The 139,683-nt window shown below is 45.1% G+C and overlaps 9 protein-coding genes across 24 annotated transcripts in view; 5 read left to right on the forward strand and 4 right to left on the reverse strand.

Annotated features, from left to right (window-relative positions):
- Positions 1–4,795: 4,795 nt before the first annotated feature.
- On the reverse strand, positions 4,796–13,456 carry LOC122485634 (alanyl-tRNA editing protein Aarsd1). Its single transcript, XM_043584591.1, has 12 exons — positions 13,304–13,456; positions 13,023–13,154; positions 11,073–11,232; positions 10,325–10,382; positions 9,743–9,899; positions 9,531–9,647; positions 9,177–9,307; positions 8,526–8,592; positions 8,292–8,383; positions 7,779–7,833; positions 6,682–6,776; positions 4,796–5,034 (listed from the first exon to the last, which is right to left on the reverse strand). Exons 1-12 carry the CDS (start codon positions 13,340–13,342, stop codon positions 4,899–4,901), a joined length of 1,239 nt encoding a protein of 412 aa, XP_043440526.1. The 5' UTR covers positions 13,343–13,456; the 3' UTR covers positions 4,796–4,898.
- A 2,705-nt stretch (positions 13,457–16,161) lies between these two features.
- Positions 16,162–21,224, reverse strand: PTGES3L (prostaglandin E synthase 3 like). Of its 3 annotated transcripts, none has more exons than XM_043584597.1 (8): positions 20,756–21,224; positions 20,264–20,377; positions 20,091–20,157; positions 19,887–19,985; positions 17,791–17,880; positions 17,062–17,115; positions 16,530–16,557; positions 16,162–16,354 (listed from the first exon to the last, which is right to left on the reverse strand). In XM_043584597.1, the coding sequence occupies exons 1-8, from the start codon at positions 20,761–20,763 to the stop codon at positions 16,347–16,349; spliced, it is 468 nt and encodes a 155-aa protein (XP_043440532.1). In that variant the 5' UTR covers positions 20,764–21,224; the 3' UTR covers positions 16,162–16,346. The 3 variants fall into 3 exon arrangements, with proteins under 3 accessions (XP_043440532.1, XP_043440533.1, XP_043440531.1); XM_043584598.1 differs by having other exon boundaries at positions 20,264–20,399; XM_043584596.1 differs by having other exon boundaries at positions 16,162–16,557.
- A 74-nt stretch (positions 21,225–21,298) lies between these two features.
- Positions 21,299–30,026, forward strand: RUNDC1 (RUN domain containing 1). Its single transcript, XM_043584589.1, has 5 exons — positions 21,299–21,796; positions 25,119–25,277; positions 26,510–26,708; positions 27,247–27,366; positions 27,757–30,026. The coding sequence occupies exons 1-5, from the start codon at positions 21,299–21,301 to the stop codon at positions 28,620–28,622; spliced, it is 1,842 nt and encodes a 613-aa protein (XP_043440524.1). The 3' UTR covers positions 28,623–30,026.
- A 3,987-nt stretch (positions 30,027–34,013) lies between these two features.
- Positions 34,014–37,110, forward strand: RPL27 (ribosomal protein L27). Its single transcript, XM_043584599.1, has 5 exons — positions 34,014–34,135; positions 34,378–34,460; positions 35,393–35,562; positions 36,803–36,913; positions 37,017–37,110. The coding sequence occupies exons 2-5, from the start codon at positions 34,380–34,382 to the stop codon at positions 37,063–37,065; spliced, it is 411 nt and encodes a 136-aa protein (XP_043440534.1). The 5' UTR covers positions 34,014–34,135; positions 34,378–34,379; the 3' UTR covers positions 37,066–37,110.
- Positions 37,111–38,654: 1,544 nt separating this feature from the next.
- Positions 38,655–48,386, forward strand: IFI35 (interferon induced protein 35). Of its 2 annotated transcripts, none has more exons than XM_043584593.1 (7): positions 38,655–38,889; positions 46,052–46,153; positions 46,500–46,647; positions 46,719–46,825; positions 46,924–47,110; positions 47,205–47,311; positions 47,526–47,875. In XM_043584593.1, exons 1-7 carry the CDS (start codon positions 38,869–38,871, stop codon positions 47,715–47,717), a joined length of 864 nt encoding a protein of 287 aa, XP_043440528.1. In that variant the 5' UTR covers positions 38,655–38,868; the 3' UTR covers positions 47,718–47,875. The 2 variants fall into 2 exon arrangements, with proteins under 2 accessions (XP_043440528.1, XP_043440529.1); XM_043584594.1 differs by lacking the exon at positions 47,526–47,875 and adding an exon at positions 47,898–48,386 and having other exon boundaries at positions 38,672–38,889.
- Positions 47,984–55,280, reverse strand: VAT1 (vesicle amine transport 1). Its single transcript, XM_043584590.1, has 6 exons — positions 54,666–55,280; positions 51,487–51,694; positions 50,912–51,082; positions 50,711–50,800; positions 49,703–49,944; positions 47,984–49,552 (listed from the first exon to the last, which is right to left on the reverse strand). The coding sequence occupies exons 1-6, from the start codon at positions 55,071–55,073 to the stop codon at positions 49,469–49,471; spliced, it is 1,203 nt and encodes a 400-aa protein (XP_043440525.1). The 5' UTR covers positions 55,074–55,280; the 3' UTR covers positions 47,984–49,468.
- Positions 55,281–56,509: 1,229 nt separating this feature from the next.
- On the forward strand, positions 56,510–62,486 carry RND2 (Rho family GTPase 2). Its single transcript, XM_043584595.1, has 5 exons — positions 56,510–56,734; positions 57,220–57,307; positions 58,169–58,278; positions 59,050–59,184; positions 59,442–62,486. Exons 1-5 carry the CDS (start codon positions 56,633–56,635, stop codon positions 59,694–59,696), a joined length of 690 nt encoding a protein of 229 aa, XP_043440530.1. The 5' UTR covers positions 56,510–56,632; the 3' UTR covers positions 59,697–62,486.
- A 10,366-nt stretch (positions 62,487–72,852) lies between these two features.
- BRCA1 (BRCA1 DNA repair associated) lies at positions 72,853–132,583 on the reverse strand. 6 transcript variants are annotated; one of them, XM_043584606.1, is made up of 23 exons: positions 132,374–132,583; positions 131,318–131,403; positions 123,403–123,456; positions 115,279–115,356; positions 114,212–114,300; positions 113,502–113,641; positions 112,216–112,318; positions 111,205–111,250; positions 109,498–109,574; positions 105,446–108,883; positions 104,960–105,048; positions 99,199–99,370; positions 93,781–93,904; positions 91,410–91,597; positions 89,664–89,974; positions 86,617–86,704; positions 84,395–84,472; positions 83,862–83,902; positions 81,068–81,151; positions 77,004–77,058; positions 75,360–75,433; positions 74,934–74,994; positions 72,853–74,078 (listed from the first exon to the last, which is right to left on the reverse strand). In XM_043584606.1, exons 2-23 carry the CDS (start codon positions 131,395–131,397, stop codon positions 73,933–73,935), a joined length of 5,616 nt encoding a protein of 1,871 aa, XP_043440541.1. In that variant the 5' UTR covers positions 131,398–131,403; positions 132,374–132,583; the 3' UTR covers positions 72,853–73,932. The 6 variants fall into 6 exon arrangements, with proteins under 6 accessions (XP_043440541.1, XP_043440538.1, XP_043440540.1 ...); XM_043584603.1 differs by having other exon boundaries at positions 93,781–93,907; XM_043584605.1 differs by having other exon boundaries at positions 93,781–93,907; positions 132,311–132,578.
- A 92-nt stretch (positions 132,584–132,675) lies between these two features.
- NBR1 (NBR1 autophagy cargo receptor) overlaps positions 132,676–139,683 on the forward strand; it is a 29,515-nt gene continuing 22,507 nt past the window's right edge. For 4 of the 8 annotated variants that reach the window (XR_006297891.1, XR_006297892.1, XM_043584607.1 and 1 more), the window contains exons 1-2: positions 133,436–133,565; positions 137,161–137,271. Coding sequence is in view for 6 of the 8 variants with exons in the window: in XM_043584607.1 (XP_043440542.1) it covers positions 137,170–137,271 (102 nt within the window). In the remaining 2 variants the exon portion in view is untranslated. Of the gene's footprint in view, positions 133,212–133,320; positions 133,566–134,086; positions 134,217–137,160; positions 137,272–139,683 lie in introns of those variants that run through there. The other 4 variants (XM_043584608.1, XM_043584611.1, XM_043584610.1 and 1 more) reach the window with 3 other exon arrangements.

Raw genomic sequence — 139,683 nt, forward strand, 5'->3', positions numbered from 1 at the left:
GAGGCAGCTTTTCAGCCTTTTCCAAGCGGAGTGGAAAGCCCCAATTCACCCACAGCAAGGCTCCAAAACAGGAAAAATACACCTTTTCTACTGTCGTTTGCGAAGCGCATGTAACACTGTCTCCATAGAGATTGAGCCCAGAGTAACAGGGAGGGGGAGACCAACAGGCTTAGAATTGCATGTAGGGATTTAGGAGCTTATCTTCCGGACCCCAAAAGAATAACCCCCTAGTTTTTCAGTTCTGGCACTATAATGTACGTGCAGGCCCTAACAGAGGTAAAACAGAGGCTACGTGGCAACGTTATAATGAAAGGTTTTCACTTCTATTTGTAGATTGCTTAACTGATCCTTTTTCCTTGCCAAAGGCACCAGGCAGCCTTCAGATCCTTAAATGCTCCCATCTTAAAATCATTTATTTAACCATGAGAGAGATACTAGTTTGTAAGCAAAAAGATATTCATCATAGACATAAAGCTGTGTCTTTTAAAGTATATTCGCAGACTCAGAGAGGCCAAGCAGCATGGTGGTTAGGCAGGCTGCCGGTTCAAAATGCGCCCTGTCCTTTACTACCTGAGTGACCTCAGGCAAGCTCCTTACCTCTCTGCGTCTCTGTATCCTCACCTGTAAAATGAGAATGACAATAGGATCTATCTCCTGGAGTTGTTATGAGACTTGAGTGAGTTATTTACAAACTGCTTCGCACCATGTCTGGCACAACTAGGTAAGTACAGGTTTAATACCAATCAATAAGTAAACAATACCAAACAACAGAAAATAAAACGTGCGTGGTGGCACTGAAGACTGCTTTTCAATACCTGTAATTGCAATCAGCAGAGTTTTTTTTTTTTTAATTTTTTTAACGTTTCTTTATTTTTGAGACAGAGAGAGACAAAGCATGAACGGGGGAGGAGCAGAGAGAGAGGGAGACACAGAATCGGAAGCAGGCTCCAGGCTCTGGGCCATCAGCCCAGAGCCCGACGCGGGGCTCGAACTTACGGACCGTGAGATCGTGACCTGAGCTGAAGTCGGACGCTTAACCGACTGAGCCACCCAGGCGCCCCAGCAGCAGAGTTTTTTTTATCAAGCGAGCCTTCCCTGTGCTCATGAGGCCTTCAATGGTGATGTCTTTGTCACCTTCTTTCTGCTTAGGGTGCAACACAGGGTTTAGCTTCCGCTAGTGGGGAGAAAGGTGGCCTCTTGGGGTCAGAAAAAATGGCCCAGCAGTGATGGGGAGAGGTCCGTTTGGATGCAGAAGGAAAACGAGCTTCACGTCTGTCTTATTTTTTGCCTCCTTATAACGGTCAGGTGAAAGGCATCCAAAATACAGAGGGCTCAGCAATGAATCCAGCAGCCTCTTCAAGACCCCGGTCACCTTCTGGGGCTAGGGGACAATTTGCAGCTCCAGAATTTCTTTTCAATTTATTTTTATTTTTTAGAATTTATTTATTTATTTATTTATTTATTTATTTATTGAGAGAGAGAGAGAGAGAGAGAACACGCATACGTGAGCAGGGGAGAAGGGCAGAGGGAAAGGGAGAGAGAATCTTAAGTAGGCTCCCTGTTCAGCGTGCAGCCAGACATAGGATGGGGCTCAGTCATGACCTGAGCCGAAATCAGGAGTCTGACACTCAACCGACTGAGCCAGCACCAGAATATCTATCAAGGGGCTCAACAATGGCCATCTGGCGGGAAGGGAAACCAGCAGAGTTGTCAAAACAAACTGGTTTTGTTTGCCTATTCAGCACACCGCTTTATTTGCGGTGCCATGGATGCTGGGGATCATGGGAGCCTACCTTCTCCCCGGGCCTCCCCTGTCACTGCCATGACCCTTCCCTGCTCCCCTTGCCCACATTACCCTGTTTTACTTTGCCCTGTTCTTTTCCTTGGTGACTTAACAGAGTGTATAATTTTACATTTATTTGCTCGTCTCTTTCCTGTCTGTCTCCTCCATGGCAGTAAATGCCGTAAGCACAGTGACCACATCTGTTATTTACCAGTGTGGCCCAGTTCTTACATCAGTTTCTGGCACACATTACCTTCTCAGTAAGTATCTGTGGAATACATGGACAAATGAATTCTGCGGTTGTTTATCATATGCACCAGTTAACAACAACAAAAACAAGTTAGATGACATGAAAGGAAAAGGGAGGGAACGTTCACAGAAGAAAATGTTGATTCCTCCCTTATTTCTGAAAACCTTGGCTTTGAGGTTGGTATCTGAGGACTAGCAGGGATATTGACCAGCAAGCCTTGATTGCAGGTTGCTTCTGCAGGGAGTTTATGAAAGGGCAAAAGAGAGAGAAGTCTGTCCCTACGAGAGCCTCTTTGCTCTGGACATGGGCCCCGCTCTTGTTCCTTAAAGTTGAGAGTCTGGCTCTCTGCGGCGGTAGTCTGCACAGAAGGAGCAGACCTTTCTGGAAAAAGAGGGAAATTTCTCCGTCACTCTTTCCCGAGTAGCCTTGGTTGCCCTCCACCTAAGGTGCTTTAGTCATAGTTTGGATCTAATTCAGGAAAGGAACCAGAGATGCAAGCTTTATGCAAAAGAGTTTTTCATTAGGGCCTGTAGAGCCGTCTGTTTTCCCTGTGAGGCCCAGGACTTTAAGTTCTTAAGGAAAAGACCTGGCATTCTAGCATAGCTTAGCTGACTCACTGGTTTCCACTCAGGACATTTAGGCACGCTGCCTTCTTAAATTCAGTCTGCCTCCTGCTGTGTGTCCATCTCCTATCTGACATCTTTTGTTTCCCATACTAACATCAGACCCAATACCTACACATGCACCTGCAGGCACACGGGAGACCCTCGCCTTGGTGCGAGCCACAGTATCAAATGTCTTCAGCAATTCATGGGCACTTAAGTCATAAAACTTAGGAAGGAGCCCCTTCTCATGATTTCTATGCTGTAAAAGTGGGTTACAACAATGTTCCTGAATTTATAATCTATGTGTGTATGTGTACATTAAACTCTATCACATTTTGTGCTGATTAATAAAATACCTATTGTTCTGCTTGTGCTCATTTAATGTTACTCTAATAAATGATTAAACTCATTCTGCTTCATTTTTGGGTGAATCTCACAAATGACAATCGACCCTGTATTTTTCATATTTCAGGAAGTTCCTTCTTTCTTAGGTGCTGTGTTCACATCCCTATTTTGAAGTTAAGAAACTAAAGCTCAGGGAGAGTCTCAGCAGGGAGACCATCCTGGTTTGCGACTGTGGTTCTAGTGTCATGTGTGGAGCACCCCCTTCACCCTTCGAGGTATCTGAGTTTGGGTAATAAATGATATAGTTATCCTAGGTCTTTGTGAGCAGAACTCACATGAGCGATGGCAATCAAGGGTGGCCTCCAGTCCACTGCTCTCGTATCACACCCTGATGAAGCAGAAACAGAGGACAAAGGGAGATCTCACACACACACAAGAAAATAAATTCAAATGGGTCTCTGTTGGGGCACCTGGGTGCTTAGTCAGTTAAGTGTCCGACTTTGGCTCAGGTCATGATCTCGAATTCTGTGGATTCAAGCCCTGTGTAGGTCTCTGTGCTGACAGCTCAGAGCCTGGAGCCTGCTTTGGATTCTGTCTCCCTCTCTGTGCCCCTCCCTCACTTGCACTCTCTCCCTCAAAAATAAAAAACATTAAAAAAAAAAAATGTGTCTCTGGGGCGCCTGGGTGGCTCAGTCAGTTGAGTGTCTGACTTTGGCTCAGGTCATGATCCTACAGCTCATGGGTTTGAGCCCCCCATCGTCAGGCTCTGTGCTGACAGCTCAGAGCCTGGAGCCTGCTTCAGATTCTGTGTCTCCCTCTGTCTCTGCCCCTCCCCTGCTCACACTGTGTCCCTCTCCCTCAAAAATAAACAAACATTAAGTTTAAAAATAAATAACATAATCACTTTCTTTTTTTCCGGTTTTACCACCCATGGGTACACAAAGCCAGGACTTCTACTCGGGTCTATGAAACTCCAATGTCTTTGTTCTTAACTTCGAGATACTTCCTCTTGTCCTAACAGTTGCTGAAAGATTGGTTTAAATCCTCCACCAAGCATGGATTTGTGTTTCTTCTTTTAGCTGTCAACTTCTGCTTTACATATTTTGAGGCTGTTATTAGATGCAAATTTAGAATACTTTGTCTTCCTTTTATCATTACGTATCCCTCTTGATCTCTAACAGTGATTCTGAAAGTCTCAATAATATGACACCAGGGGTGCCTGGATGGCTCAGTCAGTTAAGCGTCCGACTCTTGATTTCGGCTCAGGTCCTGATCTCGCAGTTAGTGGGACTGAGCCCCACGATGGGCTTTGTGCTGACAGTGAGGAACCTGCTTGGGATCTCTCTCAAAATCCATAAACATTAAAATAATAATAATGTGACACAAGCTCTCTTTGGGTTAGTCTTCCGGGATACCTTTTTCCATCTCTTTTCTGTCTCAGTAACACACTTAGAGCATCTTTCTACTATATTTGTGTGGCCTCTTGACCTATTTGCAAAGTCATCGATACTTTTTAGTTCTAAAACACAGGACTAGGAAAATAAGAAAAAAAAAAGAGAAAACGAGGAGATATGACTGAATCTAAGCCCTAGGTTGAACCTCCGGACTGACTCGCCCTCCCCTAGACAGTCACATTTCCACAGGAAGAAAGGTTGCAGCTGCTCTTTAGAGAAATTAGTACACTTCCTCAACATAATGCTCCCTTGTGGAGGTTATGACTAACAGGGGCCAAATTAGAAAGCTGTTTATTCACAGATACTCATCGCGTAAACACACCAGAGAATACTGAATAAATCAGTCATATGCATGTGGTACCATAACCATTCCAAGTCAAGCTATTTTATTGTCCAAGAGACTCTGTGGTCACAGGAGGCCCGTTCTCAACAGCAGGAGCCCCAGGGAAGTGTCCAGATCCTCACTCCTCAGCACTCTGAGTGCTGATGTAGTCCTGGAGAAGCGCCTGCACCTCTGCCCGCCGGCTCATCTTGGTGGCCTTGCCCTGGAAGCGGCCTTTCTTCCCGGCCCCTTTGCCTTCCAGGACCTCAGCCACCCTGGGGAGCAGAGAGACATTCAGGCAGGAAGTCTTCAAGGGAAAGGCCACAGAAAAACCAAGGGCAGCTCAGAGTCCTTCCCCACAGCCAGGGCCGAGGGGAAAGAAAGATGGCTTCTAGAAACTCTTCTTAAAAATATTTGCACATATGCACAGATATATGGACCATGTTTGTTGTAAAAGTGAAGAACTTGGGGAACAAAAAATGAACTAGTATTTGTTGTTCTACATATTTTTTTAAAAAGCGTGAATAACTGGATACAACAGAAGAGTCTAGAAATGGGAGGCTAGATAAATTATGGCAACACTCCTGGGAGTGTCCACTTGGGGTAAGGGGCTGTGGACACAAAAGCCTGTGGGGAGCAGCAGTGAAGCAAGCTGGGGGGGGGGGTGAGTGAGAAGGGAGGGGAATGTGGACAGAGGGACAAGCCTGTCCTGTCTGAAGCAGGCAGTCACCACCCAGTTCCTCACAGCTATTGCCATGTGGGCCCAGTGTTGCCAGAGCATGCCTTTCTTTTCCTTTTTTGAGAAATGCTAGAACTCTACATTTTTATGTATAAATCTCCTAGTTTTAAAATGTAACAACTAATTTTGAAATTTTAAAATAAGGGTGCCTGAGTGGCTCAGTCGGTTAAGCGTCTGACTCTTGATCTCAGCTCAGGCCCGGACCTCAGGGTCCCGAGCTCCTGGCCTGTGCTGGGCTCCATGCTGGGCATGGAGCCTGCTTAAAAAAAATAAAATAAAAAATTTATAATAGTAAACAGCCCAAACTAATCTGTAGGCCACATCTGGCTGCCTGTCAGGAACCTCTGCTTTAATTTCTTATGTTTTCCTTTGAAAACTCATCAGAGCCAATCGGGACTTTGAAAACCCTAAACACCAGAAAGAACAGGGGACACTACACTCTGTATCTAATTTAAAGTGAGAAAATATAGGGGCACCTGGGTGGCTCAGTTGGTTAAGTGTCCTAGACTCTTGATTTTGGCTAAGGTCATGATCTCACAGTTGGTGAGATCGAGCCCCAAGTCGGGCTCTGCACTCACTGCATAGAGCCTGCTTGGGATTCTCTCTCTCCCCCTCCCTGCCCCTCCCCCGCTCAAGTGCGCATGCTTGCTCTCTCTGAAAATAAGTAATGTTTTTTTTTTTAAACATTGAAAAATAAAGTAAGAAAATATAAGCAATGAGGGTAAAGAAATTCAACAAAGTTCTAATTTTCTCACGACAATTACATCAATGCTGATTTTTACTTAGTCTTAAAATCCTAATCTCTTCTCCAGAATAGTTGGTCTGTGTCTCTGCTTTGCTGGTGCCTTAGTCACCTGTTTTATTGGCCTAGTGATAATACAGCACCTGAATTCGTGCGTCATTTATGTTATCTCAATTTCTAAAAGAAAAAACAGAAAAGCATAGGAGATTTGGAGCAAAAAAGACCTAGGTTTGAGTCTCAGTTCTACCAACTGTGAGATCTCAGGCACATGATATGTAGTCCCTCGTCTGTAAAATTAGGAAGGACTGTGGTGATAATTGTTCCTGCTCAGCCCACCTCATATGCCTGTGATGTGAATCAAAATGAGATCACAGATGTAGTGGCCCCCTTTGTGGGTCAAGGGCTCTACTAGCAGGTTAGTGGAGACAGTCCACAGATTACCTGGGGCCCAGGGTTTCCACGGCTTCAGCTGGCCCTGCCAGTAAGAAGAGCCCAGCACCTTTCTCATCACCCACAGTTAAGAACAGGAGGGTCTCCTAGGAGGTAAGATAAAGAGAAGTCCTGATACTTGAGAAGTAGGGTCAATCCCCCTAAATGCTGCCCTCTCCTCACTCTCAAGATCAGACTTTTGCCCTTAAACCATGAGTGATGTTCCTGATGAGAGATAATGGAGCCCCTATGCTCTGGCCCACCAGGGCCAAGAAACTTTTTTGAGAATGACTATAGGAACTTAGGTTAAACATTAAGAAGAAGGCAGAAGGCTGCTGACCATGGCCAGGCCCTAAATGCCTTTTGTGACCTGACTCCCATCAACTTTTGCAGCCTGCCCACCGCTTTCCCTCACACAGCCTGCGCCTGCCACTGCCTAAAGCTGCCTGTCTCCCTCTGCCTGGCTACCTTTGCTTCCTCATCTGACGACCACTAGGCAGTTCTGCAGGCCCCTCCCCTGGGGGCTCCCCACTCTTTCAGGTAACATGTTGTTCCACTTCCAGCATTCACCACCCGAAATTAGAAATGTCACCATACAGTACATTTGCCTCCCAGACTGGAGAGTGAGCTCCTTGAGAATCAGTATGCTTTACACGGGACTATAAAAAGAGACATGTATACTGTTTGGCCCGGGGTAGGTTCCCCAAAGAGTGTTTTTTGGAGTAAATGCAAAAGAGAGACCTGGAAATCATGAAGTTGCAGACTACCAGGATGGCACCGGAAGCCAGAGGAGAAGGAAAATGGAAAGGATGGCCTTCAAAGGGCCTAGCCAGCCCCATCACTTCTAAAACCAGGCCCTTGGCACATATAAATGTGGGCGGCTTGGAAGAGTTTCAGCTCTGATAAAAGGAACTCAGAAGCTGGTAAATATCGCAGCCCCAGAGAGGTCACTATCACAGATCTCACAGCTAGTGCTAAAAAAAAAACCAGTAGTGAATAAATTTCAATTCCCTACTCTTCATGCATTCACGGGAGGGACTTCAGCTAAACTAATGCCCCTCACTTAGGTCTCTACCCAGGAGAGATCAAGAATCTCATGCTCCTCTTACCTCTGACCCAATCTCATTGGCAATGATATTCATGAACTCAGAATCCCCCTCCTTCCTACAACAAAGGACACAGACGTCAGATCCAGCTTGGAGCAGGAGATGGGAAACTGCAGGAAGCCCCTCTCCTCCTCATAAGGCTGGCCTTGCGGCAGGCTGTCTGTGCGAAGTCCCAGACTCTCTCAGCAAAGACAGAGAGTGCTGGCTGAGAGCCAGCAACATGTCCTTCTCGGCAGTTTATAGCATGCTTTGTATTTATTTCTGTCTCCCTTCAACAAGATCGGTCAGGTAAGGAGACATCTGTTAGATGGTGAAGGAGGTGAGGGAAGGTGGTGATGAAAGTTACAGTGTTACTATGAAGATGCTCTTATAGAACCCAGGAAATCTGGAAGGTAACACATCCCCTCAGGTCTGCTCAGCCTTGAGAAAGCAGTGAGTGACCCACCTCCCACTAGGCACTGCACCCAGGGGAGAGGCGGAGCCCCAAGCCCAGCAGCCCCATACCCTGTGTCTCACCTATGTAACGTGACCACACCTCCCCAGTCTGGGCTGTTCCGCAGGCTGTGGGCCATGTGCACGGCCAGGTCTCTGAGCAGATTCAGGTTGTTCTGCAACAGATGCCAGAACTCAACAGACAGAAGGAGTAACAGGGGAGCTCACCATCTTCGCCCCACTTCATTCCCCCTCACTCCGGCTCTGATGAACTACACAACTGGTTGGGCCCTCTCCAACCTCGATGGAATAAATCACCTTCTGCAAGAGCTTGGTAGAGTTCTGTAGCTTCTTCACTGCTTCCACGTGATCCTCTGCTCCACACCTGCAAGAGAAAGGTGTGTGGTCACCTGCCCGGCTTCCCAAACTGCTTTTGGGATGAGGTGTATATCCATGATGCCCTTCTTTCTTAAAAAAAAAAAAAAAATTTTAACATTTATTTATTTTTGAGAGAGAGACAGAGACAGAGAATGTGAGCAGGGGAGGGGCAGACAGAAAGGGAGACACAGAATCCGAAACAGGCTCCAAGCTCTGAGCTGTCAGCACAGAGCCTGACGCGGGGCTCGAACTCACAGTCCATGAGATCATGACCTGAGCTGACGTCGGACACCTAACCAACTGAGCCACCCAGGTGCCCCACCATGATGCCCTTCTTGATAGTCTCCCTCCAGATGGGGACCTGGGGACCTTCCAAGGAGGCCGCCTAAGCAACTGACGAAGAAGATATAAAGGAATAAACCATTTTTACATGGGTCTGACTTACCATCCAAAGTGCTTCATCACTTATGATTGCATCTTACCCCCCACCCCGTCCGCCCCGAGATAAAAAGAGAACTGTCTACCCGACAGGTAGGAGAGCTGAACTTGGGGTGGCCAGGACCTGAGACATGGGGGCAGCAGGGGGCATACTTAAGCAGCGTGGTCAGTGCTTTTTCAGTTCCGTGGCTTCTCTCCATCCACTTCAGCACCCGGTTCCCAGCCAGAAATGCCAGGTTGGTTTTGTTCTTTTTCCCCTTCTCGGTGCCCAGAATTTTAATGACCTACATGAGGCAAGGGAGCAACACAAGCACAGGTATAAACGGAAGCGGGTGCCTGAGCCGAGGGGAGGAGATCCCTAGACCTGTGGCTCAGCTGGGAAGCACTGAAGGAGTGACTTCAGCCGGGCCTCCTCAGCTGTCCCCCTCGATCGCTCTCAGCCCTCTCATGATCCCCACTTCCCTAACACCCTCTCTCCCAACCACTCAAGAGCCCTTCTTTACCCACCTGAAGGTCACTGAGATTGCTCACGTGGGTCCCACAGCACATGTTGGAATCAACACTCTCGATGGTAACAACTCGAACGGGCCCAGCATGATCGTCGGGCAAACCCCGGCCCCTCACCTGGAACACAGCAGAGGGAGAAGGGCTGTCTGAATTTTGATGACGGGCCCTTGGAGGGCCATTCTACAGACGCTGCCGCACTGGCTCTCTCTCACCTGCTCCACCTCAGGGTCATCCAGGCTCAGCTCTCGCACATTCACAGGCAGGCGGTCTCTGATTTTTTCATTGACGCTCTGCTCAATGGCAGCCACCTGCTCTGCAGTCACAGAGGGGCTGTCCAGCTCAATCACACTCCGGAGCCGCCCTAACTCCCTGCCAGAAGAAGTGCGGCAGTCACAGGGTGCTGATGATGACAGTAAGAATATAACAAAGTCTACAAAGAATGTTCACATAAATTATCTTATTTAATCCTCACAAAAACCCTCCAAGGTAGAGACTGTCAGTCATCTCCTTTTTTATGGGTGAGGAGTAGGAAGGAATGTGATCAAGATCATGCAGCCAGAATTCACCCCCTGGCTCTCTGGGCTCCAAACTCCATGTTCTTTCCTTCTCGCATCCTCATGCTTCCCCTGAGACACACAAGGTCACCCACCACCCCCACCCTAAGGGGAACAGGAGAACACAGCAGATTTTGAACCCTATCCTTTCTTTCATCCTCCTACCCCGACCCATCACTGGGAGAGGAGCTGCCAGTCTGGGACCTGCGACCTATGGTTAGTCTTAGGTCCCCTGCTCACCAGGATGTGGTCTTCAACCCAAACAGATGGTCAGCAACTGCTGTGATGAGATGCTGCCCTGAGCGGAGAGAGCAAGAGACAGGGTGGAGTGAGAAGTGCAGCCAGCCACATGCTCCCTGGTATCATCACAGAGATTCTCCCCGTGGAAGACGTGCCGGGTACTGGCTAATAATACTCTCATCAGATATTTTACTGAAAATCCTCACGAGAACCCTACAAAAAGCTTTATGATGCCGTTTCACAAATGACCCCTATCAGGCGTCTGGGGGAAAGACAACGAGAGCTGGGACCAGGGTGACTGTGCTAACAGTGGAAGGAAGTGGAGAGATGTTCAGAAGATAAACTGCCAGGACTCAGTGGTTGGCTCTCCCCAAAGAGGTGTCTGCACTGACTTTCAGGATTTGAGCAACCAGGTGGATGTTCACGAACACCTGGTCTGGGGGAGGAAATGCCTATTTAAGTCCGTTTTGAACACGTTGAATTTAAAGAGCCTAGGAGATATCCAAGTAAAGCCAAAAAGTGGGAGGTTGGTAAAACTCAAATCCAGCGGTTATTCTAATACTTTTACTTTAATTGTTCACATTGTTATAACATTTTTCACCTACTGTCTGAAACGGAGCTGATTCTGATTACGTCTGTCCTTTCCAAAAGGTTAACCCCCAGAGAACCCAAAGACGTCCCAATCATTATGGCATTCCCATCCATGGCAACAGCCCCTCCTGCAGATCCCCCAGGCCGCCCCGCCTACCTGAATGCTGCTGCATGTGGTCAAACCTTCGCTCCCAGTCCACCCGGACCTGGACCTCAGTCCCTGGGGCCAGGGCTGTCTGTGTGAAATGATCAGCCTGAGCCCCGCGGCGGGTCACTCGCAACACAGAGATGTCATTGATCGTACCGTGGTCATCAGGCTGGGGAAAGAAGTAAAACTAATCAGCGGTGGGAGACAGAGCTCACCTTAACTCCTGGATACAAAGACCCTCTAGGGAACGTATGTAAGGAACACACCCAGAATCTGAGATTCCCTAAGGGACAAGAAGCACTGTCCGGTGAGGTGGTCCACTTTGTTCTGTGAGGGGATTCTATTCTCTTCACTCTGAACACCCATATATTTTGTTCTTGAGAACAAAACAGCAGACTTAAAACAGAGATTATAACTACAAAAACAAAGATCTTAGTAAAACCCAAAGAAACGTAATCGTCACTCTCACTGCCTTTAGATTCTTATCTTCCAAGAGTTTCTAAAATGGTTTGATTTTCCTTCCATCCTCCGCACTATTACTAGAATTAGATACAAAAATATTCACGCATTTTAAGGACGCCTGGCTGGCTCAGTCAGTGGAGCATGCGACTCTTGATCTCCAGGTCATGAGTTCGAGCTCCATGTTGGGTGTAGAGATTACTTTAAAAAAAATAAAGAACAAAAACATTCATTCACTTAAAAAAATATCTAGTGCCACCTGCTTACAAGATCTGGCCATGACCCCAGAATACAATATAAACAAGACAGACAAAGCCCCTCATGGATCTTAAGCATCTGGAAAATAAATACAGACACACACACAGGTCACTGCAATATGATCTACAACACGCTATAATGTAAAAAAGTACACTGTTCTAGAGGAGTTCACAGGAAAAAGACCAAATAGTCTCAAGGAATTAGGGAAGAAACGTATACAATGAGTCTTTCTATAGTTGCCTGAGGTTACAGGTCTTCCTTCAGCAGAAAACCCCTGTAATAATGACGCTGATATGAAATTGGAACTTTCTCGCTATCAAGTTTACCGACCATGTTCTCTCGTTTCACTTCTTTGCCTAAGTACTTCATGGTTCACCACAGCTGCTTGGATGAAGTCCACACACCTTAACACATCCTTCAAGTTCCTCTGAACTGACCCCAACTGACCTTTCCAAGGTCACCTCCAGCCTGTCATCAACACACACCATAGGCTCCAACTATATTAGACTACTTGCCTTTAACTAGACTTGTCGGATTCCTTCAGCCTTCCCTGCCTTTGTCTGTGCTATTATCCCTGCTGGAAAAAGCCTCTCCCATAATGCCCACCTTTTTGCTGTTATTACTCTCCTTTCTCCAGGTCATGTTGGACCTTGTCCCGATCCCATCACAGCACAAATAAGCCTGTCCTCTGTTGTGCTCCCTCAGGGGGAGCGTTTCCAGTCCCTGTCAAACACCCTAAGCTAATTCCTAATTCCTTTGCATTTGTTTTCTCGCTGCCTGGAATACTTGCTCCTTTCCCACAAACACCATTAGGTAACTGCAATGGTTTACCCACTCCCTTCACTTAGGTCTGTACTGAAATAACTTCCCCCCTACTTAGGAGAACATCCCATGACTGTCTTTCCCTCAAGCTTTAATTTTCTTTAGAGCACTTACCAAACCAAGCCCTCTATTTTATCTATTCACCATTTTGTCTGTCTTCTCCGATAAATATTCTCTGTATGTAGAGATACTGTCTTGTTCACCCCTTATCCTCAGAACCTGGAGTAAGTACCCAGGATATGTTTTGACCCATTAAGTACGCGTTGGTAAGTATCTGTTGAATGAACAAACGAGCTGAATTGAACTAACTTCCATCTGTATTCATCACGGCTGGGGCAGAGGAGCAAGAGGGCATTTCCTGAGCAGAAAGGAATGAGGGGCTTCCTGGGAGCGGGTCGGGGTGAGGCGCGGGCCTGGTACCTGTCCCCCGCCCTCGGGGAAAAGCAGCGTGTCTTCCAGCACCACTTGGAAGCCACTCAGCACTTCCTTCTTGCCGTTGCTTCCTTCGGTCTGTAGCTCCGCGGGACGGCAGGAGACCACGGTGGTGGTGAACTGCACAGAGAGGGACACAGAATAAGGCGGACCCCAGCCCTCAAGACACCGGGACTGAGTCTCTCCCCGCAGCCCCTGCACGCGGCTCCATCTTCCCGCACCGCCCCATCCGCCCGGCAGCTCCAGGTGCCTCGCCCAGCCGGCCGCACCTCGCGGGCATAGCTGTCCCGCTGACACCGGAACGCCATCGCCGCTGTCTCCCGGGACGCGGAGAACGCGGGAACCCGCGCACACTGGACGGCCCGCGGGCGGACGGAGAGCCCTGCGGGACAATCTTCACTGAGAGCGCGTCTCCGCGCAGAAGCACGAGGACAAGGGACGGGGTGTGGCTTGGACAAATTTACCGAAAACGCGATTTGCAGACGTTCCGGGGCGCCTAGCAACTGTTTGAAGACTTTGGAAGGACCTGAAAACAAAATAAAACTGCGCTCGGCCGACACTTGTCAAGGCACTTAGTTCAGCCTCCCGCAGTCTCGGCTGGGGAAAGACGAGGTTGGGGCGGGGGGTACTGACATGGATACAGGGCACTGCTGCCCAATAGAAATTAGTGCAAGCCATATACGCTAATGTTTCATTGAAACCAACAGATCCAGAATATTATGTCATTTAATAAGTGTAAAATTAAGTGAGATTTTTTTTTCTGCACAAAATTTTCAAAAGCTGATGTGTATTTATGCTTATAGCACATCTCAGCTTGTACTAGCCACATCTCAGTATTCAATAATCACATGCACTCAATAACCACATGTGACTAGTGTTACCTAACTGGACAGTGTAGAAAAGAAAGGCTAACAGAAATTAACAAACTGTAATCAGCGCCTTAAAACGTTAAACAGATTAAATGTTAGAATTAACTTCCTGCTTTCTTAAATCAAATAATAAAAAGCTTGCAGACGCCAGGTGTATCAGAATTTAGGATTTTTTCAGATTTTAGGCAGTAATGCAGAGCATACCCACCATGTGTTTTGTATGTGAATGTATGTATGTGTTATGAACCCCATGTGTTCCATTTGGAATTCTGGAGCAACACCATGTCATCCAAAGCATAACTATTTATGCTGAGAAATAAATGCACTAAATAGAATAAACGAATACTATAAATAGCTTCACATCATTTTAGGTCAGGTTTTGCTGTCAAATGAGTTTTGCTGTCAATTTTTTTAAGTGGGTTTTCAGATTTTTTCTCGGTTTTCAGAATTGTGGATAAGGGAGGGACATATGCTATACAAGTTCAAGTCCCAACTCTGCCACGTATTGTTACCCGTTCAATCACCTATGAAGAAAACCTAATTATAAGGTTGATATGAGGTTCAAAATTTTTATTAAGATAATATATAAAGACTTAGTAAATTGTACAGCATGATACAAGTACAACTTTGTATTATCAGACTTTTTAAAAGGCTTAAGAAGTAATGTCAATAGCAAAATGGGCAAAAGGTATGGACAGAGCACCTTAAAAGAAATACCAATCACTAATAAAAATAAACAACGAACAATCTTATAATTAAAAGTAAATTAAGTCAAGTACAATTTTTTATCTTTGTGAGTATCTAAAAGGTTTTGAAGAACGGGCCACTCTGTTGGTGGGAGCAGGAATGGGTCCAGTTTAGCTAAGAGCAACTTGGGCAGCAGCTACCAAAACGTTTAAATATATCTACTACTCTTTGACCTAGCAATTCCACTTCTAGGAATTTACCCTACAGATATTCTTGACAAACATATAAAGATCTATTTTTGAATCCTTGTTGCAGCATTGTTTGAAAACTGAAAAAGACTAACAACAACCTAAATGTCCCTCAGTGAGGAATCAGTTACATTGTGGAAAGTATATTTAGTTGAATACCATGTAGCCATGAAAAAGAGTTAGATCTATATACACCAACTTGGAAAACAGCCCCAATATATATTAAGTTTAAACAAGCCGGGTTTAAACGTACATAGTATGATTTCAATTGTGTACACACACTGCATTTGCTTATAGGTCTATTAAGTTTAAAAAATTTTTTTAAATATTTTATTTATTTTTGAGAGAGAGAGAGAGAGAGCAAGCACAAGTGGGGGAGGGGCAGAGAGAGAGGGAGACACAGAATCCAAAGCAGGCTCCAGGCTCTGAGCTGTCGGCACAGAGCCCAATGTGGGGCTCAAACCCACGAACCGTGAGATCGTGACCTGAGCGGAAGTCAGTTGCTTCACCAACTGAGCCACCCAGGCGCCCCAAGATTTAATATATATTATCCTATATGTAAGTAACTGTATGTTTGTTTAATATGTATTGTTTTATATATCAGCTAACTATATAATACAATATGATTACATAAGCTATAAGTATTAATGTAAGTTATGTGTACAGTGTATATACATATATAGATATATCAATTTATCAGAGAAACTATTAACAGTAGTTACCTCTCTTAAAGGAGTACAAATTCAACTTTAAATTTTATACCCTTCTATACTATTTTAATTTTTAAACTGTATCTATATATGATTGACATAAACTTTTGAAGTTTAATTTTTTAAACAAATCTCAGTACTTTACCATGAGTTCAAGGGCAAAGTGTGGGTACGGCATTTTGTCTAAGTCACAGTTTAAGTACACATTAGGCACTCAAAAAAAATGTTTGTGGATGAATGGGGTAGATAATGGATGGAAGAGCAAACAGATATAGGCATTAACTAATGTAACAATTAGCTATTAAAGTGCAAAGAAATTTCTGGATTATGCAGGAAGCTGAGGTGGGTTCCTGGCTAGTTCTAGGGGTGGCAGAATTTACATGGTTCTAGGGGTATAGAGAAAGGCTGGTGTCTGCTCTGAGAAATAAGCATTGATGTAGGCATGGGGAAGTCCCATGTAGGTTACAAGCCTACTCCCAAGATCTTTCTGTTTCCAATCTCAACAGTGAGGACCAGGATTTGCAACACCCACCCCACCCCTTGAGAGGAACAATAAAGGTAGAAGAGGTCTGCCTCCAGGAGGAAGAAGTGCAAGAAGAAAGGAGACAGAGAATTGTTCTTACAGATTTATTATAATCTATACGCTGCTTCTTTGGCTTTTGCTCTACCACACACACATGCTCGAATACTCAAGAGAGCCCTGATGAGTGGCCCAAGCACAAAGATTACAGCCAATTGGTAGGAAGTCAGGAGCCCCACCAGTCTACTCCCCTATCCTGCCATCTGATGGAGCCATACTCAAGTGCCTAGGAAAAAAGAAATAAAACATAAAAGGACATGTAAAAAGAGTTTCTAGGAAAGTTCAGAGATCCTGGAGACCCCACAGGTAAGAGCTGGCAAAGACCCCGGCCCTAGCTTTTCAGAGCGACTGGAAGATGCCCCAGCTTCCTCCCCAGCTCTGCCGTCACAGAAGTTAATTACTTGTCGCATCAGCACTGTCAGAATCATCCTAGGGAAAGAAAAAAAGACAAAAGTGCCCATAGAATCTGCAAAGAGTGAACATTTGTGTTCACAAACTCTACTCACTCCCTCCCGCTCACCAAGTTTTCTTTTGTGATTTTCTAAATCATACCACTTCCTGGTAGGCTAACAGAAGGATTTATACTTTCAAAAATAAAATAAACCACTGGCACTCAATTAACAACACTGTGTCAACCATCACATGGTTTCAGAATTTCAGTTCAGGCCACTGCTCCTTACAACTGTGAACGCAGTCAACAGGGCCAGGTCTGCTCCAGGATAGAGAAGTAGAGGGGAGATGGGAGGGAGGAGGGTCTTGCTGGGGTTTTCTACAGCCTGGAGAAGAATATTCAACCTCCTGTGTCAAATCCAAATTTGGCTGACATGCACTGAGAAAACTATGGTGTGCCAAGGACCATAACAAGAACTTTCTAGTATCTTATTTTTTAGGGCTAAAAGGAAACCAAAGGGTTGAAAGGCAGGCTTTACTCACATCCAGGTCATCCATGCCAGGGGGAGGTCTCTTGATGCTGACCTTCTTCAAAAGCTAGTAGGAAGAGAAAAATGATCACAAAAGAAAGGAAGCGCAAGGGAAGAGCAACCTGTATGTTGATGGACCACAGGAGAATGGCCCCAGCCAGACAACTGCCTTATCTGTACAGCCCCTAACACATCACTGGAATGAACTGGAGAAAAGTAAATCGATCCCCTTTTTAAAAGGATGTTGAAACACACACACAGCATCCTTCTTACTAATGCAGGTTACAGTCTGTTAGTATTTTGGCAACTTGAATAAATAGTAGCTGAAATTCTAAAACCAAATAATATATGGCAGGGCGCAATTTATTTGTTTTATGATGTAAATTTTTATACTGCTTAGTTTGAGCTTCCCATGAAGTTGTCTGGCTCAGGAAACACACACACACACACACACACACACACACACACACACACAGAGAAAATAGAATGACAGAATGACAGAAAAGTTGGTAAAGGCTTTGCCAAACTTTTTCAGAATTTCTGTGACTAATGCATGAATCCAAGTGTACAGTTTCACTAATATTCATTTCTCCCATCCCTCCTAAATAAACATCGCACAAAATATGTAAACAATATGAGCACGAATGAGACAAGCTCATCTATCTCTGTCTAGCCCTGATGACAGTCCTCCGTATGAGCAGAGACACAGAGAATGATCAAGATGGGCAGAAAATGGCATTACCTCTGCATAGTGTTCCACCTGAGCCAGCTCCACCTCTTCATCCCCCTCCCAGTCTCTCCAGTTATCAAAGTCCACAGACAACCACACCGGCTGCAAGAGGAAAGTATAGAGCATCACAAGTGCACAGAAGAACATGGCCGTGTGCACAGGAGCATGTTTAGGGGCAAAGAAGGCCATTGAGGGTACAGTCTTCCTTCCCCACAGCACCTCTTTGACTAGCCCCTTTCCAGGATGCCATCATCATCAACCGCAAAGATTTGCCAGGAATCTACTAAGTGTGAAGCACAATGCCAGGCATTGTAGGAGATGGAAAAGCATAGAAATTTGGCCCTCCAGAAGCTGACTAAATAGAGGTATAATACCTCTAGAAAGATAAGTGTGTCATAAAATACTGTAGGAATCAACCAAGCAAGACAGACAAGCTGCATCCCCTGGAGTTGGAGATAACCCTTGGAGGCCTGTGTTCTAAGTTCTTATAAACAAGAAAAGAAGTTACTCACTCATTGATTTTAACAGCTATTTATTGAACACGTACTATGGGCCAGACTCTGAGCTTGGCATTGTGATTCTAAAAGGTTTAACAGAGGGGCACCTGGGTGGCTCAGTTGGCTGAGCGTCTGACATCAGCTCAGGTCATGATCTCACAGTTTGTGGGTTTGAGCCCCATGTTGGGCTTTGCAATGACAATGCAGAGCCTGCTTTGGATTCTCTGTCTTCCTCTCTCTCTCTCTCTCTGCCCCTCCCCTACTGATTCTCTCTCTTTCTCTCCCTCTCAAAAATAAATAAATGTTAACAAAATTAATTCAAGAAAATGTTTAATATATATAGTCCCAGCCATCACAAAGCAAGTGGGGAAGGGAAATTTAAATAAATCATTATAATAATAACAGCGTGGAAAGGGTGGTGGTGGCTTACGCAAGGGATATTATGGAAACACAGAAAGGAACTATAGGAGCCCAGGCTTCTTAGAGTAGCAGAGACTTAAAGGATGTGCAAAGGTTAGGTGGGCACAGGTAGTGATGATGGCTTTCCAGGAAGAAGGCACAGCATGAGCAAAGGTAAAGTAATGAGAAATAGCCTGGTGTGTGCAAAAGAGTTGCAAGACATTTGCTATGGCTAGAATGTAAAGTTTAGGGCAGAGACTAATGGGATATGATGCTCCAGAAGGGAGGAATAGCTTATATGTCACGCTGTGGTCCTTGGATTTCAACCCAAAGAGCAGAAGTGACAGGTTCAAATGCCTGAAAGGGGGTGCTACTGAAAAGGAGTAAAGTGCGGTGCACATGCTCCATTTAAAGCTCCATTTGGGAATTTATTTATTTATGAAGTAATTCTCTACATCCAGTATGGGGCTTGAATTCACAGCCCCAAGATCAACAGTCGCATGCTCTACCAACTGGACCAGTCAGGTGCCCCTGGCATTTGGGAATTTAGGCCAGTGTGATCAGAATCTCCATTTTCTTCTTCTTCTTTTTTTTTTTTTTTTAATATTTTACTTTTAAGTAATCTCTATACCCAACATGGGCCTCAAACTCACAACCCTGAGATCAAGAGACACATGCTGGGCCGACTGAGCCAGCCAGGTACTGTTCAAATGCGTGTTTTAAATTTTTTTTTCAACGTTTTTTATTTATTTTGGGGACAGAGAGAGACAGAGCATGAACGGGGGAGGGGTAGAGAGAGAGGGAGACACAGAATCTGAAACAGGCTCCAGGCTCCGAGCCATCAGCCCAGAGCCCGACGCGGGGCTCGAACTCACGGACCGCGAGATCGTGACCTGGCTGAAGTCGGACGCTTAACCGACTGCGCCACCCAGGCGCCCCTCAAATGCGTGTTTTAGATAGGCCATGCTGGGAGCAGTACAAAGGATGGATTGAGGGTAGGACTGAAAATATGCAATAAACCTCACCCAGTGATGGATGAGGCCTGAATTAGAAGAGACGAAGTAACAGACTCAAGAATATTTAGGAAGTCAAGTAGGACCTTGTGAGTGACTGAATGTTGGTGGGAAAGGAGCCAAGGCTGATTCCCAGATCTATGTCCCCAGGTACACAGAGAGCAGAGGAGAAAGAGCAGGCCATTCCCCACACACCTACTTTGATATCCTCTTTGGTGAGTCGAGGCCAGGCCACCTTCTCCTTCCATTTCCTCACAAAACAAGTGATGGAACGACCGGAGCGTTTATCCTGGGAGTCCTGCCAGATAGACAGCCTCATTGTTAGGATCTGAGGTGTAGAATGAATCTCCAATTTCCCAAGCAGCCTCTCCATCCAGACCTTACTGTCCTGTCCCACCCTTACCTTGGAGTTCACCTTAGCGTAGAACTCAATCTCATTGTACAACTCCACTCCATCCGCATTCTTGCAGCTGAGGAGACAATGCAGCTGAGGAAATGCGGCAGGCTGAGCATGGGTGCATTAGGAGAAAGGAAAGGTTCCTGGAAACCAGGCCCTCCAGACAGGAGGGCCATTACCTGAACACAATGCGGTGGTCTTCGATGAGCACGTGGACATCGGTGCTATCCTCAACACAAAACTCCATGAACACATATTTGGGCCTGTCATACCACAGCGTCCTGGCATGCTGCCTGAAGAGGAGTTGCGGTGGGGCTTCATAGGGGTGGCAGAAGGGAAGACAGGGGGCATTGGGGAAAGGTGGGGGGGGGGGGTATTTTAGGGACTTTTTATGCCATGGGCGTGTCAAAGTGGAGCTAAGTGAGACAGAAGGAAGTGAAAGGGGCGTGATGGGAGGAGGGAGGAGGGGGGAGGGTGAACCTGGGGAGAATGGAGAGTGCGAAAGTTGAGGGGTAGGGAGTTATGGAGAACATTCAGGTCACTTCCCTCACCACCCGAAAGTTACAGAGACCCGGAGTCTGGGGTTTCCATGGGACCTCGCAGGGCCCAGAGCGCCCAGAAAATGGTGGGACAAGGAATCTCCAGGGAAAAGGGCGACTGGAAACACTCACCTTGCCATGGCGGCTCCTGCTACCCGGTGGCGTTTGGAGTCCGAAGCAGAGACCGCTATCTTTAGATACTGGGGACGCCCCCAGCAGCTGCCTCTCCTTATATGGTCGGGGAAGGCCTTAGAGGAAGGGGGGGATGTGGCCACACAGCCAAGGGATCTGCACTCCAGAGAGAGTCTGGGAGAGCATAATCCCGGCAGTCCTTCACATCTCTGGGTCTCCAGAAATGTTCAGGTTAGGAATGGACCACCCACCCACGGGGACCAGGGCAAGAGCCACACTAGATAACGTGCACACCGAATAACTTGCTCCTGGCTTCATTCACTCGTTTCTCCAACGCTCAGGGCACTCAGTGTCTGATTCACGATAGGCGCTCAATAAAAAATTATCAGCCCCAGTTAAATCCCCTGGGAAGGCCCGCCCCAGGTGAAGATAAACTGTCTGACGTAGTGCCCCGCCCACCCGCTCCTGCGGGTTTCCCAGACAGCGCGCCGTTGCCATGGCAGTGAGGGGGCGCGGCTGACGTGCGGCGGCGTTTCCGGGAAGATGGCGGCTGTCGAAGCGTCTGCGGAGCCGGTAACGGTGGTAGCTGCCGTTGGTCCAAAGGCGAAGGACGAAGAGGAAGAGGAAGAGGAGTCGCCGCCACCTTGCGAGGCGGTGCGCTGGGCCCCGGTGGGGGCAGTGGCGGAGGCCGGGCCTGGGACAGCTGCGTTCTCGGAAGAGGCGGCAGCCGAGGAGCCAGGCGCGGCCCCGGGCTCCCCTCCCGACTCGCCCGGCCGGACGCTGCGGCGGCTGCGGGCTGAGCGGCGGCGGCTGGACTCGGCGCTGCTTGCGCTGTCCTCGCACTTCGCGCAAGTGCAGTTCCGCCTGCGCCAGGTGGTGCGCGGTGCGCCCGCGGAGCAGCAGCGCCTCCTGCGCGAGCTCGAGGACTTCGCTTTCCGCGGTTGCCCGCACGTCCTGGGTTATGGGGGGTCCGAGGACCCCGCCAGCGACGATGGCGATGGGTTGCCAGGGGACCGGCCACGATTGCGGGGCGAGAACCAGGTGAGCATCTGGGCCAGACCCCGAGGGACAGGGGCATAGGGGGTTGGGTGGGTGGCGATGCTGACGCGGACCAAGGTAGCAGCGGTGAGAAGCCGCCTGGTCGCGGTGAGTACTTCGCGCGTTGGAGACGAGGAGATAAGACAGGTGTGCGAGGTTTGCTGAAGGGCAGGAGGACCCCGAGGCCTGGGAACCTCATTGTGAGGGGTGTCCACCTAGGGTGTGGAAAGAGATGCCGGTGTGGTGACGTGCGGGACGGAAGAGTGGTGAGCAAAGAGTATTCAAAGGGCAACAGAGCAACCAACCAAAGCAGTGCTGCTCCCCCTCACCTTGCCGTGGCCTCATAAAGTACCCAACGCCCGAGCACATTTGTTGATAGAGTACCCCGACCTGGGGCTGAGAACATTGGCTAATGAAGGGTAAGTGAATTGGAATCCATGGAAATTTAGACCTCCTGCCTGTTCCTACTTTCCTGGAATCTAGAAAACGTCTTTAATCTTTAGGCTTTTGTGGGGGCAGAAGCTTTGTTGAACAGCAGGATCACTTAGTAAATGAAAAAAAACCACAACTCCTGATTATAGCCTTTCCTACAGCTGGAATTTTAAACCTCCTTGCCCATCCTGCCTAATAACTAGGTATTATATAGGAAGCCCCTTTGGTAACTGTGACAGGATCTGTTCAGTTAGCCTCCACTGAGTAATGGGAGTCTGTATGCCAATGCCATTTCCTTAACAGTCTTTGAATCTCTGAAAGTGCACAGTTGCAGATAGCTTATTGGAGGTGTTGAAGAGACTTGGCCGTCTTCTCCACATTTTCATTCTTCAAGTTACTACCTATACGTGGCTTTCTTCCCACTTAAATTGGGTTTAACCAAGGCTTATCAGTAGCAGATACTGACTTGCTTATTTTAACCTGAAATGTTTCCAGTGCAATCCTGTGTTTGCTGTTCCACCCTCCTCTCCATATACCCGCAGCTCCTGGCACAAGGAGCAGCCACCTCAAATTGCCAGATTTTTAAGGTGTAGAAAGGAGTAGAAAGGATTACTGTAACCAGGCCCTTGTTCAGGAGCAAGAAGCATCAGAGTTTCTGTGTGGATGTGGTGCTCTCTTGGTTGTTCATTTTCTCTTTCAGAAGCAGAGTACAACTTAAAAAAAAAAAAAAGTGGTGCCCCCCGGGTGCCTGGGTGGCTCAGTCAGTTAAGTGTCTGACTCTTGATTTCTGCTCAGGTCATGATGCCATGGTTGGTGAGATCAAGCCCCACGTCAGGCTCTGCACTGACAGCACAGAGCATGCTTGGGATTCTCTCTCTCTCTCTCTCTCTCTCTCTCTCTCTCTGTCTCTGCCCCTCCCCTGCACATGCTCTCTCTCAAAATAAATAAGTAAAAATTAGGAAAAAAAGCGGTGCTCAAAATACCACTTTGGTACCACCTGTTTATGCGTTAATGAATGCACAGAAGATTACATAAAATATCTAAGTGGGGGGACATGTTTGAACCAGATGATTTACTTCTTGTTAGTTCCAGATTTTTTTAAACCAGTATTTCCTCTCACTTCCTACTGGAAATCATTTCCATTATTTTCTGCCTTGAACCAGAGCTCGTTTTTCTCTATTACACTTGTTTGCCCACATTCCAACAAATAACACGCTGTAACTGCCATGGTGCCATGGCAGGAAACAGAGTTCAGCAGACATACTCGTGAAAACAGAATCAGGATTCATGACTGTTTGTTTTTTTTCTTCTTCTTCTTCTTCCTTGGCTTAATGAAGTTAGGATACAGTGAAAACACAAACAGAGCTTCCCTGTACTTTCTCCTTGGGCTGGCTAGACAGCTTCCTCCAGTCAGAGCTCATTATTTGGAATGTGTCGTTCTGTACCTGTTTTAGTTCAGTAACATACAGCAAATGTGTATTGAGAGTTTATCCTGTGCCCAACACCGTGCTAGGCAACAGGGATACAAAGTCAAGGCCTTTGCCCTTAAGGAGTTCATAGACTGGGGGAGACAGAATCCTCAACAAAGATTATAATGTGACATGAGCTAGAGAAGTGTGTGCACAGCATAGAGTGAGAAATGGTCAGCTCTGCCCCGGGGGATCCAGGAAACCAGAAGGATAGCTAGGCCCTCACTCAGCAGGGGATGGGAACAAGGTTCTAAGACATGCCAATACTCAAAGGTTTGGAGAGGAAGTGTCCTGAGAAAAGGCTTGCTGTCATGTTGAGTAAAGCAAAAGGATTGCTTTTTAAAGAGCTTGAACAAAAAGTTAATTCATTGTTTTTCATTTGTCCTGTCTCATATCTTTTGGAGGGCTTGGTAAGTTCCATTTGAAGGTTAAATTTAACGTCCTATAGACTGCTGGTTGAAAATGCAGCCTTATACCTGCACCTGACTTGCTAGTTTTGGTTTGTTTTGTTTTTGATAATCAAGAAAGTTAAGGAAGAACTAGCATTTGAGAATACATTGGCAAGACTTCACCACCCTGAAGGATTTTTCATCATTTAAATGCAGTATCTGCCTCGTGGCCAACAATGGAGAAAGGAGTCACTGGTCAGGGAAACTTACCAGACTCTTTTTTTTTTTTTCTTTCTTTCTTTTTTAACATGGTTACCTTCCCACCCCTGTTGCTTGGCTTTTGGATTTTATTTTCCACTGCCCCAGGCACCTGCTTTAATTCTTTTGATTGTGCGAACATCTGTAATACATTGAAGGGGCTTTGAATCTTAAGAAAACTGGTTATGAGGGGTGCTTGGCTGGTTCAGTCGATAGAGTATGCAACTCTTGATCTCAGGGTTGTGAGTTTGAGCCCCTTTGGATGTAGAGATTATTGAAAAATAAAATCTTTAAAAAATAAGAATAAAGAAAACTGATTATGAATTATAAATCTTTCCTCTACACCCTTATGTCTAGATTCTCTTGCAAAATTTGGCCGCAGAAAGTATTCAGGAGTTGATCTGTGGTAATTGGCTGTGGAGGATGGCATGTTTAATTCCTGGGGGGCTGTCTTGTCTAAGATAAATTGTCTCTATCCTAACTAGGCCTTTGTGGAGGGGGTGGGAAGGCTGTCTTAACAAAAGGCCTCATTGTATTCATATTCTGTTTCCAATGAGGGACAAATACCTTTTTAAAGAAAACACATTTAATAAATTACCCTGGATGAAATCGTTATTCTCATTTTTGAACCTATGTATGAATTCTGTATTTGCTTGGGATTATTTGGAAACACTTTGTTTCAGTAGTCATGGTTAGCTTGTGAGGATTCTTAATGTGCCCTTGTGCCCTGATTTTTCCTTTTCCTATGAAATAGACCTAAGTATTTTCTTGTCTTAGAGTGAGCAGGAGAAACGGGAACGTCTGGAAACCCAAAGGGAGAAGCAGAAAGAACTTATACTGCAGCTCAAAACCCAGCTGGATGACCTGGAAACATTTGCCTATCAAGAGGGCAGTTACGACTCCCTGCCACAGTCCGTGGTCTTGGAAAGACAGCGGGTGAGCAGACACCAGAGAGGCGCCCACCACTACCTAAGGCTACCTTGTCCCTTCCTGTGTTCACAGGACATTCTTTCCTAGCTCGTTCACCCTTGGTCTTACTGAGAATCCCTTTGCTGGCCCAAATCAAAGGGAAATGGGACAAGTCTTCATTCACACATGGAAACACAAATTCCAAAGCTTTATAATATGTTAACTGAGCTCTTTTTGGTGGTTATACTAATAGTAGTGATATATAATAATAATAATCGTTTTGGGGCGCCTGGGTGGCTCAGTCGGTTGAGCGTCCGACTTTGGCTCAGGTCATGAAGTTGTGGTTTGTGAGTTCGAGCCCCGCATATCAGGCTCTGTGCTGACAGCTTGGAGCCTGCTTCAGATTCCGTGTCTCCCTCTCTCTCTGCCCCTTCCCTGCTCGTGCTCTGTCTCTCTCTGTCTCTCAAAAATGAATAAACGTTTAAAAAAAAAAAATTTTTTTTAAATAATAGTTTTTCATTTGATCATTAAAACAGTTCTACTTGGGCACCTCCTCCAATGTAAATTAGCTTTTCCCCACTACCAGTTGATAAGTATTCCAGGAATCCAGACTGGTTTTAATGCCATATTTATTTAAGCAACACCTGGGTAGGCAGGTAAATCTCTGGCAGAAATACAGCTACAGCCTCCCCTACAAACATGTTTGTCTCTCACCGTGATGTGGCTGTTTCTCTGGCTTGGCTGGAGTTACATTAACTGGATTTCAAACTGTTCCAAATATTGTCACTAGGGCATTTTGGCTCTAATGCACTTTGATGTTTAGTAGAGATTTTTTTTTTTTTCTTTTAGTTGCCTTGAGTAGGGCAAGAAGGGATGAGGAGAACTAGAAACTAAGGGAAATCCATATGTATGCTCTTGGAGGCTTTGGGGAAAGCTAACTATGAGGCTTTTGGGACTGTCAACCACTTTGGATTATTCACACTGTTATTCTCCTGAAAGTTGCCTGGCCTGGTAGAGAATGTGCAGTGAGAGGAGCCATTCCTGTCTGAGAGGAACCAAGGGTCCTTGTTACTGTAGGAGAAGGAGCTCTGTGCTCTCACCTTGATCAGCAGTCGCATCGTGTCCTCTCCCAGGTTTGGGAGTTCTGTCTGTCGTTGAGTTCCATTGAAAGGAAGGAAGCACTCCAGCAAATAACTCCCTTTTCAAGCCCTCTCCTTGAAAATTCTAAAGGGTGTGCCCATTGTTTGTGGTCTTGATAGGTGATCATAGATGAACTAATAAAGAAACTGGACATGAATCTGAATGAGGACATCAGTTCACTGTCCACTGAGGAGCTGCGGCAGCGTGTGGATGCAGCTGTGGCTCAGATTGTCAACCCGGCCCGAGTGAAAGAACAGTTGGTTGAGCAGCTGAAGACTCAGATCCGAGACCTCGAGATGTTCATCAACTTCATCCAAGGTCAGAGGAAGGGATGGGAAGAGCAGGGTGGACAGATGTCATGATAATTATATGTAATCCAAGTACTGGTTCCTAAAGGTGCCCGTTCTTCATGTACTGTGTAGGAGGTTTTGATCACTCAGTGAGGGAGCCAGCACGGTAGAATAGAAAGAACGTGGATTTTTTTTTTTTTTTTTAAGATTTTATCTTTAAGTAATCTCTACACCCAGTGTAGGGCTCGAACTCACACCCCTAAGATCAAGAGTCACATGCTGCTCCGACTGAGCCAGCCAGATGCCCCAAGAAGATGGATTTTAGAACCAGATAGTTCAGATCCCAGTTCTGCCACTTCCTAGCCTTGGGTCCTTGGGGAGGTTCCTAACCTGTTTAGTCCCACTCTCCTCACCCCTGAAATGATGATTCACGCTTCCTTCATTCAGCAAATATTTATTGAGCCAGTCACTGTGCCACACAAATCAGATGTTGTTTGTAAAAGTCTTACATGTGGTAGGCACTAGTAAATATTCTTTTTCCTCCTCTTTGTAACTCCTGCTTACAGATGAAGTGGGAAGCCCACTGCAGGCAGACAGTGCACACTGTGAGTGCAAGGCCAGTGGGAAGACAGGAAGTGGCTCCGCCAGGACTGACAGCGGCAGACTGCCTCCAGGAAACAGCAAAAGTAAGTACAGCTTCCAGAACAGGCGAATCCAGAAAGGTAGGAAGTAGATTAGCAGTTACCTAGGGCTCAAGGGGCTGGGGAGAAGTGGGAATGGGAAATGCTAACGGTACAGGGATTCTTTTGGGGATGATGGGTGCACAGCTCTGTAAATATACTAAAAATCACTGAATTATACACTTTAAGTGAGCGGATTATTTGGTGTGGGAATCCCAGTCACAGCTATCATTGACCCAAAACAGTTAGGTCCAGCAACATCCTAGGTGGCTCTTGGCTTCCTGTGGGACGTGTACTGTAGCTCAGAAGCAGGACCGGATCCCAGCCCGTGCCTTGTTGAATGTACCTCTGTGCCAGCATGGCCCTAACTGATGAGTCGTTGCATTTTCTGAACAGCAAAGGCAGAAGACGTGAAGAAGGTTCAGGAGACGGGGCTGCACCTCATGCGGCGTGCGCTCGCAGTGCTCCAGATCTTTGCCGTTAGCCAGTTTGGTTGCGCCACGGGCCAGATCCCACAAACCCTGTGGCAGAGAAGCCAGGCTGACAGGGACTACTCCCCCTTACTGAAGAGGCTGGAGGTATCAGTAGACAGAGTGAAGCAGCTCGCCCTGAGGCACCAGCCGCACGACCACGTCATCACCTCCGCCAACCTCCAGGACCTCTCTCTGGGAGGCAAGGACGAGCTGACCACGGCCGTGCGGAAGGAGCTGACAGTGGCTGTAAGGGACCTGCTGGCCCATGGACTCTACGCCTCCTCACCGGGGATGAGCCTTGTCATGGCCCCCATTGCTTGTTTGCTGCCAGCCTTCTCCTCAGCCCCCGAGGCCATGCACCCGTGGGAGCTCTTTGTAAAGTACTACCATGCTAAGAACGGCCGTGCTTATGTGGAATCCCCCGCACGGAAGCTCTCCCAGTCCTTTGCCCTGCCGGTTATGGGAGGCACTGTGGTGACCCCCAAGCAGAGCTTACTGACCGCCATCCACATGGTGTTGACGGAGCACGACCCTTTTAAGCGCAGCGCAGACTCAGAGCTCAAGGCCTTGGTGTGCATGGCACTCAATGAGCAGCGGCTCGTGTCCTGGGTGAACCTGATCTGCAAGTCGGGGTCGCTCATTGAGCCCCACTACCAGCCCTGGAGCTACATGGCCCACACAGGCTTTGAGAGTGCCCTCAACCTGCTCAGTCGCCTCAGCAGCCTCAAGTTCAGCCTCCCTGTAGACCTGGCCGTGCGCCAGCTCAAGAACATCAAAGATGCCTTTTGAGGAGAGTGCCCTGGCCCTACACCAGTACCTTCCTCAGTAGGGTAGGAACAGATGGTTAGTCTTCTAGGATAGAAACAAAGAGCAAGGCGGCGGGCGGGGGGGGGGGGGGGGGGTTAAAGACAGTTTCCCTTGCCAAATGACTGCAAAGTCTGTTTTCCAACTTAGCATATCAGAAAGAAATGCCGGAAACCCTCCCGCTAAAAGGTTCTGCCCGGCATGTAACGTCTGGGCACATATGTTACAGCCTATGTAAAAGAAATCAGCTGTGGCACACAGTGAATGTACCACCGCATCGTGCCACGTCTGAGTTTTACAAAACCCAGGTCACTCTAACCATTCTCTTTATGGTAGTGAGTGACAACATGAGTGAATTGTTGGTCCTGGAAGACATTCCACTTGAGGCTCTTGCCATCCAAGCTGGGAGCCGCATTCCTTCACTTGGAGCAGGTTCAAGAGAGTCCTAAGGCCGAAATTTAAATTCCCTTTATGAATACAGACACCCCTTTTCTTCCTGACCCCAAGGTCAGGAAAGGCCTTGTATGTTCCTTAGTTGCCTCTAAAACTGGGAATGGGGATATCTGATAACAGCATTTCTAAGGGAGTTAGTTAACCACTGTTAGGCTCAATGTGAGCCCCTTTTTGGGGGGTAAGAACTGAAATCTGTTCCCGACAAGGTGGCGGCACAGATGATGCTCTTTTGATTCTGGAGCTGGTTATTTATGAGGAATGACCACCATGGGCTGGTACCATGTCCTTTGGCAAATAACCTTTCCCGTACACAACTCCCAACAAGATGCAGACACAATCTTTTTAGAAGTAAATATGTTAGAGCTGTCCTCCTCAAGAGAATCCTTGCCCCTGAGTCAAGTGTGAATGGGAACACACTTCAGTGACCAGCAGCAGCTCCCCCCAGGATTGTGAGTCCATTTGTCCCGGAGGCTGGATGATGGAGGCAGTCTGACCATATGTAGGTACTGCAGCGGAGGTAGGGACTACAGATCCCTGTTGACAGACAAGGGACTGAGCATTTCCTTGTAAAATGGACTCTAGAGTGATCCTATTTGGTCTTCAGTATTTTAGCCTTTTTAGTTCGTATTTATCATTCAGCTTGCATACTGCTTCAGGACTGACCAAAGATGGGCAAGGTATATTCCTTTCTGGAAAACCAAATGGGATCTCAACCCTACGGATTCAGCATTGTTTCGTGTATTAAATAGCCAGCTGCACTTTGTGTCTGCACTATTACATAGTGCATTTTAACTTAATTTTTTTTCAACAACATGTTATTTAAGATGTATTATTGAAAATTCATTAGAATTAGTCATCCTGTGTGAAGCAGGATAATTGTAAAATGTGGAAAATGATAGATCTGTGGTTGCTAATAAAATCATAGTATTTTATGTAGCTTCTCTGAAAGACCGTAGAGACTCTTGGCTTTGGTTTATAAGTCTGTGCGTTATTAGCCCATCCATCCAGATCAGTACTTTCTTGAGCAACGTCTGGCTCTTGGCCTTTCTGCCTCTTCTTGGCCCTCTATCCTGGACCAGGTCAACTTTGGTGGTGGTTTCTTTCTCCCAAATGTTATCATCCCATCTCGCCCAGGCGTGCAGTCTGTTCCCACGGCAAATCTCACCTTGCCTGCCACTTTTGGAGCTGGCACTTTTAAGTCCATTTATCTAGATATCATCCAGGGTGGATGATAAGTGCCGTGACTATGTGGCACAGCCCGGAACCACCCCAGTATTTTTCTAATCCTCACAAAGACTAATTTGTATCAAGGTTTTGATTCTAATTTGTATCAAGCATCATGGGAAGCTGTTTTAGGCCATCCTAACTGAATCCTCACTACTTCTAAGACAAGACCATATGATCTCCATTTTATAGCCAAGTACACTGAGGTTAAACATCTTGTCCAGGTGTATGTGATGGAAGAGCTGAGATTTGTACTCAAGTTGCCCGAATCCAAATCCTATGGTCTTTATATTCTATCATGTTACCTCATTGTATCATGCTGCTTCTAGATCTTTTCTTCCTCTCTCTCCTTTATCCACCCCCTCGCTCCACCGTCACTTTGGGGAAGAGAAGGTATTTCCCACATACCTACCAGAAATTTCAGCTGCCAAGGGACTAGGCCACAAGGAGATGGACGGACAGACAGCCACCGTTCTGTGGAGTTCTTCATGAAACAAAAAGACAATATGTAGAGACGGAGACAATGCTGCCAGCATCCCAGCAGTCCGATATCTGCTAGTCACTGATCATCTGCATTATTACTTAGGACAGAACTCTGTCCTTGGCTTGGGGTGAGGCACACAGGACAAGGGAGGAGAGAAGGGAACAGTCAGCCTAGGTCTAAGCCTATGCAAGAACAGGATGAAAAAGAATCATGGATATGTATCCGTGAAAGCGCAGGCTGCACTGTTTTAAAAGTATGATCTGCAAAGCATTTTTTTTTTTAATTTCTTAAGTTTATTTATTTTGAGAGACAGAGCGAGCGGAGAAAGACAATTCCAAGCAGGCCCTGCGCTGTCAGCACAGAGCCTGACGCGGGGCTTGAACTCCTGAACCATGAAATCTCGACCTGAGCCGAAACCAAGAGTTGGATGCTTAACTGACCAAGCTACCCAGGCGCCCTTGCAAAGCATTCTTAAAGGTAGAGGCAACTGCCTGGCTCAGTTGCTAGAGCATGCAATTCTTTATCTCAGGGTAATAGGTTCAAGCCCCATGTGGGCTGTAGAGGTACTTAAAATCTTAGAAAAAAAGATTTCTAAGGCGTTCTGCATTCATTCATCCTTGAATGCCTGCCAACTGCCTGAGCCAGGGTAGACAGGAAAGAGAGAAATAAAACATACTCCCTGCCCTCAACAAAGACACAATCTAAGGAAATTGGGGATTTGGGTAGCTTGTTAAAAATTGCTGGGTCCCATCCTACAGATTTTTATTCCATAGTTCTGGGGTGTGGCCTGAAAATTCACAGTTCTACGGTTCTAAGCATCCCAGACTGATGCAGCCGCTTTAGGGACAACACTTTGAGAACCATTGATCCAAACCAAATAAGATGTTCTCTAATAAAGATGAGTATGGATTGGATTGCTGAGGGAGCACAGAAGGAAGAGATTGATTCTGCCTGGGAGAACTCTGGAGTGCCCTTGAAGGATGGATTTGGACAGGGTTTTGCCTAGCTACAGTGGAGGAGAATAAAGACACATGGACCCACCTGAGTAAAGACCCCAGGAATCAAAAAGGTTGGATATTTCAGTAGTTGGGGATGGGGGGTGGGGAGGGAGTGGTTATGTGAAGATGTGGAAAAATAAGGAATTTAGGCTGCAAGAAAAGAAAGGTGAGTTTAAACTTCGGTACACAGAGCCAGTGAAGGATTTCAAGCACAAAAATGGGGAATTTAAGAGGTATGTTGAGGGAAGCTCCCCAAAATAAGCTCTATAGATCATATATGGCTCCACTCCAGACTGAAATTGTTATCTCCTAGGTTAGAAATCCATCTTTCATAAGCATAGCAAGCAATTCAGATCCACATAAAAGTTTGAGGAAGAGGGACGCTTGGGTGGCTCAGTCAGTTAAAGCATCTGACTTCAGCTCAGGTCATGATCTGGCGGTTTGTGAGTTCGAGCCCCGCGTCTGGCCTGTGCTGACAGCCCAGAGCCTGCTTCGGGTTCTGTGTCTCCCTTTCTCTCTGCCCCTCCCCTGCTCGTGCTCTGTTTCTCTGTCTCAAAAATAAACATTAAAAAAAAAAAAAAAAAAGGTTTGAGGAGGAGAAGAAAAAGATCTGAGGCTGGATCATTTAGGGACATTTTCCTTTTCTGGAAAAGGACAGAAAAGATTTAAAAGACGAGGAAAAATTCAGAAGATTTCGTACTAATTTGGGAGAGTGTTTGTGAGAAGAGTCCAAGGCAATTATGAGATTTCCGGCTGTGGTTTCTATTTTCCAAAAGATACACAGCAGAAGAGGCAGCAGCAGGCTGGGAGCAGACCATGAAGGTGGAAATGGACAGGGTGGTGTAGTGTAATAAGAGCACCAGGTCAGGAATGAGAACTTGCTCTTGCATCACCATCTCTGTGACTTTGCTGCTCTAGAGCTGTCCTCTTAGAGGCCAGAGTAGATGATCTCTGGAGGTCCCTTCCAATTCTAAAATGTCATCTTCCGATTTGAAACAAAAGATCTTTTTTTTATTTAAAAAAAAAATGTTTACGTTTATTTCTGAGAGAGAGACAGAACAAGTGGGGGGCGGGGGGAGCGCGGAGAGAGAGATGCAGAATCCAATGTAGGGTCCAGGCTCTGAGCTGTCTGAGCAGAGCCGGATGGGGAGCTGAACCCACCAACCGCGAGATCATGACCTGAGAGGAAATCGGATGCTCAACCTACTGAGCCACCCAGGTGCTCCGAAACAAAATACTGTAATTGAATATAGATATGTAAGTACATAATTATTGTGATAAACCACTGGCATGGGGTGTTGGCTGCAGGGAAAACTGGTCCCTGGAGAGGCTAAGAAGAGAATTGATGAAACCCTGATTTTTCTCATATCTTGCCCAAGACCAATTCTATAGATTCTTCCATGTTCAGAAAAGGAAAAACTGTAAGATGGTTTCCCTTTCTCTTGAACTCCGAAGACAAGTAAAGAACCATCTAAAAACAGTCTTCCAGGGTCACCTCCTGTATCATTAGGTAAAGCTAGGCTACCTAAAAAGCCTAGCACAGAGTAGGTGCTCAGGGATTATCACCATCATCCTTCACCTTCCTCACTGCTTATTCCAGTCGGTAATGTCTGTGACATCACTAGATTCTAAATATTGGGGGTAAGCACCTTTGCCTAACTGATCTTCGTCTCTCCCCCCTTACGCCAAAAATGCACACTAATACAGGGGCGCCTGGGTGGCGCAGTCGGTTAAGCGTCCGACTTCAGCCAGGTCACGATCTCGCGGTCCGTGAGTTCGAGCCCCGCGTCGGGCTCTGGGCTGATGGCTCTGAGTCTGGAGTCTGTTTCCGATTCTGTGTCTCCCTCTCTCTCTGCCCCTCCCCCGTTCATGCTCTGTCTCTCTCTGTCCCAAAAATAAATAAACGTTGAAAAAAAAAATAATAAAAAAATGCACACTAATACAAGTCCTATTTTTGCTCTCTGACTCTTTCAAGTCATAAAAATCTATTTCAAACTGTGACCCCTTCTAGCGCCAGAAAAAGGAACTGCAACCAAGGGGTGCGGCAGAGCAGTGGAGTCAAAGGTCTGCGCGCTTTAGAGCCTTCCTTGCTCTTCCCACCTACGCGGAAGGAAGGACTTCTTTGCTTCTAGTGGAAGCTACTGATAAAGTTTGATTTGAATAAACGAACGCCCAGGTACTGCTCTGCCCGCCAGAGCTTCTTCCGCCCGTAAAGGATTTCAAGAGGTGGGGCGAAACTTGCGGGGCGGGACCGGATGTGAGGTCACTCTCCCCGAGGTGAAAGGTTAGCGGAAGTGGGCTTTCTTCCTTTCTGCCGTAGGCTCGGGTAGCTGGTGTCGGTGAGTAGAACCTTGGGCGGGATGTTCCAATCCGCTGCCATCCGCGGCCTGGGGGTCGAGATCCGGGGTGGCGCCGGGCGCTTTCCTTTGCCCGGTCTCCGGAGGCTTCGTAGCGGTCCCATCCTGCGATCAGGGGCCTGCGGGCGGCCTGGGCCGAGACGGCAGTGAGCGCAGCCTTGGCTTCTGGGCCCACATCCTCGGCTTGGCAGGTTTCTGAACGGCCCCTTCTCCTTCCCCTGCAGAGATGGGCAAATTCATGAAACCCGGGAAGGTGGTGCTGGTCCTGGCCGGACGCTACTCCGGACGCAAGGCGGTCATCGTGAAGGTACCGTTCTCGCGAGCCTCTGCGCGCCTACATCCCAGGAACGGGGCTGGTTTCGGAAGGCCTGCAAGCGTGGAAGTCAAGAGCTAGCTTGGGGGCATTGGTCACTGAGCATTGCGGGTGGGAGTGAATGCATCGGGGCTCTTGAGAGAGAAAAATGCAAAATACAAACAGATGTGAGTTGAATTGGGCGCCTCACATATAATGGGTTCTCTACTAAAGAGGCTTTAAAAAATAATAATGCCCGGCGTTTATCGAGCGCTTGCTTGGTATCTGGCGCTGTTTTCCAGGTGGTGTCATGCCCAGTCCTTGAGGTAACCGTAGGGGATTCTTTTCTACTGCTGATGTCTGGAGACGTTAAGTAACTCAACTGAAGTAAAACGTTAAGTGCTGCAGCTGGGATTCTGTAAAAAGGGGAGAAATTGTTTCTAGGCAAAACGATCACTTGGCATATTCTAGCCCTCCGTTCTTTGCCTTCTGCCTACATTTTGTGGCCTCTTGTGAGATTTTGCTAAGCTCTGGCCAACAACTTTTGGTTGTTGTGGGACCACTGGGACACCCTTTGTTTCCCTTCCCTCATCTGTCTGAGACTGGTTTCTGGAGTTAGACCACCAACTAGCCATGTAATTGTAGAAGTTAAGAGATGTTAAGTCCTAAGAACCAGTGCTTGATAGAAAGCAAACACTCCATAAATGCTAATTATTGTTAGTTTTTAATCACTTAGCTCCCACAAGCCTTTCCAGATTCTTGGTGGGAATGAATACGACCCATTACTGTTTGGGCATCTAGCCTAGCACTCAGAATGTCTGCTTTGTGCGGTTTTTCCAGTAGCGGGTCTCAGATTGGGAGTGGGGGTATTCTTTTTATACACGGCCTGCATTTAGCACAGCGCCTCAGTAGGCCCTCGATTACTAACGTGATTCTTGCTTGTTCAGAACATCGATGATGGCACCTCAGACCGTCCCTACAGCCACGCTCTGGTGGCTGGAATTGACCGCTATCCTCGCAAAGTGACAGCTGCCATGGGGAAGAAGAAAATCGCCAAGAGGTCAAAGATCAAGTCTTTTGTGAAAGTTTATAACTACAATCACCTCATGCCCACAAGGTGAGCATATCAAGAATGGTTATGAAAGTGACTTTCTTTTCTCCCCTCTGGCCTGCTGAATAAGGAGACAGCTTTCAACTTTGCAGCCATTCCAGTGTGGGGAAGAGACATTTTCATGTGTGACTTACAAAGTGGTCGTGGTTTCAAGTGCTGCCTCTTTTTTTTTTTTTTTTTTTTAATGTTGTTTTTGAGAGAGCACAAGTGGGAGAGAGGCAGAGAGAGACAGAATCTGAAGCAGGCTCCAGGCTCTGAGCCGTCAGCACAGAGCCCGACGTGGGGCTCGAACCCACAAACTGTGAGATCCTGACCTGAGCGGATGTCAGACACTCGGCCGACTGAGCCACCCAAGCGCCCCCCCCAGTGTTGCCTCTTTAATTCAGTGTGGAGCTGTGTTCTGTCATTTTCTGTGGTGACTTCCCTGACTGGGCCAAGCAGGATTGAAAAATCTTTTCCAAGCTTGCTCTTGATCTGTCTCCTCACCTGAAAATTCTAGAAGTGTTAGGTAAAGATTGCTGCATTTGTTTGCAATCACGATAAATACAGGCACGGGATCTGGCCTGCTGTCTTCCACTTTTCCACTTTCAAGGATAGTTTTTATAGGCTTTCAAAAATTGTTGATAAATAAGGGAAAGCAAACCTCCCCCCAACTGATTCCACTTGGCTCTCAAGCCCCTGAGTTCCTGGCCGTTCACAGTATTGTGTGCCATTCATGCTATCTTGGTGTATAGGTTATAAGGAAATAAAAATATTTGAGAGAGTCCTGAACGATAATTGCCAAAACCCAGCAGTGTGTGCCTTACAGTTTGCTACTGGCGGCTGCATGTTTACTCTTAATGGGCTGTCTTAAAAGGGCATTGCTGTTTCTCAGGTGCTGGGAGACAGACCTTGGTAACTAGTCACCCAGGTTTTGCATTCTCATAATGAGGCTAACCCTTCCCTGGACACAGCTTGAACACCACTAAATAAAATGGCTCCAAATAGGAAGCTGGCCAACCACCATGATTAAAGTGACAATCCTTAGCCAGAAAAATAGTCACTGGAAAGTTGAGAATGAAACGTGAAGTATTTTCATGGCTTGAGTCTTTTTAAATTGGCAATTTCCAAAAAATATCATCAGGACTTTGGCACAGCTTTTGCGGATTGCTCCTGTGGAGACAGACCCTGCCATCCCAAGGTCCCAGACTGTGCGAAGGCCCTGGCCGCATGTGGGCTGATCTTCCCTCCCCGCTGTTGTCCCCAGGTACTCTGTGGATATCCCCTTGGACAAAACTGTTGTCAACAAGGATGTCTTCAGAGACCCTGCTCTTAAACGCAAGGCCCGACGGGAGGCCAAGGTCAAGTTCGAGGAAAGGTAAATAGCTTTGGTAGTGGATGTTGGGAATATGGTATCCATATCCTCCATGAAGGGAATTTAGTTTCACTGTTCTCATTGGTGTCCTTTTCTTTCTGTCTAGGTACAAGACCGGCAAGAACAAATGGTTCTTCCAGAAGCTGCGGTTTTAAGTTTGTTTTGTTTCAGTCATTAAAAATACCAAAAAAAAAAAAAAATCACTGTCTGCTTGTAGCATGTATTATTAGACTGCTGAAGAACATTCATATGATAAGACGTTGGGTGGTGGGTGAGAGGAGAAGCTGTGGGAAAGTATATAAAATAGCGCTTTTGTGAGATTTGGACTACTTCTGTCCTCCTCCTGATAATCCTTTAATCATCTGACCGCCCTCGGTGGGTAAGGCGTGAGCTACTGAATGATTTCCCAAAAAACTACTACTGATGTGTAGGTGCAGAGTTGTTTAGCATCCCTGGCTTCAACCTGTTACCTACATAGGGAACCTGGGCCACTCTCCTCCCTCCACCCTCCATTGTGAACACCCACAGGCCCCTCTCAGCAGGCACTGATTACTTTGGATTGAGAGCCACTAATCTGAGGTTCTCTGAACAATGACAGGGTGCTGAAGTCCCACTCTTGAGGGTTAGTAGGTCAGAATTTCAAGCAGGTTGTGCAGTGATCCCTGTGCTGCTGTGATGAGGCCCACACTGGAGAACTGCTCTAGATAGCAGTGGGGACTAATGAAGGCCTGACCTCTAGAGCACCCATTGTTAGTGAGATTAGAAGAGGTCCTCAAATGGCCTGGCTAGCAGAACAAGAAAAGGTGTGGTTCAAGGGTCTTGGGCATAGGTATGTCCCCACAGTTGCAGGAAAGATAATTTGGTCCTTTCATTTGGCATTTTACCTTTCATTGGACCCTAAGTGTTGACTCTGTTTTACTGGCAAAATAGGCTCTCCATTTGAATTGGTTCTGTCACTAGATGGAAGGATTCAAACAGGCACATTTGCCAAGCCTTACACTTGGCACACATACCCCTGGGATGCAGGGAAAGAGATTGAGAAGGGCTGAGTATAAATTACTCTGGAAATATGGACTAGATAATAGGACACATCGTGCACTGTGTCCTGTGTAGTTTCATTTCACCTTTAAGTATTAAACATCTCTTGAGACAGACCCCTCTAAGTAGCTTGCCTGCTCAGTCACAAATGGAACTGAATTTAAGCCTTCTGCCTAAAACTTCCAAGTTCCTTCCACTCAACCTCAATGCTCAAGTTCAAGTATTGTTCTAACCAGGTTTAGATACGTGCTTCCTAGCAATAGGACCTCTAAGCAAGTTTCTGCACTTCTTTGCCTCTGAAGTTTACAAGCTCATCTGTAAAATGGCAAAAATGGAACCAACTTTGTGGGGTTGTTTTAAAGATTAAGTTAATTCATGTAAAGCAGATCCAGTATTGGGCACAGAACAGCTCCCAACAAATGCTGGCTATTAGTACAGCTCTTGTGAATTTGGTGGAAAGGCTTTAACCATCCTGGTTGCCTTTCTCATTCAATTAATCTTAATTTGTGTGTGCCTGGCATCTTTCTGGGTTCCAGGGAAATAACAAAGAACTATTCTACCAAAAGGCTTGTGTTAGAATGAGTGGTAGGTTGGGGGCCCACATTCTGTTTGCCTATGTTTATGGGTAGATTCCCCTGAGACCTCCTATCTGGGTGAAGTCAACTTCCGAGACCAGAAAGGCTCCTCCCCGGGGTGGGGAAACCAGCTGGGGGCGTGTGAACACCGAAGGGCAGGGATTTTGGTGAAATGAAAGTGGAAGCAAAGAGCCTGCCGGTTCTACATCAGAAGTGTATTTCAGGTCCGGCTTAGAGGAGACTAAAGCCCATCAGAAGGTACAAGCAAGAGTTCTGTCGCTGTGGACACTGCCACTTTGTGCCCAGCTCTGAAGTCTCAACTCTTGCCAGCCGGACCCCAGGCCCATGTCCGTGACCCATGATGCCGTAAGTGAGGAGAGTGTTGGGGGGAGGGGCGAGAAGCAGAGGAGCATTTCGCTCGGCTGGAAATCTGCAGGCATTTCTTGTGTGAATGTGCATTTTTCTGAGAGAGAATCCATAGTTCTTGTTAGATACTCAAAGGGTTTTATGACCCAAAACGTGTAAGACTTGTTCACACCCTTATCTCCTGAGATCTTGCCCAACAAACTTGCCTCCTTATATTTCATCTTAGAGTTGAAATAGATAGTTCCTCACCTTATTGTTGATGTCAGCTGAATCTTAGGCCCTCTTCCAGGTCACAGGGCTCTCCTCTGAGAGCTCACCTTCCCACTGGGTGCTGTGCTCCTCCCTTTCCTGACCTGTGAATGATCCTACTCCTGCTAGACTAAGACTGGTCCCCCGTCCAGCCTGTTCACCATGCCAGCACTGTGCCTGGCATGCACGCAGCCCTCAATAAACAGCGGTTAAATGAATGCATCTCCTCCCCTCTCCAGTTTCTTCCTTTCCCCCCCTCCCTGATACTACCCCATCTGTTATAAATACACAGATGTCTTGCTTGGGAATTTTTCATTTGCCCCTCAAATGTAGTAAGAAAGATCACAGGCTCAGGGCCGGCTGAGCCAGTGGAGCATGAAACTCTTAATCTCAGGGTTGTAAATTCGAGCCCCACGTTGGGTTTAGAGATTACTTTAAAAAAAATCTTTGGGGCGCCTGGGTGGCTCAGTCGGTTAAGCTCCCAACTTTGGCTCAGGTCATGATCTTGCGCTCCGTGAGTTCTAGCCCCGCGTCGGGCTCTGTGATGATGGCTCAGAGCCTGGAGCTTGCTTTGGATTCTGTGTCTCCTTTTCTCTCTGCCCCTCCCCCACTTGTGCTCTATCTCCCTCATGGCACAAAAATAAATGTAAAAAAAATTTTTTTTTAATTTAAGCAGATAATCTATAAATCAATAGTAGAAACTTAGCACACTGGTTGGCACCTCCTAAACGTACAATACGTGTTTGTTATTCTTAATATTATTGCCAACCTTTCAGAACCCCTATTCCCCAAGATTATCTTGATTCACCTCCATTTCACTCCTACCTCTAAAATGGGTGCAGGAGACTTTTTTTTATTATGACTTTTTTTTGTATATTTTTATTTATTTTGAGAGAGTACGAGTGGGGGAGGAGGGCAGACAGAGAGGGAGAGAGAGAATCCCAAGCAGGCTCCAAACTTTCAGAGCAGAGCCCGACCTGGGGCTCGATCTCACAACCATCACTGAAGCCAAAAAGAGTCGGACACTTAACCAACTGAACCACCCAGGCGCCCCTATGACTTTTTTTTAATGTCTATTTATTTTTGAGAGAAGGGTGTGAGGGTCAGAGAGACAGGGGGACAGAGGATCTGAAGCAGGCTCCAGGCTCTGAGCTGTCAGCACAGAGCCTAATGTGGGGCTCAAACTCACAGACCTGCAAGATCATGACTTGAGCTGAAGTCGGACACTTAGCCAACTGAGCCACCCAGGAGCCCTTCAGGAAACTTCTTTTTTTTTTTTTTTTTTTTTTTTATGTTTATTTATTTATTTTGAGAGAGAGAGAACAGGGAAGGAACAGAGAGAGGGAGAGAGAATCCCAAACAGGCTTTGCACTGTCAGCACAAAGCCTGACATGGGGTTTGAACTAAAAAACCATGAGATCGTGACCTGAGGCGAAATCAAGAGTCAGATGCTTAACTGACTGAGCCACCCAGGTGCCTCTGAAATGAAACTTTTTAAATCAACAGAATAGAGATCACACTCTGTACAGTTTTATTTTGTATTTTGCTTTTTTAGCTTAGTGTATTTCTTCATATTGTTAAATGTTCTTTAATGTCTTCTAATTGCTACATAATATATTTATTAGGCTATTCCTCTATAGTTGGACATGTAGATTTATTTTTGACTTTTTTTGTGTGGGCTTTTTTTTTGTTTTTTGGCTTTTTTTTTTCTTTTTTTTTTTTTTTTTTAATGTAAGCTCTACCCAACCTGGGTCTCAAACTCAGACCCTGAGATCAAGAGTTGCATGCTCTACTGACTGAGCCAGCTAGACACCTCTCTTTTGGGCTGTTTTTGTTTTTTTCCTTTTTTTACCCTTTTTTTTTTTAATGTGTATTTATTTTTGAGAGATAGAGAGTGTGAATGGGGAGGGGCAGAGAGAAAGGGAGACAGAGGATCCAAAGCAGGCTCTGTGCTGACAGCAGAGAGCCCAGTGCTGGGGCTTGAACTCCCAAACAGTGAGATCAAGACCTAAGTCAAAGTTTGACGCTCAACCGACTGAGCCACTCAGGTGCCCCAAAGATTACAGTTTTAAAGCTCTGTCCCTCACAGAGCCCTTCCTTCCTTTTGACTTCTTCCATTACACATGCTGCTCCAACCCAGAGTCATTTCCACCAAGTCCTGTCCCTGACCATATGTGTCTTCAACGGCCTCGAGTTTGACTTACTTTGGCTCATTAATTAACCCTGGCAAACCTCAGGTTCCTCATATAAAATGAGGATTCATAAAATAGGAAAGATTCAACATAGCACTCATCACGTGCCAGGCACCATTGTTCCCAACAAAATTATAGGTGGAAATTGCTATTATGTCCATTTTGCAGATAAGGAAACCAAGGCACAGAGAGTTAAATAACTTGTTCATTGTCTTGCAGTACTAAAAGGAGCTGGATGTAAGCGTTGGAGGTTTGTCTCCAGAGTTCGTGTTCTTAACTGTTATGCCGAGCAGCCTCCCAATACCCTATGATGAACATAAACAGCAGGAGATTTTATCTTATGGGGTGGTTAGGTTGTAAATTTCGCAAGTAAGGCAGAAGAATGTAGGTAGTCAAAATTAACCTTAAATCATTAACTCACCCCTACAGTCTCCAGAATTTACAGTCTCTCAATGAGCTCAATGTAGAATGGATTGCAGTTTTTTTCGGTTAAGCACCAGATGTACATTGGCTTACATTTAGGAGACCATGTTATCATGTCACGCAAACAATAGCATGTATAGTTGAATTCATGTAAGTGACTACAGTCAGCTTGTGTTGTCCTTAAGAGGGTCCTATAAGAGAGAAGTTCCAGTTGGAACTTGGAGACAGGAGGCAGTTCTGTGATACTTAAAATGAGACGGAGTCCAACCGAGCCCAGCACCTGGCAGGCCCCCGATAACCACTTGCCCTCTTCCCTTGCCTGCTGGGTCAGTGGATTCTACCAAATTCTTGACACCCAAGTCTACAACCTTGGCATTGTCTCTCCAGTTTGTCCTCTCTGTCTCCTTAATATAAACATCCACAGAGTCTGGAGGCCTGCTTCCTGAAATGTGCTCACCCGTGCATGCCCATTGCCAGAGGTCCAGCTCAGCTTCTGTCATGTCAGGAGGAATTAGAACCTCAGAGTGTCCCTCCCCAGTTCCCGCTGCTCCAGCTCATCGTGCCATGGCTGCCAAGTTGCTCTCTTAAACACCATGTCCACCACCTCACCCCCCTCAGAAATCTTCACTAGTTCTCCATCCCCTACTTATATTAGATCTGAACTCCCCTGCTCCAATGGTTCTTTTAAAAACTCTATATTTAGGGGCGTGTGGATGGCTCAGTCAGTTAAGTGTCTGTCTCTTGATTTCAGCTCAAGTCATGGTCTCACAATTCATGGGATCAAGCCCCAAGTGGGCCTCTGCACTGACAGCATGGAGCCTGCTTGGGATTCTCTCCCTCTCTCTCTCTCTCTCTGCCCCTCCCCTGCTCATGCACCCACACTCTCTCTCGCTCGCTTGCTCAAAATAAACATTAAAAAAAACTCTATAGTGGGGCACCTGGGTGGCTCAGTAAGTTAAGCATCTGACTTCATGGCTCATGGGTTCGAGCCCCACATCACACTCTGTGCTCACAGCTCAGATTCAGATTCTGTGTCACATCAGAGCAAAGCCTGATGTGGGGCTCAAACTTATAAACTGCAAGATCATGACCTGAGCCAAGATCAAGAGTCGGATGCTTAAATGACTGATCCACCCTGGTGCCCTTTTTTAAAGCTATTTTATTTTATGTTATTTTATTTTATTTTATTTTATTTTATCTTTATTTTTAAATTTTGTTTGTTTATTTTATTTAGAGAGTGAGAGATAGCAGAAGTGGGGGAGGGGCAGAGAGAGAGAGAGGAAGAGAGAGAATCCCAAGCAGGCTCTGTATTGTCAGTGCGGAGACCAATGTGGAGCTTGAATCCACAAAACCGTGAGATCATAACTTGAGCCAAAACCCAGAGTTGGACACTTAAACAACTGAGCCACCCAGGTGCCACTAAAAGTTATTTTATCAAATAGCATTGCTAATTACTAGGTTTTCAAACAATTATGTATATTTAGATCAAGATTTAAAGCAGAAGTAAAAAGAGAATGAACTTAGGACTGAATCTAGTTCAAAACATCTTAAAATGAATTTCATTTTTTTTAATTTACTTTTTCATATATTTTTAAATTTTTTTTTTCAACGTTTATTTATTTTTGGGACAGAGAGAGACAGAGCATGAACGGGGGAGGGGCAGAGAGAGAGGGAGACACAGAATCTGAAACAGGCTCCAGGCTCTGAGCCATCAGCCCAGAGCCCGACGCGGGGCTCGAACTCACGGACCGCGAGATCGTGACCTGGCTGAAGTCGGACGCTTAACCGACTGCGCCACCCAGGCACCCCTTTTTTCATATATTTTTAAATTGAGTTATCTCTTTCAAATAAAAATTCAGATTTTTATTTCCCTTAAAAATGGGAAGATATGGGGAGGGGCACTTTGGTGGTTCAGTCAGTTGAGTGTCCGACTTCGGCCCAGGTCATGATCTGGTGTTCGTAAGTGCCAGTCCCACATTGGGCTCACTGCACAGAGCCTGCTTCAGATTCTCTGTCCCCCTTTCTCTGCCCCTCTTCTGCTTGTACTCTCCCCCCAAATAAATAAATATATATATTTTTAAACGGGAATATATGGGGCACCTGGCAGCTCAGTTTGTACAGCACATGACTCTTGATCTTGGGGTTATGAGTTCAAGCCCCATGTTGGGCATAGAGCTTACTTTAAAAAAAAGAAAGAAAGAAAGAAAAAGAAGAAATGGGATACAGGAACCACATTCCCATGTGAGAAAATCTTGGTTGGATGGGGCGCCTGGGTGGCTCAGTCGGTTGAGTGTCTGACTCTTGGTTTCAGCTCAGGTCATGATCTCATGGTTTGTGGGTTTGAGCCCCACATTGGGCTCCACACTGCTTTTGCAGAGCCTGCTTCGGATTTTCTCTCTCTCTTTCTCTCTGCCCTTCCCCCTTCCTGCATATGCTCTTGCTCTCAAAATAAATAAATAACTTAGAAAAGAAAAGAAAATCTTGGTTGGAGCTGAGAAGAAGTTGCCACTTTAGCGGGGACATGCTCTCTCCAGTTTGTGAGTCCCTAGCACTCCCTATGGTCTACACTGGCTCCCTGGACTCACCGATGTCATCTAACTGCCCCTTAAAGACACCTTGTTTGTAGGCATATAAAGAACTAGGTACCTTTCTCACTACTCATAAACCAGCATTATTTGGTCAAGCCCTAGTTTTTGTCTGTTTAAAATAGAGTGAACTCACACTGAATAATTCAATGCCCTCTGTAATATATTTCCATTCTGTCATTAATTCACTTCATTCATTCATTCATTCATTCAACACACATTTACTGAATGCCTGTTTTGTGCCAGAAACTCTGCTGAACACTGGGGATACAGAGATGACTAGGACAGAGTCCCGCCTTCCCCAGTGAGCTCACACTTCTCTGAGCTGACCTTATTTATCAGGCTTCCCAACCACAGAGTGAACTCTGCCAGCTAACATCTACTTCATCCCGCAAACAAAGGTGCATTTATTCGTATCCCTGGTGTCATTCCCCTGCCCATGTTGTCACTCTCTGTCTCTGGACTTGCTCCAAATCACACCCAGCCTGAAAGGCTGCTTGCTGCAGTGGAAAGAATGGCAGTCAAGGGACAAGCTAGGAGATGTGGGGTAAATTGTTCCCCCACTCTGGGCTTGATTTCTTCACTGTAAAGCACAGATTAGCAGTCTGGAGTCAGACTGCATAGGGCTGAATGACTTCAAGCAAGTCACTTAGCCTCTCTGAGCTTCAGTTTCCTCATCTATAAAATAAGGATAAGAGGGAATTTATTTCACAGGGTTGTTTCAAGAATTGAGCCATATAAAAGCCATAAAACGCTTAGCACAGGGTGCCTGCATGGCTCAATTGGTTGAGCATCTGACTGTTGATTTCGGCTCAGGTCATGATCCCAGGGTCATAGGATCGAGCTCCGCATTGGGCTCTATGCTGAGCATGAGGCCTGCTTGAGATTTCTCTCTCTTCCCACTCCTGCGTGCTCTCAAAAAAAATTTTTTTAATTAAAGCTTAGCATAGTGCCTGACATATAGTAAGTGCTCAATAAACATTAGCTGGGGCACCTGGGGTGGCTCAGTCGGTTGAGCATCCAACTCCAGCTCCAGTAATGATCTCACAGTTTGTGAGCTCGAGCCTCATGTCAGACTTTGCACTGACAGTGTGGAGCCTGCTTTGGATTCTCTCTCTCTCTCTGTCTCTCTCTCCCCCTCCCCCGTTCATGTGTGCATGCATGTGCATGCAAGCTCGCTCTCTCAAAAACAAATGAACATTAAAAAAAAAAAGTTAGTGAATACTATGACATTTTGCCACTCTAAGCCCCCACTCCTCCCAGAGGCCTCCCTAGTTATGTTAAGCCCTATGGGACTGTCCCTCCTCCATACTCCTGATGCCCTCCACAATCTGTCATGTGAGGGTACACTGTCTTGGGTGTTGTTTTGTACAGACCCGAGGGCTAGCCTCTTCTCCCCCCTTGCCCTGTGTCAGTGCCCAGCACCGCACAGCAGGAGCTCGGTGTCTGTTAAATGCAAGCTGTCCTGTAACAACGCAGCTGTGGCTGCTGCAAGGGCTCCTCTGCTTGTCCCCCTCCCCCAGCTGAGATGAGGCCAACCAAATCCTGAGGAGAGTGGGCCAGGGCCAACCCCGGGACAGGGGAAAGGGGTTGGGCTGTTCCGGAGCTGAGCATCAGCTCTGCCGTGGGAGAGTCCAGGATCGGGTCCCTTTCCCCTGGGCTCATTCTCTGGGAAGGCAGATGGAAGTCTGGTCGTCTCCCCCACCCCAATAGGCTCTCCATGCCCTTCGGGAGGAGCAGGCCAGACTAAAGAGGAGGCTGCAGCAGCTGCAGCAGCGGAGGAGGGAATTTGGGGACTTCCCTCACCACGACCAGGTAAGCTGGGAGAGGGGTGTGGTGTGGTAGAAAGAACCAGTTTCTCTCCTGGCTCTGCCACTTCCTCACTGCATGACCTCCAGTGTGGCACTTGAACTCTCTGGATCTGTTTTCTCATCTGTGACGCTGAGCTACCAAACTTGCAGGCTTGTGAGGACAAAGTAACATCTTGTGTGGAAAGTGCTCCTACGGGCTTGACCTACCTTCATCCACCCTTTTATCCAGCTCTCCTTTCAATAAGTGTGCTCATTCCCGGCCTCAATTCCATGGAACACTTTCCTTCTAGGGGTGGTGGGGCCTCTCCCACCCTTGAAGGCTGCATCAGCCTCCCCTCCCCCACCTCCAGGTCCCATTCCCGGTGCCCTTGGTCCCCCTGGTGTTCCGAGGACACACTCAGCAGGGCACAGAAGGGTCCAAGCCTTTGGTTTCCAAACTACGGATCTGCTACCCTCTGCCTGGAGGCTCTGCTCTGGTCACCTTCGACGATCCCAAGGGTGAGCTCTCACAGAGGCCCTGGGAGGGAGGCTGGGAGACTTCCAGTACTGACCCTGCTTCCCCGACCCAGTGGCCGAGAGGGTGTTGCAACAAAAGGAGCATAAGATCGACATCGATGAGTGCCGGCTGCGGGTGCAAGTCCAGTCCTTGGAGCTGCCCGTGGTGACCACCATCCAGGTGATAGGACTGCAGCGTCCTGGGACATGCAGCGGGTGCCATGCACTTGGGGACAGGGGATGAGTGGGGCTGTACCTCTCCCTCCTGTCTGTCCCTAGGTGTCCACACAGATAAGCAGGAGGAGTGTGCTGGTCAGTGGGTTTCCTGCAGGGCTCAGGCTGAGTGAGGAGGAGCTGCTGGACAAGCTGGAGATCTTCTTTGGCAAGTCCAGGAATGGGGGTGGCGATGTGGAGAGTCGGAAGCTGCTGCAAAGTGGGGTCGTGCTGAGTTTCACTAAGGATGCAGGTAAGGGTCTTGCCGACAAGATTGGGGCCGATGCATCCGGCCACAGGGGAGAAAAGCCCTGATGCTAGAGGTCCATTCCTCTCTGTCCCCACAGTGGCCCAGCACCTGTGCCAGGCTGGCCAGTTTACAGTGCCACTGGGCACGAAAAGCTTCCCTTTGAGAATCTCTCCCTTCCTAAGTGGGGAGATCCAGAAGGCTGAGGTAAGTGGGAAGGTGAATTGGTGGCTGGGCCAGGAACCTGTCTGCCTGGCAGAAACTTGCCCAAGAAAGGATCAGAGTCCCCAGACTCCACTGCCCTCCCCATTGCCAGTCCAGCCTCTCAGGCCTCCCGGCCCTTCCCAGACCCCCAGGGGCACTGCCTGCCCCCAGTCCCTGACTCTCATGAACCAGGCCCATCTCCTGGCTCCTTTTCCAGATCGTGTTCCGGCCAGTGCCCCAGTCAGTGCTGGTGCTCAACATTCCTGACGTCCTGGATGGCCCGGAGCTTCAGGACATCCTGGAGATCCACTTCCAGAAGCCCTCCCGTGGAGGTGGGGAGGTGGAGGCCCTAACAGTTGTGCCCCCAGGACAGTGGGGCCTGGCGGTCTTCACCACCACGTCAGGCTAACAGCCTGCCCTTCTCATCCCCTCCCCCGCACCCCTGCCAAGCCTCTCAAACCAGGCTGGATTTGGGCGCACAGGTGCAAGAGATCGTGCTGGTCAACAGCGGCAGGGATTATGGCTTATGAAATGCTGCCCAAGAACAATAAAAGTGGCGTGACCCTCTTCTCATTTCATTTCCTGAAAGGAAACTTGATGTGAGCACAGAAGGAGGAACCCTCACCTTCCAGGAGCCCACCTTCCCCTCCACTCGCGGAGGCAACATCCAGGACCCAGGGTTTGGCTTTTTATTGACACAACACAAAGGCAGCTTCGGTAACAGTAACGGGGTGGGGTACACAAAAGCAGAAATCGCCCTTCACACATTTAGGCCTCATTTAGACACTGAAGAGGCTGAGCCCCTCCCCCCACCTCCCATTGGCAATAGCTGGGCAGTAACCCTCCCTAATTCCGTATCAGAGAGCAGAGGGAGTTGTACCCCTGCGCCAGGAAGTCCCCACTTTGGTTCCGGTGGCTCAGGTCCTAACCACCCCCCTCCTTATTCCCCTGTTCCATCTCCCCACCCATGTAAACAAAGTTTGGGGCTGAGTTTGAAAAGCTGCCCTCCTGCTCTGAGAAGGCAGTGGGCCTCCCTTGACTACACAAGAAATGTGCTTCGATTTTTACTTTGGTCCCAGAACAAGAAACAGATGGCATTGCCTCTCAGAGCTCTGGCTGGTAAATGCCACACTTATCTGCAAGGCTGAGAACGCCACCCTGCCTTTTTCTCCTCAACCACCCAGAGAGAAATGACAGCCCCAGAGACGGGACACGGCACAGACCCCAGGAGGCTAGGGGCTGCCCCCCGCCCCCACTGGCACACACACAGATTTTTGGCAGTGTTGTGGGACAGCAAAAGCCCACCTCCACCAGAACGAGGAAGGCACTGGGGAGTTCAGGGGTGGAGGAGGAGGTGTGAGACAGGGACCCCCCACCCACCCACACACACAAGCACAGGTTTTCCGTTGCTAAGGCACTGAGAACAAATCCACTAGAACTCAGTGAAGGATGGGGAGGAGGGGGGGGCTCTGTGTCCCTCCCACAGAGTCGTGACCTAGGGAAGCAGGTCAGATTCCCACCCTTGTTGTAAGAGGCAACCTTGGTTAAGAGTGGCAGAAAACCTGGAGGTGGAAGAAACCCAGCTGTGCTCAAGGAGACGGGGACCAGAGGACAAGGCCATGCAACGAGGCAACAGAGTTCAGAGGTGGGCGCCAGTTGGCCTGGGCTGAAGGGACAGGAGGGCGAGACAGGGACATGCTGGATTCACACAAATTGGCCCCATATCCTGAGCTGACATTTTGATTCTTTGGGGAGGGGAGTGTGGGGCAGGGGCAGGAGGGGAGATGAGGCAGAGGTGGAAGCACACAGAACTGGACGGAAAAGGACTGGCTAACCTTGGCACAAAAGCAGCACAGCAGGCCCAGGGAAAGGGTGGGGGCAGGAAGCAGCCGGCCTCCCTCTGACCCTCCCTGTCCCCTTGGCAGGGCCCAGACATCCAAGTGGTCACTTCCCAACCTCTTCGGAGGGCAGGAAGGGGGGAGGGGGCCCTGCCTAAGGAGAAAGAACAGGGCAGGGGAGAGGTCATCACCACGGAGACCTTCGGGGGCGAGTGGGCAGAGCATTATGAGGAGGATGAAATGTAGGAGAGTCTGGTGACCAACACAACGTGGCTCCCTAGCTTCTCTCTTCCCAGGTCCCGAGGGTCTGCCAGCCCCGGCCCTAGTTCTCCTTCTCTGGTCCAGGCACCAGGAGGACTTTGCCCACATTCTTCTTCTCCTGCATCTGCCTCATGGCATCCGCCACCTGGAGAGGAAGACAAGACCCGGTGCCATCCGGCCCCTCTAGAGAGCCAGCCTAAAGGGGTCAGCCCTCCTCTTCCCAGGAATCCTACCCCTGGGAGCCCAGCCTGCAGGGGCCCTCCTCCGGCCCTCCCTGCACAGCCATCACACTCACCTTCTCAAAGGGCCACACGGAGTCAATGTGGGGTTTGATGCGGCCCTGGTTGTACAGAGCCAGGAGGCGGGCCACCACACCACTGACTAGCTCCACCTCACCCTCCAGGTAGCCCAAGTGGAAGCCACACACAGCGCGGTTGGTCGGCAGCAGCTGCAGCGCAGTCACACTGAACTGGTTCCACCATGTGCGCGCCAGGGCCATCAGGTTCCGCTTGGGGCCCGTCAGCAGGTTGGCCATTCCTGAGGGATGAGGAGACGCGGCCCGTGAATCCAGGTGCTGGGCACATCCCTGTCCCAATCCATGCTCATCCACCCCCTCTGGGCCTCTTACAATCATCCACAGCAGTGCCAGGGAGTGACAGGATAATCCCCCACCTGCTGGCTGCCGGGCCCAAATGGACTCCAGCTGACTCAAAAATTGCCTGAATCTTTATTCACTTGTTGATTTTGTGTGTGTGAAATAGTTTTTCTTTCTTTCGTTTTTTAATGTATTTTTGAGAAAGACAAAAAGAGTGTGAGCGGGGGAGGGGCAGAGAGAGAGGGAGACACAGAATCCGAAGCAGGCTCCGGGCTCTGAGCTGTCAGCACCGAGCCTAATGTGGGGCTCGAACTCATGAGCTGTGAGATCGTGACCTGAGCCGAAGTCAGATGCTTAACCAACTAAGCCACCCAGGTGCCCCATGTGTGAAATCGTTTTGCAAATGAAAATGCAGCCTGACCAAGAAACCCAGGAAGGCAGGACAAAGGAAGGCAGGCTGATTGATTTTGCATCTGGAAAAATCCCCAAACAGGAGCACAGAGAGAACACAGAATGCACTGTGACTCACAGGAACAGTAGTGAAAGAGAATGAGAGTAGCTGCCCCCCACCAGAGGTAGCAATCTGAATGCATCACCCAGGCCAGTCCTAACCCGATGCTCCCTCGAGCACTGGAGTCCCTGGGCCCCTGCATCCTACCCTTCAGACCCACCCTGCTTCCCCCCTCCATCCCCAGCCTACTAACTCACCATAGATGACCACTTTGCCCATGGGTTTGAGGAGGTTGTAGCCCTTGGCAGTATCTGACCCACCCAGAGGGTCCATGACGATATCCACTCCTGTCACAGAGTAGGGGGGCCCAGAGGCAGCATTAGGATCCACAGACCTGGAGTGTCCCATCCCTGTCCTGTGCCATCCTGCCCCTGCCCATACCCATACCCCGATCCCACCTTTGGGGGAGACCTTCTTGATCTCATCCACATAGTCAGTCGTATGGTAGTCGATGGGGTGTGTGACCCCGTTCTCCTTCAGCACCTCGTGCTTGCTGGCCGAAGCCGTTCCGAACACCGTCACATTCTCCACTGTGCGACACAGCTGCACGGCGGCCATACCCACACCCCCTGCAGCAAGACACTTTCATAAGGAGGGGATGTGGAGTCACCCCGCCACCGCTCGCCATTCTTGCCTCTCAAGGACTCCGTTCATCACCTTCATTTTGCCTGGGCCCATTTTGAGGCTTTCTCTCCTCATAACCATGTCCAATTTCCATGATTGAGAATTGGGGGGAAGGGTAGCTGGCAAAGGAGGGGGTGCCGGGTGAGGGCACGTTGCTATGGATAGCACACCAGGCTGGACCTGGTGCCTGAATGTTACCACGGCAACAATACTGCAGAGGCCTCTGGGAGCCATAGGCCGAGGCAGCCTGGTGTTGCCATGACAACCGTCCAGACAGGCTGCAGGGAAGGGGCCCGAAGGAAATCAGGGTGGGGTAAGGAGGGGGGCATAAGGGGAGGGGGCCTGTCACCTGCAGCCATGTGTACCAAGACGCTGTGGCCAGGCCGTAGGTTGCCGAAGTCAAAGAGGACCATGTAGGCTGTGATGTAATTGACCAGCAAGGCAGCGGCTTCCTCAAAGGTCATGGCCTCAGGCATCTGGAAGGTCTGGGCTGAGGGCACAGTCACCTCCTCCTGCCACATGCCTGACCGGATCAACACCATCACCCGGTCCCCCACCTTGAAGAATGGAAGAAGAGCAGCATTCAGTCCCTTGCTCATTCACCCGTTGGTGATTTATCACCTGCTATGTACAAGGCCCTCTTCCTGGCAATGAAGTAGAGATAGAAGCAGTCACAGTAGTCATGGTAATAGTAATAATAATAATACCATCAAAAACAATACTAACTTACCTTTACTGAGTGCTTACTAAGGGCCAGGTCCTATTATAAGTGCTGTAGGTCTATTATAATTTTTTTAATGTTTATTTTAGAGAGAGAAATCGAATGTGAGTGGGGGAGGGGCACTGAGAGAGGGAGACATAAAATATGAAGCAGGCTCCAGGCTCTGAGCTGTCAGCACAGAGCCTGATGTGAGGCTCAAACTCGTGAACCATGAGATCATGACCTGAGCCAAACTTGGACACTTAATGGACTGAGCCACCCAGGTGCCCCTAAGTGCTATAAGTCTATTATATATAAACGCTCAATTAATCCTTACCCGCTCTTTGAGGTAGAGACTGTCCTTATCTCTACTTTACAGATCTTATACTTCAGTATTGTGTAAGATCCCTGAATGCCACAAGCTTACAGTTAGGGCAGCATGAAGTATTGTTAAAGAGATCAAACTGTTTCGGTTAAAGAAAGATGGGCTCTGCTGTTTACTGAACAGTGTGACCTTGGGCAAATAAGAACTATTTAACCTTTTTGAGCCCCAGTTTTCCTGTCTGTAAAATAGGGTAGTTATGATGAGTAAGTGGCAAAAAAATCATTTGGTAATTTTTAGCCCGGTGTCTGGAAGCAGTTCGTAGTATTAAATAATAAGAATGATAAAGTGCCACTAAAGATCTCTGAGCAGCTAGGGCTGGGTGCAATCACCTCCTGAGCCAGTACTGGGGGCCCAGAAAACACCTTCACCCAGAGTCAGGGGGAGAGGTGATGGGCAAGGACAGCTACACAACCCTATCCACCAGGAAGAAGCATTTTTCCCCCACTCTCTCAGCCACCTGCACAAGAGCCTCATTACAGGAGGGAAAGGGGGCAAAGAAAGCAGAATCTTTCCCTCCAGCTTAGCATCTGGAGTCAAGAGGAGAGCAGAGGAAAGGTGGCAATCTCAGGAGAAAGGAAGGCCTCTCCTCACTCTCTGAAGCCCATGGAGAGGGAAGTGTGAGTACTATTCCAGGACAATCCGAGTCTGTCTTTGTCTCTGCCAGGAATGATGGAAATTCTGTATATTAAGGAGACTTGGGATGCATGGGAAGGGGGGATGGGACTCCCACACACACCCTTTTTCATGTCCCCACACTCCATTGACAAAGAGGATGCAGGTTGGGATCTTTCCTTGCAAGCACTGGCCTGAGATGAGGTCTGGGGAATGGAAACATCCCACCCTAGGACCTCAGGACCAATAGACTCAGAAATGGCCCAGGAGTGCTGGAAAGTGCAGTGTGGTCAGCCTGGGTCGTGACCAGTCCGGACCCGTCATGATCTGACTCAGGACAAGGCTCACTTATCCAGGCTAATACCCACCCCTCGCCCATCACAGGGCAGAGCCATGAACCTCTCCCCAGTCCAGACATCAGGAGGGAGGGAGGGCTCTCCCCACAGAATCCAGCCTCTTACATCAGGTTCTTGCCCTGGACAGGATATCCTGTATTTACTAAGCGGAAAGTGTGGGGAGGGAGGTTAGGTGGGTGGCCTTCAAACATGAACTACAACTCCCCCCCGCCCCAACACACACACACAATTCCTTAATATCTTCTCAAGAATTACTAAGAAGTCAGTGGAAAGGGTGGGGCCAGAGCTAAATTGAGGGAGAAGTCCTTTAAGGAGGAGATGTTTGCATACACAATAAATCCAAGAATTCCAGCTCTGGGATCTGGGATTAGCAGGTCGAAGAGGATGGCTGCGTCTGAGGGGCCTGTCTTGCAGGGGGCTGATTTAAAATGAAACCCCCCAACAAACGACGTGCAAAGGCTTCACCCCAAGTCTCTCAAAAAGTTGCTCATTTGGAACTCTCTCTCTGGTGTCCGGGTTTGTGGCCAAGATTAATGATAAACAAAAAGAGAAACAGACCGGCAGAGCTGGGCCAACCTGCTCCCGGTACCACACCCCCCACCACCACCCAGTCCAAATGGACACCGCTGGGGTTTCCGAGGTGAGGGTCCTCCTCGAGGAAGGCGAAGGGGTGTCCTCTGTCCTCCCTCCGACGTTCCCAAGGGTAGCCTAGGGTCGTGACCCTCTGGCTGAGTCACTGGAGGAGGAGATATTGAAGTCACGGGATACAGAGAGCCTAAGACAATGATCCAGAGACCAGATCTCGTCCCGCCAACCCCAAGAGCAGAGGGGCAGCGTGGGGCCGGCGGGAGGGCGAGTGGCAAGCTCCCTCTCCTCCATGATGGGCGTGCCTCATCTCTTTGGCCGTGCTCTGGGAGGGGCCTCCTCACACCCCCACAGACCACGGGGCTGCATGTGACTGGGGCTCTGGCAGGGTCATGCGTCCCCGCCCAACCCTGACAACATAGCTCCTTAAGCTCCCTCGGGGAAAGAGGCGCTAATCGGTACTCAGGGTCACACACCACAATTACCCAGGCAGTGTTTGGTGGGCCAGGGTACAGGTGTGGTTTTAAGCGGGGGGAGGGGGGCGAAGAGGGGGTGGTGGCAAGGTCATTGTGCGCATGCGCGTGGGTGCCTTATTGTGTTCCCCCCCACCCCACCCCAATACACAGCCACGGCCGCCGCTTCTGGGCGGTGGCCGCAATTGAAATGGTTGAGGAGGGGGCGATAACTCCATCTTCACTCCCTACCCCCCAATATCCACCCAGTTCTCCAGGGCCGTCGGAACACAGGCTCCCTTCCTAAGCCTTCCATGCCCTTCTATCTGAATCAATGCCAGTTTCCCCCGCCCTGCCACACCCCCGGCCCCCGCCCACTCGAGCTCCACTGCCTCAAGGCCTGGGCAGCCTCTCCCTGCCCTGCCGTGGCCCGCTCACCTTGCGGTCGTTGACTCCCTCGCCCACTGCGACCACGACGCCGGCGCCCTCCATGCCCGGAGTGAGGGGCAGCGGCGGCAGCCTGTCGTACAGCCCCTGCCGGGCCATAAGGTCGGCAAAGTTGAGCCCGCAAGCCCGGACGCGCAGCGTCACCTGGCCGGGGCCGGGGGCCGGAGGCACGGCCGGCCGGCTCTGCAGCTTCACCTTGTCGTAGCCGCCGAAACCCGTGAGCACCAGGCAGCGGAGCTGTGGCGGCGACGCGGCGGCGGCCCCCTCGGAAGCCGCGGGTGGCTGGGCGTCGCCAGCTGCCTCAGCTTTCGGGGGCTGAGAAGAGGCGTCTTCTCCGGCCCCTGCTTCGGCCGCCGCCACCACGGTGGCCGCCTCGGCTACCTCTCTCTCCGCCGACATGTCTGGGACTCCCGACGTGCGCGCAGCTGGACCGAGGGTGCACAGCTGGGGAGGGCGGGGCGCGCGTCGGGAGAAGCTGCGGCGGTGGACTCCGAGCGGGAGGGGAGGGGCGCCGGGCCGGGGGCGGGGCCTCGCACTCCGACTTAAAGGGCCACAGCGCCGATGTTGCAGGAGCGCGAAAAGTGAAGACCTGGAACATCTGGAGACAGACACTCGAGAGGGCATTCTTAAGGTCATTCAGACTGCTGCTTAATTTGCTTACTTATTCATCATAAACCTTACGCAAGTTAAACAATATGTAAAAGGACAATCTGAAGAACGATCCCCAAACCTCAGCTTACATTAGATTTGGGGAGCCAGCCACCTGTGGACTAGAACCCAACTAAGTTGTTCCTCAGGCTCTGACTCTACCCATATGTAACCCATTCGTGTGGTCTTGCAGTGGCAACTTGGAGCAGGGAGACCGAGTCTTTAAAACTTTCCATCCGATTGTTAAAGCTCTGTGCCTCAACTTTCCCTTCTGTAAAATGGTGATATTGCTCGCTCTAAAAGATAAAATTAAATCGAGTATAACCGATGTAAAACAAAGCGTCTTTAAAAGGTAAAAGATGCCATGCAAATGCAAAAACAGTTGTGTAGTAATCATTAGACTCTGGATCAAGCCTTAAATGACTTTAGGGCTTGTCTCTGGCTCCATCAGGGCTGTCATTCCGGGCAGTTTTATTTTCCTCTTCCTCCCCATCTCTGTCTCCCCGAAGTATCCACCAGAGGACGCAGCTACCCCAAAACTTTCCACCCTGAGCCAGGCTGGAGAAACTCAGTCCACACTTGCCTCCTAGTCCAAGCCCTCCGTTAAGCCACCCCAGCCCCAGACTAGGCCGGTCGTTGCCATGGGGACTGGAAGCCATGATGTCACCACTGTCCGGGTGGGTGTGTTGGAGTCCATACCCTCCTATCCCCAAGACTCCCTGCCGGGACGTGAGAGTGGAGGGGTGGGGGTTGAGACCAAACCAAAAAGACTCCCTCCTTCTCCTACCATCTCGCGCCCCCCCTCCTGTTCAGGAAGTGGATGGCTGCCCCCGCGCGTGTCCGCACTAGCACACCGGCGTGCACGCGTGGGCACGCAGAAGGCCCGAGCCTCGCGCGTTTGCAGCTTTCACCCTACCCCTCAGAACTTCGCTCAAACTCTGCCCCGCGCCCATCCCCAAAGCAGTCAAAAACAGTCAAGTAAGCCCGATTCGCCCTGCCCCAAACCCACAGGGGTCCCTCATATCACACCCGAGCGCTGGAACCCGGCTCCGAGCCCTGGCATTCCCCGGGCCCCGCCCGGCTCCTCTGGGCCCCGCCCCCTCCGGCTGCGCTGGCGGGAGGCGGGGCCGGAGGCGCGGCCGTCGGGCTGGGGGCGGGGCAGGGGGGGCCGCGGCCCCGGGCGGGGGCTCGGCGCGGGCCCGCGAGATGCCGGTGTCGGCGGCCCGAGCGGCTGCAGCTGCAGCGGCGGGGGAGGCGGCAGCGGGGCCCCGGAGGGGGGCTGCGCAGGGGGCCGGCGCGTAGCCGGGACTATGGAGGGGCAGAGCGGCCGCTGCAAGATCGTGGTGGTGGGGGACGCGGAGTGCGGCAAGACGGCGCTGCTGCAGGTGTTCGCCAAGGACGCCTACCCCGGGGTGAGGGACCCGCGTCTAGGGAGGAGGGCGCTGAGGCCGCGGGGGTGGGTGACTAGGGCCCTAGGGACGGACGGAAATGGGTGCCAGGGTAACCAGGGTCGAGAGAGAGGGGCTCGGAGGACCGCGGACCAAGGGAGGCGCTGGGGACTCTGGAAGGACTGCAGAGGATTGGGGTGGGAGGAACTGGGGAGCAGGGAGAGATGAATGGAGCTTCGGAGAACCAGAGGATCCAGGAGGGGACGCTAGGGGAATGTCGGGGGTCCTGGGCATTGGAGAGAGGAAGAACTCGGGGCCGAAGGGACCGGGAGAGGGTCTGGGAGCCTAGCACACATTCCGCTGAGGCAGCCGCTCCGGGGATCTCCCCTTTGCCCAACACCAGACCAACTTGTGTCCAGGGGCCGGGCTGGACGGTGTGTGGGAGTGAGGAGGGCATTTGTCTGGGATGAAGACTGGAGGATCTCATCTTGACCCATCCCTGTCTGCAGAGTTATGTCCCCACCGTGTTTGAGAACTACACCGCGAGCTTTGAGATCGACAAGCGCCGCATTGAGCTCAACATGTGGGACACTTCAGGTAGCCAAGTCCCTGGGGTCACCCTGACTTCCAAGGCCCCTACCCTCACCCATCCCTTGGCTAGACCCTTAGGCTCCAGGTATGCCCAGGCCATCCATCCAATTTTAGAAGGAAGGAAAATCAATTTCCTACTTAAAGCAAGAGAAACTGAGGTAGAGTTTGCAGAGACACATAGAAACCTTGTCCTGAGGGAGGGAGAAAGCCCGGTATCTGATCTTCTCAGCTGGATTCTGCCTACCTGGGAAAGTTGTGAGGAATGGATTTATTTTGGAACATGTTCCTTAGGAGGAAGGGCTGGGTTTAGGAAAGGCATTTAGGATTTCTTCGGGGAGTGAGGAGCTGCTTCTATAGACAGAAGTATAGAAATCTGAGCTGTCCCAAGCCTGCGCGAGAGCTCTGCCCCTGCCCCTCCCCCTCCTCCAAAAAAGGAGGAGGTTTTTATTTTTACTCAGCTCCCCCCGGGGAGGGCTGTAGAAGACGTCAGTCAAAGCTCAGAAAGCACATGCAAAATTTTGAGAATGTGGAGAGATTTTATGAGCTTCTCAAAGACTCAGAAAAGATTAAGAATGATTACTTTTAAAGAAACCCCTAGGGAAGTGGAGAGCTGTTCTCTGCCATCTAACCTCCCTCTGCCAACACCCCTCCCCCCCCCCCCCCCCCCCCCCCCCCCCCCCCCCCCCCCCCCCCCCCCCCCCCCCCCCTTGAAGAAACCCAGACTCCTTGATGGGTTCCAATACCTGCTCTCTTCCATCCTCTGCCCCTAGCGTCCCCTGGTCAGGATTGGTAAGGTCTCCCATTCCCTTCCAGGCCTCCCACCCACACAGGACCCTGTCTGTCCCCTCCTTCCCTGTCTTCTCTCAGGTTCTTCTTACTATGATAACGTCCGGCCTCTGGCCTATCCTGATTCAGATGCTGTGCTCATCTGCTTCGACATTAGCCGACCAGAAACATTGGACAGTGTCCTCAAGAAGGTGGGAGCCTGGGGAAGCAGGATGGCTACACTGAGGGGGACCAGAAACCAAGGTTCTGACACAACATGGCCTGGAGGAGGGAGTGATGCCTGGGGCATGGTCATCAGCTAGAGAGTGTGTGAAGCTCTCCTCTTTCCCCATCCTCCTCACCCATCCACCGCTCACCCCCCACCCTTTCTTCCTGGGAGTCAGTCCTCAGAGCTGGATCCAGCATCTAGGGGGAGGTAGAGGAGAACAAGGAGAACTACTCAAGGGATTCCTTATCCATCCTTCCCATCTCCTTGGGTGTGGGAGCCCCAGCTGGAGGGGATGGGAATGCTGCTCTGGGAGCTCAGAAGAGCCCTGTGGTCTCCTCTTGAGGCCTCTATTTCCAGGAGAAAAGCCCACGTTGAATGGACAGAAGTCAGCTAAAGCAGCCCTAGTTTCCAGGTGGAGGAAGGGCAGATTGGTCTGTTCCCAGGAACAAATTTGGGACAGGGGGTGGGGATGGGAAGGTTTCAGACTGCTAGACCCTTCATGGCCACTGAGGTAGAAGCAGGGCCCCTGACCCTAGAGCCCCTCCCCAGCCCTTTCCTCCCTCCCCTTCTCCTACACCGCATCCTACTTTCAGCCAAAGGCCACCATCCCTACCTCCTTGCTCACGTGGGGGTGTCCAGATGGAGGGGTGCATGGTTTCTGCATGATGCGAGGAAGGGTGTTCTCCTGGCATGGAGCAGGGTTCACCGTGTGCCTCTACCTACCCTTCCATAACCGTTTTCTTCCTCCAAATAGTGGCAAGGGGAGACTCAGGAGTTTTGTCCCAATGCCAAGGTTGTGCTGGTTGGCTGTAAACTGGACATGCGCACGGACCTGGCCACACTGAGGGAGCTGTCCAAGCAGAGGCTTATCCCCGTTACACATGAACAGGTGGGACACTTGACCTCTGACCTAGTCCCAGCCTAGACCTCTCACCTCTGCCCCTCTCTATCTCTGATTTGAAAACACCCTGCTTGGCTCATCCCTTGTACTGGCTTCTGACCTATGACCTGATCCCTTGACCTCCCAACCCCCCCCACCCCCCCCCACCCCCGCCATGCCACCCCGCACTGCCCTCAGCCTCCCTTGCCCCTTGCTGAGCTGCAGGCTAATCTCCATAACTTCCTCCATGCACTCCATCCTTCCAGGGCACCGTGTTGGCCAAGCAGGTAGGGGCTGTGTCCTATGTGGAGTGCTCCTCCCGGTCCTCTGAGCGCAGCGTCAGGGACGTCTTCCACGTGGCCACAGTGGCCTCCCTTGGCCGTGGCCATAGGCAGCTTCGTCGTACTGACTCACGCCGTGGACTGCAGAGATCCGCTCAGCTGGCAGGCCGGCCGGACCGGGGGACCGGGACCGAGAGCGAGATACACAAGGATAGAGCGAAGAGCTGCAATCTCATGTGAGGGGCTGGGGCGGGGCCGAGTGTAAGGAGCAGTGGCGAAGGGCTCAATTGTTCCCCTCTGCACCTGGTTCCTGACCTCCTGACTCTGGCAGGGACTTCAGGACAGGCCGAGTGAGGGATTCTCCTGGTCAGGAGAGCTGAAGGCAGAAGGGGCCACCATCCCCACATCCTCATCCCCCTCCTCTCCACAGGAAGCTGAGGAAGCTAGCAGGACAGGGAGCTGGGCTGGGAGCTGGGGGGCAGGGGTGGAGGAAGCTGGCATCAAGTAGTGACTTTGGTTTGAGTCTTAGTATATGAAGGGTGCCTTCCCTCCCCACCCCCAGTACCCATATCCTGGCCCTGGCTTCCTTCCCTAAGGAAAGTGTCCATTCTGTGACCTTCCCTTTTCCTCTCCTTTCCCTTCCACAGCTGTTCTCACTCATCCTAACCTCCAGGCAACATGCACTAAATTAAAAAGCAAGTTGAGTCCTTCCCCCTTCTACCCACAGTCCTAGCTCCCTCAATCCCTTCCTGCAACTGTCCCCAAATAAAGCCCATGTCCATGGAAAACAGCTGTGGCTTTAGTTTTGTTGCTTTCTAAAAACCCAATCTGTCAATCTCTAGCAGCAGGAGGGAAAGTTAGACTTCAGGAAGAACTTTCTTATCTATGCCCATAGTTAGAGCAGAGGAAAAAGCCTTGGGTCAGATTAGCAGTGTCCTTTTAGGAGCCAGAGGTGGGGGAGTGAGAGGTCTTGGGAATATTCATCTCAGTTAATGAGCCAGACAATCCTAAGGCCATTAGGGGTTTTTAAGTGGACTGATGTGCAATTCATTCCTCAGCCCAGCTGGGGCCACCTGCTTGTGTGGGAGGGGTCCTGCTGAAGTGGTCCAGGCCCCTTGCACACCATCTCCATCCCCCAGCTTGGAATCTGCTGGTGTCCTGGGAGTTGTCGGGGTAGGGAAAGTATCAAAAGCCTCCACAGCACAGAAGCTGACCCTTCTGTGCAGTGAAATTACTCAAGGAGACAATGGTTTGATTCTGGGGTCCCTTGGAGGTGAGGGCAGGGGCTCTCACCTTCTTTCCATTCTGAGCTCCTTGATGATTTTGGAGGGAACATCAGCCGTGAGTTAGGGTCACTCCCCCCCCCCCCCCAGGGGGAAAGCCAGTGGAGGGGCTGGCCAGAGCTCTTGTTGTCAGGAAAGACAGTACTGGTCTGTTTTCTTGGGAGTCTGGTTTCACATTGTCCTGTATTCCCTCCCTGGCTCTGGTCCCACTGGCCTCTTTTCGGTGACATTCTCCCCCAGGAACCATCCCTGGCCATCCCCTCCCCCCCAGCCCCAGCCAGTCCTTCCAGACACACTCTGGGAGGGGACACAAACCTTATCCTCCCATCTGCTGGGTTCCCCCCTAATTCACAGCCCATCCTTCCCTCGTTCATTCAGTAAGTATGTAGTGAATACCAACTGTGTGCCAGACACTGGCTTGGATTCTGAAAGGACCAGTTTCTGTGCTCTGGAGGCCAGCCCAATGAGAGGTATCCCAGGTGTGACAGTACCTTGTCTGCGGGAGCTCCGTACAGCTTCAGGAGCCAGTCCTCTGAGCCAGGTCCTGAGGGTTGAAGAGCAGTTTGCCAGGCAGGGAAGGGGTAGGAAAGGCACTCTGGGCGGAGAGGGTACAGCATGTGCAGACACATGGAGATGAGAAGGAATGTGGCACGGTTGGGGCTGCCATGGCGAGGAGGGCAGAAGACAAGGCTGGGAAGGTAGATCAAGGCCACTTCAGGGCCCACAAAGGAGCCAGAACTTCATTCTGGGATGTGAGGAGGCACCAGGGATTTCAAGCAGAGAATGAAGTGACCAGATTTGGTTTTGGAATGGATGCGTATCTGGATGAGGTGATGGGGGCTGGGGGATTTGGCTCTGAGATGTGTCATTTAAAACAGATTCTCCTTCCCTATGCCAGGGCCCAGTCTTGAGAGGAAAGGAAATCCCACCTACTGCTGGCTCATCAGACACCCCTTTCCCTCCCTGTCCTACAGGACCCTGTCCCAGTCCATCTCAGCTAATCTCAAGGATTCTGGGACAGCTTCATGGGTACTCGGCACCCGAACTGAGGTTAGGGGCTGACTCCAGGACCCTCCTCCAGCACCCTGAGGCGTGGATTGGGGCTGCTGGAGAGGGCTGGGGCCCAGCTAGGTGGCTCTCAGTCTGGTCCCAGAGGACTGACCCCTCCCCCACAGGGACCTGCCACACCATCAACTTGGGATTTTGGCCATGGCTTCTTTTCTCCTTTTCGGTTTGATACAAAGCAGACTCAAGCCTATAGCCACCAATGCGCAGAGTGTTTGGGCCTCTCTCTTCTCCCAAATGCCCTCTCCTGCCATGCTCAGGGAATGCAAATGCATTTCAATATCCGCCTAAAGCAAACATAATTAGGAAAATAAATCATTGGGGGGAACCCCCAAAGTTTAATACACTTCCAATACCGCCGGGAACAGATTGTGGTCTCCTCTGTAGGTCTGAGTTGCCAGACGTTTTATTTCCTGGGAGGAGGCTGTACCACTGGGCTGAGGAGCCTGTACCACTGGGCTGAGGAGCCCAATGGGTGGGAGAAGGGAATGGGGCTGTTTCTAGATCCTCAAAGGCCCCTGAAAGCTGGAGGGAGGGAACTTTACCCCCACCCCCACCCCAGATGCAGGAGTCAGACCCAGCTTCCTCCTCTGCAGCTGTTTCCCCCACAAATTAGAAACCCGTTTGGGAAACAATGTAGCCTCGTTAATCATTTAATGAAATAAACAACTAATCACGCTGAGATGCTGCCAGTGTTTCTTAACCTCGCAATCAGCCTGCTCTGGAGGGAGGAGGGAGGAGGGAGAAGGAAGGGGTGGGGGGTAGGGGCAGGGACTGGGTCTAACCCCTGAAATGCTTCAGCTGACTGAGGGTCCTCCCTCTGGGACTCCGGCCTTCCCAGAAGGGACAGTCCCGAAAAGAACTTGAGATTTGGAGGCAGAGGGCCTGGGTCTCAGCTCTGCCACTTCTTCCCTGGGGAGCCTTTGGTGAGGTTCTCCACCTGTCTGACCTCAGTTTGCACACCTGGAAAAGAGCCGATCACCGCATCTGTCTCATTGTGTTGAGGAAGATTCGGAGAGGAGAACGGATGCAGAAAAGCTGTTCGACCCTTTATAAGTGAACCTTTATTCCTTACAGCTTAGACATCCAGGCCTGACTGCTTCTGATCCGGGCCCAAGGGAATCAGGAAAGGCCTCTTGAAGGGGGTTTCTTATGCTCTGGATTCAAAGGCTGGAGGAAGGCCAAAAGACAGGAAGGGGGAGGTCTCGGTAGATGCTCCCACATCTACCCTGAGGGCAAGAGAGAGCTTTAATGACTCCAAAGGCTGAAGTCCTTTGGCCCCCATTTTTCTGAACTCCCCCATAAACTGAAGTCTCTGGGTGAGAACCCCACGTTGCCATGGTGACCTCACCCCAGATACACTCAGACTGAGTGTACATTGCAGGCTAAGGGAGGTTGGGGGAAAAGGGTCATGTCCCTGAGGTTCCCAGGGGACACCAGGACCCTGGCTGGCAATCCTGGTACAGCTGTCTCCACCTACTCCACACTTGGCTCCCCAAGAAAGGGGTTCAGCTCTTCTGCACTATTCCCCACTTCCCTCTCTGCCAACAAAAGAGTTCCTTCTACACAGTGCAGCCCTTCTCCCCGCTTCCCCCCCTCCAGCTGAGTTCCCAGGTCTGCCTCCATCTCTAGTAAATCCCCCACTCCCTCTCCTCGTGGGTGGGGGTGAGGGTCAGAGGGAGGACTGCCTCCAGGTCCAGGCGGGTGTGGTGATTCCCAAGCAGCTACCCACCCCAGCAGCCGAAGAAACAAGGGGCACGTACATAAGTGCTCCTCCCCCCAAGAAAATGCTTCTGCTGTTGACTCCTAAATAACAGATGTCTGTCTGCATATTAATGAGATTGGACGAATAATTGGTGAGTTTTTCATTCAGTGTCAGAATGAACCCGGAGGCCTTATGTTCATGCACACAGACACCCACTCACCCCCCGACTCTCCCCTTCCCCCAGAGCACAATGAGACAGACGCAGATGCTGGCAAGTTTGACCCACAAAGGGGAGGGACAAACAGGGAACTGGGAGGGGGTGTCAGCAGGAGGGAGACCTCCAGGGTCTGGCTAGGTTTGTGGGTTTTCTCCCTCTTGATCTGCTGCCTCCCCAGACCCCCAGGGGCCTAAACTTGCATTTGTGAGACTTCACCACCATGCAGAAGGGGCGCAGAGGAAGGTGGGAGCCAGAAGGTAGAGATGGTTGTGGGGAAAGGCAGGTGCAGCCTAGGGGGAGCAAAAAAGCAGTGGCCTCTTTCAGAGAGGTTGTGCCTCTCATGAGCCCAGAATCAGTGGGCCCTGTACCCCGCTTTAGCCCCTATGCCACGGTGTGGGGTGGAAGAACCGGGATATGGGAGTTAGACAGCTACCATCTGTCAGCTGGGTGTTCCCAACCTCTCCGAGCCTCTCTTACTCTGTCTCTAAGAATATCTACCTTGCAAGATTGAACAGATGAAATAAGATAAACTATGTCAAGTGTCTGTCATAGTGCCTGGCTTACAATAGGCCCAACACAGGGCACCCGGGTGGCTCAGTAGATTGAATGTCTGATTCTTGATTTCAGCTCAGGTCATGATCCCAGGTTGTGGGATTGAGTCCCGTGTCAGGCTCCGTGCTGAGTGTAGAGCCTGCTTGAGATTCTCTCTCTCACTGCCTCTGCCCCTCTCCCCCACTCGTGCTCTCTCTCTCTTAAACAAAACAAAACAAAACAAAAAGGCCCAACACATATCAGTTCTCCCCCCACCTATCTCCCAAACACAGACACACCAAGGCGGTTTCAAAATTGCTGCCTCTAATGCCAGACCCACCCTTGTTAGGGCAAGGGTTAATTAGAAGTTTAGTCATTATCCTGGCTGCCTGGAAATCGGAAGGAAAAGATAGGGGGAAGGAACGAGATGAAATAGACACAGGAGAGAAACTGAGGGAAACCAAGGCCTGGACCAGGAGGAAAGAGACTGCAGCGACACAGAACCACAGGCCAGGAATGGAGAAGGTATTGCAGACAGGTGGAGTGAACCCTGAAATGAGAGGCTGGAATTTAGATCGTACATTTCAAACCCCCCAGTTCTGCCTGGAACTCGACCTCAGAAGTCTCATCCCCTCTTACTGCTTCAGTCTCCTCATCTGTAAGATGAGGGAGTTGCCTTGTTTTCTAAGGTCCCTGCTCAATGTGTAAGAACATGAGATTCCCAGAGACCTGAGGGAGCAGGGGAGGGGAGGCGGCTACCTCCACACCTACCCCCTTCTCTACAGCCCATCAGTCACTCTTGCTCTGTCTCCTCTCTCCCTGGGTAAATGGATCTGCTGCACCAGCAAACAACTGTCCATTGTGTCCTAATGAGGGACGAGCAGGGAAAAGCAATCACTTATGATGCAAATGAGCGGCGGCTGCAGCCTCCCGGCTTTCACTGAGCGCCTCTCTTCTGCCCAGACCCCTGCGCTGCCCCAGTTGGACCTTTCTCCCCAGCCCCAGTTTCCATCTGGTCCTGGAGAAGGAGGGGGAGGCCCAGACTGGCCTTCCCATTGTGCTCACCGCCACTCCCTGCAAGGAGCTTCAACCCTCACAGCGGCCAGGCTTCTCTCCCCACCCCAAAGAGCATCTAGCACGGCTCAGTTTGTGTTAACTGGGGTGAGATTCATAGGACATACAATGAACCATTTGAAGGTGTACAGTTCCATGGTATTTAGTGCACTCACAAGGTTGCACAGCACTGCCTCTCAGGGCTCGGGGGTCACGCCCCTCTGCCTGGCGCTGCGCCCCTAGCCTCCAGCGACACAGGAAAGCTGTTGAGAAGTCAGCAGAGTCTAGGAGGAATAGAGGCTGGTGCTGGGCTAAAGGCTGGGAAAAGCCCAGAGCCGGCCTGGGAGTGAAGGGGACAAGCCCTGGGCTTTAGGATGGAGCCAGCAGAGAAGATTGAGATTTTGGTGGTGATAGGTAAGATCATCACCGCTTTCCCCAGCACAGCCCTACAGCCTTATCTTTAGGAAATGGTCTCTTGAATTTTTTTTTTTTTCTTCTTCTTCTTAATTCCTCCAGCATCTGGTTAGGAACCGGAGGAGGTCCAGCACAGATCCTGGTTTCCATGGCTTTCATAGCCCCCGTGGGCTTGGGAATGATCCCACAGCAGGTTTCTTACCTCGGCAGCTACACAGGGGCCCTGAGACAGCCCCCAGGGACTCTCTGCCACTAAGAGAGGCCACCCCTCCACAGGCTCCAGGGACAGGCTTCACCAAGGAAAGATTTTCTACTTATCTGGCATTTGGTTTATCGCACAGACCTATAGCCTAACAGCTGGAAAGATTCCCATAAGTTGTAGTTTGAGTTTCCCTTGCTAATATGCACTACATTTTAGCTTAATGTCGTTTTCAAGAGAAGATGGCAAACATCTGCCTACCTGTGTGTCTGTGTTACCTTCAGCTTCACTCTCCCCCTACCCCCCACCCGCTGCTTCCCTAATCTAGGACATGTGGTAATGTTTTTAAAAAACAAAACAAAACTCTTCTGGAATCAACCAGTGCCAACTGCTGCAGCATTGCAGAGAAAAAAAAACCTTTACAGGGTCACAAACTTTCTTTCATCTTCTCTGGCCCTTGTCCCCACTCAACAGAAGTCCACACTTCCTTTCTCCCAGACAAACACAGCCCAGACAACATAATGAGGGCATTTTCGTCTGTGTTCTAATGAATAGGGAGTCCCAGGCTAGTAAGTTTCAGCTCTGCCACCAACTCACTGGGTGACCTTTGACAAGGACCTCAGTTTTATCACCTATAAAGTGGGAATAACAATTTTTGTCCTAGCCGTCTCCCGGGGAACTAGTGAGGAGGAAGAAATACTAGTTGTGCCAGTGCTTTGAAGTCGAAAAGAGATTATCATGAACATCATAATTACTTCTCCAGGGATGGCGGCAGCAGTTTGTGTCTGGAGCATCCAGCCTGGAGGAGGCTTTGCTGGAGGACACATGGAGAGGGGAAACTGATGTCCTCCGTCTGTGTGGGTGTTGGCTTGATTAATCACAAAGGAGTAGGCTTCATGGCAGGCAAAAGAGAATCAAGGAGGGAATCCATAGGTGTGGGCTGAGACGAGGAAGTAATTCTCGGACACTTAGATCTCTTACAGCTTTTGGAGTAAATTGGGGTGCTGGCAAAGTGGTTGGGAAGGACTGAAGGAATTCGCACTCCCAGTGGCAGAATGTGACTAGTTTTCCAGGGACTCAAGTGGGGGGGGGGGCAGTGGGGGACCAGCAGTTGGATAAGACCTTCACTCTATGGATCCCTTCATTCATCCGCTAATTCGTTCATTCAGCATATACTTTTTGGGTGCCTAACAAGTATCTGCCACATACTGGGGGCTGGGTTCCAAATAAAGATAAAGTGATACTAATCTTCTAAGGACCTTCTAGTCAAATGGACAAAATAGAATATACACACAAATAACTTACTGATGGAAGAAAGTGTCATAAATAAACTTCTGAGGTATTCTGTAGGAGGAGAGATTCTGGGCTGGAAGGCTGGTGAAGGTTCTGTGGAAAAGCTGGGATGGACAGGATTGGGCCTGTGGAGATGGAAGAACAGAACTCACCGAGGTCAAGTTACAATGTGGGTGGAACCTGTGGGTCCCCATGTTTGGTGGCCAGGGTGCCTGAGAGGGAGCAGCAGGTGAGGTTCTGGAGAGGTTGGCTTTCAGCTTGGGGTGGATGGTGTAGGAAGACCACATGGGTCAGGGAAATGTATCCTCAGAAGACTTTCCCAACTCCTCTTTGTGGATCGTGTGCTCCTTTCCCCTAGTCCTAGTTCTGCCGGCTGGGGGGGTTCTTATCCAGGCCTTCTGCAATCTCCTGGCTTCTTTTTCATCAGGCCAAATCCTACCCAAGCTCCAGGGGTCAGCTTGAGATGCTTCAACCGGAGGTCCTGCCACACAGCCCCCAGGGGGCTTCTGAACCAGAAGGCCAATTCTGCAAGGGTTTTCTGTGGCTTTCTTGCCTCACCCATTGAATAGTAAGCAATATGAAGGCCGGAAATGGATCTCTTCTCCCCTCCCTTCCACAACCACACATATAGAAGCTATCACAGAACTGGGCTCATAGTCTCCCCTCAATCATTAACCTTATTGTCACTCACCAACTCCTAAGCCTGGTTCCCTGCACCGTTTAGCCTCACACAAATCTATGTCTGCATCAAGGCTTTGCCACCTCCTTTTGTTGTGTGACCCCGGGGCAAGTTGCGTGACCTCTCAAAGTGTCATTTTCCTCATTTGTATGTTGGAAATAGCGCATGGCACTTCGTAGGAATGTGGCAAATGGTAGTCATTAATGATTATTATTGCCGTTGCCCCCAAGACCTGGCAAGATCAGATGGTCCCCAGAAGCCAGGGCTGGGTTTCCATTTTTCTTCCCTTTCAATTTAATCATCTTCTCCCATCTGCCTCCTTCTGCTTTGTCCTCTTTGGGTCTTTCCTATCCCCCTTGACGGGTCTTGCCTGCTTTCTCCCTCCAGGCCAGCTGTCTCTTCTCCCCTCCGAGAGCGAGAGCACACTGGTGGCTGGCTCTCACTAGGTAAGGGTTGTCTGTTCACCTTGCTCTCCATCAGTCAATAAAGATAAATTACAAAATCATTTGTTTTATTTGTTCTTGTTACCTTGAGGGCTGTCTGAAATTGCCTTTCTTTAGAAAGCCCCATTTGCATATCTCCACACTGGAGTCAAAGGCTGCAGCTGTGGTTTCACTGCAATTTAAATATTAATAAAATCTCTAGCTGTTTTTTTTAAAGCAGTCTGGCCCTTCTGCTCCTAGGCTGCTAATATAATTTAATCTTTGTCCTTTGCTTTGTATTTATTTAAAGGGCCATTTTGGAGTCAACTGAAGCCAGCTGCTGCAACCTTGTAGTTAAGAACCACTAACTAGCCCATAAACCTTCGTTTTCCTTAAGAGGTACGAGAGCTACCTCTCCCGGAGACAAAATAGACCTCAGGTGACATTTTATACCAATCGGCAGCCCCTTACACTAAGCCAGTGGTTCTCAAACATGAGCTTCCTTCGGATCGGATTGGCTGGGCCCCACTCCCCAGTTTCTGATTCAGTATGTTGGGAATAAGGCCCTGGAATCTGCATAGCTAACAAATTCCTAGTTGTGGTGTTACTCCCCACCCTCCTTCCCCATCAGGGGATCATGGTTTGAGAATCCCTGCACTGAGCTGCTGGTGAAACTGCCTTATCATTCTGGGTCCCTGAAACAAGATCTCCAAAGTTCATCTGTGCCAGTCCTCGTAACTTGTGGGGAGACTTTCCAGTTGTCCGTTCCTTCCAGACCCTCCAACCATTGCTTAGGTTTTCCTGATCATTCAGACTCATTTCAGGATCAGCACCCTCTGCATCTCCCCAGGGCTGCTCTCTACAGGGGCTGGCTGTCTCCAGTTCTCCTTAATTTTCTATTTGCCCAGATTCACTTCTCTAATTTTCCCCTTGTTACGGGCAGATTTACAGGCTGTGTGAGGGAGCCAAACCAAGCATCACTGAAGTACGGTGGTAACAGGGCCTCTGGCTCAGCCATTCCACAGACTTTGACAAGCAAGCTCCCTCTGTCTCTGGCTAGCAAGCCCTCCTCTTGGGTTTCTGTGGGTAGATCTGTAGCTCCCCTCACGCTGCCCTTCTTCCTGTGCCGCCTGCCTCTGGGGCCCTGCTTATCTGCTCTTCACAGCCTTCACAGGAGACATTCTGGGCAGCTTGGCTCCTTCCGCTCCAACCATCCCAACACTGATTCCTTTCTTTTTCTTCTGCATGTTTTTGAGTCGATACTTTGTTGATGATTCGGGTTGCATTTTTTTTGGGGGGGGGGATAATCTATGGAGCTCTTCTTTAGGTCCCCTCCCTGCACCTGCATGATAATCCCTCCTCTTCTCCTGCCTTTCCAGCTCCTTTGCAGAAGTTCATTTCTGAGATGAGATAACAGCAACACAGGAACTAGTTCCCCAAATGCTTCTGTGCCCAGAGAGGGTTAAATTGTGGGATGGAGAAGGGAGAGGCCATCTTAAAGCCAGAGGTCAAAGGAGCAAGTAGATTTGCTCCATCATCAGATAAGTTTTTTTTTTTAACTTTAATGTTTATTCATTTTTGAGAGAGAAAGACAGAGTGCGAGTGGGGAAGGGGCAGAGAGAGAGAGGGAGACACAGAATCCAAAGCAGGCTCCAAGCTCTGACCTGTCAGCACAGAGCCTGATGTGAGGCTCGAACTCGTGAACCATGAGATCATGAGCCTAAGCGGGACGCTTAACTAAGCCACCCAGGTGGCCACACAGATAAGACTCTTAAACCCAGCTAGGCATCATGAGGCCAGGGCCAGAAGCTGACTTCTGGAAAAGGTTACGCAGAGCTGAAAAACCGGATGGATGGGTGTGTGTGTGGATATCTGTTAGGAGACCTCGAGAGATCATTACAGAAAACTTTGAATGTGTCTCAGTCATCCCTGCTTTTTCTCAAGATTCCTGGGAAGGCATACTATATTACATGGATGCGCTTTTCTACCAACCTGTCAGTGACTGGACACCCCCAGGGTGTCACTGGAAATGAGACATCCCTGACTAAAGACTGGGCCAGTAGCACTTGCTTCCCACCTGCCCTTAGGTTATCTAGACCCAGGGACTCCCTGGTGGGCTGCCATGAGCCCTGGAGAGGTGGTGCCATACGTGAGACTGGACTGGAAGTTTTTTTGTTTTTGTTTTTGTTTTTTTGGGCTTTTTGATTTGATTTGATTTGATTTATTTTGATTTTTTAAAAGAAAATTTTTTTTAATGTTTATTCATTTTCGAGAGAGAGACAGAGAGAGAGCAGGGGAGCAGCAGAGAGAGAGGGAGACACAAAATCTGAAGCAGGCTCCAGGCTCTGAGCTGTCAGCACAGAGCCTGACGCGGGGCTCGGACCCACGAACTGTGAGATCATGACCTGAGCTAAAAGTCAGACGCTTAACCAACTGAGCCACCCAGGAGTCCCATTTTATGATTTTATTTTTAAGTAATCTCCACACCCAATGTGGAGCTCAAACTCACAACCCAGAGATCAAGAGTCGAATGCTTCACCGACTGAGCCAGCCAGGCGCCCCTGAACTGGAAGGTTTTAGTCACTGAAAGATAAGCAGTCATAAGACACAGGATGGATGGAGGTGGAAACAGGTAGCCATGAGCCAATCCTGTCAGTCCCTTTGCCGAGGGCTGCTTTCCCAGGGAGAGCTGCCACTGGGAAGCAGGAACATTCTATTGCGTCCCACCGTGGCCCCAAAGAGAGTCTACAGAGTGCTAATTCCTCTCACAAACCCCTCTTCTCCCCAAATTCCCTTGAGGCTTGAGCCAGTGCCTCTGACCCAGGACAGCGACTGATGTGGGTGGGCAGGGTTCAGATTCCCAGGTCGTCACTTACTAGCTGTGCAAACTCTGAGCAAAATCTTCTATTTCCCATTGTCATTCTTCAAGTGAGGTGACAAATGCTCACTTCCTAGGGCTGTGATGAAGACTCCATGAGATAAACATGTCATAATGCCAGTTTGTTCCATTTTCTTCACTCTCCCCTCACCCACACACCCTGTTTACAAATGTGGCAGTGCTGAATCATGTGAGGATTTAATTCTCTTTGCCTCAAAGAGGATCCTACTCTCTGAACATGTGAAGACCAAAAAATGATGATACAGACTCTTATCTGTGGATTAAGTATGTTAAATAGGAGTGGTTGTCGGGAATCTCAAGATACCCTCCCCAGATTCTTGTCCCCTGGTTATTCAATCAAACACTAATCTAGGTCCTGAGGTGAAGGGGCTCTGCAGCTGTGATTAAGGTTATGGACCTTAAGATATGGAGATCACCCTGGATTACCTAGTGGGCATGATCTAATCACCTGAGCCCTTAAAAACAGAAATTTCTCAGGGTGCCTGGGTGGCTCAGTCAGTTAAGCATCCAACTCGATTTTGGCTCAGGTCATGATCTCATGGTTCATGGGATTGAGCCCTGCATCGGGCTCTGTGCTGGCAGCGTGGAGCCTGCTTGGGCTTTTCTCTCTCCCATTCTCTCTGCCCCTCCCCTGCTTGTACTCTTTCTCTCTTAAAATTAATACACATTAAGAAAAAAACCCAGAGGGGTGCCTGGGTGGTTCAGTCAGTTAAGTGTCCGACTTCGGCTCAGGTCATGATCTCACGGCTCATGGATTCAAGCCCTGAGTTGGTCTCTGTGCTGACAGCTCAGAGCCTGGAGCCTGCTTCGGATTCTGTGTCTCCCTCTCTCTCTGCCCCTCCTCCACTCGCTCTCTGTCTCTGTCTCTCTCTCTCAAAAATAGATAAACATTAAAAATTCTCTGGCAGGAGTTAGATCTGGCAGTCAGAGAGATGAGGAAGGGGAAGTCAGAGAGACTCCAAACATAAGAAAGCTTTGACCATGGTTGCTGGCTTTGAAGATGGAGGTAGGGGCTGATGAGCCTAGGAATGTGGAAGAAGCTAAGGATGACCTCTGGTCAACAGCCAGTCATTAAACAGGGATCTTAGTCCCACAACTGCAAGGAACATTCTGGCCAACAACATGAAATGAGCTTGGAAGCTGATTCATCCCCAGAGCCTCTAGAAAGGAACACGGCCTTGTTGCCTTGATTTTGGTCTTGTGAAACTAATCCGTTGAGCCAACTAGGCTTTCTGACGTACAGAACTGTGAGACAGGGGCGCCTGGGTGGCTCAGTCGGTTAAGCGTCTGACTTCGGCTCAGGTCATGATCTCACAGTTTGTGAGTTCGAGCCCCGCGTCAGGCTCTGTGCTGACAGCTCGGAGCCTGGAGCCTGCTTAGATTCTGTGTCTCCCTCTCTCTCTGACCCTCCCCCCCGTTCATGCTCTCTGTCTCAAAAATAAATAAAAATTAAAAAAAAAAAAAAAAGAACTGTGAGACAATAAATGGCTCTTATTTTAAGCCACTAGATTTGTGACAATTTGCAATGGCAGAAATAGAAAATATGATAGGTACCAAAGCCCCCTTGATAACGCTAGGAGTTGGTACTAGGGTCTGAGCAAATCTGTAGCTGTAAGCTTCAAGAAGTCATGCTTGGTGAAAGTGAAAGCAAATTTATTTGCAGGTGAACAGCAACAACATTTACAAAATGTATTTTGTACAGTCAAGTCTGCACTGCCCTCACACACTAGGGGGCTAAGGAAGACCTAGTCCTTCCAACAGCTATAAACAGGCCTGGATAATGAGTTTATGAAAAACACTTTCTCTTCCTTCAGCACACAAAATTATTTATGAAGCTGTACAGTTCGGCAATAGGAAGCAAAAAGAAGAAAATTACAAGGAAAGCAACAGCTCCTTTCCTGGTGGGAGCCGTCATTTTATAGACATGAAATATCCCTGTCAGAGATCTTGTATTTCAAGAAGAATGGGTGACATATCAGAGCTACAACAATAAACATTGTATTTATTTCTAATGGGGAATTAGAAGACCCTCTTTGGACATCAGTTCTTGAAAAGATTCTGCTATTTCAGAGCATATTAGTGCTAAGAAATCTTGTAGAAATCTGGATTTCTAAAGGGCAGGACAACTCCCTTTTCCTCAAACCCTCAAGGTTCATATTTATATCCATTACCTGCCTCTGAATCCCTCCAGGCCCCCACCCAAGCTCCATCCACTCCAACATTTGAGAGCCGCCCAAGGGCTGTTCTGATTTTAAGCCACATCACAGATTTCCCCAAGTACTTGCTTCCCACTGAAGGGTCTAACTCTTGGCCTTTATGAACACAGGATTTTAGGGAAGCAAACTTAGGGAGACCAGCTATTCTCCTGAGGACAGCCATTCTGTGCCTCCAGCTCTAAGCCAACATCCCCAGTACGAAGAATAGGGCTGATAAATAATGAATCAGCATCTTGCTCAATTGGAGGCGTTTAAATGGTTTTAAATTCTTTTCAGGTGAAAAATTACCACAATTTTGTGCTCATGGTAGATTTCAAAGGGAGACTTGAAGCAGAAAATCTTTAAGGGCCCCTTGCATACCAGAATTTCTTCTCAGGCTGATGTATATAAAATATTCAGTAACCGGGACTGTGGAAAGACTGAAGAGGAGCTCCCAGGGCCTGGAAAACGACTGCTTCTTATGATCATTCTTGGGGTCCTGTGGTGACAGGCCCTATACGCTACACACATGGCTGGCTGAGGTCAGCAGTAGCTCTGGGAATCTGGGGGATCAGGTAGGTGTCCAGCTCCTGGCACTGGTAGAGGGCTACACTGTCCAATACCCACTCTCGGGTCACCACAGGTGCCTCACACATCTGCCCAATCGCTGGGGACAAAGAATGCAAACAGAAATTAGTCAATTCACATTTTCCCAGGCCAGACTCTTGTCAATCTACTCCTGGGGACCTGGTTGTATGAGTTCACAGTGTTACTCAGGTAGGTGCAAAACGGTTGATCTTAAGTAATGCTTCAGGACATAGGACCTTATTTAGAAGCCTGAGGAGTGACTGCTGGTGAAAGCCTACAGCCTCTGGCAACTTTAGTAACATGAGCTCCAATCTGTTAAAGGAAGTCACCAGAGAGCAAAACAGCATTGCAGTTTAATGGTTTTGCAACATCTTAGGAGAGAAAGCAGAACAGATGATGAGCGCGATCACATCTGTGTGAAATACATGTGTGTACATATATACGCACGCATGCCTCGTAGAATTTTACCATCACCATCTTCAAGTGGTGAGATTACTGGGATTATTTTGTTGTGTTTGTGTTCATTTATATTTTATGTGATGAACATTAATTAATATTTAACCTCCACCAATGGAAATAGTTCATGCCTTACTTTTATAACACAAAAGACACAAAAACTTTTGAAAAGTCATTTTAGGCATGCATGCATGCATACATGCATGCATTCATTCATTCAAATATTCATTGAGCACCTAGAAGATGCTGAGAACTGTGTTAATCAAACAATGGGTGACCTGTGGTGACCCAAACTCATCACACAGATCCCATATGTCATAGGCACATTCCTATGGCCTTCTAAAGCCCCACACAGGTGCACCGTCTACTCCGGTTGATCAAATCAGGACATTTAGACCTAAAATGACCATAGTCTTCATATTTAACCTGGGCCCTGCAACCCATACTCCTCTGGACAAAGGCTTATAGCAAGACTTACCATGGAAGCCACTGTCCTCTGTCCAGGCATCCGGTTGCACGACCACAACTGGGTGAGTAGCCTGTATCCCCGGGAAGGAAACAGCATTGAGGGTATCAGAGCAGGGCTTTTAGAACAGTCACTTCACCATTTCTTGACAGTTTGCTGAAGCAGACTAGTTTAGGTGCAACCACAGAAAGGAGGGGGATGGGCACACGGCAAAAAGGAAGGGTTGGAGGGAGAGTCTTCCCTCAATAAATTAAATACTCGGAGAACTCAAGCCCTTACTCATCCTCCACAGATGGCATCTTCTGGCACTGGAACATGGTCAGAGAAGATTCAGGGAAGAGAGGCTTCTGAGGTCCACTGGCAGGGTTCGTAGGGATGGATGGGTACCAACCAGCCTTGCTCAATCATAGGACAGATATTTGGCAGGGCATCACTTACCTTGCTGAGAGTGAATAACGAAGGCCTCTTCACCACAGAAGCCCCACAGAGGCGCACCATCCACTCTAGTTGATCTAAATAGCACACACAGACCTAAAATCACCACAGTACTCTACACACTTAGCCTGTGCCCTCTACCCCATGTTCCTCTGGATGAAGGCTTACAGCAAGACTTCTCAGTGGGAGACTCTCCACCTCTCTGCTCCAAAAGGACAGAGAGGCCTTGACCTAGAATCTATACCAGGTATGGATTCTAAGTCAATTTGCCACCAATATGCTACCTACTCTGGTTATTGGTCCCCAAAAGGCCACTTGGCAGATAAGGTTTGACAGTCTCTCAAATAAAACACTTTGGAAGAAAAGAATCCAAGATCTAATTTCCCTTAAATTGCTAAATTGCTGGCTAAGATACTGTGAAAAAATGCTCACTTGCCTTCCCTCCCTCCCTGCCTAATTCTGTGTTGGTAATTGATAATCACGGCCACCAAGAGCACCATACTTGGTGGTAATTACTGTAAATGTCAAGAGACAGGAAGATAATTCATTCAGTAAAAAAAAAATACACATCATCCTGGACAGAGACTCAGCACATCAGTGGGGAAGGGCTACGTGCTGAGCTGGAATCAACACATTCAGGGGAACAGAAACCAAAAGGGATTATACAGATGTTCCCCTTGCACCTGGAAAATCAGCAGAACCGACCAATGAATGGCTTCTGGGCCTCTCTGGGGATTGCTGAGGTGCTCCTATTTGTCTGAATAAACCGAGGTCAACAGACTCATCTCTAAAATGATACCTGCTAGAGACCTGGTTTTCATTACACCAAAGAACAAAAACACTGAGAAATCCTCAAGTGGCACTTGGAAATTTCATAAAAATCCAATTAATAACCAATAAAGAAGACAGAAGCAAAATTACTTTGCCAGGCCCTCTTGGGGCTGCTCATCTGTCCCTGATTAGATGCCAAGGCCATCTTCTGAGGAGCAAGAGAACCTGATCCCTGGGGTGGAAGGGGGCACAGAAGCAAAGGTGGGCGGACTTTGTTTTGAAGAGAACAAACCAAACCTATACACATACCAGGGCCTCAGCGCTACACACTGCAGAGTTGAGCCCCACAGCACTCCTAAACATAACATCACATTCAATGTCAAAGTTAATTAGAAAATGTTCATGCAGAGTCTTCCCCTGCCTGCTCTGGGCCTGTGTGGGGCCCCAGGCCCACAGGGCTTATGCAGCCGCTGTGTTTGCTTCTTAGTATCAAATGAAGATGGTTTAGGAAGACCAGAATTCCTTCTTAACATTTACAAATCTGAAAGGTATCTTTCCCTAACTTATGACTTCCCTCCTTTATTAAAGCAAAGGGCAAGAAGGGCAGCTCTACCCCACTTGAGCATAGAACACTGCATCCTAGAACCTAACTTTTCACTGACTTCTAGCTCTCAGGAAGGGGCACAGGGCTGTTTTTTTGCCACAGGATAACGTTTAAGCACAGTTTTGCCTGATGGGTGGTAGAGAAATAGAAAAACCTCTAGAACACCTCACCAACCTGAGGAACCCCCTTAAAAGGGATGGCCTCTCCTGTAACACTTTACCATGTAAGGGGAAAGGCTGGTGCTGGACTCGCCACTTCTCCCGGCCTCTTACCTGTGGGCATGTTGGTAAAGGGCCCATAGCAACAGATTTCTAGGCCCCCGAAGATCTGGGAGAAGAGTGGCACAGAAGGAGGAAGGGAAAGAAACACCAATTATAAAAGAGTATGCATTTTATAAAAAACAGCATAAAGAGACTCTCGAAAATGAAGGACTTTCTTTTTTCTTTACCACCTGATAACTTCTGCTATGTCCCGGAGACAATCAGTGTAATGTCAGAACGTGGATGGATTTTAGAGAACTTTTCTCTTTTTTTAATGTTTATTTATTTTTGAGACAGAGAGAGACAGAGCATGAATGGGGGAGGGTCAGAGAGAGAGAGGGAGACACAGAATCTGAAACAGGCTCCAGGCTCTGAGCTGTCAGCACAGAGCCCGACGCAGGGCTTGAACTCAGGAACCACAAGATCATGACCTGAGCCTAAGTCGGACACTTAACTGACTGAGCCACCCAGGCGCCCCTTAGAGGACTTTTTAAAAGTGTGTGAGTAATCGGTCCACACTACGGTCACTCTTTGTTATTCAGAGGCTGAGCTTTCCACTTCGCCACCAATCAGGCCCGGGCTCCTTCCTGGGTCTCGTTAGAGACCCAAAAAACCTGGGCCTTCTTTATATTTAATAAAAGTCTTGGATGGCTAGATATTCAAGCTTTTAACTGCAGTTTGGTGTTTTTATGCAGACTTGGTACATCAATACTAACCATAATTCTAACTGTCAGAGAGGTCTATGTTGATTTTACATGCTCTTTTTCTCCTCTTTCTCTGGTCTCTGAACATCTGTTCCTGCCTTCACACTGCTTTAAGAACAGCCATTGTTCCTTTAGGCAACCTAAACCATTTTTAATCTAGAAGTTAATCTAATCTAGAAGTGAAGCCTGGTTCTGCCTCTCCTCATTGAGCTGACCTGACTGCCTGGTTTCCAGGAGACACAGATTATACTGTGCCTCCAAGGTGCCTCTTCCACTTACATACAGTGCTGGCTGGCACTGCCTAAAAGAACTTTCTGTGATGATGGAAATGTTCTCTATTTGTGTTAATAAGGTGCCCAAGTCACATGTAGCTACCAAGGTCTTGAAATGTGGTCACGGTGGGTGAGGACCTACACTTCCTATTTTATTTAGTTTTAGTTATCTAAATTTCAAAACGGCGGCATGTGGCCAGTGGCTATGGTGTTGGACAGGCAAATTCTTACACACGAATTGGCACAGATTCTTAGGCAAGCACTAGCATATCATTTAAAAGAAATCTCAAGTTGTGTCAGTTGGCTGGATAGATACCATTTGGGTAAACATCATTCTCTTGACGCTCTTTCTCCCTATTCCACTAAAAAGACTGCCTAGGCCTGGAACTCACCTTGTTTAAATAAGAGAGATGGGGGTACAGAAAACTCAGGAGCTAAAAACTCATCATGGCCTTTTACGAAATGAGCCTCCCCACCCCCATTTTAACTACAGCCAAAGGAATAAGAAGAGCAGCAGGACAAGTCTGTTTCTGTTTTAAGTGACAGCCTCCATATATGCCATTCTCAGTATCTGTATGAATAAACTGCATCCCCAACCTGTTGACAGGATCTAGATGCTCATAATGCTAAAAGCTGTCCCCATGCAGCTGTCTGGAGCCCAACATTGCTGTGAAAAGTACAAAAGATTAGGAATTTTTGTATCCAAGCTGACACTCACTGATGAGGATGGCTAGTTAGGAGATGAGTTTAGAAATCTGAAGTTTCACTTCTACAACTACAAATACATTTCTCTTCCACAGGAAAATATTACAGTGACATTTAGTATTTTCAGAACATCATTACTTTGACCGGGCACCTTCCATCACTGCCATCCAAATTTAGGGAAAACCCTCAAACGCTGGAATTTCCTTTGAAGGAGGAAGAATCTGGTGCTAATTCGGCCTTGCGTACAGTGGAATAAAAACAAATGGCTGGCTCACACAGAACTCCCCTGGAGTGAAGGCAGAAGCAGAAACAGGGCCAATAGCTTTCCTTGGCATCTGGAAGTTACTCGATAGGTTCAGAGGGTGGGGATGGGCTCAAGGGTTCAGAGCTCTCCCAAAGCAGTTTTCCCTAGAAAATCTCCTCCACTGGTTCTTTCTCAAGTTCTATAAAGGACAGACAGCGCTCCGTATGGGGATGTTCTAAAATGCCCATTTAAAAAAGGTAGAAAAAAAGGCAAACTTTTAAAAAAGAAGAAATGCAGACTAGGCATGGAAGTGCTCAGTCAGTGACCTGAGAAAGCAGCAGGTTCAGGCCTGACAGGCAGATGCAAAACCATGCTTGGACTTCTCCCTGACAGAGAGACAATGCTTTGCCTCCATAATCTGCTACAGTGTGATCTGGGAAAAATCATGGAGTCTTCCCGGGCCTCTAGGCCTTCATTTGTAAAATTGTTAGAATAACCTATTTTTTCCTCTGTGAAATCTATGACTTTCCAAGAAACTATGGTATTGTACATTTAAGATTTTTTAAAAGTATATATGTATGTATATATGTATGTATTTAATCTCTGACCCAACATGGGGCTTGAACTCATGACCCCAAGTTCAAGAGCTGCATGCTCTTCCAACTGAGTCAGCCAGGCACCCCTAGTATTGCTTCTTTTTTAAGATTAAAAAAAAAGTTTATTATTTATTTTTGAGAGAGACAGTGTAAATGGGGTAGGGGCAGAGAGAGAGGGAGACAGAGAATCCCAAGCAGGCTTCACACTGTCACCACAGAGCTCGATACTGGGCCGGAACTCACGAAACCGTGAGATCATGACTGAGCTGAAACCAAGAGTCAGACCCTCAACTGACTGAGCCACCCAGGTGCTCCTCTTTTTAAGACTTCATTTCATTTCATTTATTTATATATGAGAGAGAGAGGGAAAGACAGAGAGAGAGAGAGAGAGAGAGAGAGAGAGAGAGAGAGAGAGAGAGAGAAATCTTAAGCAGGCTCCATGCTCAGTGCAGAGCCGGACACAGGGCTCAATCCCACAACCCTGGGATCATGACCTGAGCTGAAATCAAGAGTTGGATGCTCAACCAACTGAGCCACCAAGTGCCTCAAGATTTTATTTTTTGTTTATTTTTGAGAGTGAGAGTGCACATGCACAGGGGGTCGGGGTGGTGGTGGGGGGGCAGACAGAGGGAGACAGAGGATCTGGGTCCAAAGCGGGCTCCACAGTGAGACAGCAGAGAGCCCAATGTGGGGCATAAACTCATGAACTGTGAGATCATGACCTAGCCGACATCAGATGCTTAACTAAGCTACCCAAGAGACCTAAGAGTTTACTGTTTTAAGTAATCTCTACACCCAACGTGGGGCTCAAACCTATAACCCTGAGATCAAGAGTCGCATGCTCCACGGACTGAGCCAGCCACATGTCCCAAGAAACTATGGTATTGTTAAGAGCTCAGATTCTGGAGCTTGACTGCATGAGTTCAACTAGTCATGGGTTTCCAACTAGCTCTGTGAGCTTGGGCAATTTACTCAATCTCTCTGAGCTTTTAATCTTCTCCTCTATAAAATAGGTATAATTATAGTATACACCTCATAGGGCTACTGTAAAATTGTTAATTAGTTAAAATATGATTGTTTAGAGCAGACCCTAGCATACGGTGTAGGTTATAAAGATGTTAGCTACTGATTAACAAACACTTTCTCTTCTGTGCTTCCACAGACAGCACTGTACATCCCCCTCACAGCAGTGACCACATTACCTTAGAGGAAGACACCACAGTGAAGTGGAAAGAGCAACGGCCTTAGATTCACATCTGTTTCAAATTCCAGCTCTGCCCCTTATCAGCTGAGTTTTGAATCCTAGACTGGGGTCCAAAGTACATAGCTTCTCTACACGTCTAAGCTCCTTCATTCATAAAATGGAGATAATACTTATTTACCTTATTACAGGGCTAGAACAACTAAAAAAGAGCCTACATGGAAGCACTAGTTAGAACTCCAGCAAGTGAGTATCCAGTGCCCCTCACAGATGAATGAGACCATCTCTACCAAGGGGACTGGAATGCAGGGGTATGGGTGGAGTTTTTGACAACAAGGCAGAGGGGGACTTTACCTTTCTGTCCCGGGATTCTCTTGCTCGCTTTGGACCCTGGTGGTTTCTTCCATTGACAACATCTCCTCTGACTTCAAAATCATGCTGGAAAAAAACCAACGCACACCACAGGGATCAGAGAAAGAGAAACCTCCTTCAATGGAAATGGAGTAGATAAGTCGTATTAAGGAATTCAGTACTGTCAAATTTTGACAACCCTACTCCCACCCCCCAAAATCATTCTTTTTGGTGGACTGAATGAAATGACCAGCATCTCAGCTGCTGAAATCAATTCACTGAAGTAAATCTTTGTGGGTAGAAATTAACAATTGGCTTTTCACCTCATTGGGACTTAACGTATTTTAATTTTTAACATCTATCTCTTCTCAAAACATTCACTTAGCATTTAGATTAAACTGCTAATACTGTGCTGTTATAAAGATAACTGGAGAATTCCTGATCTCTTAAATCAACTGTGTATTACCATCTAAAGAAATAAGGGCTTCTCAGATTTCCATTGAGAGATTTACAGTTAATGAGACCAAAATGATAAAATATAGATTTAACCCAGTAAAGAAAGTTAGAGGCTTTTCATAATCACTATTTTGACTGGTCAAGGACAAGGAAGTAAAGAATAATGTGACTGGGGAGGTTAGAGCTTTTGGGAGAATTTTGGGGAAGAATGCTCGGGAACAATTCTGACTGACACTTGATTGTAGGGAAGACAAAGTCATGAGTGTAACTACAGGCTGTTATTAGAGGAAAGAACACTTAACATTTCGTAGTCACTTGAGTGAGAAGAGTCTAGTGCTAAAAATGTCATCTGTTTGAAGCTGACCCTCAAATTCCTTGTCCTGATTGCACCCCTGTGCCTACTTAAGCTCTCTACCTGGAAGTCGAATATACATCCCCAAATTCAGTCTAAAACAGAGCTCTTGATTCTACTTCTTCCCCCTCAAGGTGCTCCTCCTCCATCTCTTCCTGATCTGATTTACTATTACTGGCACCCATTCTTGTTCAGGCCCAAACCCTAAGTGTTAGCCCCTGAATACCTCCCTTTACCTCATCCTCCAAATTTAACCCTTCAGTAGGTCCTATCCCCAAACGTAAATCAACCTCTTCTTCCCACCTCCATACCTCCAATTACCCTACAAATAAAAGTCAAATTCCTTACCATGACTTCCACTAAATCCTATGTGATCTGGCCCTTGTCCGTGATCTTCTCCAACCCCTGGTCCAACCTCTGCTCTCTACATAGAATTTGGCAATTACTACTCTCCAGCTACACTGGCCTATTTTTCTTTAATAAACCAAACTCATTCCTACCTCAAGACATTTATGCTTGCAGTTCTTCTGCCTGTTAACATTTGTTTCCTACATTTTTCCAGGCCAATTGTTTTTATTTAGGTCTCGGCTCAAGCTTTCAGGAAGCTTTCGCTGGTCTCCTTGAGTAGTCAACCTCTGTCCCTAGTCAGCTGCTAGTCTGTTGTTCTATATTATTTCTCCATAGTATGTATGTATGTATGTATGTATGTATGTATGTATTTTTTATTATTTGGCTACTATCATTTTTTAAAGTTTTTATTCCACAGTATTTATTGGTATTTTAAATGTATCTTTATTTATTGTATGTCTCCCCTCAATAGAACATGAATCCCACCAGAGCAGGGACCCAGCAGTCTTATCTACTGCTCTATTCCTGGTGTCCAGGACATAGTAGGCTCCCAACCATGTTAGGTCACTGAATCAAAGTTAAAACCAACAAAATGCCATTTAATTAATTATAAATATGCTAAATAGTGCATAATAGCTTAAAACTGCTTTTGCTAATTTTATTTTGCTTTGTCTGTTGTCACCAGCAGTTCTTAGATGGCTCTGTTCTAAAATGATTCTTCCTCCTACACCCTGTCTTATTTACCTCTCACTGTTCTTAGGATCATAAAGAGTAACATCCCTTTGAAGGAATCTGATTTTTAAGTAGATACATCTGCATGTTAATATGAAGGGTTTCTCTTCAACAACAGTTTTCTACCAAGGTATATGAATGTAAGATTTAGGTGGGCCTGTTTCTTAAGCTTACGGGTCTTTCTTTCTGCTTTATAAATTCCTTTTCCTGGGGTGCCTGGGTGGCTCAGTCGGTTGAGTGTCTGACTTCGGCTCAGGTCATGATCTCACAGCTTGTGAGTTCGAGCCCTGCGTCAGGCTCTGTGCTGACAGCTCGGAGCCTGAAGCCTGCTTCAGATTCTGTGCCTCCCTCTCTCTCTGCCCCAACCCACTCGCATTCTGTGTCTGTCTCTCTCAAAAATAAATAAACAGTAAAAAAATAAAAAATAAATAAAATCTTCATGTTAAAAAAAAAATAAATTCCTTTTCCTTCCTCTGAGAAAACGATTGTTTCCATTGACACTTAATTTTTTTTTAATGTTTATTTATTTTTGAGACAGAGAGAGACAGAGCATGAACGGGGGAGGGTCACAGAGAGAGGGAGACACAGAATCCGAAGCAGGCTCCAGGCTCTGAGCTGTCAGCACAGAGCCCAAAGCGAGGCTTGAACTCATGGACCGCAAGATCATGACCCAAGCTGAAGTCGGACGCTTAACCAACGGAGCCACCCAGGCGCCCCTCTATTGACACTTAAACAAATGAGTGAGAATGCAGAATTTCCTGGTTTGCTCTGCGTAATTCTTGATGGTCCACATTGTCAAGGAAAGTCTTTGGAAAGCAGTATAAAAAAACGAAACAGAGAAGTATTCAATGATTTTGTGACTCAGTGGCACCAAGTCTTTCTGACTAGTTTGTAAGATCAAGTACCTACCTCATCTAGCATCTTTCTTTCTTTAATGGACTGGGTCACCCCTAAAGAGAGGACAGAAAACACAGGTCACACAAAGGCAGAAGAACATGCTCTTTTCACAGAGGTGGATGGTAAAGCGATACCATACAGCACAGAGGGCAACACTGAGTAGAGGTCCTCTCTCTAAAGCAATAGCCCCTTAATAGATTTCCTTCTGGAGACACAGTGGTGGCTTAATTTAAACATTATAAAAGTGCCTGCTGCACATGGATTTCTGCCTGCTATTAAATAAATCCTTAGTTCCTATGCTAACATTGCTAGGAGCAGATTAGGTCGTATTAGTTATAAAAAGAAATCCATTTTCCCCAACATCACCAGCTTTATCCGAACAAAGAGATATGCATTCAAGATAAAGCTAGTTTAGTATTACCATTAAAGACCTTTTGGTAATTCAGATTCAGCATCAGCAAAAACCTTAGGTGTTAAAACGTTAGGTGTAAAAATGCAATTCTGAGGTGTTAAAGGGAGGAGGGGGGACATTATATTGTACTTACAGAAATAGCTAACTACCCATTTTCCGCCTGCAATACCCAGAAAATATTTCAGTGTCCGTTCACACACAAACTCAGCATCTGCAGGATGAAAAACATCCAAAGGATTAGCAGTTGAAAACAAAAATCAGCAAGTTCTGCTTTAAGAAGCTAGCAACTTATGCTACTTGAGATCAATCCGGATTGAGGATTCTGACAGCCCAGGTGATAGGCTCAGAGGCCAGAAGCACCCTAATTATAAGCAGCAAGTGTGCATCTTTGGAGGCCTGGGAAAGGCTGATAGGAGGTTGAGACCACAGGAAAGGTCTGCTCTATCTTCCAGGTGCCAACGCTGGCTAAAGACGACTGTCATTGTGTTGAAGAAATCACCCTTATCAGTAGTATTGATACACGTGGCTAGGGAAGATCTATTTTACTGGATGGCAAAATGTGAAAGGAGACAAAAGCAGCATTATTGAAATCCTGAATCTGAAATGACCATGTAAGCGACAAGGTTTCACCACCCAGAACTTCTACCCGGGGAATCCTAACCCCTTAATTTCTAAGTCCCCTGAGAGGCACAGGAAAAATAGACTATTTTCACAGCTTTTCTCTTTTCTATGTACTTCAGAAGGTAGTAGCTGAAGAATCAGTTCTGTTTTTCTTAGCATTTCAAAGGCCTCCTTTTAAGAACTAAGCAAACTGAGGAAAGAACACTTAGTTTTAAACAGGAGAAATGTATTTAACTAAATCCTAAACACAGTAGGCCATCTGCCAGTAGAAGCAATAGTCATTCTCCCAGAATCCTTCACAGATTTTTAAAAGCCCTTTTTTTCCTTCAAATTTTAGAGCTTTTTACCTGTTGTACAAGTTGATTTAGTAATATGCTTTAAACCCAGAAATTTTAGCTCCTTTTTAGGTTAAAAGTAGCAAATGTTGTATTTTCTTTGAGTTTAAAGACTGAACTACTTTAGATTTAATATACATTTTAAAGTTTTCACCTGTCAGCAGCTTTGATCCACAACTATAGCTAGCTTAAGCTATATTAAACTTTACTGACATCCATCTCTAAAATGTTACTTCTCTCAAAGTATCTTGTTGTGGCACTTGATTCCTGTGAGCATTATCCTCTTACCCTGTGGTATGGTCTTTGTACAGTAGAAACCTAAGATCTTAGAGGTTTTAGGGCAATGTGTCCCTGCCAAGGAGTCTGGACCCTATGCTCAAGTGCCTGCAGCTACATGACAGAAACACCCTGGAGAGGACCACTGTATTTCCACAGAGTCAGTTTTGCGAGAAAGGCTTTGAGAATTGAACTCCAATCTGCATCTTTTTGGAGCCCAACAAGTGAGTCCACCTCCTCTTCCAGAAATCAGCTCTTCCAATATTGGAAGACAGCTGTCTTGTTCCCTTAAGTCTTTCCGTTCCTTCACCTGTTCTTCAAATGACACTGCTTTGAATTCCTTTCCCCCATCCTCATCATCTACCTCTGGGTAAACACTCTAGTCTGTCAGTGACCAGCTTCAAAAGGAAGTATGGTGCTCAAAGCAGAGCACACACCTTCCAGGCAGCCCCTCAGCAGAGAATGCGGTGGGGGGTCAGGATCTTCACTTCGCTTATTCTGGACACTAGGCTTCTATTAATAAGGCCCAATTTCAAATGAGCTTTTTCAGCAGCCCTGAAATGTTTATTTAGATTTAGTTCAAAGCCTGAGGTCTCCATTATCACAAAAGCCATAATTAAGACTGGAAAAGGGGAAGGTGTAGGACAAATGAATTTCTCCTTCTCTTTTTCCTGTTTCCTATGCTAGGCTACCTCAGAACTGACAGTGGACTTGGATCCTGAAAAACTCCCAACCACACTCAAACTGGGTGTGCGGAGTAGAGCTAGGAGACAGAGTGGACAGGGAGCTAGCGTTTCCAACTGCCTGGATTTTGAGCGCAGGCTCGCTTCATTCTCCTATTTGCCCCATTTGTTCCTCCAGGACTTGGGCTGTGCTTTATCAGAAAGCCCTTCACACAGTGTGGTCCAGGCAGAGTGGACTAGAAGTGGTTCATCGTTTGGGCTCCTGATTCTCCAAATCTTAACCCAAACAAAAGGGGGCCAGGAAGTAGCAAAACTTTTATTTTTCTCTCATAAATAATTGGCTGACTACTGGAAGACTGCCAGCCATGCTATGCTGAACAAATACTCCCATTTCTTCATGTGGTTTTATGCAACATGCTCTGGAAAGGCTCTTGGTATACCTGTTTTCATAATGACATGAGTAGTCTCTTCAGAAATTACATTAGTTAAGGTGATTTGGTGTCTTCTGGCAAACTTCTGCACAAGCACCTGAAATCAAATCAAATATTACATCATAATAAATTACCTCTTGTACAGAGCTCAGACTATTAGTTACCCTAGCTTTGAGTCTTCATTTTCCTCACAAAAGGTACACCCCTTTTATTCTAACATGCCTGAAGTCCCAAAATAAATAGCAATTTAATAAAAATTATGTATAAATCAGAGGGAAAAATTCTAAAATAGTCTGTGCTAGTAGCCATGGAAATACAACCCAGGATTCAAAATAATAATTTTTCCCTTTTATAGCAGCTATCATTTGATACCCTAAGACAGTTTCTTTGCAGAGCGATACACTACCATAATTTAGATTTATCAGCCTACACTTCGTAAGGCAAGAGGTAACCAGCCTGTTCAGAAAGTTACGCTACAGATATGCGGCTTAAAAACCTGATTCAACCCTCTGATAGTTACAAAACATTCAAGGCAAGATGCTTCTAAAGGTCAGTGTAAAAACCATCAATTTCTCTTAAGGATAAGGATTGGAAGAGATTCATATGCTTCCCGAAAGAAAGCTAAAGCCTTCTAGCTATTATCTATCAACCAAATAAAAATCAATAGGCAGTAAAAGGAATTAACCAGATCCGTTATGGACACGGTTGACACAATCAGTAGCTAATGTGTAGTAAACCACTTTGTTTACCAAGGGCCATCATTTACAAGCCATCGCCATCCATGTCAATATTTATGTGCTGCACGACCCTGCAACGGAGATCAGGCCATCTTTCTTTCAAGCTGCCTCAGTCCATACTGCCACAGGGCACTGAAAAAGGGAGGCTAGAGAAGCTAATGACATCCTCCCCCTTTTGCCACTGCCCTCTGCCAGGATCATTAGCAATTCTGAACTGATTAATTGTTGAAATCTCAGCCTTGAAACAGTGTTTAGTTAGAAGAGCAACTGCTGAAAAGATCATCTTAATATGGGCTCCAGAATTAATCGTGTGTACTACAGTCAGCAGCTTTCATAATAAATTTACCACACTTCAGCAAGTCTGAATAGAGCTGAAAAGTTTTCTTCTTTGCTTGTTTAAAGACAAGACGTACCCGAGTCCCTTACAGTCTAATGTGCAGCTCCGAATTGTCCATGGCAAGAAAAGATTAGATCATTTTAGCCTTCTCTGAAAAGCTGAACTGACAAAACAAGGGAGGATGGAATGCTAATTTTCAATGAATAATGGGAATTCTAGATGCATAAGCAAATGATCAAGAACAATATAAACAGGCACAGGTATGAATTTTCAGGGCAAATAGCTGATCTGGGCACGTGCTTGTGAGATCGGAACCCTAGCATTATTGATGAGAATTTATTCATCGTATCTACTAGGGCAGACACAGCTTATTTTACCTTTTGGTGGTGAGATACATTTGGCCACACAGAATATTATGCTGAGCCACTACCAATAGAGAAGTTAGGATGAGAAATGGTTCTTAGCCTAGGAAGGATATAGTAAGAAAGATACTTAAGAATGACTCAGTCGTTTCTCAGTGTACAATAAATGGCACCCACTATTGCATCCATCTGATATGCTGGTGTGTTATCTTATGATTTTAAAGAAATATTCACTCAATTATTTTTTTTTCACTCAATTATTTTATTATGAAAGGATACCAAAGGTGATTAACTACAAGAAGGTCAATGTCCTAGGATGTCTGAAATCTATACTCAGCCCAAGGAGCAACAAGATTTCAGTGGTATTTTAATAGGTCTTTTTCTACAATGTAAAACAATTCCTATTTGTAGCACCATGAGCCCCAGGACATGTCAAATTAGAGGGAAGGGTGCTACAGCGTAGAAACGACAGAGCAGGCTATTGAATAATTGTTACAAGCCAAGATAGAGAGAAACCCTGGAGAAAAGCCACTATCTGGCAGTTTGCTTGGAACCACTTTGGATTTAGTTCATTATGCTCATAAGTTCACTCAGATGTAAACCAAGGTGTTTCCTCTGGGGAATAAAACTATACTATACAGGGGCGCCTGGGTGGTTCAGTCGGCTAAGCGACCGACCCTTGGTTTCCACTCAGGTCATGATCTCACGGTTCGTGAGTTCAAGCCTCACATTAGGCTCTGTGCTGACAGTGTGGAGCCTGCTTAGGGTTCTCTTTCTCCCTCTCTCTCTGTCCTTCCCCTGCTCGCTCTGTCTCTCAAAATAATAAACTTCAAAAACAATTTTTTTTTCAACGTTTATTTATTTTTGGGATAGAGAGAGACAGAGCATGAACAGGGGAGGGGCAGAGAGAGAGGGAGACACAGAATCGGAAACAGGCTCCAGGCTCTGAGCCATCAGCCCAGAGCCCGATGCGGGGCTCGAACTCACGGACTGCGAGATCGTGACCTGGCTGAAGTCGGACGCTTAACCAACTGCGCCACCCAGGCGCCCCCAAAAACAATTTTTTAAAAACCCCTATACTATACCTACTTGCTTTAAAAAAAATTTTTTTTTCAACGTTTTTATTTATTTTTGGGACAGAGAGAGACAGAGCATGAACGGGGGAGGGGCAGAGAGAGAGGGAGACACAGAATTGGAAACAGGCTCCAGGCTCCGAGCCATCAGCCCAGAGCCTGACGCGGGGCTCGAACTCACAGACCGCAAGATCGTGACCTGGCTGAAGTCGGACGCTTAACCGACTGCGCCACCCACGCGCCCCACCTACTTGCTTTTTTAGATAAAAAAAATTAAAATTAAAAAGTTCTATGTTATATCCCAAACTACAACATGCTGCTAATATTAATGATTATTTATTTAAGTAAATATACACAAACTAATCTATGTTATAGCTTTATCTAGGTCCAATGATCACAAATCAGTAATGGAAATTAAATTACATCGAATTGTTCTTGGTACCTAGATTTTTCCTCATAGGTTATTCACTGCTAGTACCTATTTAAAACTATTTGTACTACATTAAGAAGTCTCAGTTGTTAGGGAGATACATATGGATACACTCACCAATTCTTTTGGAGTCAAGCCTGATGCCACCATAGATATTCTTTTGTTGACTCTTTTTGTTGAAGACATCATTTCTGGTTTCTCCTTGCCCTCAATGTCTTCCCTCTTATTATACCCAGCAGTATTAGTAATATGAACAGCAGCTGTACTCTCGGCTGATTCTTCAACTTGAAATTGGGGTAATTTCAAGGCAGAGGTTGAAGTTGGCATGCTGCTAACATGAACCGGTTCTGGGGCTCTGTCCACAGAGAGATCAGACTCAGGGTCATCAGAGAAGAGGCTGATTCCAGATTCGAAGTAAGGGGTTCCCTCTGAAAGGCATGAGGAAAGAAGTTTAACCCACACGACAATGAATTTGAATTATAAATAGTATTCATCATAATTCACTATTTTAAAAATGAAAGTTTAAGTCAACAGACTAAAGAAATATAACAGCATTTCATTGCCAATGACGGGAATACAAGTAATTTTAAATATTCCTTTCGAATTTTTATTACCTACATTCTCCAACTGTTTAACAATGAACATAAAGAACATATAGTACTTTTGTAAGGGAGGAGAATAATTTTGAAAAAAGAAACTAATACTTGATTTTTGTTTCTTAAAATTTTTTTTTTTTCAACGTTTATTTATTTTTGGGACAGAGAGAGACAGAGCATGAACGGGGGAGGGGCAGAGAGAGAGGGAGACACAGAATCGGAAACAGGCTCCAGGCTCTGAGCCATCAGCCCAGAGCCCGACGCGGGGCTCGAACTCACGGACTGCGAGATCGTGACCTGGCTGAAGTCGGACGCTTAACTGACTGCGCCACCCAGGCGCCCCTGATTTTTGTTTCTTTATCCACAACATCATTGTCTTCTTGACTTAATAAATCATCAGATACCCTTACCAAATTAAAAACAGGAGACCATTCCTGAAACATTTCAGAAAATGTCACTCCATAAGGAAGTAAGCATAGCTACATAGAATTCATGAGATTCCTAAAATGACCTTAATGAACATGGCCAAATACTACATTTAGGTACCAAAGTGTACCTTTCATGATAATGTGTTTTTGAGGACTATTTAAAACTTTCTTTACTGATTAAAAAACTTTGATTTATAAGCCATAAAACACACCATTCAGTTATAGTGATTTATAAGGCATAAAATACCTAGTCATTTATATTCATTAACTCATAAAATAAGAGCTTACTTTGTGGAGATTTGACTCATTTTTCAAAAAAGGGCAGGCCGAAAACTTTATCCTAGGGCCCTAGAATTCTTTTCTTTTACCTTTTTTTTTCTTTTTTCTTTTTTCTTTTTTTTAAGTAATCTCTGTGTCCACCATATCTGAGTTCCGGGTTGAACTCACAACCCTGAGATCAAGAGTCACATGCTCTACTGACTGAGCCAGCCAGGTACCCTAGGACCCTAGAATTCTTATTTAACAGTTGAAATAAAATATTTACAGTACATAAGACTCTCCCATTCTCAAAACTGTTAGAACTAAACCAATACAGATATATTAACAGCTGCAATAATTTTCATGTAAATTCGGATTAACATTGAAGCAATTTTTCTAAAATGGGTTTAAGTATAACAGAAGCCCTCATGATAGATTACACATGCTAGACATCTGAAAAGTTGATTAACTGAAATATCTTTAGGTCAGATTCAGAGTAAAACAGAAGTGTGCTCGCTTCGGCAGCACATATACAGAGTAAAACAAAAGTGTTTTCTCCACTAGAACAGATAAAATATTACCCAGATCTTGTCTTGGCAAATAAGACTGCTCCATGAAATCTCGGGGCTCTGACTTAGTCAGTTGTAGCTCCTCCCCATCGACAGCCTTAATTAGCTCCTTCTGAGACAGGCAGTTTGTGCTCTGAAGACTGCTTGAGTAGCTGCGCACACACTGCCTAGTATCTAACAGCCGGGATTGAGAAGAAGACCTAGAAGAAGGATGAAAGGAGAAAGGCGCCAGCACAGCTTATGAAAGGGCTCATCATACTTCCGGGGCAGCCAAAGCACAAGTCGAACAGCTTACTGCCAGAGAGACGGGGAATGACTAGTGAAAAAGAACCCGAGTGACTGCCCAGAAGTCTGGATCCACGATGCCTGCCAACATGTCAGGGCTGACAGACAACATCTCCTCTTAGGGTCTGGGCCAAGGCAGTATATCTCTCAGCTGTTTAAAAGCATGTCAGCAAATTTCTGTGTCCCTCGCTCAAATTCTATCCACTATTCCATTTGAGTCCAAATGGATGTTTCAGAATCAATCAGATCTCTCACAAAAATACAAAGCTGATTAATTTTGACATTTCTACACTCATTCTTTCTACCCAGTTTTAGGAGAATTCATAGAATCATCCCTACCTCCTGCCTTTTCAATGTCCAAAGCCATTTTAAAACCAAAGCCAGCTATAAAGTATTGTCAGAAGAGTATATGCACCCAGTGGTTTATTCCTCTGCTCTTTCAGGTGTTTAGGACTTTGCAGAATAAGATACTTATCAACAGATTTAAAGGACACTTAACAGATTTGAAGAATTAATACTCAAATGCATCATTTACACTTGTCTTTAAATAATAAACAATGGCTAATAATTAAAATAATCATAAAATTATTATAATTATAATGGGTTATATAATTAAAATAATATAATCCATTATGACATAATATAAATTAACAATGAACATACATTAAATAATTGTCAATTAAATAATTATTGGGTGAAGTTTACTACAAGTCAGGCAATAAAACTAGGCCCTGTGGATTAAAGATGAGCAAAACCTGAGTTGTAAAGGGAGGATGCTCAATCAATGTCTAGGTTCTTTAATAGAAGACTCTGGAGGGTACACTGGGGAAGAGGGGAAGGAGGTATAGAAATATTTAGTCTAAAATATATATATTTTTAAGTCTACTTATTTATTTTTGAGAAAGAGAGCATGAACAGGAGAGGGACGGAGAGAGAGGGACAGATTATCCCAAGCAGGCTCCATGCTATCAGCACGGAGCCTTAAACAGGGCTTGAACTCATGAACTGTGAGATCATGACCTGAACTGAAATCAAGAGTTAGACACTTAACCAACCAAGACACCCAAGTGCCCCTTAGTCTAAATATTAAATGGATGGTTAGCTCAATTGATTAAATGTGGCAATGAGGTCATTACCTCTAAACATGAGTTAGTGCCTATAGAGGCCAGACCTTTGCCTCCTCTGTAAAAGCCACAATGTAAGTCTCCCAGCCTCAAAAATATATCCTCAGTTCAAGAGGCTTGAAAGATAGTATGATTAGATTATTGACAGTTATCACTATTTTCAGAAAGATAAATAAAAAATAAAAATATATGTATACACAGTAGGAACCCAATAAATATGATTCCTGGGGTACTTTGGTGGTGAAGTTGGTTAACCATCTGACTTCAGCTCAGGTCACGATCTCACGGTTTATGAGTTCGAACCCTGGGCTCTCTGCTGACAGTGCAGAGCCTACTTTGGATCCTCTATCTCCTTCTCTCCTACTGTCTCACTCACACACTCTCTCTCTCAAAAATAAACATTAAAAAAATATATGATTTCTTTTCCTTCCTAGAGTGGTGAGGTGCAGGACTCTAATGGGTCTGAGATTCTGTCCTGAACTATCAAGTAGGAACAACAGTCCAAACTTGTCCTTCTCCCCCTGTAGTATTGTAAAGATCCAACCAGAAGGTAGATAAAGTGCTATACAGTCTTATCTCAATAATGATTTGAACAGACATCCCTTTAAAGATATTCTGAATTTTCCTGGGTAAATCAATAGCTAAACTTTTTCTAGAGAGACAAAAACTTTGATTAGGGCAAGGGCTGCCTTGGAGAAGAATACCATCAGCCCTCAGGCTTGTTTAGCTGTCAGTTCTGAATTTTATTCCGACCTTCAGGAGGGACAGATCGTGCATTTCTTATCTCGTAGCTCATGCCTTGTATAGACCCAGAAAACCTACATACAATTAAACAAGAGTGTCCTGGAACAATGAGAGGTCAGAAATGGCTCTTTACAAAAAACTAGAGCAGTATGGTGAAAAAACTTAATAAGAGCTCAATATAAGTAAAGATGTTACTTAGAAACCACAAACTGACATTTATTACTGCTTACCTTCTCATTCCCGGTTCTTTAGTTTTACTGGTGGAACTATCCAGAGATACTTGAAATTTGTCAGCAGAGAGGCTTTCGGGATTCTGGCTTATAAGGCAGTCACTACTTTTCTCTGAAGTTAATACTGCTTTAAATGGAATGAGAAAACAAAGAAATCTACTTTACTGCTCTGTCTTAAGGGTGATAATTCAGGTGAGGATATCGATTCTTTCAAAAGCAGCAATCTGTAACAGTCAAATTAGTTTTTTTTTTTTTTTTTCAACGTTTATTTATTTTTGGGACAGAGAGAGACAGAGCATGAACGGGGGAGGGGCAGAGAGAGAGGGAGACACAGAATCGGAAACAGGCTCCAGGCTCTGAGCCATCAGCCCAGAGCCCGATGCGGGGCTCGAACTCACGGACTGCGAGATCGTGACCTGGCTGAAGTCGGACGCTTAACCGACTGCGCCACCCAGGCGCCCCTCAAATTAGTTTTAAAACAAGTGTATCAGACAGAATTTTATAAACATAAGTGATGTAGCACCAAATGAAACAAAATGACTAAAAAATAGTAATGACAATAAAGGACACACTTCAAGACAGGAGTAAATGAAGATATCCAGCTGAGACGAGGCTGCAAAAAACATATATTTTTTGGCCCTGGATGATAAGGAAACAAGAATAGGAAATGAATTTTTATCTGTGCAGCAAAATAAATTATTCTGAAATCCCCTCAGATAACAAGGAAGAGAAAGTACTGGAAAGCACAAAGCACATTCCCTACTGGCTCCACATCAAAGACTAGAGGATGGGGGGTTGAGCTTTTTGTATGTATGGGGAATTAAGACGGGAATGGTCAGATGAGAAAGAAAAACCAGGTGACAGTTTGCTCTCCATTTGCAATGACTAACAAAAAAACAAACAAAAAAACCTAATATATACACAAAAACCAAGGTGCTGACTGATAAGGAACCTTGAAGTAATCTATGGAACTAATGATGAAATGGCACCAGAAAGGAAAAAACATACAACAGACCCAAGGCAAAGTTCTGGCATGTTAGTGAATTTTTTTTATTTATTAATTCCTCCAAATGTATTCTTGTAGCACTGCTTTCTAGGAAATGCCTTAAAGGCAGAAATCTTTAAAAAGCAAAAGCAAATACTTAAAATTACAAATGTCTTCTACCCACTAAAAAGTCACTGACAATTGTAATTTATTTTGAGCCTTTATTAGAAAAGCTACAAGGCATAATCAAGGCAGAAAAACTTAAGCAAAAGGCTGTATTAATTAACCTGTGTTTTAAGTCACTGGGTAGCCTGGAGGGAAATCTAATCCTCAAATGTACTATTTATAGTTTCCTTCATGTGCATCTTTTCTGGACCTGTACATTTCTAGGAACCCAAGAACTCCCAACTGCTGAAAGGAAGCAGAGTCTGACCATGAACCAGCAGGTTTTTCTTCCAACTGTGTATGTAAAGCTTTTTAATTCAGGTATCATTCCCTCCCAAGTCCAGGGTGATAATTGAGAAAAGGTAGTGTGTGGTTTCAAAAAAAGTGAAAGGGTACAGAGCAGGGTGGGGGAGCTTCAGACACAAACAGAGATGTTAAAGTCATTCCACTGCCTGAACGTTTGGCATATGAATTGCTCTTCTCAATACAATATGGCTCAAGCTACAAAGAAATGAAGCTAACCTGAGTTAGGATTCAATAACTCAACAGTACATAAAAAACACGGGGCAAAACTCTTCTGCTCTTCTTCCTTTATCCGTATTTCATAAACACAGGATCCAGAGCCCAAGTCCTGGAACAGTCCCTCTTAAATCACCCCCTCCTCTGGGGGGTCTTAACATGTTATATTCTTAATGGCTAGGGAATATAGGCTAGACCAAACATTTAATAAACTTATTGACTATTATGTGCTAAGCATTATGCAAAGTATTGGGAGGGGAAATCAAAGGAAAAGACATTGGGGAGAAAGGAAAGATATTAAGAAATGATAAACTACAAAATACAGAACCTACAATGAAATTCAGTTTTAAAAAGTACATAACCCATCCATGCCAACTGATTCAGAATTTCTGGGGCAGGGACCTAAGAATTTTGAACAAGTGCTTCCGGAAATGAACGTACTGCCAGACGGAAAAGCTCGGATATGTCTGAAAATCACTTCCGCTATAACAGGTTATAATCTTACAAATGCTAATGTTTGCTTTATGAATGACAGGTAATTGGGAAAAAAAAAAGTACCTGATAGGAAATAGCTTTACTTGTAGAGGAAAAGTACACATAATTTATAATGGGTAAGGATACACATTTGCACAAAAATATGCAGACTTGGGAATGACCCCTAGATAAACCATAGGGCAGATCTGTGCTGAGGGCAGGACATTTGATGTAAAGATCCTACAAAGGAGCTTTCTTCATCTTTAAGGATATTGGATCTTAAAAATAAAAACTGGTGAAATCCAAATAAGTCTAGAGTTCCATTTGTTACTAGCAATGTACCAATGTTGGTTTCTTAGGTCTGATAAAAGCACCATATAATGTAGGATGACAACATTAGGGGAAACGGAAACTAGATAAGGGGCAGAATTCCTGCAGGAACTCTCTGTACTATCATTGCTATTCTTTTTTTTTTTTTTTTTTTTTAAATTTTTTTTTTTTTAACGTTTATTTATTTTTGAGACAGAGACAGAGCATGAACGGGGGAGGGTCAGAGAGAGAGAGGGAGACACAGAATCGGAAGCAGGCTCCAGGCTCTGAGCCATCAGCCCAGAGCCCGACACGGGGCTCGAACTCACGGACCGCGAGATCGTGACCTGAGCCGAAGTCGGACGCGCAACCGACTGAGCCACCCAGGCGCCCCTCATTGCTATTCTTTTGTAAGCCTAAAACTATTAAAAAATAAAAAGTCTATTAAAAAAGATGTCAGTACAGCTAAAGGTAAACAAAATACCCTTCCTAGGATCAAGAAGCTCGCTTGAATTTCAGTTCACCTCACACCAATTTAAGAAAGGAAAAGGCACAAAACTTGAATTGATATTAAGTTGATACTCATACTCTTTCAGAAATAAAGCCACAAAATTCCAGAAATCATATCCAGAAATCTCCCTTCAGTAAGTCTGGGGTGTGTTTCAGGGTTTTAATCATGCAAATTAAAACATTTACGGAGTGTCTACTATGTTCTAAGAGTTCTCTGCCCTGTGGAATCTACACTCTAGTGGGAGGTGAGGAAGAACCCTACACAGTAAGCAAAACAAATTGTGTATAATTAAAAGCTAATAAGGGTTATGAAAAAATAACAGTATAACAGGGGAAAGTGGGGCTGGAAATGTCAGAGAGGTAAAAGTTACAATAAAAAATATGGTGGTTTATGGTAGATTTTACTGAGCATTGCTCAGTAATTCAAGATCAAATAAGTAGCATTTGAGCAATTCGTACAACATATTTTAGTTATGCCAAAGAGATCATGGAGGACACTCTCTGTGGAGCTGGGAGAAAGGACTTTTTTCTTTTTCTTTTCTTAGTAATCTCTACATCCAATATGGGGCTTGAAATCCGAACTCTGAGATCAAGAGTTGCATGCTCTGCTGACTGAGCCAGCAAGGTGCCCAAGGAATTTTTTCTTTTAAGCCAGGAAATTTTCTTTAAACTCTTTTAAAAAATTAATTGAAAGAGAAAGAGAGAGAGAGAGAGAGAGAGAGAGAGAGAGAGACAGAGAATCTCAAGCAGGCTCCACACTGAGCACAGAGCCCAATGTTGGGCCCGACCCCACAACCATGAGACCATGACTTGAGCCAAAAGCAAGAGTTGGATGCTCAACAGACTGAGTCACCCAGGTGTCCCAAGCCAGGAAATTTTCATAAGCCTCTCCTCCATCCTATCCTCCCAACATTTACCCATCCACCTGATTAAGCGCCTGACTTTGGCTCAGGTCACGATGTCATGGTGTGTGAGTTCAAGTCCCACATGGGGCTCTGCTGTCAGTGCAGAGCCTCCTTTAGATCCTCTGTCTGTCTGTCTCTCTCAAAAATAAATATTTTTTAAAAAAGGTTTTCAAATCCATAGTAAACTAGAATGTATAAAAATATAGCATTTATGAAATTTTAAAATGAAAGAAAGCAAGCCACAAGAAACATGTCATCTGCAGATCTTCAGGAAAAAATAAATGCACAACCCCACCTCCTGTCAAAGAGGAGACAGTAGATTTACACACATATTCATTCAAAGCCAGACAATAACATTTTCTGCATTGTGCATTAACATGGAAAGTCTAGTCTGTTTTTAGACTGAAGATAGTGAAAGCACCCCAAAGAAGAGAACCGTGCTGGGGACGAGACTTTGGGCTTCGTTATCTGGGAGATGAACTAAATGAAGGTACAGTTACAAAGAAAGCATTTAAGGAAATACATTTTGAACCACTGCCATAGCAACAGAGTTCCCAGCTTCTCATGCATGAGCTACTGTTTCTCCCTGAACATGAACATACTGCAAGGCGCATTCTGGGATCGGAGCCATAGTATTCTGGAGAATTAAGACTTGATTTCCTAGAAAGATGAAAAGGAAGGCCCTAAGGCCCCCAGCCAGACTGGGGAAGGAAGCGACAAAGAAGGGACCTGCACACTAAATTAGCTGGGTGGGTATCATGGAGACAGTGGGGAAGACCAGTTTGGGAGGGCTCACCACACCTGCCAGTCCCGAAGCAGCAACACCCTCTGTGGCACCGTGCCTGCGGATAGCCTCTCATCTCTGTGTCTGCAGATCTGCCCTTATTTAAAACCTGCCCGATGTGCTGTCTTCCACAAGGCTCTCTCCAATCAAAAACTCAAATTTTCATCTCACTTTCCTTCATTTACACCACATTATTCCTCAGCTCTGTGCTCACTTCTTACAGGAAGTCAGCTCTGATCAATCCCAATCTGCTTTGTTATTCTAAATGCCTTCTCTCAGAGGTCTTGTGGTCTTGTTGATCACTAGAACACTGTTAAGTTCTGACTCTCCCGGACTCTCCCACATAACTAGGCTTTCTGTGGATCATGGTGCAATTCCTGACACCTAGGACATCTGTCTCTCAAAATTGGAAAGCACATTAAATAGGGCTTTGGGATCTGACACCACTGTTATACGGGATGAGTCTTGTTTTTCATGTTTTCTAGAATGATGGAGTTTCCTATTTCCAATCTCCCCCAACTCACTCAGCTTCCTATGGGCTCCTCATAGCTTCTCCTCATTGTGGATACTCAGACAGTGACACTTCATGACTGTCCTGGTTACCTTGCAAGGCAAATTAGTTGTGAGCAGGGACTAGAACCAAGGCTCAAAATAAAATTACCCATGGAGTGACTCAGCAAACCTATGCTGAGCAAGGAACATAAAATGTTGGAGTTAGGCCCACACTTTGGGAGGGGAAAAACTTTGCTTTGGCCAATATTACAAACCTTTCGCTGATGTGTTTTGTTCCGGATTGAACAGGTCCTCAGGGGCATAAGAATCTGTTATGAGGGCAGGGGAGCTGTTAGAAGGCTGGCTCTCGTGCTGCTCTAACACGGCTTCCAGTTCGGCCATTTCCTGCTGGAGCTTGATCAGGTTGTCTTGCATGGTATCCCTCTGCTACAAACATTAAGAAATGACACCAAGAAAGTCACACTCTTTTAGCAACTTGCCAGACAGCAGGAATATGTCACACCAATTAATTTTAGCATGGAAACCGAAACCATCTTGAATGGAATTATGAGTTCTGGTTGAACACCTTTTCATCCAACCATATTCCTGCAATTAAGGCCCATGAAGTTATTTCAAAATGATGTCAGAGCAGGGAAAAAATGCCTCAAACTCTCCCAAACAGACTCGTTTTATTGTGATGCCCTTCCAACGTTGGTTATTTTCTCTTAAAGCTAGGGAGCAAATGGGGCGCCTGGGTGGTTCAGTCAGTTGAGCGGCCGACTCGGGCTCAGGTCATGATCTCACAGTTTGTGAGTTCGAGCCCCGTGTCGGGCTCTGTGCTGACAGCTCTGAGCCTGGAGCCTGCTTCAGATTCTGTCTCTGTCTCTCTCTGCCCCTCCCTTACTCATGCTCTGTCTCAGAAATAAACAAACATCAAAAATAAATAAATAAATAAATAAAGCTAGGGAGCAAAAAACCAAAATATTCAAGTGCTTTCAATATTTAAAATTAGCAAGATTCTGTAACATTTTACCCAGGCCATGTTTCACAGACTTGGTGCTGTGGGACTTACAAGAGATTTGAGTTAGTCCATATAATAATGTCTGCCTTCTGGCTTATGAGGACTCTTCCTTTTCTGGGATTCTTTGAACATTTAGTTTCCAAAAGAGCGAGCAAAGAGTTAATTCACTGGCTTATCTATTCATTCAACAACCATTTGCTGACCACTATATGCAAGGCACTGTTCTAGGGGCTTACAGCCCTCGTGGTGTTGCCATTCTGGATCCAGAGAGGCTACCAAGCGATCACAACAGACAAGGACCCGCGAGAGGGAAGGATTTAGCAGAAAGAACCTTAGGAAATCCTATAAGGACTGTTACTGTTTTTAATTCAAAATAATGGCTCTTCTTGCTTATGGGACTCCTGATGTTTATTTCTCCATTTTAAGAAGGTATCTGCTAAGTCTTAGGTTTTTGATAAGCAAAGTATTTGGTAAGTAAGGAGCCTTCCAAAAAATACATGTCTTCATTACTATTTGAAGGAACATCTATGGTTGCCAGCAAACACCAGGGAAACACAGATTGTTTGACCCTCCCTTTTTTCTGATCCTTGAAAATGACTTTGCCCTCTACTAAAAACAAGCCATCTACTTTCTCCTGCTACACTGTGTTCATAGTTTTCAGATGTTTATGACCAGAAAATGTGCTCCCAGCGTCACAAAGGCTTCCGCGGCTGCCCCGAGATGCCTTGCTGCCAAAGTCTGCAGCAGCGCCATTGCCACCACGTGGTGCTTGTGGGTAGTTCTGTCAAACCCTGGCCATGGGAACTGCCTCAGTAAATCTGGAATGAAACCACACACAGGTATCTGACAAGCTTCAGAAGCTGTATTAGTCACTTCGGCCATGACGACCACATCTAATTTCTCTGTTGCCATTAAATACGTTAGAAAATCAGGAAAAATAGTAATGGGAGAATTGTCATTAGAGAGCTTGCCTTTGGGTTTTCCCAAAGGAATTACTTTATAACCTAAATTCCCTTGTAGGTAATTGCCCAGACACATTTGGGAGACCAAGACCAAATTGGTTACTGAGGGGTTTTTTTTTTTTTAATTCTAATTCTTAAATGTTTCTGGAATTACCCCTATTCTTCTTTTCTATTCCCAATATGCTACTCTGATCTCTTTTAATACAGCTGCATTACTGTGGAAGTTCTTTAAAACTCATTATTGCCCTCAGGATAAAGCCCAAATTCCTAAGCATAGCATTCAAAAGGCCTTTCACACTCTGATTTTTTTATTACTTCCCCAAACCACCCATATGCCCTGTTTTCCAGTTACACAGGACAACTTTGTGCTTTCTGGACATATCGTGCCTCTGTGTCTTTGCCTTGATTGGTGCCTCCCTTCGCTTTCTACATGGAATAATTCTTCTCATCTTTCAAGGCCCAGCTCAGATGGCCCCTTCAGAAGTCCCCACCAAGAATACATCTACTACCAGGAACAGATGATCCCTCACTACTTCACTGGCTAACACACTTAGTATACAAAAGTGGAATACTGAACCCTTCTTAAATTTTATTTTATTTAATTTTTTAAATGTTTATTTATTCTTTAGGGAGAGAGAGCGTGCATAAGCACAGGGGAGGGGCAGAGAGAGAGGAAGGCAGAATCCCAAGCAGACTCTGTGCTGACAGCCTCAAACTCACAAACGGTGAGATCATGACCTGAGCTGAAATCAAGAGTCGACGCTTAACCGACTTGAGCCACCCAGGCACCCCAGGACCCTTCTTGATAGGTGGAATCCTTCTTAACCATTTTTGTATTCCTAATGCCTAGCAAGTAGTAAGTACTCAGTAAACGTTTAATGCAGAAATGAACTAATGAATGAATATAGTTAATCAGTCTTTAATTAAAAACAAAAAACAAAAAAAACAGGGCACCTAGGTGGCTTAGTCACTTAAGTGTTTGACTTTGGCTCAGGTCATGATCTCACGGTTCGTGGGTTTGAGCCCTGCATCGGGCTCTGTGCTGACAGCTCAGAGCCTGGAACCTGCTTCAGATTCTGAATCTCCCTCTCTCTCTACCTCTCCCCTGCTTGTGCTGTCTCTCAAAAATAAATAAAATGTTGGGGCGCCTGGGTGGCGCAGTCGGTTAAGCGTCCGACTTCAGCCTGGTCACAATCTCGCGGTCCATGGGTTCGAGCCCTGCGTGGGGCTCTGGGCTGATGGCTCAGAGCCTGGAGCCTGTTTCCGATTCTGTGTCTCCCTCTCTCTCTGCCCCTCCCCCGTTCATGCTCTGTCTCTCTCTGTCCCAAAAATAAATAAAAAATGTTGAAAAAAAATTAAAAAAAAAATAAATAAAATGTTTAAAAAAATTAAATGGTACCAAATTAGGTTTCTCTATCTCCTATATATTTCTTCTTAGTTCTGTTAAACAGTTGGAGGGAAAAGATCCTGCTCCCATCATTTTGCCTGTTACTTTAAATTTCAGTTAGCCGTGAAAACTGACTAGCTCTGTTTTGAGAAGATTCTTGATAAAAACATTTTGCAAAATGAATCTTGAACAAGTAGACACATCTCTAGGAAGAAGATCGGGAATATGAAAAACAAAGGGGTATTTTATTGAATGTCAAATCTAATGCACTATAGCTAAGCCCAACAGAATTAGAAGCTGGAACCTACAACCTTAAAACACAAGGGACAAAAAGGTGAAAGGCACTGGTGAAAGTTTGACAGGGCCCCAAATCCACCTAGGAGTTGCAGAGAAAAGGCCTCCTTAGTCTTTTCATTCATTTTGTCGCCATGGCAATCCTGTAGGGCGGGAAGAATATTGGTGACAACTCAGGTACGAACAGACTGAACAGGCCACTGTCTCAAAGATTTCTTCCTGACTCCAGCAGGTTTCAGTCCTAGAGGGATCTGCTGTGTACAGAAAACGGGGAGAAGACCAGCCCTTTCTTTCTATAGCCCTGACAGCAATGCCAAGAATTAGAAGATTTTAAAACTGGATACCACCTCGTATTAGCAAAGGTGCAGGGAAGTGAGAACCATCAAGTACCACAGGGGCTGCAAGAGTATGGATTTGTTCAATCTTTCTGAAGAACAATTTAACAATATGTATCAAAGACGAAAAATTTCAGTTGTAGGAATTTATATTAAGGAAATCATTGGGGATGCGGGCAAATCTTTAGCTACTATCAAGATACTACTATAGTGCTGTACATAACAGCAAACTGGGTCTCTTACTTTGAAACCCTCATATTCATTAATAGGCCAAATAAATCACGGCTTACCCAAAGGACAGAATACTATATAGTAATCAAAAATGAGTCATTGAGGGGCACCTGGGTGGCTCAGTTGGTTAAACCTCTGACTTGGGTTCAGGTCATGATCTCATAGTTCGTGGGTTCAAACCCCACGTCAGGCTCTGTGCTGACAGTTCAGAGCCTGGAGTCTGCTTCAGATTCTGTGTCTCCCTCTCTTTCTGCCCCTCCCCCATCACACTGTCTCTGTCTCTCTCAAAAACAAATAAACATTAAAAAAAAAAAGAATCACTGAGGAAAACTGAATGACATGGAAAGAAAAAAACATTACAGTGGAGTATTATGTATTTAAAAAAATTTTTTAATATTTTTATTTATTTTTAAGACAGAGAGAGACAGAGCATGAATGGGGATGTGGCAGAGAGGGAGACACAGAATCCAAAGCAGGCTCCAGGCTCTGAGCTGTCAGCACAGAGCCCGACGCGGGGCTCGAACTTACGAACCATGAGATCATGACCTGAGTTGAAGTCAGACACCCAACCGACTGAGCCACCTGGGCGCCCCATGGAGTATTATGTATTTTTTAAAGATAAGGAGTACACCTATCTTTGTGCATACACAGGAAAATGGAAGAATATGTATGAATAGTTAATAGTAATTATTCCTGGGTAACCCATAGAATTTAATCTTTTAAATAATTAATGTAAGCATATGGCATAAAATTCAAGGCACGAAAGGACATTCAGAGAATAAGGCTTCCTCCTCCTTCTCCCAGTCTGTTTCCCCACTCCAAGGGCAACTACTATTAGCTGTTCAGTGAAGATGGTGGTGTTAATCTTTATTTATTTATTTATTTATTTATTTATTTATTTATGATGGGTGTTAATCTTTAAATACTGTGATAGAGAGTACTTTTTCGAGGAGACTGTTCTGCCTGTAGTACTGAAACATTCATGTTACCAAATGTTATAGATAGGACAACGCTCCTATCCCCTTCATATGTAACCACAATATTGGTCTTGGCCACGAAATACAGGAAGTAAAATTGTGTTACTTTCTTTTTCAAAGAAAAAAGAGGACTTACAGGCACCAAAGAACAACTAGCAGATTTAAAAAGAAAGAACAAAAAGAAATCTCCACAAAACAACAAAAGGCTAGATCATCTCTAACAGAACGAGAACTCTGTGGGCTCCAAACAAACCCCTCTCTTTAATACAGTAGTGTCTTCATAGATACTTTTGCTATAGGGAAAATTGCTTTTTTTAAAAAATATTTTAAAAAAATATTTATTTTCAACAGAGAGAGAGAGAGAGTGAGTAGGGGAGAGGTAGAGAGAGAGGGAGACACAGAATCTGAAGCAGGCTCCAGGCTCTGAGCTGTCAGCACACAGCCTGACATGGGGCTCAAACTCATGAACTGTGAGATCATAACCTGAACCAAGGTCAGTCACTTAACCGACTGAGCCACCCAGGCACCCCTAGGGAAAATTGCTTTTGAAGGTTTAGCTTATTCATTAAATTCAGGATGTAGTATTCACAGTCAACCAGATGGGTGTGTGTGTGTGTGTGTGTGTGTGTGTGTGTGTATGTGAAATAAAAGGCAGCCTGAGTTCCGTTCAGGTGCTTACCACCTACTCTGAGGAGACAAGGTACCACATACAACTGTTATACCATTAATTCTAAGGCATGATAAAGCAAATGTCAGAACGTGGGGTGCCTGGGTGCATGCTACTGAACACAGAGGACACAACACACACACATCCACATAGGCTTTTTACCTGAGTGGTTAAAATATCACTCTGAGAGGACACCCCTGAACAGTCTTCAGAGAGGCTTGTTTCACTCTCGTACCCAGATGCCGCTTCACCTTAAATGATGATAAAAATAGCTTCAGATGTGAAAACAGCACATACTGCAACTCGTATCCTTCTCTTCCCATTGGTGGGACAAATTTCACTTTCATGTCATGCAAAATGATTACATTCCTTGTTTTGGGACACCTGGATTTCCTATTGGAAATCATAACAATGAAAACTAGAAACAAGTCCCCCAACAATTATATCTCATTCAAACAGAGAAGATGTTCTAGCTGGGTAAAGGACTTTTAAGGAAAGGCACCTAAGGAGGAACATGTATAAAGTTTAAGAAGCAGTTACTTCAGTTGCACTTGTAAACTTGTAAAATGTACTCTCCCAAAAGGCATCAACATTTAGCTCATTTCTATACTACAGATGGTGGCAAACACAAAAACCTGGTTCCAATACCTAAGTTTGAATCCACACTCTGCTCTTCTTCGTGATTATCCTCTTCCAGGCCAGGTTCCCTTTCATCATCATATGAAACCAATTCCTCATCACTCAGAACGTCCACATTTTCAGACTGATGCCTCACTTGTTTGGAAGGAGGATCAAACATCAAGAAAGGATCCTGGGTATTTGTATTAACAGCCGAGTCTTCCGATGCACTGCACTGTGAAGAAAATAAGCTACCGGAACACCTCGCTTCCTCACTAAGGTGATGTTCCTGGGACTCCTTTGCTGATGTTACCTGGTTACTGCAGTCATGTAAGCTATCCTTCAATGATTCTAGGTTCGCCTCTGTTTTCTTAGACAGACCCTCCGTGGCAATGGCATTATGGCTGGTAGACTGAGAAGGTATACTGGTTACTTTACCAAATAGTAAGTGTTGGAAGCAGGGAAGCTCTTCCTCCTCACTAGACACGTTCTCTTCTGAGGACTCTAACTTCCTGGTCTCTGTTTGGTGACCCTGAGCCAGATGTGTATGGTCTAAAGGGCTAGGGCTCCTTCTGAATTCTCCTTTCTGGACACTCTTGCCAAAAACAGCAGATCTTTCCTTAGCACTTTCAGCAAAGCTGATTTTTCCCTTTATTTCATCACCATTTAATAGATCATTGGGTGTCTCAGAACAAACCTGAGAAGCACGGCTACTTTCCATAGGTTGTTCTACATTATCGGAAATTAGACATGGAGAAAAATCTGCATTAACAGACTGAACTACTCCTTCATTTTCTCCTTGCCTTTTCATTTCTGGACATTTACAATTACTTATAGGAAGACTTTGCTCATAGACTTCAGGTTGCATAAGACCTAACCTGAGCATAGCACTTAACTTAGGTCCTCGGTTTCTACCCAGTTCTGTTTGAATGTTTTCACCACTGGAACCTACTTCATTAATGCTAGAGCCTACTTCATTAGCACTGGAACCTACTTCATTAACACTGCTTGAGCTAACTTCTTTAAAAGTGTTTTCTCTAATGTTATTTTGGCTAATTGTGCTCACTGTACTTTGAATGACGCTCTCATTTCCCACTGCTCTTTCAGGTGACATTGAACGCTGCTCAAACTTTTCCTCTGACAGGTTTTTCTTACATACAGCATTAACAGATGATCTGATGGGAGAAAGTGGTGGTATATGATAAGGGTTTTTTGAAATGTCATGGTTATTTGCAATAAAGAGTTCAGTTTCATTGCCTCTGAACTGAGATGACTGACAGAGCCCAGGGACTCCTTTTATGCTACATTTGGCATAATCACCTGGCTTCTCCACTTTCTGACTGACTGCAGAAAAGCCTGCAGTTGCATGGACTGCCTGCACGTGCTTGATTTCAGACTGTTTCTTTCCCTGATTTTCTTCTTTTTGTTCATATTCAAGAGCGACTTTTGGACTCTGTTTCCTTAAGGACGTGGAATGGGCCCAGACTGTAGCACATTCCTTTTCTGGATTTCCTAGATTTGAAAACAGAGCAAATGACTGACGTTTTGAAACCTTGAACGTATTGTATAAACACTGCGTATCAAGTTCATTCTCTTCCATTTCTATACTTGTCTCCTGAGTATGGTTATCTTCACGTCTCAGAGGATCTGTAAAACCCTCTGTGCCATTTCTAGTATCTTTGGAACAACCATGGATAGCTTCCTTGGGGTTTTCAATTGCTGCACACAGACTCACATGTTGATTTGGTGCTGTTTTTGCCTTCCCTGGGGTGTCAGCTTCCAGTAATGAGATACTATCCTGAGTGCCATAATCGGCATCAGGTACCAATGAAATACTGGTACTCTCTACAGATCTTTCAGTTTGCAAACTTCTTCCTCCACTCGATACCAGCGCTTTGGGATCTCTGGTCCTATCAGACACGTGAATCGTTCCTCGGCTCTCTTCTAGTTCTTCTCTTTGAATGCCAGGGTTGACAAACTCTTGAAGTGTATTAGAACTTGAACAGTTAGTAAAAACCCCAGGTATGTTTGTTAAATTTAGCTCTGGAAAAGTGTTACTGGCAAGTCTTTTATTTATTTGTTTACTTGGCTTGTTACGCTTCTTGGCTCCAGGTGCAGGTTCTTTATTTTCCACGAGTTGAAGTGTTTTGCTGTGTCTGACTAGCATTTGTTCCGAACTTTTTCTTTTCACCATCTCTTCACTGCTAGAACAACTATCAATCTGTAGTTCGGTATGATCAGGTGGGCTTGGATTTCTATTGACTACTAATTCCAGCGCACGCATGTGCCTGGTAGAGGACTTCCTCCTCAGCCTGTTCTCCTTAGGTGCCCTTGAACTGTGGCTATTTAATTCTGATTCCATATTACTTATATTGCTGCTTATTGGTTCAGCTTTGGTTCTAAAAGCAGATTCTTTTTCCAATGATTCTGTTGGCTTAGCATTTTTCTCTTTCTGAACATAATCACCTTTTGTCCCATTCTCAGGACCATTATTTGTTATATTCATCACATGACCGTTTTGCCCTATTCGATCGGTTCCCTCAATTAGCTTTTCAGGAGTCTTTTGAACAATGGCCAAATCTACTTTCTTGATAAAATCCTCAGGACGAAGGCCTGCTGTAGATCTCCTTTTATGCTTTGTTTTATTTGTGAGGGGATGGGCTTGCGTTATCTGAGGTTCTATAGCACATGCTCCTATAATGAGATCTTCACTTGTGTGGCTCAAGTTAGGAAGGCTTGCCTTCCTCCGATAGGTTTTCCCAAATATTTTATCTTCAATATTACTCTCTACTAGTTTGGTGTGGACTCTTTCACTTTCACATATCAAAGCATCATGAGGATCACTGGCCATTAAGTCTATTTTCTCAGAAGAACCAGAATATCCATCCACTACATTTGGAACTTCTACTGCACCAGCTACTCCAGGATTCGATTCAGATCCCCCATCATGTGAGTCATCAGAAGTTAACATTTCATCACTTCTGGAAAACCACTCATTAACTTTCTGTATGCTACTATTCAGTGTTATCCAAGGTACATCTTGGGAATCTCTAGGACTGTCAGAGCATGGAGATTTCTGCTTACTCAGTTTTCTCCTACACAGGGGATCAGCATTCAGAACTACCTTTTTCTCTGTGCTGGGAGTCTGCCTATCATTACATGTTTCCTTACTTTCAGCCCATCTGCTCTGTTGGCTCCTTGCTACGCCAGGCTGTTTGCTTTCATTACAGAATTCAGCCTTTTCTACATTCATTCTGTCTTTAGTGAGTAATAAACTGCTGTTCTCATGCTGTAATGAGCTGGCATGAGTATTTGTGGCACATGGCTCCACATGCAAGTTTGAAACAGAAATACCCTGATACTTTTCTGGATGCTTTTCAGTTGCATGCTTCTCAGTGGCGGTCAAATCTTTATTACTGGGTTGACGATGTTCAATATTTGTTATGTCCTCAGAAAATTCACAAGAGGCTGAAAGTATACAAAAACAAGGTGCTTAAAAACTGAATTATCATGAAAAAATAATGTCCTTCATACAACTTGCAGGGTAGAAATAAAGCAACTGGCTATTTTTAGAGAAACTAACCTCATAAACCACCAAATATACTGAAGATGTAGCTCATGCCCTTTCCCAGAATTTCTATTTATCTAGATTCTCCTTATTTCCACTCAAGATACTTAAAATTTTAATTTCAGAATTCCCCTTATTCATAAAACATACCTCCTATTTCTGTAACCTCTGACAATGAACTTAAAGCAGACTGGGCATCAGACATACAGTGCTCTATCTTCAGATTCATACTCTATTTAAATACCAGTATACAAAAGATGAAATATAAACATATCAATTAAAAGTAAAAGGCAACAATCAGTTACACAGGCTACTATTATAATCACATCAGTCTAGTGCCATTGAAATAGATCAGGCTGTACCATGACATTTGAAAAAGAAAGATATTCTAACTCTGCCAAGAGATGTTGTGAATTATAAATGTCCCAAATGGTCTTCAGAATAATCTAATTACAGTACTGAATCCACCCATTCTCTCTTCATTGCCCATTAAGTTGGGAAGACTTGTCATTACCCTTTTTTGCAGGATTCAAACTGGCTTCAGCTCTGGCTCCTTGAGGGGTGATTCCTAACAATTCGTCATCTCCCACACTATAGAGAAGAGATAGAAGCCTTAATGCGAAATGCTAGTTACATGCTCACAGAGTTGTCAAATGAGCAAGATCAAGTATTTTAGCTCCTCTAGGTACTATTGCAATAAGCTGATCAATTTAATTCACTTTCTGAAATTTGCTCTCTCCTTTAGTAACTTCCAGTCATAGTGAAATGGTCAAAGACTAAAGAAGGAAACACATTCACAAAAATCAGAGTAGTGTAGATACATTGCTTTATGGATGTGCAAAAGAGAACCAAAATTTAAATGGTAGCCAAACAACAGCCAAAAGATGGTAGAGAAAAATACCCAATGAAATTTAAAAGTGTATGTTAATGAGGGGCACCTGGGTGGCTCAGTTGGTTAAGTGTCCGACTTTGGCTCAGGTCATGATCTCATGGTTCTCAAGTTCAAGCCCTGTGTCGGGCTCTGTGCTGACAGCTCAGAGCCTGGAGCCTGCTACAGATTCTGTGTCTCCATCTCATTCTGCCCCTCCCTTGCTCGTGCTCTGTCTCTCAAAAAAAATGAATAGGGGCGCCTGGGTGGCTCAGTCGGTTAAGCGTCCGACTTCAACTCAGGTCACGATCTCACGGTCCGTGAGTTCGAGCCCCACGTTGGGCTCTGGGCTGATGGCTCAGAGCCTGGAGCCTGCTTCGGATTCTGTGTCTCCCTCTCTCTCTGCCCCTCCGCCGTTCACGCTCTGTCTCTCTCTATCTCAAAAATAAATAAACGTTAAAAAAAAAAAAAGAATAAATATTAAAAAAAAATTTTTTTTTTTAAGTGTATCTTATTGAGAACGCAAGAGCAAAGATACTTAAACAAAGAGAGCACTGGGATGGAGTAGACACTCCAATAGAATGCAACACTTCCTCTGTGCTTCTTTTCCAACTAAAAATCATTTCCTCCCAATTGAGAGATTAGGAAAAAGTCATTCGTAAACAAGATCTGATTGGCAATGACAGGGGCGCCTGGGTGGCGCAGTCGGTTAAGCGTCCGACTTCAGCCAGGTCACGATCTCGCGGCCCGTGAGTTCGAGCCCCGCGTCAGGCTCTGGACTGATGGCTCAGAGCCTGGAGCCTGTTTCCGATTCTGTGTCTCCCTCTCTCTCTGCCCCTCCCCCGTTCATGCTCTGTCTCTCTCTGTCCCAAAAATAAATAAATGTCGATTGACAATGACAATCACCACAGATCACCAAAGCCACCACAGATCTTAGAGTCAGGCAATAATTCCTAAGGGAAGTAATTTGACAGGTAACCCAATTGGGGTGGCTTGTAGATTACTGTAGAATTGATGTAGACAAAGCTTGAGGGACAGATGGAATTAAGGAAGAGAAAAAGAATTGAAAATTAAGTCCTTTAGTATTTTCATGAGCCAAAATTACCACTGCGTCAATACTACTGTTCAAGGAACTAAGTTAGACATGACCACGGGCTGGAAGCAAGTTTGACTGGAGTTCTGTTATTTTAAACTCTTTTAGACTCTACTAAGATAGGCTTTCTCAGCTATAAAAACAAAAAACCATCAAGGTCTATTCCAATGCTATGATCCTAACCGAAACACCAATCCTTAATACTAATTAAACAAATACAAAAATGCCGGCTTCATAGACAAAGGCTCTCTTCAACTCACCTGAAATAACTTGCCTTATTCACTGTATCTTCAGAAGAATCAGATCCTAAAAAATTCCCCAGATGACCAATCAATAAAAGGATTTTTATTAAAAGGGGTAAACTCAATAAATGTGCTTGTTGCAAAACAGATATTCATTCAAGAAATATTACTGCACACTCACTATACACAAAATTTGCAGGCACAATGATACATATGGCAGCCAACACAGAGACGTAGTTACAAACACAGGATCTGACACCAGAATTCCTAAGGTTGAATCACAGCTCTGCCCCTTGCTAGTTTTGTTATCTTGGCAAATGTCTTCACCTCTGTGTGCCTTTATTTCCTCATGTGTAAAATAAGTATAATAATATTAACAACCTCAGAAGTTTGTCATGCATTTTAAATGAGTTATACAAATAAAGCCCAATAGTGCCTAGACCACATAAGTGGTCCTAAATATTCACTATTATAGTTATTTTGTTTATTTTTATGACACAACATCTGTTGTCTTGGAACTTATGATCCTAAGGTGGGAAAAGATTTACAAGTAATTTCAAGAGAATCTCCTAAGTGTGATGGTAAACATACAGTGGTGTTTGGGAGCCCAAAGACGACCGGTCATTCTTTCCAATTATAAAAACGTTCTAAAAGATAAGACAATCAGAGACCTGTTTGAACTGAGCTTGGCTTCTTAAAAGTCTTCCTAGCCTAGTACAATGTATCTTGGATCCCTCTAAATGCTGTGGCCATCCCATTAGGTTATTTCTTATCCCTACTGTCCATCCTTCCAAAGCATATTTACACATGCTAGACAGCCTTCCTTTTGCTCTTTTTATAAAATAAGAGTCTTCAAGGTGAGAGCTGCATCTTTTACATTATTTAGAACACACCATAAGGCTGGAAAAATAATAATATTTTATTTTCACTTTCCAAAGCTCCCTGCCATTGTACAAATTATGAGGATTTGGTATAAGACAAATAATCCAGCAACTATTATTCTAAATTTACAAAATCTGTGTCTCTTACCCAATTCAATGTAGACAGACTTATTCTGTGGTTGTATCTGCTGCTTTGTCCTCAGAGATCTCACAATTCCAAAGTTAGAGAGTTGGACACTAAGACTGGTTCCCTGCTAAGCAGTAAAGAATGATCAACTATTTGTTGGCCAGTCCTGTGTTTCTTTTCTTAAAGAGAAACTCCAGGCCATGGACAAAATAGACGATCATAATTAGCTAACGTTTGACACCTGGAAAAAACACTTGGCAAATTGCACATCAAAATGTACGAGTTATGTGTGGTTTGAGTATTTTTTTCCTCTCTCTGTTGTTTTAAACTTCTCTAAACTGAATGTTTTACCTATGTGATTTTTTGAAGTAAAGAAAAACAGATTTTGAATCTAATACTTTATATTATAGCATAGGAAGGGAATGAACTTCATTTAGTACACATCCCCAATCATATCTGATAACAGGGTTATGAATAAAAACCCAGCAATCCTAAGAACATTCAGAATGGGTAAGAATATTTAAAACTCCAACATTATTTTGATGAAGGTTTCCTTCTTTTTGAGTCCTTAAACATCTACTGAAAAATGAATGCTGGTACCATGAGAACTATTACTTTAAGATCTGCATTATTCATTCATATACAAGCAACAACAGAGCAAATCACTGCATTTTCTCTGACAATTGCATCTTTTAAATTGAAGTAATTTTCAAATGGTAAAAACTGATTTTTTTTCCAGGCAACTTTTCAAAGGAAACAAATTAGGACATACTTCCTCATGCCTGGAGAATTACTGTAAGATGGTTATTTTAAAAACTAGCGAGTAGGGTGCCTGGGTAGTTCAGTCGGTTAAGCGTCTGACTCAGTTTTGGCTCAGGTCATGATCCCCTGATTTGTGAGATTAAGCCCCGTGTAGGCTCTGTGCTGTTAGAGCACAGCCTGCTTGGGATTCCCTCTCTCCCTCTCCCTCTGCCCCATTCTCTTTCTCTCTCTCAAAATAAATAAATATTAGAAAAAATAAAAACTAGCAAGCTTAAAACTTAAAACCATCAGTGACCTTGAGGCTAATTTAGACAAGCATCAGAATGGATAAAGCACTAAAGCAGGGGAAGGGCCCAGAAGGTCTCTCTTGCCCACACTAGGTATAAAGACCTTCTCTTGGCTCTTCTAACTCTTGATCAACCACTTAATTTACCATCTTACCTTGTTTACTGACTTTTTATGTAAATCCACAAGCATCTAGCACCTTCACTAATTCACAACGCTCAATAAACAGATGTTACTAGAATAAATGAAAATGGCTTTACCAAGTTAGGGTTTTCAGGTTCACTCTGTCGAAGTCTTTTAGCACGGTTTCGATAGCCCATACTTTGGATAATAGAAACCTCCTCCTTCAGATGCTCAGGAGAGTTATTTTCCTTTTTTGAAAAGTTATAGCTGTTTGCAACTGTGAATTAGAAAGGAAAATGTTATTTTTGTAGTTAGAAAAACTATAGTAATTGTATCAAAGAACCAAGAGAAATTCTGTGTATACTGTTTTGTTAAGACAATGCATTAAAGACTACCTCTCATTTTTTTAATCAACTCTGGAAATTCTACTCCTAGGAAATACACAGACTGTCAAAGTTATTTCTAATCTTTTTTCCCTATCTCAATACTAACAAATTTACCTATTAATACCATATTTCCCTAAATCTAAGATGTCAACAATGCAAGATGCACCATTATTTTCTGTACCACTTAGAAAACACATTACCTTAAGCACTAACACACCACAGGTGGTAAATTGCTCCCAATTTGGGAGATGTGAAATGTGAAAAATGCACATCTCAGAACCTATAAAATAAGGGGTGAGACCAGTGGGAATAATTTAAAAAATAAATCAACAGATAAAGATTTAAAGTTAACCTAGACCAAAAGATCTTATTGCTTATTCACAGAAAATAATTGTGAAAACTTCCCGAGTTTTAATGGACAACCACTTGAGAACTGGCCCCTAGGGCTATGCAACACTTACACTGCAATCCTGTGTCAAGCTCAAAAGCATGAATGATGTTCAACAGCTCTTCAACAAGTTGACTAAATCTTGTACTTTCCTGTAGGCTTCTGAAATTAAATTGATTGAGAAACATACTCAGCAAAGGATGATCAACTTTTAAAGGACACTAAAATAAGGAAAGACATGTAAACAAATAAAGTAAATGTAGCAACAGTAGAAAAATTATATTCAGAGAATACAGCTATTAGTGACATTACAGTATAATCAAATATCACCCACATCAGAAGGTACGTTGCAGTATCGGTTGTTCTTTTCTCTCTCTCTCTCTCTCTCTCTCTCTCTCTCTCTCTCTCTTTTGGCCATTCAAGCCTATCAAAAGCCTATAGCTATCTAAAATAATAGTACTCTGAATACATAGTAGATATAAGTCTACTGCATAGAGAACTTCCCATTCTTAACACTTGAACCTCATCCACTCAACCTCCTAATTTGAGCTTTCAAGGATTTCTGTGAAATGATGATGACGTTATTTCAAAAGCACAGATGATAATGTCCGAAGAGAGACTTTGGTTTAGGAAAGTTGTAGGGCAATAGAATTCATTTATTTGTTTAAATATCTCTGTGACTACTATGTGCCAAACACTGAAAAAACAGTGTTGACTGAGACAGAAAAAGCCAGTGCCCCAAAAGAACTTACATTCTGACCAGAGGGACCCACAATATGTAAACACACTGTGTGTGCGTAAATAATTAAGTGGAAACAAATGCAAGAAAAATAAAAGCAGGATCAGGAGACAATGAGGGCAAAATGATATAGTCCCACTTTAGATAAGACTACAAGTTCTTGTGCCATTCAGAAGCATTAGAAAGAGGCAATGAATTCCTAATACCTTTATAAGACAGATATACAATAAAAATTTCAAGAAAATGACTTTAGAAATAATTTATTCTGTCAGCTGAATATCCATTTGTACATTTTTCTAGTGATGAATAGTTTGACAGGAACACCAATATATTATTAAGGAATTTCTACTTTTCCCTACTGTTGTTTCATCCAACCTCCCATCACTACCCAAATCAGATACCTTTTGGTTATATCATTCTTACACAAAGGACACTGTGAAGGCCCTTTCCTCTGGTTGAGAAGTTTCAGCATACAAAATCTATAAATTATAAGGAATGAAAAGAAGACTTCAAGTTACTTTTTTTTTGTACAGAGAGTACTCAAAAGGCAAACAGCCATGAAAAGATAATCTCACCACTGCCCTTAAGAGCCATTTTCAAGGTAATGGCAGGTGAATTACAACCAATGGCTTTCTTTAATTGTTTTTAGATGCTGCATAAGCAGAAAACCAAACTACATAAGCAACGATCTATGAAAACTGAACTTACATGCATATGGCTTGCTGTTATGATCAAATAAAACATATTAAAAAGTTAATATGGCATATTTAGTGATATATTCATAATTATATCATGCTGCATAATTAGATATAAGTGGGAAATAGTTTAAAACAATTATAATTAGTTTAAACACTCAGCACATCGCTACAAAGCTATAGTAAATCAAGACAGTGTGATGTTGGCATAAGGACAGACATATATATCGATGAAACAGAATTGAGAGTACAGAAAAACCCATGTAGCTAAGGTCAATTGATTTTCAACAATGATTTTCACCAAGACAATTAAATAGAGAAAAAAAAACAGTCAACAAATACCAACAAATAGTGCTAGGACAACTAAATATTCACATGTAAAAAGAAGAAGCTAAACTCCTAATATATAATACAAAAAAATTAATTCAAATGGATCACAGAATTAAATGTGAGAACTAAAACTATAAATCTTTATGACCTTGGCAATGATTTCTTTCTTTTTTTGAGAGAGAGAAAGCACGAGAGCAAGCTTGTGCATGTGAGCAGGGGAGGGGCTGAGGGGGAGAGAGGGTGAAAGAGAGAGTGAGAGAGAGAGAGAGAGAGAGAGAGAGAGAGAGAGAGAGAGAGAATCTTAAGTAGGCTCCACACTGGGTGTGAAGCCTGACACAGGACTCGATCTCACAACCATGAGATCTAAGCCACCCAGGCGAATGAGCCACCCGCAAGTCCCAGCAATGATTTCTTAAATACACAAATAAACAAAGAAAATGTCCAGATACACTGGACTGTATGAAACTTAAAAACTTTTGTGCTACAAATACCATGAAGAAAGTGAAAGGCCAATTCACAAAATGGGAGAAAATATTTGCAAATCTTTTATCTGTTAAGAGACTTGTATTCAGGATATACAAAGAACTCTTACAACTCAATAATAAACACAGAAATAACCCAACTGAAAAATTGGCAAAAGATTTGAATAGACGTTATCTCCAAAGGAGATATACAAACGGTCAATAAGCACATGAAAAGATGTTCAATATTATTAGCCATTAGGAGAATGCAAATCAAAGCCACAATGAGATGCTACTTGACGTCCACTAGGATGACTATACTCAAAAATAAGTACTGCAAAAGATGTGGAGAAACTCAAATCCTCATTCATTGCTGGTGGGAATAGAAAACAAGGCAGCCACTTTGGAAAAGTTTGGCAATTCCTTAAAATATTAAAGAGTTACCATAGGACTCTGCAACTCTACTCGTAGGTTTCTTCCCTGGGGAAATGAAAACATAAGTCCACACAAAACCTGTACACAAATGTTCAGAGCAGCATTATTCATAATAGCCAAGAAGCAGAAACAATCCAAATGTCCATAACTGATGAATAAATAGATAAAACGTGGTATATCCACTCAATGGAATATTATTCAGCCATAAAAAAGAACAAAGTACTAGGGTGCCTGCTTGGGTAAGCATGTGACTCTTAATCTCAGGGTTTTGAGTTTGAGCCCCACATTGGGTATAGAGATTACTTAAAGATAAAAATCTTTATAATTTTTTAAAAATATTTATTTGAAAGAGTGAGAGCAAGCAAGAGCAGGAGAGAGACAGACAGAGAGGGGGACAAAGAATCCAAAGCAGGGTCTGGGCTGACAGCAGAGAACCCGATATGGGGCTAGAACTCACAAACCATGAGATTATGACCTGAGCCGAAGTCAGATGCTTAATCGACTGAGCCACCCAGGTGACCCTAAAATCTTTATTTTTTTACTCTTTTTAAAAAAAGTAGCTGCCATGCTCAATGTGGGGCTTGAACTCATGATCCTGAGATCAAGTCACATGCTCTACTGACTGAGCCAGCCAGGCATCCTGAAAATTAAATCTTTTTTTTTTATTTTTATTTTTTAAATTTATATATTTTTGAGAAACAGTGAGACAAAGTGTGAGTGGGGGAGGCCCAGAGACAGAAGGATAAATAGAATCTGAAGCAGGCTCCAGGCTCTGAGCAAGCGGTCAGCACAGAGCCTGATGCGGGGCCCGAACCTATGAACTGTGAGATCATGACCTGAGCCAAAGTTGGACACTCAACCGACTGAGCCACCCAGGTGCCCCGAAAATTAAATCTTAAAAAAAAAAAAAAAAAAAGGAATGCAAACTAGTGCAGTTGCTCTGGAAAACAGTATGGAGGTTCCTCAAAAAACTGAAAATAGAACTACCCTACAACCTAGCAATTGCACTACTAGGTATTTAGCCAAGGGATATAGGAATGCTGTTTCAAAGGGGCACATGCACCCCAATGTTTACAGCAGCACTATCAACAATAGCCAAAGTATGGAAAGAGCCCAAATGTCCATCAACAGATGAATGGATAAAGAAGATGCGGGATATATATACAATGGAGTATTACTTAGCAATCAAAAAGAATGAAATCTTGCCATTTGCAACTATGTGGATGGAATTAGAGGGTATTATGCTAAGCGAAATTAGTGGGAGAAAGACAAATATATGACTTCACTCATATGAGGACTTTAAGATACAAACCACATGAACATAAAGGAAGGGAAGCAAAAATAATATAAAAACAGGGAGGGGGACAAAATATAAGAGACTCTTAAGTATAGAGAACAAACAAAGGGTTTCTGGAGGGGTTGTGGGAGGGGGAATGGGCTAAATGGGTAAGGGGCATTAAGGAATCTATTCCTGAAATCATTGTTGCACTATATGCTAACAAACTTGAATTAAAAAACAAAAAAGAACAAAGGTACTGATACAGGCTACAATACAGATAAACCTTGAAAACATGTTAATTGAAAAGAAGTCAGACACAAAAGACCAAACATTGTATGATTTCATTTATATGAAATATCCAGAAGAGACAAATCTGTAAAAGACAAAAGGTAAATTTGTGGCTTCCTAAGAGGAGGTGGGAGGCGGGAATGGGTTAGCTGCTAATGGGTACAGAATGTCTTTCTGGGGTGATTAAAATGTTCTAACTTAGACTGTGGTGATGGTTGCACAACTGTGAATATACTAAAAGAACACCCTGAACTGTACACTTAAAATGGGTGAATTTTATAGCATGTAAACTATATTTCAATAAAAATGTTAAAAAAAAAAAAACTCAAGGCAGGGAGAAAATATGTTCATATTTTATATTCACAGATGTGGTATCTGGCATAACCAAGTGGCTCACTAGCAGTCTAAGGAATGAAGAAGGTGCCAGCCTTCTGGGACAGTTGGGTTGTTAGACCGGCTCTGGAGAACAATTTTGTTGGTTATCTCAGACAATGAATATGGCTAAGAAGACATGAACACATGCACCATATTCTAATAAGTTTGCTTCCTTAAAAACAAAGAAACAACAACAAAAAAACAACTCTTGCCATTGACTGGTGGTGTCTGTAAAGATCTAACGTTCCCTTAGGACAAAGACAAAAGACTCTGAGGAAAAAGAGGTAGAAAGGAAATAAAGGAAAAAGAGCAGTAGAGATGCTGTGGGGATGATAGTTAAAAGTAGGGATTCACTCATACCACTGATATTTACTAAATGTCCAGTACTGTGTTAGATGCAAGGGATTCAGTGGAAAAGCAAAATAAAATCCTTGCAATCATGAAAAACAGAATATTCCCGCAAGGGAGGTGACTGGGGGAGGGAGCAGACATTGGCAGTGAAAAGAACCACGAAAGAAGAGATTAAGGGAGCTGAAAAAGCAGTAGGAATGGTGAACCAGCAGACACAGACAGCACTGCTTACTGGCCGTGTCCTTGAATGTGCAGTGCCCTCTCCTAATCTACACAACAACCGTGATGTATTATCTCCATTTTACAGTACAGATTTGCCCCAGAACACACAGTAATCAAGTGGTGAAGGTGATACTGGATCAGGACTGAACTGCAGCAAGGTCCACAGTCTTTCTACCAGAGAAAGTGAATGTAGTAGGTATGGTCAAGGACACCAGGGCCTTTCTTCACCTATACAGATGCTTAACGACAACTCTATAGTATAGGGGACAGGGGTGTCAAAAACCTTCCAGTGTTGTATATAAATCCCCTTTAAAGAGCCACAGACTAGGCTACCACTCCTCGAGAAGATGCAAATCCTACCTATACTCTACCATAATGGCCCTAGGAGGCATCAGTGAATTACACTGGCAAATGATACAATTAAACAATTCATAGTAGGGATAGGGAGGGAATTTCCTGAACAGAGTACTGCAGAATACAGTAGCTAAGCCATAGTGACCAGCTAAGTTACAGAGTGTTGTAGCCTGTACAATAATTACATAAATAACGCATGGGAAGTAGTTAAGTAGAAATCAACTAAGATACAGGTTCCGATTTTTCCTTACGCTAGAAAAAGAACAGATTCTTCATGGTTGTTAACTAAAAAGAGAAAATGAGCTTGTATATGACTTGAAAAGACTCAGTTAAGGAAAGAACCAACAGGCCAATAGAACACTGGCATATCTTTGAGGGCTGAGAAGAATTTGTTAAATTCTGTTTTAGAGCTTTGGGGAATCTATGTGATACACCAATTGAATGAGAACACATACAGAAGTTCTGCATGAGGTTCTCAATAAAAATGTCTGAGACAAGTATGGGGCTTTTTTTTTTTAAAGATTTTAAGTAACCTTCACACCCAACAGGAGGCTTGAACTCACAACCCTGAGACCAACAGTCATGTGCTCCACCGAATAAGCCAACCAGGCACCCCAAGTTTCTGGCTTCTTGAATTTCTAAAGCCCAATGCTTAAGGAAAGACAATACATTAAAAATTTTTTTCTTTAATGTTTACTCATTTTTGAGAGAGAGATAGAGTGTGAGTGGGGGACAGGCAGAGAGAGAGGGAGACACAGAATCCGAAGCAGGCTCCAGGCTCTGAGCTGTCTGCACAGCTTGATGCGGGGCTCGAACTCACGACCCATGAGATCATGACCTGAGCTGAAGTTGGACGCTTAATCAACTGAGCCATCCAGGTGCCCCAAGACAATATATTTTTTTAAGCAAATGTAGTATGTTTTCTGAAGGGTGGCTTCAGATTTTTAAAGCTGATAAAAACCGGTAAAATCACAGTGGCACAAACTAATTTGGGGGACTTTCAGAGTATTCATTTCTTTTCTTTTTTTCATTATTTTATTTTATTTTTTATTTTTTAAAATTTACATCCAAATTAGTTAGCATAGTGAAACAATGATTTCAGGAGTAGATTCCTTAATGCCCCTTGCCCATTTAGCCCATTCTCCCTCCCACAACCCCTCCAGTAACCCTCAGTTTGTTCTCCATATTTATGAGTCTCTTCTGTTTTGTCCCCCTCCCTGTTTTTATATTATTTTGGCTTCCCTTCCCTTATGTTCATCTGTTTTGTCTCTTAAAGTCCTCATATGAGTGAAGTCATATGATTTTTGTCTTTCCCTGACTAATTCACTTAGCATAATACCCTCCAGTTCCATCCACGTAGTTGCAAATGGCAAGATTTCATTCTTTTTGATACTTCATTGTATATATATCCCACATCTTCTTTATCCATTCATCTGTTGATGGACATTTGGGCTCTTTCTATACTTGGGCTATTGTTGATAGTGCTGCTATAAACATGGGGGTGCATGTGTCCCTTCAAAACAGCACCTGTATCCCGTGGATAAATGCCTAGTAGTGCAATTGCTGGGTTGTAGGGTAGTTCTATTTTCAGTTTTTTGAGGAACCTCCATACTGTTTTCCAGAGTGGCTGCACCAGCTTGCATTCCCATTTCTTTCTTTTTTTTTTTTTTATGTTTATTTTTGAGACAGAGAGACAGAGCATGAGTGGGGGAGAGGCAGAGAGAAAAGGAGACACAGAATTTGAAGCAGGCTCCAGGCTCCGAGCTGTCAGCACAGAGACCAACACAGGACTCGAACTCATGAACCATGAGACCATGACCTGAGCCGAAGTCCGACACTCAACCAACTGAGCTACCCAGGTGCCCCAAATACTGGGACTTTTAAATTTTGTTTTACAAAAGTATCAATCTACAAAGAAACCAGTTTTTTTTTTTTAATTTTTAAAAAAATTTTTTTTTTAGCGTTTATTTATTTTTGAGACAGAGAGAGACAGAGCATGAACGGGGGAGGGTCAGAGAGAGGGAGACACAGAAACTGAAACAGGCTCCAGGCTCTGAGCTGTCAGCACAGAGCCTGACGCGGGGCTCGAACTCACAGACTGCGAGATCATGACCTGAGCCGAAGTCGGACGCTTAACCGACTGAGCCACCCAGGCGCCCCAGAAACCAGTTTTATACCACGATAGTTTGATAAGCTTCTCTCTAGGCGCCACAAAACTAAAAATCCTCAAAGCAGAGTGATAAAGCTGTGCTGCCTTGGCACCTGACAGGGAGAAGGGCCTGGGGAATCAGAAGGAAACTCATGGGAGCAGACCAGTGGGGTGGTGTGGGAAAGGGGTGAAGGGCAATAGGAATGGGCTCTGGATCCCAGCTGGGACAGATGAATGGGAAGAATAAGGCAGAATTCAGAGGAAGGAAGGGGCCTGCCAGACTTGAGTTTGCATATCCCTCCAGGGGAACAGGTTTCCTTCAGCTTCGGCCAGCCCTCTTTATCTTTATCTCAGAAGCACTTCACATTTTTTAGGTTATGGAAACATTCTAAGAATCTGATTAAAATTATGGACTATCTTTCCTAGGAAACTGCACATGTCTATAGCTTTTAATATAATTAAACTTAAAACTGAATATAATTCTAGGAAATTCATGAAAACCATTCATGAATCCCAAGTTAAGAAGTCCTGAATTAAAAAATTCCTGAGGAGACACCTGGCTGGCTCAGTTGGTAGAGCATATGACTCGATCTTAGGGTTTAAGTTTGAGCCCCAGGATGGGTAAAGAGATGGAGGAAAGGGGGAAGCAGGCGTTTGCGGGTAGGAGGGAAATACACATCGTATAACCATTTGTGCTAGTAAACTCATTACCATGGACATGCCTTGCTTTTCCGATCAAAAAGGAAAAAAATACCCAAAAACAAATTAGTTGGCATTCAGGGCAAGTCTCAATCACAGCTTAACAACAGGGAGAGGAGAGAACCCCTCGTTTTACCAAATTGCCTACCAAACGTTTTCCCAAATTCTTTCATCAAAAAACATTTTAGGGGTGCCTGGGTGGCTGTTAGTTAAGTGTCCGACTCTTGATTTAGGCTCAGGTTATGATCTCACAACTGTGAGATCATCCCCTGTGTCGGGCTCCACACTGGGCCTGGAGCCTATTTAAGGTTCTCACTCTCCCTCTGCCCCCTCCCCCCCCCCAACGCCCACGCTCTAGCTCATCAAATAAACAAACAAACATTTTCAAAAGGCAAGATCCTTAAAAATGTAAATATAATTCCAATCATTGGTATGCATGAATTTCAGCCTAAAAATAAACTGGTATCAGATCCTTTCCTATCTTCACAAGGATTATGAAGCAGGCAAAAATATAGCACCTAAGAAGGGAGAAAGCAGAGGGACAAACAGAAAGAAATAACAGTAAAGGAGAAACAGGGAAAGCTGGAACACAATTTGCTTATTGCACAATCGCTTGCAATCTGCCTCCACCCATGGACACAAAAACAAACAGCTGTTCAAAATGATTTCACATCCCACCAGATAAATGTGCCAATATTTTCCCAAGAACTATGGTTACAACCAACTTCCAGTCACTTTCTAAGTACTCTGAGGCAGAATGAAGCAGAGTTAGATTTTTCTTTTTCACTTAACTGGAGTAGCAAAAGCTTGTACAAAGTTAGGTATTTCCTATGTTGTGAATAAGCACAAAAGCTAATAATGGAGCCACATAAAACATTCGAACTTACTTGCAAAATATGTGATCACACTTTGTGGAAACAGGCTCTTTGATCAACTCCAGACTAGAAGGATACAAAAAATAAGAAATGAGGCTCAATAATTCATTTCAAAATAAATATAATCTTGGTAAAGAAGTTCAACTTTAAGTTGCTATAACTAAGTCAAAGTAAGGCTTTAAGTTCATTTCATAAATATTTATTAAATGTCTGCTGTGCTAGGAGCCAAAAATACAGCAGGAAACAGGATCCTTCCCTCCTGAGCTTCCAGATACCAAAACAGAATATATTACTCTAGTCAACACTCTATATTATCTTATTATTATTATTACTATTATTATCTTTAGCGTTTAAAAGATTAGCTGACATTGCTCCATTATTAATAAGTTTTCACCGATACACTTTTTTGAGCTATCTTTGTGAGGAAAAATCCTATATATATCTTACCTAAACTTTAAGCTCTACAAAGACAAAAAACTTCTTGTATTTCTTTTGGATTCCCTCACAGCACTATTTTCACATGTGACTACCTTTTTATTTTAAATTTATTATTTTCTTTTAATTTAAAGTAATCTCTACATCCAACATGGAACTCAAACTCAGGACCCAGAGATCAAGAGTTGTATGCTCTACTGACTGAGCCAGACAGGCGCCGCTTAAATTTCTTAGTATGGAAAATTTCAAGCATTTACACAAATAAAATAGTAAAATGAACTCCCTGTACCATCACTCAGTTACAACAATTTTTGACTTAAAGCCAGTCTTATATACACACCAGTACCCACTCAAGGCCCAGATTTTTTTTTTTTAAGTTTATTTATTTATTCTGAGAGAAAGAGAGAGTGGGGAGGGGCAGAGAAAGAAAGGAAGAGAGAGAGAATCCCAATTTCAGTGTGGAGCCCAATGAGGGGCTTGAACTCACAAACCTATGAGATCTTGACCTGAGCCAAAATCAAGAATCGCTCACTTAACCCACTGAGCCACCCAAGCACCCATGAGCTCAGATTACTTTAAAATAAATTCCAAGAGGGGTGCATGGGTGGCTCAATTAAGCACCAACTTCGGCTCAGGTCATGATCTCACAGTTTGTGAGTTTGAGCCCCATGTCGGGTTCTCTGCTGTCAGCATAGAGCCCGTTTCAAATTCTCTGTTTCCCTCTCTCTGCCCCTCCCCTGCTCACGCACGTGCACTCACACGCGTGTGTGCTCTCTCTCTCCCCAAAATAAACATTAAAAATATTTATAAATTAATTCTAGGAATCATTCATTTCAATTATAAATATTTCAAAACAAAGTTTTTAAAAAATAAAGATCTTGGGGCGCCTGGGTGGCTCAGTCGGTTAAGCGTCCGACTTAGGCTCAGGTCATGATCTCGCGGTCCGTGAGTCCGAGCCCTGCATCGGGCTCTGTGCTGACAGCTCAGAGCCTGGAGCCTGTTTCAGATTCTGTGTCTCCCTCTCTCTGACCCTCCCCCGTTCATGCTCTGTCTCTCTCTGTCTCAAAAATAAATAAACGTTAAAAAAAAAATAAATAAATAAATAAAAAATAAAAATAAAGATCTTTTCAAGATGACCATGAAACCATTACTCTTAAAAAAACAATTTCCCTTATACCATCTAATATGTAATACTCCAATTTCCCTCATTATCTCTTAAAGTTTAATAATTAAATCTGTTTAGATCAGGATTCAAATAAGATCCATACATTGCATTTGGCTGGTATATCTTGTCTTTTTTTTTTTTTAATGTTTTTTATATTGAGAAAGAGAGAGAGAGAAAGAGAGATCATAAGTGGGGGAGGGGCAGAGAGAGAGAGGGAGACACAGGATCTGAAGCAGGCTCCAGGTTCCAAGCTGTCAGCTCACAGCACGACTCGGGGCTCGAACTCACAAAGTGGGAGATCATGACATGAACCAAAGTTGGATGATTAATCGACTGAGCCACCCAGGCACCCCTCAAATGTCTTTTAATCTATAGATTTTCCCTTCCTTTTTTCCCCTTGTCATTTATTTTAAGAAGTATGTCAGCTGAGGGTGCCTGGGTGCTCAGTTGGTTGAGTGTCTGACTCTTGGTTTCAGCTCAGGTCATGATCTCACAGTTCGTGAGGTCAAGCCCCGCGTAGGGCTCCACACTGACAGTGTGGAGCCAGTGTGGAGCCGGCTTGGAATTCTCTCTCTCCTTCTCTCTCTCTCTCCCTCTCTCTCCCCTGCTCATTCTCTCTATCAAAATAAATAAATAAAAAGAAAAAAAAATTTTAAAAGTACATCAATACGTCATTTGATCCACATCATCTCCCTCATTCTGGATTTTACTGATCGTAACCCTATGATATGGTTTAGCATGTTCCTCTTGCCTCTATTTCCTATAAACTAGACTTACAGGCTCGATCAATTCAGGTTTGGTTTTTTTGGCAAGAACACTTTACAGGTGGCACTTTTATTATGTCACTTCAGGAGGTACATGATGCTTGGCTTGTGATCACTTTGTAAAAAGAATGTAACAAACACTGAAGAAAATTTAGAAAATAAAAAACAAGCTTAGAAAACGATTAAAATTTTGAGAAAAGAAAATTGGTCACCCAAATTCCCATCCTTGTGGGTCCATTCACAAAATCTTTCTTATTTTCTAGAAAATCTTAAGATCTTCTTGAGACTCTTTCATTTATTAATAGAACAATTGTTCATTGGGCACCTACCGTATACAAGTACTGTTCCTGGGGATGTGACATACAGCAGTGGACAAAACAAAGCCTGTCCTCATAGAACTTTCATTTTAGCTGTGGTAGATAGTTAATTGAGAATTAAACAAGAACATAGGAGAATAAGGGCTAGAAATAAAAATAAAGCTCAGTAACAGGAATAGGGAGTGCTGGGGTGGGAGATCTATACAGAGTGATCAGGAAAGGCCTGATTGAGGTGACATTGGTAGACAGTTGCATGTGAGGAAACAAGCTGTGCAACAGTTGGGAGAAGAACATTCCAGCAGAGGGAGCAGAGAAGGCCGACTCTGAGCAGGACCATGCCTGGTGTTTTTGAAGGACAGTGAGCAGGCCTGCAGGGGAAGCGCTAGAAGAGCTCGGAGAGGCAGCCAGGAGCCTGAGCAGGTAGAAACCTATAGGCAATTTTAAGTTTTTATCTTTTATTCTGAACGAGAGCTTTAGCAACGGATTTCTGGTACAGTTCAGCCAGGACATCAAAAAACAGGTAACCTGTGTGTGACAAGAATGTGGGTCTTTTCATTAAATGTTAACTTTTTAGAAAAGGATCACAAGAAAAGCTGGGGGACAATAGTCTCGTTGTGAAAGGTTTGGTAACACAACTCTTGTGATCATGGGGCTTCTGACGCAACACAGGGTAACGGAGAAAAGAATATCAGAGTAAGTCAGAAGGCCAGGTTTCTACTATCAGTTCCCTTTTTTATTAGCAGAGTGACCTCAGGCCCAGCCCTCGACCTGAACATCAGGTTCCTTCTCTGTCACCCACTCTACCAGTCTCTTTAGGTTATTGTCAGAATAAAAGTAAACGCTACTTGGGAAAATGTTCACAACCTGAGATGACTTCTATCAATGTGAGAATTATTATCCGGACCTAATGTGATTTTAAAAAGAAAACCACCCAACAAAGAGAACTCGATTTGCTACTAAATCACTATTCCTCAGATAAGCTACATATCAAAGAAATTCTCGGCAAAGGCGAAATTGGATTTAGCTATGATGCCAGATGGCTTTCATTCTCACCACTGCCTCAATTCTGAAATAATTATGTTTCAGCATGGTAATTATGAGCCAAGCTATACAAACATACTGTAAACACAAACTTTAAACGGATGAAAACTCCAATATGTAAAAAGGTAATGACTGTTGAAAAAAACCTTGAAAAGGGAATGGGAATAAAAAGAAAAAAGTCAGTCCTCTTTTAGAGCCTGATGAAAGTGAATGTTTACTATAAAGATGATTCAAATATTTTATTATTTTTTTAAGTTTATTTTGAGAGAGAGTGTGCATGGGAGGGGCAGAGAGAGACAGAGAGAGAGAGAGAGGAGAGAGTCGAAAGAATCTCAAGCAGGTTCTCAACTGTCAGCGTGGGGCTCAGTTTCACCAACAATGAGATCATGACCTGAGCCAAAATCCAGAGTTGGACCACTTAAGTGATTGAGCCACCCAGGTGCCCCTCAGATATTGTAAACACTTTTTGACTCAGGCAATTTAGACCTCCTGCATATTTGCCTTTGGGCTTCTGACATGGGTAAGTGATTGGAAAAAGAAGCTAGGTTAGGGTTGAAAAACCACCACCACCCAGCAGGATACATATTTTAGCAAACTCTTCTGAAAGTCAAAAATTTTATATGGTCATGTGCAAAAGGTTAGAAAGAACTACTAATTATCAGAAGTAAATATCAATAACTTAGAGGTCAGCAGAAGTGGTTTTAGCTCAAAAGGCCTCAAAGAAGCTGGAAACCTATCCTCTAGCTACCCTCAATAATACTTTGCAGTCACCATCAGGAATCATTTATTAAGACATAATGGCAAATTCCACTCTTCTAGCTAGGCACTGGTAAACAAACAACAGGGGCACCTGAGTGGCTCAGTCAGTTAAGCATCGACTATTGATTTCAGCTCAGGTCATGATCTCACGGTTCATGACTTCAAGCCCCATGTAGGGCTCTGCACTGCAGCTTAGAGCCTGCTTGGGATTCTTTCTCTCCCTCTCTCTATGCCTCTTCCCCACTCATGCACGTGTGTGTGTGTGTGTGTGTGTGTGTGTGTGTGTGTATGTGTACTCTCTTCCTCTCAAAATAAATTTTAAAAACTTTAAAACAAAAAGTGGAGTAGGTAGGATTCCCATCCTAGAACTTCCCCCGTGAACGAGTTTAAGGTTTAACAATGACCAGAATGAAAAGCTTTAGTTTAAAAACTTAAGTCCATTGCTAGTAGAAAATAGATCTTAAAAAGTAACAAGGAGCCAGAAATAACAGGACGGCTAACTGAAAATGAAAATTTAGCACTAACTTTCATTCTTGTGTCTTTACTTTTTATGTATTTGAGTTTTTTTTTTTTTTTTTTTTTTTAAACATTTTTTTTTTCCAACGTTTATTTATTTTTGGAACAGAGAGAGACAGAGCATGAACGGGGGAGGGGCAGAGAGAGAGGGAGACACAGAATCGGAAGCAGGCTCCAGGCTCTGAGCCATGAGCCCAGAGCCTGACGTGGGGCTCGAACTCACGGACTGCGAGATCGTGACCTGGCTGAAGTCGGACGCTTAACCGACTGCGCCACCCAGGCGCCCCTGTATTTGAGTTTTTTAATTGATGGTTTAATTTGCCAGAGTGAGAAAGAACATTACATTTCTATAACTGAGTCCCATGGAAATGTAAAATAAATGGACCCAGATGCCACACTATTGAGGACTTTTTTGATCACTCTTTGTAATTATCATGAATAAGTTTTGCTTTTTCAAAAGCAATTTTTTTCTAGTTGTCATTTCCTGCTTCTCCGGCTCTGATGATTCATAAAGTAGGCTATAAATCTCATTTAGCTCTTGTTTTTATTTAGATGAAATGTTGAGGGGCAAGGGAGAGGAGGATTACTTATAAATCTTGTATCTCTCTGGAAACACAACTTGCATGTTCTTTAATTTTATTTACTTGACTTCAAATATGAAAAACAATTTTATGAAGCACAAAGGAAAATTTACTTGAATTTACTCTCCTTTATTGAAGGTAAGGGGCAATAGGTGCAGCTTTCCAATTTATTTTTTGAATGTTTACCCACCACTAACCATCACCATATTAAAACCCATTAAACTAACAAAGAACCAATTTAATTAATGTTAATTAATATTTAATACCTTCAACAAACGTTTACTGAGTGGCTACTATGTCCCAGGTATATAACTACTAAGGATATGGAAGTAAATAAAACAAAAATTCCTGCCTTCGTGGAGTTTAAACTCTGTAAGGGTAGAGAAAAAGGATAAATTATAAGGAATGTTAGATAGTAATAAGAACTATGGAGGAAAAAAAAACAGGAAAGGGAAATAAAGAGTGTGTTGGGGGTAAGGGTGTTTATTTTTTTTTGAGAGAGAGAGAGAGAGAGTGCAAGTGAGCAAGGGGCAGAGAGAGAGAGAGAGAGGAAGCAGGACTCAAGCTCACCTGATATGGGACCCAAACTCACCAGCCGTGAGATCACGACCTGAGCCAAAGTCAGATGCTTAAGGACTGAGCCACCCAGGTGCCCCAGGTGTTACCATTTTAAATAGGGTTGTCTGGAAATGCCTCTGTGAAAAGGTGGTATTTCAGTCAAGATTTGTAAGCCATTCAATTATCAAGGGTAGAAAATTCCAGGCAGAGGGAAAAGCAAGCATAAAAGCTCAGAAGCAGGAGAGTATGTTCTAGTCTGAAGAAGAGTTAAGAGGCCAGAATGACCAGAGTAAAGAGAAGAAGAAAGATTCTAAATTTCCTTTCCGGCTTTTCACCAAGACATTCTGAGGTATGGTTTTTAAGTAGATTTAGTGACTACCATAGATACCACCTAGTGACTGACTGCCTGGGGCTCATAACCTCTGGCAGCCAGTGAAGCGCATGAACTCCCTTCCAGAGTAATGCTTTTAAATGCATAAAATAAAAAATATAAAATTATACAAGAAAATAATTATATTGAAATATAGTTCTAGCCATAGGCCTCCAAATGTCATGAAGGGTCAGCAAGAGCTCCTGAACTTTCTGGGGTGATGGAAATGTTACACAGATATATACAATGGTTAAAACTCATCGACTTGCACACTTAAGATCTCTACATTTCACTGTATGTAAATTATGCCTCGACTTAAAAAAAAAAAGCCTTGAATATTCCTTGTTGTTAATGTTTATTTATTTTGAGAGAGTGCATGGGGGTAAGCACAGGAGGGGCAGAGAAGGGGAGACAGAATTCCAAGCAGGCTCCATGCTGTCAGCCAGAGCCCAATGTGGGTTCAATCCCACAAACCACAAGATCACGCATGACTTGAGCTGAAATCAAGAGTCAGAGGCTTAACCGTGAGAGCCCCAGGCGCCCCAAAACCTTGAATATTCTAGTCCCCTCTTTATTTTATAGATGAAGAAAAACAAGCTCACTCAAAGTCAGAGACTTACCAAAGACTTTGATGATTCGCAGTATTCTTTTTTTTCTTTAAAGATTTTATTTTTAAGTAATCTCTACACCTAATGTGGGGCTTGAACTCAACCCCAAGATGAAGAGTGGAGATCAAGTGGGGCGCCTGGGTGGCTCAGTTGGTTGAGCATCTGACTTCAGCTCAGGTCATGATGTCACAGTTTCTGAGTTTGAGCTCCGTATCAGTTTTGCTGCTGTCAGCACAGAGCATGCTTGGGATCCTCCGTACCCCTCTCTCTCTGCCCTCCCCTGCTCATGTTCTCTATCCCTCAAAAATAAATAAACATTAAAAAAAGAAAAAGTGGAAATCAAGAGTCGCATGCTCTGTGGACTTCTTATTTAAATATACAGGACTAGTTCCAACTGGAGACCTACCCATTCACAAGCACCAATCATTGGTGATTTTATTTTGCCACTATTAACTATGCCCATTCCAAGTGATCTAGCTGTTTTTAGAGCCTGGATGAAAAGGCCACTTACTCCAAACCAGATCCCTACCCCAAAGTAGAACCAATCAAGACAGTCTGTGGGCTAGGAAAGATAGAGAGCTGAATGTGTTAAGGCGGTAAAAAGGGAAGGGGAGAAGCAGAGTGGAGAAAAAGGAGTAACTTCCTATATTCCCAAAGCTCTTGAGTTAAGAAAAGCAGCAACTTTTATAATTTAATTTTAATAGATAGTATAATTTTCTTCTCCTTAATATGTAAGGTGAATTCTACTTATTTGCATAGGATATAATCAAGAAAGGAAGAATCTCAAATTAAGAAACCCTTCTGTTGACTTACCAGATTGGACACTCTAAGATTTTCTGCATAGCATTAAGGACACTTTGTACTTCTTCAACACGATCTGCAGATAAATCCATTTCTCCCTGTTCCAATGAATTTTAAGGCATCAACTTAAATATATATGGATATACACACGCACAAGTCACTTTAAAAGATTTATAAGAACAGACTAGTTTCATTATATGTTATTTTTAAATAAGAGAAACTTAAGACTGAAGTGCTTCAGGATCATACCAACCATAGAATTAATGACAAAAGCTTTATTTTTTAGATTCAAAATATTGTTTTTTGTAATTAAAGACCATTATTTTCTCTATTTTTTTCCCACATACAGCCTCCAACCACTTCCTTTTGGTGTATTCCTCTCTCCAAGAAAAAGAAAGCCACAGTGGGGTGACTGAGTGAGTGATGGTAGCCTCATATTTCTCCAATCACCTGGCTCCTTTCTTTGTCTTGTGTTTAAAACCAAACTCAAACAACAAGACCAACACCAACCAACGCTCCCCACCCCTGCCCTTCCCCAGTGTTTCTCACTGGTCTGCATTCATCTCAGGATCCTCTTTAGGTACGTTCATACCAGCAATATATGCGTGACTGCTGACGCCCCTCTACTTTCTTGTCCCTTCTCAGAAACGCGTATGAAGCCAGTTCTTTCTTCAGGGCTCCCCCTCCCTCACAACCCACCCTCCTCCTATTCTCCGACACATTCCTGCTCCCTTTCCTCCTTCCTCAGGATACCCTTCTCACACACCCCAGCCCGTCTTTTTACACTATATATTCCCCTCGGGACACATTCCAGTTCCTGTCATCAGGATTCCCCCTCGGACACACCCTGCTCCCTCCCTTGTCCTCAGTGCCTCCCCCACCCCAGGACCCACAAGGCGCCCCCTCCCCAATTTCCCCAGACTTAAGGGCTTCTCAGGTTCCACCCTCCGCCCGCCCCTGCCAGCCAGGTAATGCCCATCTTGTTCTTCCCCACTCTCTCCATACCTGTTTCCTGCCTGTCCCTCGGAGCACCCCTTGGGCCCTGTCCCTTCCGGCGAGCTGTCTCACCTTTACCCAGAGCAAAGCGTCGGGGCTTCCCGGGCCCAGGGCCCCACTTATATAAAAACCTCCCGGGCCGTCCTCAGTTCAGAAAAACCTCAGCGAGCTCTCGCCGCACAGTCGCACTTTCAATTTTTCTGTAATTCCCGCGCTTTCCTGTTGCCACGGAAACCGTCCGCGGCCGCTGAGCGAGAACCTCTCAGAATACGAGATCAAAACACGTTACGGAAGGGAGGAGCAGAAAGAGCCGAGAGTCTTTCCGGGCTCCCGATTGGTCATCCATTCTTCCCCGCGTTACGTAATTAGAAAGAGACGGAAGAGAAAGAATTCTCCCCCCACTTTTCTGTGAGGCCCCTGCCCCCTCACCTGTACGCTTTCAGTTGCGGCTTATTACGTCACAGAGACTGCGGGACTAGGGTCGAAATCAATACCTGAGGCCTGAATAGGAGCGCAAGATAGTGCCTGAAACATTCGCAAGAAGAGGCCCCGTTCCCTCCCCATTTCCGCCGCAATGGAAGTCTCCAGTTTAGGTAAATAAAAGGATTGTGTGTGGGGAAAACTACGATTTCCAGCATGCATTGCGGATCGAAAGGCCTTCGACACAGTGTTCCTTGGAAACTGTAGTCTTATGGAGAGGCGTTTCCAACACCGGAAGCGGGCAAGAGTCTCACGGCAATCCAGTTGACAGATTGAAGAGCTCTGTGCGCTTACGCACGTCAACAGATATGGATTGGAGTGTTAGGTTTTCACATCTTGAGAGCGGAGAATAGGCTAAAGAACCTACAAGTCCCAGGAAGACTACAATTCCCATCCAGCCCCGCAAGTCTCGGGCAAGGAGTCCACTAAGGTCAGTGACTTAAGGGAATGCAGTGGACGCCGAATTTACCTGGGAACGGGAAATGGGCCGCGGCCCACGATTGCGCACTTGTAGTTCCGCCCCTCTGCCCCAGTGTTTGTTGTTGTTGTGCTGTTATGGCTGCTGTTGCCCAGCCCCTGCCACGCATGCTCGGCCAATCAAGGGGGGTGGTAGTTTTGAGAGACAACTGTTAAGAGCCAATCATCTTGTCGGAAACTCAAACTGGGGACTAGGTCCTATTTCTATCCGCCATGTTAGATTCACCCCGCGGGGAGAGCAGCAGAGCTGGCAGCGAACGGTTTTTGCACTGGCCTCCGGCAGGCGCCCCCCGGGGGCGGGGAGCTGGTAAGGAAGTAGCGGCGGTTACAGAGGGGTGGGAGCACATCGCCACTGAGAGGGCTAGGGGAAGTTTACGGAAGGGATCCTGCAAAAGAGAAGACTTTTTCCGTGTCTGGGGGCAGCCAGTCTTTTCAGTGACTGGATGAGAGAGCCGTTTGGGCCAGGGGGCCGAGGCGGCGGATACTTCCAGAGAGATGGGGGGGTCCGTGGCTCAGAACGCTCGGCATCTATTGATGGGAGGCTGAGACTCTCCAGCAGAAAGAGGGCCTAGGCAAAGAAAGCGAGATTCCTCAGGGGGTGGTAACACGGTCATGGGGTCTAGGGAAAGGATAACTGGAAGACAAGGATAAAGTCTGCAGGGAAAAAAAAAAAAAATGACAGTGCCCACACAGCCTCCCATCCCCATCCCCCTCTGCTTGTTGAGAACCTTGTAAAGATGTCTCCTTGGTCAGGGACCTCTGGTTTTGGAAAGGCACCGTTTTTCCTTTTTGTCAAACACCCAGCTATAGGTCACATGTTTTAACCCCCGGATTAACAGTCAGGCCTTTGGTGGAGACGGTAATCAAAGCTCAAGTTCCCAGGTCTGCTTCATTAAAGGGACTTTTGGTATTCTGAAAATTTTGACGTAGAGGAAAAGCTGACTTGTGCCAAGCAAAGGTGAGCCAGTGGCATGAACGTATAATAATGCCAGTTTTGAAAACTGAAGGCCTAGGACCCAGCCGTCTGACTTTACTGGCTTTAAAGCTACAAGGACAGATGGTGCTAACCATAGCTTTGGTATTTCAAGTTCAAGATTAATGCTCTTGCTGAAAGAATTTTAACATAAAAGCCAAACAGAAATAGGCAGTTCTTTATGAAGACCTGGGTATGGTCCAGCTAAGCTAGAATCCCCCACTTCCTGTTTTCTCTCATCAGCCTACCAGCTGGATAAGCTCCAAAGTATTTAAACTAATTTTAATTGTGTATGTAATTTGGAACAAGGGAGTTAGATTAGTTTCCTTCTGGACTCTCAAAAGTGTGGAAAGCATTTATGGGAAGTTGAAAAGTAAGAAGGTGATTCAGAATATCCACTTTTTGTCTGACTGAATCAGTTACTTCATTTCCCAGATTTTTTTTTCTCCCCAAGAATCTGGGAAGTTGACCTGGGGAGGCATTCTGTCCAAATGTTAAGGACTCCAAGAATTGCATTCCATAAGAATGAATACTAGATGTCAGCAGATTGGTGCTAGAAACTGGGTTTGGTTTTTTTTTTTTGTTTTTTTTTTTTGTTTGTTTGTTAGTTTTTTTGGCTGTGAACTTGACTGTAGGTAGAGACAAAAAATGGAAAAAATTGGAGGATGATTGGTTTTGAATTTTTAAAAAACCCAGATCCTCAGAAAGCTCAAAGTCCTCTTTTTAAAATGTTTGTTTATGTTTGGTTTTTTGGAGAAAGAAAGAGAGAGAGAGAACATGCAAGCAAGGGAGGGCAGAGAGAGAGGAGGGAGAGGGAGAATCCCAAGCAGGCTCCACACTGTCAGCACAGAGCCTGACGTGGAGCTTGACCCTGTGAACTGTGAGATCATGATCTGAGTCGAAATCAAGAGTCAGATTCTTAACCGACTGAGCCACCCTGGCACTCCCAAAGTCCTTTTTAATGACACTCTCAATGTATTGTGGAAAAACAGGTCTATTTTGGCTTCTAAAGACTGATTTATTACAATAATTTTTGTGTTTGAGTAATGTTCTCAGAGAACTTGGACACACGTTTTTATTTGACCTATTTTACAGATTAAGGAACTGAAGCTCAGGTCAAATGACTTACTGTTTTGTACATGGCTAGTTATGTGTCAGAGCTGTGTCTGGAGCCCAGCTCTTCTCAGCCCTTTTGCTCCCTCACCATTACACTGCAAATTCCTGAGACATAGTTGTTCATTTCCTTTCTCCATTTGCCTAGAGCAGAATCTGGTTCTTTGAAGAGATTTCTTAAAAGATTTGCTGATAAATATGTTTAAAAGATGACCTTTTTCATTACAACTTAGGTTCAGATTTTAGTAAACTACTTTTTCACAGAGTCATAACAAAATCTAGAGGTCCCCGGGTGGCTCAGTCAATTGAGTGTCCAACTCTTGATTTTGGCTCAGGTCATGATCTCATTGTTCGTGGGTTCGAATCCCACATCAGTTTCCATGCGGATGGTGCAAAGCCTGCTTGGGATTCTCTCTCCTCCTCTCTCTGCCCCTCCCCCACATGTGCATGTGTGCAGGCTCTCTCTCTCTCCAAAATAAATAAATAAACTTAAATAATAATCTAATAACTCATCAGTAAATAAAATCCTTAATTAAAAACAACTGACCAGAATAGACATTAAATTATAGAATTGTTAACTTCTTAGGCATGATAATGGTATTGTGGTTATCTTTTCAAAAAGTCTTTTTTTTTTTTTTCAACATTTATTTATTTTTGGGACAGAGAGAGACAGAGCATGAACGGGGGAGGGGCAGAGAGAGAGGGAGACACAGAATCGGAAACAGGCTCCAGGCTCTGAGCCATCAGCCCAGAGCCTGAAGCGGGGCTCGAACTCACGGGCTGCGAGATCGTGACCTGGCTGAAGTCGGACGCTTAACCGACTGCGCCACCCAGGCGCCCCAAAAAGTCTTATTTTTTTAAGGGTTACATACTCAGTTGTTTTATGGATGAAATAATGGCTGTCAAAATAATCCTATTGCTGTAACAAGATTAGTCCTGGGTTGATGATAATTATGGAAAATTCCTGATGGGTCCTTAGGAGTTCATTGTATATTAATCTTTATTCATTTGTATATGTTTAAATTTTCCCTTAATAGTTTTTTTTTTTTTAATTATGGTACTATAGTTTGGTTAAAACATTAGTTAACTATGGTCAATCTGTATTGGGGGATTTGGGGACAATACAGAATTATAGACAAAATGACGATAGCTTTGAATTGTTTACTATAGTTATATGTCCATGACTCTCCACTTTTATGCATGAAATGTTCCATAAAAGAAAAAAAAAGTAAAATACAAAAACAAACAAACAAAAAACACCACATGAACTTGGATGAAAGGTGTTGACTGCTACCCCTGTGTAGTTTCTTGGCTAGTGTCTTGGCCTCTGAATTGTTAAAACTGATCTTAACAAAGAACCTGGGTTGCTCAATTTAGGAAAAGGCTGTTTTTCTAAGAAAAATGTAGAATGTTGCTTTCAAGCTATGAGAATGTAAATTCCCTGTGGGTAGAGACCTGTGGGTGTTCATCTTCATTGGTATCCTGCCACTAGTGGATATTTAGTAGTATCTATTGAATTAACTAATCATATAAAGTTCCATAAAATTCAAAAGAATTTTACAGCTGTTAGAGGATTTCTGCAGATGTGGCCAAAATTTATACTGTTTCAGCAAACGTTTAACAGTGAGATTTGTTTTAAGCTACCCACCAGGTTGTAAATAGCATAAGAGCAGAGACATTGTGTTCTCATTCACTTCGGTGTCTTCCGAAGCCTAACCCATATTAGGCCTTCACAAGTATTTGCTGAATGAATGCTTATGCAGTTTTATAGAACCCTTTCCACTGTTTTCTCTCTCACCCATCCTCTCAACTCTAGCCCCACAGCATGGAACCACAGGTTACTCTAAATGTGACTTTCAAAAATGAAACTCAAAGCTTTCTGGTTTCTGATCCAGAAAATACAACTTGGGCTGATGTTGAAGCTATGGTGAGTGTTACTTTGTTTCTCCATATTTTAAGCCTAATTTTTCCAAAGATAGCAATTTTTAACAATGTTGTTTCATAGCTGTCATATTTACCTTTTCTAGGACTTTTGGAAAATTACTTTTGACAGGGGTTCAATATTCATGTAGGCGATGTTCTCCCCACCCCCAAGAGAATAAACAAATTCCTTAATTTGCAGCTAGACTTGGAAAACCTGTTAATTTTAGAAACAGTCTAAGGAATGAATTGGGGTGGCTTCCACCCTAACCAGGCCCCAGGGAAATGTTCTCCTGCCTGAGAGCAGATATGTTACTGTAGTTTGTGAACCAGCAAGGATATAACCTAAGTTTTGCAAGAGCTAATTGTTATTGCTAGCTCAGAGGTCAAGTATCTAGAAGTTTAGCAAAGGGGCCCCAGGCTGGCTCAGTCAGCAGAATGTGTGACTCTGGATCTTGAGGTTGTGTTTTCAGGTGCCTAGTGGGGTGTAGAGATTGCTTAAAATTTTTTAAAGATCTTAAAAAAAAAAGTTGAGTATGGGGCACCTGGGTGGCTCAGTCTGTTGAGCATCCAACTTCGGCTCAGGTCGTGATCTCAGGGTTCGTGGGTTCGAGCCCCATGTCAGGCTCTGTGCTGACAGCTTGGAGCCTGGAACCTGTTTCAGATTCTGTGTCTCCCTCTCTCCCTGCCCCTCCCTTGCTTGTGCTCTATCTCTCAAAAATAAATAAAATATTAAAAAAAAAAAAGTTGAGCAGAAAAAACTCCCACAGGTGCTTAGCAGTTCATCTGTTCTTTTGTTGTTGTCAATGCCCTCCCTCCTCTTGGTTTGCCCTTTGTACTCTTCTGGTTTTTGTTTGCTTTGCAGTAGTGAATGTTTTACTTCCTTTGTAACTGTTTATCCAGCAAAACCCTTTGGTAAAAACCTGCTTTTATTTGGTTATGTGCTCTGAAAACTAAAAAGAAAAAGAAATGGTGGAAAGATTTCAAAAGATGATCTGAACTAGTCCTCTGTCTTCCAGCAAATATTTCTTTATTCTGGCCTAAACAGATGGTTATCCAGAAAGTTGGGGTGTTTGTCAAATGATCTGAAAATCAAACACAGTTATTTTTCTTTTTCTAGTAGTTAAATGAGTTGACAGCTTGCCTTTTTTCCTTACTGTAAATTTTAAATTATAAAAGTATAATATACATGCCTGTTATAAGAAGTAAAACAATCCAAACACATACTAAGAAAAAGTTAATATGCCTCTATTCATTTCTCTTCCATCCACTGTTCCCACCTCTTTGTTAACCATTGTTAACAGCCTTGGATATAGTTACCCACATTTTCCATGTTCATACAGATATCATCTTAGGAACATACTGTAAACATAATTCTGCAGCTTGCCTTTTTTCCCAGCAGGATGTTATAGACAGTTCTCAATGAATAGATAAGGATCCAGGGTCATCCTTTTTAAATCTATAGATTGTCCACAGTATTTTGGTGTTGTCATACCATAATTTAACCATTTCTAATTGAAAGATTGTTTCTAGTTTTTTTTTTTTAATTGAGATATAATTGCCATATAACATTATATTAGTTCCAGGTATATAGTATAATGACTCTAAATTTGTATATATTGCAAAATGATCACAATAAGTCTAGCTAACATCTGTCACCACGTGTAGTTAAAAAATTTTTTCTTGGGGCTCCTGGGTGGCTCAGTCGGCTAAGTGTCCGACTTCAGCTCAGGCCATGATCTCGCAGTTTGTGAGTTCGAGCCCCGCGTCGGGCTCTGTGCTGACAGCTCAGAGCCTGGAGCCTCCTTCGGATTCTGTGTCTCCCTCTCTCTGCCCCTCCCCAGCTCACGCTCTGTCTCTTTCTGTCTGTCAAAAATAAATAAACATTAAAAAAAAAATTTATAAAAAAAAAATTTCTTATGAGAACTTCCTTAGCAACTTTCAAATATACGGCACATTATTAACAACTATATTCAGTATGCTGTACATTACATTCCCAGGACTTATTTATTTTATAACTGATAGTTTGTACCTTTTCACCACCTTCACCCATTTCACTCACCTCCCACCCCCTGCCTCTGGCAACCTGTACATTACATTCCCAGGACTTATTTATTTAATAACTGATAGTTTGTACCTTTTCACCACCTTCACCCATTTCACTCACCTCCCACCCCCTGCCTCTGGCAACCACCAGTGTGCTATCTGTATCTGTGAGTTCATTGTTGTTATTTCACTTACACAGTACCCTTAAGGTCAAAACGGGTTTTTTGTTATTGTTGTTTTTCTTTTCACCATTATAAAATAAACTACAGGAGAGATCTCTTTGTGTATAAAACTTAAGCACTGTTTTGTAGGATAAAGTTTTCCAAAGAAAGATTAATGGGTCACAAGGCATGTGATTTTAATTTTTGATAGA

Source organism: Prionailurus bengalensis, chromosome E1 (genome assembly GCF_016509475.1).
Source record: "Prionailurus bengalensis isolate Pbe53 chromosome E1, Fcat_Pben_1.1_paternal_pri, whole genome shotgun sequence".
NCBI classification, from domain to species: Eukaryota; Metazoa; Chordata; class Mammalia; order Carnivora; family Felidae; genus Prionailurus; species Prionailurus bengalensis.

Excerpts from the sequence above, each read along its gene's own strand:
- RPL27 (XM_043584599.1), top strand. The coding sequence starts at position 34,380 with ATGGGCAAATTCATGAAACCCGGGAAGGTGGTGCTGGTCCTGGCCGGA. Across the intron at positions 34,461-35,392 it reads GCAAGGCGGTCATCGTGAAG|AACATCGATGATGGCACCTC; the intron begins GTACCGTTCTCG and ends TTGCTTGTTCAG. Across the intron at positions 35,563-36,802 it reads AATCACCTCATGCCCACAAG|GTACTCTGTGGATATCCCCT; the intron begins GTGAGCATATCA and ends TGTTGTCCCCAG.
- RUNDC1 (XM_043584589.1), top strand. The coding sequence starts at position 21,299 with ATGGCGGCTGTCGAAGCGTCTGCGGAGCCGGTAACGGTGGTAGCTGCC. Across the intron at positions 25,278-26,509 it reads TGGTCTTGGAAAGACAGCGG|GTGATCATAGATGAACTAAT; the intron begins GTGAGCAGACAC and ends TGGTCTTGATAG. Across the intron at positions 27,367-27,756 it reads GCCTCCAGGAAACAGCAAAA|CAAAGGCAGAAGACGTGAAG; the intron begins GTAAGTACAGCT and ends TTTTCTGAACAG.
- RND2 (XM_043584595.1), top strand. The coding sequence starts at position 56,633 with ATGGAGGGGCAGAGCGGCCGCTGCAAGATCGTGGTGGTGGGGGACGCG. Across the intron at positions 56,735-57,219 it reads CCAAGGACGCCTACCCCGGG|AGTTATGTCCCCACCGTGTT; the intron begins GTGAGGGACCCG and ends CCCTGTCTGCAG. Across the intron at positions 59,185-59,441 it reads TCCCCGTTACACATGAACAG|GGCACCGTGTTGGCCAAGCA; the intron begins GTGGGACACTTG and ends CCATCCTTCCAG.
- LOC122485634 (XM_043584591.1), bottom strand. The coding sequence starts at position 13,342 with ATGGCGTTCCGGTGTCAGCGGGACAGCTATGCCCGCGAG. Across the intron at positions 11,233-13,022 it reads TCCCCGAGGGCGGGGGACAG|CCTGATGACCACGGTACGAT; the intron begins GTACCAGGCCCG and ends TTCTTTCCCCAG. Across the intron at positions 10,383-11,072 it reads CCACATGCAGCAGCATTCAG|GGCAGCATCTCATCACAGCA; the intron begins GTAGGCGGGGCG and ends CTCTCCGCTCAG.
- VAT1 (XM_043584590.1), bottom strand. The coding sequence starts at position 55,073 with ATGTCGGCGGAGAGAGAGGTAGCCGAGGCGGCCACCGTGGTGGCGGCG. Across the intron at positions 51,695-54,665 it reads AGGGAGTCAACGACCGCAAG|GTGGGGGACCGGGTGATGGT; the intron begins GTGAGCGGGCCA and ends CCATTCTTCAAG. Across the intron at positions 50,801-50,911 it reads CAAGAAGGTCTCCCCCAAAG|GAGTGGATATCGTCATGGAC; the intron begins GTGGGATCGGGG and ends ACTCTGTGACAG.
- IFI35 (XM_043584593.1), top strand. The coding sequence starts at position 38,869 with ATGTCCGTGACCCATGATGCC. Across the intron at positions 38,890-46,051 it reads TGTCCGTGACCCATGATGCC|GCTCTCCATGCCCTTCGGGA; the intron begins GTAAGTGAGGAG and ends CCACCCCAATAG. Across the intron at positions 46,826-46,923 it reads CCGTGGTGACCACCATCCAG|GTGTCCACACAGATAAGCAG; the intron begins GTGATAGGACTG and ends GTCTGTCCCTAG.
- BRCA1 (XM_043584602.1), bottom strand. The coding sequence starts at position 131,397 with ATGGATTTATCTGCAGATCGTGTTGAAGAAGTACAAAGTGTCCTTAAT. Across the intron at positions 115,357-123,402 it reads TGTGATCACATATTTTGCAA|ATTTTGTATGCTGAAACTTC; the intron begins GTAAGTTCGAAT and ends TATAATTTATAG. Across the intron at positions 83,903-84,394 it reads ATGGGTAGTTAGCTATTTCT|GGGTGACCCAGTCCATTAAA; the intron begins GTAAGTACAATA and ends TCCTCTCTTTAG.
- PTGES3L (XM_043584597.1), bottom strand. Across the intron at positions 17,881-19,886 it reads TCACCAAAGAGGATATCAAA|CCGGTGTGGTTGTCTGTGGA; the intron begins GTAGGTGTGTGG and ends TTCCTCTTGCAG. Across the intron at positions 16,558-17,061 it reads CTGGCATGGATGACCTGGAT|GATGATTCTGACAGTGCTGA; the intron begins GTGAGTAAAGCC and ends TTCTTTCCCTAG.